This window comes from Chanodichthys erythropterus, chromosome 8, assembly GCF_024489055.1.
Source record: "Chanodichthys erythropterus isolate Z2021 chromosome 8, ASM2448905v1, whole genome shotgun sequence".
Classification (NCBI taxonomy): Eukaryota; Metazoa; Chordata; class Actinopteri; order Cypriniformes; family Xenocyprididae; genus Chanodichthys; species Chanodichthys erythropterus.
Genome location: NC_090228.1, coordinates 40,899,218 through 41,025,913, shown reverse-complemented (window position 1 = coordinate 41,025,913; position 126,696 = coordinate 40,899,218). Strand labels below are relative to the sequence as shown.

The window sequence follows — 126,696 nt, the reverse complement described above, 5'->3', positions numbered from 1 at the left end:
TTTTAATGTCTTTTAATGCTTTGAGTGTGTGCTCAGAAAAGCGCATATCAGAACAGCACATGAATGAATCGTTTAACAGGCAAGGCTCTAAAATGCATGCCACTAATGAGCTTTTGTAACTACAGTGTCACAATTTTCACTGTGTTAACATGTGATGTGAATGTATGTCGTGTTGTACAGCAGTGAATCTCAACCTTTTTTGAGTAATGGACCCCTGTCATATTTAGAACTGTCCTCAAGGACCCCAGAATAACGTTGGCTCATTGGTATCATTAATGTCTTTGTGACGACCAAGTATAATTTACTACTATGTTAGTTGACTTGTCCCATATTCAGTAAAATCGTCAGTTAAATTATACATATCTTCTTTTATGGGAACATGTCAAAATATACAAATATTCATATTCAGATATTTTATAAGGACCCCCTCGCATTACATCAAGGACCACTAGGGGTCCATGGATGGTTGAGAAACACTGTTGTACAGTATACTGGGATGGGGGAAAAAAGTAATCTATACTGTATATCCAAGTGAAACAATATTTAATTAAGATCGAAATCAAATCGCAACCTTATGAATCAAATCGTAAATCTGTTACTAAAACCCCCCATCACTAAGGAATAATTCAAGTTGGCAGTCCTGCACAATCATCTATTTTGGCGTTGTACCCATATCATACTATAATGCAATTCCTGTTTTACAGTATGGGGTTAGATTCCTGCCTAAAGTATTGTGGTCACAGATCAAAAAATAATCGTGAATCAAAAATTTAAAAACACATGTAAAAATGTCACAAGTACAGAGATTATCACTAAAACTTCAGACATGTTGAAAAAATATCAAGGCATCTAGATCAGGTTTGTATGATATAACATACAAAGCTATATCTGATTGTCCAGGATTTGCCAACCTTTCTACAAAGCCAGGAAATACATGGTATATGAAAATAATTTGCTACAGCTATTTCGGAGGTGTCCAGAATGCTGCCATACCTGCACAGTTGACAAATTTGTAAATTGGACATTTGTATCCATCACGCAAGTGATGATAGATAAATGTAGGACTGATAAATTGCTACAAACATAATTTTATTTCATTATTGTGATATTGCATATACATTTTATTGTTTGAATATTGCATAAGTCTGTTCACACTGCCTCCACAAAATACAGTGAAACAGCCAGCCACACATCTGAAATACACCAGCTGGAAATCTGCATTTGTCCGCGGACAATTGTATAAATTGATAATTGTTGAAGATTTTTTTTTCTACTTATGTCATGTGATATCTTCCAGGTCCTGTTAGCCCTCTGTCTGGAATGTATATGTCCCTGGACATTTTGGCTTTTCTCCAGGCAACAATCTTATGGCACTAGAGGTCTGAAGAAAATATAATGTTGGAGAGGGCAAGGCATTCTTGATAGGCCATTGTCTTGGGTGGTGACATGAGGGCTGATTCACCAGGTTTGTTCATTTTGAGTGAAAAACAATGTCATTCAGTTTCATTTTCACTAACCCTCTGACCCAACCACCTGTACTAGTGTGCATCCTCCTTCAAGACCGGTGAAGATGCTGTGGAAAAGTGGAAGTCCATAACCAACCACGTGCAAAATGTAAACAATCATAACAGATACTTTACTGGTCTTTACATGATATCTATAATTGGAAAAACAATTCTTGGGTAGTATTTAAGATAAATTCTTATGATTTTTTAAATATTATTGCAGGGAAGGCAGAGACCTGTACTGAATGCTGTATGAATACCTAGAGGATTGTGACATTTCTGAAGGCATACAACCAAGATTTCTGACTGCAATAGCAACAATGTTTGCAACATACTATGTCTTCAAACTTCAGTATCCAGAGAAGGCATGTGGCAAGATGGAATTAATTCAAGGTCATTTTATCACCTTTTTATTGTACCCTTTAAATTGCTTTATTTTTTTATTGCTCCCTAATTTAGCAAATCTTTATTTAATCCAATATTTAAATGGATAAAAGGTAGATTTTCTAAGTTTTCTCTTTCAATGTGTGTGTGTATATTTTAATAACCTTTGACAATTTGTTGGGATAAACCCTGAAAGAGGTTCAAAGACCTGCAGGGGCGAGGTGATTAGTGGAAAATTTGTAAACAAGTATTCTGCCACTGTCAACCCCATAGTTGCTTCTCTCCTAAAGAACCTGATGGATTTCGAATGGGATTTTGTCTAGGTAACTAAACTTAAATAGCCACTGACACTCGCATTTGTGCAGCTTCCTGAAAGAGTTACCACCTGTTGTCTGGATTCATATTCTGTGGCAAGAAAGTATGTAAACCCTTTGGTTGATTTTTGTTTTTTTCCTTAATTGGTCATAAATAAATGTAATCTGATCTTCATCAGAGACACATGTATAGACAAAACAAAAAGTGCTTAAGCTAGCAACACAACAATTAAAATCTTTCATGTCTTTACTGAACACATTCCATTAAACATTCACACATTCTTTTGTTTTCCAGCATATTCTGCACAACTGAACCCTTTACAACAGTGACTGTATGGTTTTAAAGGTGCCCTAGAATCAAAAATTTAATTTATATTAGCATAGTTAAATAACAAGAGCTCAGTACATGGAAAAGACATACATTGAGTTTCAAACCCCATTGCTTCCTCCATCTTATATAAATCTCATTTGTTTAAAAGACTTCCGGAAAACACTCGGATCTCAACATAACACCGACTGTTACGTAACAGTCGGGATCATTAATATGTATTACCCCAATATTTGCATAATGCCAGCCCATTTGACACATTAGACAAGGAAAGGCAATATTAACGGCTGGATCTGTGCACAGACAAGCTAAGCCAGCAAGAACAACAGTGAAAAATGGCAGATGGAGCAGTAATAACTGACATGATCCATGATATCATGATATTTTTAGTGATATTTGTAAATTGTCTTTCTAAATGTTTTGTTAGCATGTTGCTAATGTACTGTTAAATGATGTTAAAGTTACCATCGTTTCTTACTGTATTCACAGAGACAAGAGAGCCGTCACTATTTTCATTTTTAAACACTTGCAGTCTGTATAATGCATAAACACAACTTCATTCTTTATAAATCTCTCCAACAGTGTCGCATTAGCCGTTAGCCACAGAGCATAGCCTCAAACTCATACAGAATCAAACGTAAACATATAAATAATTGTTTTCTCACATAATTCGAAGCATGCATACAGCATGCATGACAAACATCTTGTAAAGATCCATTTGAGGGTTATATTAGCTGTGTGAACAAAGGGTGCTCATGAAGAAAAGACAATGCATTAAAAGCCAGGGGAGGATTTTTTCTCAAGAACAGTGGACAGTTTAACTGCTCAGAACAAATGTGATGTGATCTGCAAAAACTCGTCACATGGTGAAATTTTACACCTTTTATCACCAATCTCAATACCATATGAAAGCCCTTTCCAAATCTGTTTTTACTTCTTTCATTTTAACACGAAAATGCACTACCCAAACATAAATTATTGTAATTCAAGAACGCTTTGGAATATAGCCCTAAGGTTGGTCCTGTTATAAAGAAGACACTTGTCAGATTATTGTAGACGTGAAAAAATTATGAAAGTGAAATAAAAAAAAAAAAGTTATAAAAGTTTATGAAAATATAATTGTTTATATTTTATAATAATATATTACAAAGCATGTTTTACTCATGTTTTTCTGCTCTGGGTATTTTTTTAACTGTTCACTTAACGCCCTTAGTCCTTTTATCCACTTCTATATTTGTATACAGACTTTCAATGTCCATGGAAATAGTCTTGCTCCCTGATTTAATTTCAAGTTCCTTAGGACTTGAAAAGGGGATAGAGATAAAAATCTATGAATTCTCTATAACTCTCGCTCCCACAGTCTGAGACGATTGGTTTACCTGGGGGCATGTTAACTTATGCAAGACGCGTTGCATTTTCTTACGATGTTGAATATGGAAGGTGGTCTGGCCGAAGCCAGATATTTTTACTTCATAACTTGTTAAATATGGATATTTTTTACACAACCCCTTAGCTTCAGAAGGCCTTTATCAATCCCCCGGAGCTGTCTGGAGTACGTTTATGATGGATGGATGTGGATGGAAGCACTTTCTTCAGCTCATACTGTCTGGTATCGCTTACTGCCATTATAAAGCTCGGATGTATCAGGATATTTATTAATATATCTCAGATTGTGTTCCTCAGAAAGAAGAAGGTCGTACCCTTAAAGGAACACTCCACTTTTTTTGAAAATAGGCTAATTTTCCAACTCCCCTAGAGTTAAACAGTTGAGTTTTACCGTTTTCGAATCCATTCAGCCGATCTCCGGTTCTGGCGGTACCACTTTTAGCATAGCTTAGCATAGTTCATTGAATCTGATTAGACCGTTAGCATCGAGCTTAAAAATGACCAAAGAGTTTTGATATTTTTCCTATTTAAAACTTAACTCTTCTGTAATTAAATCGTGTACTAAGACCGACGGAAAATGAAAAGTTGTGATTTTCTAGGCTGATATGGCTAGGAACTATACTCTCATTCTGGTGTAATAATCAAGGAACTTTGCTGCCGTTCCATGGCTGCAGCAGTGCAATGATATTACGCAGCGCCCGTGAGCCCCTGCTTGCACAGGGAACGTGCCTTGCAACCATGGAGACGTTTGTGAGAGACGCTGCGTAATATCATTGCGCCTGCTGCAGCCATGATACGGCAGCAAAGTTCCTTGATTATTACGCCGGAATGAGAGTATAGTTCCTAGCCATATCAGCCTAGAAAATCGCAACTTTTCATTTTCTGCCGGTCTTAGTACACGATGTAACTACAGAAGAGTCAAGTTTTAAATAGGAAAAATATCAAAACTCTTTGGTCATTTTTTGTTAATCGCAATGCTAACGGTCTAATCAGATTCAATGAACTATGCTAAGCTATGCTAAAAGTGGTACTGCCAGAACCGGAGATCGGCTGAATGGATTCGAAAACGGTAAAACTCAACTGTTTAACTCTAGGGGAGTTGGAAAATTAGCCTATTTTCAAAAAAAGTGGAGTGTTCCTTTAAGCCATCCTAGGTGTATAAGTAAAAGCTGGGAGTAATTTTCATTTGAAAGTGAACTAATCCTTTAATGTTTGAAACTATAGCAAAGAAGATGGTCAGGTGTGGGCACTGGAGTAAATGAGCACAAAAGAAAATAAAAAGCCCTAACTTAAAGGTGCAATATGTAAGAATTCTGTCCACTAGAGGTCACTAGATGCCTGTTCAAAACAAAAGTGTAGCTTGGTGACGCCAAGTTTGAGAGCGGAAATCTTGGGACATGTGGTCTTCACCTTAACGGACAGTGCAAAAGAATAGGGATAGGACTCGGGAAAAAATCATTTTGATGGATGCGATTATTAACGTTACTGTAGTATGAAGCAGAGCAGGACCGAGTGTTGTGGGAGCTGAACAATGTCGCTGGAGCGATTGCGCAACACACACCGCGAGCAGCGGAACTTTTATTATGCCACAGTCGCCGGCGCTGCTTCCGCTTTTCCGTTCATGAGTATGAGGTAACGCAGCTCTGTTTATCATATTAGATGCGTTTGAGTGTGTTGAAAATGTTATAACGTAAGAGTAAGATAGATCGATTTTAGAATATCATATTAATAAATGCTCGATGGCTTGATAAACTCTAAATTGCAATTAATTTTAAAATGTATTGTATGATGAAGAAAATGCTGTATTACTGTTACTAAAACTAAAGCTGCATCTGATTATGCTATGTTTGTTACTATGTTAGGCATGGTAAAACACGGTACTCACAAAATATCAAGAAAATCTGATTTAAACAATAAGACTAAACGTGTTGACCTATATAACAACAATTAGTTTTCTGTCTATAAATATATCAAAACAGTTGTTCCCTTGCCTATTAAAACATTTAAATATTAAAGCGTCTTTGGTGTTTCCATGGTTTCTACAAAATAAAACTGGAAACCGAGGGTAACGCGGGTATGACGCAACTGACAGGCGACTCTTTACACGTCCCAGGAAACATTTGGGATGTTGTAAGTACTCAAGTGAACAAAATATATAACACTGGCCTAGTGGTTTTTGGATATTTTACTGCAAAAATATTACATATTGCACCTTTAAAATATAAGCAGGTGAAAGATATAAACTAAAAATAATACAAATAAAAGAAGCAGTCATGAAGGTGGACAATCAGATGCAGAATGAAAGTAGCCTTTATTTCAAACAGAAACACATTTTCTATTGCCATACTCTTTTACAAAGAACACAAACAGGGTCTCACATATACATGACTTTTCATATTTGCAAGTGCGACGTTTTATTAGACTAATCACAACTGAATTGGCTTTCTCCAGAGTGAATGCGCAGATGATTGTTGTAATTGCTCTCTTTTCCAAACCTCATCACACTGAGGAAAACAATTACTTTTCAGAATGAGTTTGCAAATGCCGTTTCAGATCTGTGTGATATGTGAATTTTTTTTCACACTGCAGACACTTGTAAGGCTTCTCTCCAGTGTGAACTCTCATGTGAATCTTAAGGTTTCCTTTCGTTGTGCAGCTCTTTCCACATTGAGGGCAAGCGAAAGGCTTCTCTCCAGTGTGAATTCTCATGTGACTCTCAAGGTGCGCTTTGTGTTCGAAACTCTTTCCACAGTGATTACATATTTGAGGCTTCTCTCTATTGTGAATTCTCATGTGATTCTCAAGGGTTGTTCTGTGTTTGAAACTCTTTCCACATTGATGACACATGTAATGCTTCTCTACAATGTGAATTTTTGCATGATTATTAAGATGATTCCTGTCTGTGAACCTCCTTTCGCACTGATGACATACAAAACAGTTCTCTCCTGAATGAATCCTCATGTGATGATTAAGGCTTTCTTTATATCTGAAACTCTTTCCACACTGCTCACAAACAAACGGCTTCTCTCCTGTGTGAATTCTCATGTGATTCTTAAGAGTTCCTTTTACTGTGAAACTCTTCCCACACAGTTTACAGGTGAAAGGCTTCTCTCCGGTGTGAATTCTCATGTGGACTTTAAGGGTTTTTTTCTGTGCAAATCTCTTTGCACACTGTGGGCATGTAAACCGTTTCCCTGCAGTGTGAATTTTCAAGTGGAGTTTAAAGTTTTTTTTCCGACTGAAACTCTTTCCACACTGTTGGCAGGTCAAAGGGTTCTTTCCAGTGTGAACTCTCTTCTGGAGGTTTCTAGTTTCTGTTTTATGAGTCGCTGAGTAACTAAATGATTTCTCCTTAGTCATGAAAAAATGGCATTTCTCATACTGATCTTTCTTTCTCATACCATTTTCATTCAGTTCTTGACTCTTCTCTTTTAGCACCATCAGATCTAGGGTGAAAAGAAACAAAAACAAGTTAACAGGTTTAACGGCACAAAGACTTGACAACCTTTAGACATAAAATATCAAATGCAACAACATGTATGCTGAAACCTATAACCACTAAACAACTGAAAAAGGTGTTACCTGTATTCTCAGAACCTCTTGTCAACATTCTTTACTTTCTTTAGGACACGTCCCAAATACTGTGCTCACTTTCTTCCTCCAATCTTTCCTCTGTTGTGTCATCCTCTATTCCCTCACCCACACAATTCTCATCTCTGGATATGAATACCACAACAAGAAACTTTATGTTCCACTTTAAATTCTTGTCTAGACAACATCTGTCCTCTTTCTTCCAAGCCTGCATGTGCTACTACCTCTAACCCCTAGTTATCTGATGTTCTTCGTGAACACCAGACCAAACTCATGAGAGAAAAAGGTACTAATCAAAAGACCCATCTGGCCTAAGTATTTATGAATCTCTGTTCTCATTCTTTGCTATTAATGTCCATGCTGCAAAATCTTCATATTTCCACAAGAAGATCAACAGCACTTCAAACATGGATAAACCTTTCAAAACATTCAACTCTCTCCTCTGTCCCTCTCCACCACCTCTTTAAAGGTTTAGTTCACCCAAAAATTAAAATTCTGTCATTTATTACTCACCCTCATGCCGTTCCACACCCGTGAGACCTTCGTTAATATTCGGAACACAAATTAAGATATTTTTTTAAGCAATATCGCGTTCAATATCGATATGTATTGCCGTCGATATTGAATGCGATATTGCGTGTCTTATCAGTGAACTACGGCTCTGTCTATTAAATGCCGCTTCATTTGAAAGCAGGTGATGCCGATTTAGCGGTAATCAGGGAACCGGCTTTACTCAAGAAATGCGCATGACAAAAGCATTCGATACATCGCCCAGCTCTAATCCGATGGCTACGTGAGGCCTGCATAGCCAGCAATGACACTTCCTCTCTCAAGATCCATAAAGGTACTAAAAACATATTTAAATCAGTTCATGTGAGTTCAGTGGTTCAATATTAATATTATAAAGCGATGAAAATATTTTTGGTACGCCAAAAAAACAAAATAACGACTTGTATAGTGATGGCCGATTTCAAAACACTGCTTCAGGAAGCTTCGGAGCATAAGGAATCAGCGTGTCAAATCATGATTCGGATCGCGTGTCAAACCTCCAAACTGCTGAAATCTCACGACTCTGGCGCTCTGAACAGCTGATTCAACGCAATTCATTATGCTCTGAAGTTTTGAAATCGGCCATCACTATAAGTCGTTATTTTGTTTTTTTGCCGTACCAAAAATATTCTTGTCGGTTTATATTAATATTGAACCACTGTACTCACATGAACTGATTTAAATTGGTTTTTAGTACCTTTATGGATCTTGAGAGAGGAAATGTCATTGCTTCCTATGGAGGCCTCAATGAGCCATTGGATTTCAACAAAAATATCTTAATTTGTGTTCCGAAGATTAACGAAGGTCTTACAGGTGTGGAACGGCATGAGGGTGAGTAATAAATGACAGAATTTTCATTTTTGGGTGAACTAACCCTTAACAGCTGATGATTTTGCTTCTTTTTGCTGATGAATTAAAGGTGCCCTCGAATGAAAAATTTAATTTATCTTGGCATAGTCAAATAACAAGAGTTCAGTACATGGAAAAGACATACACTGAGTCTCAAACACGATTGTTTCCTCCTTCTTATATAAATCTCATTTGTTTAAAAGACCTCAGAAGAACAGGCGAATCTCAACATAACACTGACTGTTATGTAACAGTCGGGGTGTATGCCCCAATATTTGCATATGCCAGCCCATGTTCCCAACATTATGAAAGGCATTAGACAAGGGCAGCCAGTAACGTCTGGATCTGCACAGGTGAATCAACAGACTAGGTAAGCAAGCAAGAACAATAGCGAAAAATGGCAGATGGAGCAATAATAACTGACATGATCCATGATAACATGATATTTTTAGTGATATTTGTAAATTGTCTTTCTAAATGTTTTGTTAGCATGTTGCTAATGTACTGTTAAATGTGGTTAAAGTTACCATCGTTTCTTACTGTATTCACGGAGACAAGAGCCGTCGTTATTTTCATTATTAAACACTTGCAGTCTGTATAATGCATAAACACAACTTCATTCTTTATAAATCTCTCCAACAGTGTAACATTAGCCGTTAGCCACAGAGCACAACCTCAAATTCAGTCAGAATCAAATGTAAACAATATAACAGTATACAATACTCACATAATCCGACGCATGCATGCCGCATGCATGACGAACACTTTGTAAAGATCCATTTGAGGGTTATATTAGCTGTATAAGCTTTGTTTATGCACTGTTTAAGGCAAACGCGAGCTCCGTGGGCGTGGAGCAGGAGAATTAAAGGGCCAGTAGCCCTGAATCGGCTCATTTATAATGATGTCCCAAAATAGGCAGTTAAAAAAATGAATGGGGTATTTTGAGCTGAAACTTCACAGACACATTCAGGGGGCACCTTAGACTTATATGACATATTTTTAAAAAAAGTCAATTGCATACACACAGGAAATCAGACCAAACCACATCCCCAGCCAGAAATCTTCTGTCCTCCTTCTCTCTCTCTCTTCAGTCATCCTACAACCTGCCCTCTAGATCCCATCCCCTCACACTTTCTACAAGCCATCTCTCCTACATTTTTACTAGCACTCACACACATCAACACATCTCTCCGCACTGGCATTTCCCCTACCGGATTCAAGCAGGCTTGGGTAACTCCACAGCTTAAAAAGCCCACATTAAACACGTCACTTGTAGATAGTTACCCGTCTCTCTCCTACCATTCACAACAAAAACACTTGAATGAGTTGTTTTCAACCAGGTATTATCTTTCCTTTCACAGAATAGCCAGCTGGATGTTATCCAATCTGGTATCAACTGGCATTCAACTGAGACTGCATTACTGTCGGTGACTGAATCCCTGCAGATTGTGAAGGCTGATTCCAAATCATCATTTCTCATTCTCCTGGATCAATCTGCTGCCTTTGATACTGTGAAGCATGAGATCCTTCTGTCCACCATCTCATCACTAGGGATAATAGCAACTCCACTTCACTGGTTTGAATCCTATCTCACAGGAAGGCCTTTAGGGTTTCCTGGAGAGGGGAGGTATCCAAAGTTCACCAACTGATCACGGGGGTTCCTCAGGGTTCAGTTCTTGGACCCCTCCTCTTCTCCATTTACACTACATCACTGGGTCCCATCATGGAGGCACATAGTTTCTCCTACAATTGCTATGCTGATGACGCACAGCTTTAACTTTCAATTCAACCAGATGATCCCACAGTAGCTGCATGAATCTCAAGGGGTCTAGTGGACTTCTAAGCATAGATAAAAGAACATAACCTGCAGCTCAATGTAGCAAAGATTGAGCTTCTGGTCTTCCCTGCCAATCCGACTCTACAGTACGATTTCACCATACAGCTGGGTTCATCATCAATTGTGACAAACATGAAAAATGCTCATTTATTACATTTCTCTCAAAAGGAGAAGTGTTTTTCAGTCTTATTTCCTTTTTAAAAATTATTATTTTGAGGAGTAAAGGTGTTTTAATCACTATGTCTAGAAAAAAAAGTAATGATTACAAAATGGTTTTCATTGTTTTTAATTCAGAAATAGTTATTATTGGGTTTGATGTTACACAAAATATTTGTTTTTCAAACTCAAATTAGATAAAGAGATGCATGACGCAGAATGACCAAAGAAAGATTTTAAGAATGAAACCAACCTGTTTGTTCCTCATTATCTTCATGTTTGACTCTGAATGCTTCTTCAATCTTCATTTCTTCACTCTCCTCTTTAATACACGCCATCTTTATAATAGTGTCACATTGATCTCAGTCGCTTCACCAGGAGATTTTCTGTGTTTTGATACTCTGTCATGTTTAAGATGAGAATAATTAACAGAAAGAAAAATACATCCAAACTAAATCTCTGGGTGCGTCTCAATCAGCTCCCTAGTTCAGTAGTCAGAGCACTAGCAAGGGAGTCAGTCAGAGTTAATGGTCACTGTAAATTATTAAAAACACAAACCTTTCTTCAGCCAAATCAGACTCATGAGAGCGGCGCAGCCTTATGACATCATGTCGCCACACCAAAATAAAAGTCCTGTTCACACGCTAACAAAATTCACATACAGAAAACACAGTCAAATGATAATATAAAGGATGGATTCAAAGTATCAATCACAGATTCCCAAAGCTATCAATACCACTGAGATTTTTTTCTAAATATATTTATACCAACTACAGAGCATTTTTGTGATGTTCTCAATCATGAATAGTCAAGTATCTTAATCTACATATTACAAAGGATAGGAAAGAAGTTTTGAGTATTTCAAAATCATTTTCTAATTAAATTTTTTAATAAAAAAAATAATTAATTCTTTAACTAAAAATGAAAATTCTGTCAATAAAGGGTTAGTTCACCCAAAAATGAAAATTTTGTCATTTATTACTCACCCTCATGCCGTTCCACACCCGTAAGATCTTCGTTAATCTTTGGAACACAAATTAAGATATTTTAGTTGAAATCCGATGGCTACGTGAGGCCTTTATAGGGAGCAATGACATTTCCTCTCTCAAGATCCATAAAGGTACTAAAAACATATTTAAATCAGTTCATGTGAGAACAGTGGCTCAATATTAATATTATAAAGCGACAAGAATATTTTTGGTGTGCCAAAAAAACAAAATAACAAATTATTTAATGATGGCCGATTTCAAAACACTGCTTCAGGAAGCTTTGGAGCGTTATGAATCAGCATGTTGAATCAGCGGTTTGGAGCGCCAAAGTCACGTGATTTCAGCAGTTTGGCGGTTTGACACGCGATCTGAATCATGATTCAACACGCTGATTCATTATGCTCCGAAGCTTCCTGAAGCAGTGTTTTGAAATCGGCCATCACAAATTAATGTATTTTTGATGAAATCCGAGAGGTATATGACTCATCCATAGACAGCAATATAACCACCACTTTCAAGGTCCAGAAAGGTACTAAAGAAATCATTAAAATAGTCAGTGTGACTGCAGTAGTTCACCTTAATGTTATGAAAAACAAAAAAATAATGACTTTATTCAACAATATCTTCTCTTCTGTGTCATTTTCATACGTTGTTTACATCCAGTGCTTCCAGTCTCTGTCTGTTACGGTACACAGGAGGCAGACACAGATGTAAACAGGTAACTGTTCTTTTATTGCCACCAGTAGAGCAACGAGCGGTAAACAGGTAAGCAGAGATGAATCAATGGATGTATAGATGATAATAGTGGAGATAGTTACTGTCCTTTTCATTTCAGATACGGACATCTGTTGATACGCTGGAGCTTGTAGACCGCTGGAGCTGACTGGAGCACTCACACACAGAAGACGATGCACACAGAGGGAAGGAGACACGTTGGAGACAGGTAAGTATGGAGTGAGGAGTCCTTGAGGTAAGCATTAACATGAGTATATGCGAACGAGACCAGACAAGGAGTGCTGTGTGTGTGTGTGCTCTTTATGGTGCTGCTGATGAGTGCGATGATGAGGTGCAGGTGGCGGTGATCAGTACTCTGGGGATGGTGTGCACTGTGATTGTTTGAGGTTGGAACCTGACGTGTCTGTGACAGTACCCCCCCCCTCCACGGCCCGCTCCTGAGGGCTGAGGACCCCGGCGCCGTGGTGGTCGTCCTCTTCCCCGCGGTGCCGATCTATCAGGGTGACTGTCATGGAAAGTTTGAAGCAAGTTGAGATCAAGGATGTCGTTTCTTGGAACCTAGGAGCGTTCCTATCCTTCCCAGTCGACCAAGTACTCCAGCTGACCACCACGATGCCAGGAGTCCAAGATCTCATGAACCCCGCATGCCGCACCGTCTTCCAGGATGAGTGGAAGGGGGGTTCGGCGGGAGTCACGTCAGGTCCTGTGGAGAGAGCAGAAGGGTGGTAAGGTTTGAGGAGTGACATGTGGAAAGTGGAGTGAATGCAATACCCTTGTGGCAGCTAAAGTTGGTAAGTGACTGGGTTGACCTGCTTGATGATGGGAAATGGGCCAATGAACCTGGGACTCAGCTTTTTGCAGGGCAGATGCAGTCTGATGTCTCGAGTCGACAGCCATACCTTCTGTCCGGGCTGGAAGACAGGGGTGTTGGAACGCCGAAGGTCCGCTGTCACCGCTCGTTGCAGCTTGTGGTGAGCTGAGTCCCAGACCCTCTCGCTCTCTCGGAACCAGTAATCCACTGCCGGAACGTTAGATGGTTCCCCTGTCCAGGGGAACAGTGGGGGTTGGTAGCTGAGTACGCACTGGAATGGTGTGAGTCCTGTAGTCGACTGCCGGAGAGAGTTCTGGGCGTACTCGGCCCAACCCAGGAACTGGGTTCCAAGAGTCCTGGTGGTCATGACAGAAGGTACGGAGGAAGCGGCTGATCACCTGGACCTTCCTTTCCGTCTGCCCGTTCAACTGCGGATGGTATCTCGAAGTTAGGCTGACGGCCACACCTAGGAGGGAGTGGAATGCCTTCCATACCCTGGAGAACTGGGGTCCTCTGTCTGATACAATGTCCTCTGGTATTCCGAAATACCTGAACACGTGGTTGAAGTGCATTTCTGCAGTTTCCATGGCAGTGGGTAATCCTCGTAGTGGAATGAGACGACAAGATTTGGAGAAAAAAATCTATGATGACTAGGATGCAGGTATTTCCATCAGAAACGGGGAGGTCTCCACCCCTAGGTGTGACCATGTTCGGTTGGGAACGGTCAGAGGAAGGAGTTTCCCAGCTGGCAGATGACGAGGACTTTTGGAGATGGCGCACTCCCGACAGCCCTGCACGTACCTTCTGACATCGGCTGCCATCCCTGGCCACCAGAAGCGTTCTTTCAGCAACGAGAGGGTTTCATTGATCCCCGGGTGACCAGTGCCTAGTGACGTGTGAGCTGAGTGGATGGTTGGAGTGCGTCGTGTCCGGGTGATGTAGAGCAAGCCAGGTGGACAGCCCGGCGGAGGGTTCGTGGAGGCATTGGAGGAGGGAATGGTCTCCTCTGACCAAGTGATGGGGCTTACAATGAGTGAGCTCAGGATGATTGGCTCGGGTTCTTCCGTTTTTTCCTCGGGAGCATGGAGACGGGAGAGAGCGTCGGCTTTGGTGTTCTTCGAGCCTGGTCGGTAGGAGATGGTGTAGTTGAATCGGGAGAAGTACATGGCCCAGTGGGCTTGTCTTGGGTTTAATCCTTTGGCAGAACAAAGATATTGATCTGTTAGAACCAGGAACGCATGTTTGACTCCCTCCAACCAATGCCTCCACTCTTCCAAGGCAAGCTTCACAGCTAGGAGTTCCCTGTCACCGATGGAGTAGTTGACTTCCGCCGGGCTGAGCTTGCAGAAGAAGAATGCGCATGGATGGAGTCTACTTGGCGTCCCCTGCTGCTGCGACAACACCGCTCCCACTCCGGTGGTAGAGGCATCCACCTCTATGATGAAGGGCTGCTCTGGATCGGGGTGAACGAGTAAGGGAGCGGTGGTGAAGGCTTCCTTGTGACGATTGAAGGCGTTGGTGGCTGCTGGTTTCCAGGACAGAGACTTGGGCTTATTTCGGAGAAGAGGTGAGTGGATGGGTGATGGAGCTGTAATCTTTGATAAACCGATGGTAGAAGTTTGAGAATCCAAGGAAGCGTTGCAACTCCTTAATGGTAGTGGGTTCTGGCCAGTTGGTGATGGATTCCACCTTCCTCTCGTCCATCCGGATGCCACTGTGGTCGATGATGTATCCCAGGAATGATACAGTGGGTTAATGGAATGAACACTTTTCTGCTTTGAGGAATAGATGGAACTGGCGAAGGCATGTGAGGACCTCCGCAATGTGTCGGCGATGTTCGGCCTGGCTCCGGGGAGTAGATGAGTATGTCGTCGATGTATACTAGGACGAAGCGGTGGAGAAACTCCCGGAGCACCTCGTGGATGAAGTCCTGGAATACGGAGGGGGCGTTGACCAGGCCATATGGCATCACAAGGTACTCAGAGTGACCAGTAGGAGTAATAAAGGCAGTCTTCCACTCGTCCCCCTCACGTATCCGGGATGAGGTTGTACGCACTGCGGATGTCCAGCTTCGTGAACACAGTGGCACCACGGAGATGTTCCAGGGCCACTGGGACGAGAGGAAGGGGATATCTGAACTTAATGGTGATCTTATTGAAAGAGCAATAATCAATACATGGCCGCAAGCCTCCATCCTTTTTCACCACAAAGAAGAAACTGGAAGCTGCAGGGGAAGTAGACGGCCGGATGTATCCTTGAGCTAGGGCCTCCTTGATGTAATCCTCCATGGCCTTCTCCTCCGGGATGGATAGTGGATAGATCTTACCCTTCGGCACTGGTTCACCCGGAAGCAGGTCGATGGCACAGTCCCATGGCCGGTGTGGAGGCAGCTTGGAAGCCCTCTGTGGGCAGAAGACATAGCTGAAGGGGGCGTAACACTTAGGGATATCGATGGAGCATTGTTCAACTGGACTCTCGATAGATGTTGTACAGAGGGAGAGATCAGAAGATGGCACAGGAAGTTCAGTCAGACAGCGAGAGAAACAGGTGTCGCCCCACTTCAGGATTTCGCCCGTCTTCCAGGAGATGGTTGGGTTGTGCTGCTCCAACCAGGGGCACCCCAGAACCACGTCAGCGGTGGAATCCTCCAGAACCAGCAGATGTAATTCCTCTTGATGTAACAAACCGACTTGAAGCTTGAGAGTTCCTGCCACTGTACGGACGTGCTTACTGCTGAGAGGCTTGCCAGTTATGGAGTTGATCTGGTAGATCGTCGGAGACGGAGAGGTCTTGAGACGTAGCTGCCAGCAGAGGGCGCCGGAGACGAAGTTGCCGGCTGACCCTGAGTCGAGGAGCGCGACCACTGTAAGGGAGATATCAGTGGCAGTAAGATTGACAACAGTGGTGAGTGGTTTCATTTTCTGAATAGAAGGGATGATGGCACTCCCCATGGGTCGAGGAGGTCGTGTGGGGCACGTCGCAATCGCATGCCCAGGAGCGCCACAATATAAACATAGGTTCAGGGTCAGCCGACGGCGGTGCTCAGCAGGAGATAAACGTGAGTTTTCAACCTCCATGGGTTCGTTGGCTGGTTCTGGGGAGCTGACGGGTTCGGACCGGCAGAGGAGCATGTTGGGAAGTGACTGGTCCTGGTGCTCTTGGAGGCACGCCTGCATACGAGTGGCACAGCGGATTGATAGCTCGATGAATCTTGCACTCAGGCCTCTCCAGTAGTTTGCAAGCTCCATATCAGTTGGCAGGGGGTCCCTGGAAACACATTACTGATAGGCCAACCACTGCTCACTGAGCTCTGCATGATGGGTTAGCTAGGGGCTTCAGTGTTGAGTAGGCTTCAATCTGCTTTTTCATTGCTGGAGCCTGTCTGGGATCAAACACCCTGGCCATCCTGTACACATCTCTGGCTGGATGTGTGTCCCAGTGCTTTTTAGAACTTTGTGAAAGCCAAATTAAAAGCATCATGGAGATTGTCCAGCACGTCCTTCTTCTCTTGAAACCCCATTTTTCTCAGTAGCTCATCTGTCTTGGGCCCATAACCACATGTTTTTGCTGTTCCATTAACTAGGTAGGACCCAACATCCTGTGGGTTCCTTCCAGGATGGTCAGGGCCGTCATCAGTTTGGAGCAAGTCTCTGAGATGAAGGTTAACTTGAGAGTGAGGGTCTGCACCTTCTCCTCTGTTTCCAACTGGCTGAGGATGTTCTTGACTGCCATGCCTGTTGACTCCTCTGACAAGAAGAACAGTCTGTACTGGTGAACATGCTCTGCATGGTACTTGATAGCCTCAAACCAACTATTCCACCAGGTACACACAGCCTCAGGAGGAACCTTGACCTGCACAGCCACATCCATGTGACAAGTGAGGTAGCATCAGAGAAATATTTGTAATGCTGCCAAGTCTCACCCACCAGATTTATGATGTGGCAGAGGCAGGTAACATGGACACTGTTTAGCATCACTCCTTTCAGGACCTCCCTGTATGCTTTCAGACAGTAGGCAGCATTATCTGTGACCACTGCCCAGGCATCATTCAGATCTAGATCGTTGCTGTGAAGGGAGGCTAGTATTGCTTGGGAAACTGTTGAGTAGTTGCATCTATACGTGAAGATGACATGCACAAGAAAATATTGGTTTTCAACTCCTGTGATGAAAGAAGGGGAAAAAAACCCATTAGCTCTCACATGTAGTTTTAAATGTCCCTTTCATTTAATTCATTAATATTAATTAAAAGGCAACAGTGGCTGTACTGACATGATTTTGAGTTAATTAGTTTATTTTGGACACATGTAGTAGTAGTAGTAGTAGTAATAATAATAATAATAATCCGTTAAAAAAAGAAAAGAAAAAAATGAGAAGGGAGATGGGCATTTTTCCATCTATATTACAATTTAACATTCCGATTTACATGTATAAAAATAAATAAATAAAAATAATAAGAAGTAACTAAGTTTATTTTTTATGTGGTATATTCGAATTAAGCATTTTTAATCTTATTTAATGTGCATGTCACCCAGATTCCCCTGTGGGCATCAGTTGTTTTCTAATTCTGACGCAGCTATAAATCATTATGTATTTTGAATGACCTATATTCAGTTATCCCTTTACATAGTTGCAAATTGCAATTATATATATATATCAGAGGTTGCGTTAGACTTTAACATTGTCCGTCATTTTGACGGACAGGGTCGTAAAAAATTCCGTCATAATCTATTACTACCCGTCATTTTAATTTTCATATTTTAATTATAATAACACATTTAATTGCTTTTATTTTTGTTCACAAATAAAAGCAATTAAATGTGTTATTATAACATTTGAACAAAAATAAAAGCAATTAAATGTGTTATTATAATTAAAATATGAAAATTAATATGACTGGTAATTCACACGCGAAATTTCTCTGTAACGTGACTGTTGTATAGGCTATGTGTTGGTAGCCATTAAAGAAAACATAGTTTCATATTTATGTTTAAATAGTCCTATGTTATATTTTAAATTCATCTATTTGATTATGAAAAGTTAACAGCATGATGCATCATGAGATGCGCAGTATATCCGGAGACATGACATGTCAGACATGATTTTAAACACTTCATTAAGTTTTATTTTCTAGAAAGCCTTTCTTTAAAGTGAATTTCGTTTTGTAAAAATTGTATCTTAATTTTAATCAATGTTTCATTAACCAATTGCCTGGATGTAATAAATAAGAAGCAAATATAACAGACAATATAATCATGACATGGAGGCGCGGGCGCGATCACTGGCGCGTGAACTGGAGCGCGTCTTACAGGCTAAATGAAACGAAACTCAGCGGCTGCTTGCCTCACATACATGAGAAATATATCTACAGAAAGCTTTAAATACCTACTTTAACGAAAACGAATTAATTCAAAACGAAAAGAAATAGGCTACTCTGATTATGTAGACTAAACCGAATGAAGTGCATTCTCTCTCTAGCGCATCCATAGATGATGAGAGTCAATATCAACTTCATCTTTGCAGCCGACACTGATTCAGAAAACATTACTTTATTAATAAACAATTAAAATGTCTCCTTGCTGTTTTGCGCATTCATGAGACCAATATCGATTCGTAAACCATAGTCGATCTCTTGGTAGGCTATGCTGTTTTCAGTTGATGATTAAACAGTGCATTGTGCGCCTCCCATCCAATAAATCGCAATAGGCTTAACGCTTTGTGTTGCTTTTGATATGAAACAAAAGTCTCAGATTTCAAATTCTGTCCATTTCATTAAGAAATTCAAGCAATAAATACCGTTTTGGCGCTCTTTAATGTGGCGTGATAGAGAGTTTTAGCTTCTGGGTACTCGCCTGTGCGTTATCAGTATCAAACGCATAGCAAAAGATTCGTGCCAGTTTTTTTTGTTCTGGATCCAGTGCTCTGCTGCTACATTGGAGCGCACTCGCCACCAACTGGACAGGGGTGTGAATTACAGTTACAATTTACAGTAGATCACCCTGAGTGTAATCTGTCACCGTGACGGACGGCCTTCAGATTTTTCCGTCATTGATAAAAAAATTCCGTCAATGACGGAAAATTTTCGGTTAACGCGACCTCTGATAATATATATATATATATATATATATATATATTAATTTGCATATGAACAATAAAATAACAGACCAACGTAATTTAAATTATAAATCTTCACAGACTGTGAAATAAATTGTAATACATAATGTCACAACAAAATAAAAAAAAAAAAAAAAAACATAAAAGAAAATTCAATTAACTACAAAAAACACTGTAGGGGATTAATTCAAATTGGTAATAAGGTATAATGATTAAACAAATCAAGTAATTTCCTGGCTTTATATGTTCTCATAATTTTTAAGGCATCAGTATATAGGGTTAGCTCTTTTCTAAATATATTAAAATGGGGTGCAGTTTTCAAAATTTAGCATTTATGACAAACATTTTACTATAAGAAATAGACAGTTAATAACAAAGTCTGCATTTTGTTTCCTGCAAAAGACAGTTTCTTTATTATTAACTATTCTGGGAATAAGTGTAGAATATGTTAAAAAACCCTTTTAACATAATAACCATTGGTAAAGGAATACTTTTTATGACCTTTGTATAATCTTTCTCTTTTCTCTTTAAATTTGATACAGAAATCATTATAATTCCAAAAACAGCCATTTGTGTCCATCATGTGAAGCACTGACCAAATACCTTTTTTCCACCACTCCTCCATAAACAAAGATTTTCTCTGGGACAATATACAACGGTTATTCCATAAGGATACATTGTGTGGACTGAAATTCCAATACAAGAGGACTAGTTTATGAAAAACCAAAAGTTCAGAATGGATTTACATTTTTCAATATTTCCATTAATATTTAACAATTCTAATCTATCTTCATCTTTTGAAATTATAATGCCTAAATACTTCACCTCCTGTTTAATTTGAATATTATACAATGAGAGCAAGGGGAAGTCATGAATAGCCATCAGTTCACATTTTGATGTATTTAACTGTAATCCTGATGCATTAGCAAAATATTTTACCAAGTTAAGTGCTAGGGGATCTGCATTTGTTTTTTTAGAAAAAGAGTTGTATCATCAGCAAGTTGACTAATAATAATTTTGTGAGCCATAAAGTTAATACCCAAAATATTTTCTTTTTTTTAAAGAATGGCTAACAATTCTGCAACCATAATAAACAACAGAGGTGAACTACCGCAACCCTGCCTTGTACCTCTGTTCACTTGAAATCTTGGGCATGTTCCTTTAGGAAGAGCAACCAAACTATTTATGTCATTATACAGCATTTTAATGATATTAATAAATTTAGGTCCAAAACCAAAATGATAAAGAGCCTGGAAAAGAAAAGGGTGTTCGACCATATCAAAGGCTTTAAAAAAGTCCAGAAATAAAATAAATCCATCGTCTTTAATTAAATGATTATATTCTAAAATGTCAAGCACCAAACGAATATTGTTATGTATTGATCTGCCCTTAAGGAACCCAGACTGAGTCTCACTAATTATTTGTGGAAGTCCTACCTTTAGTCTAGCAGCTATCGCCCCAGTAAATATTTTATAATCAATATTGAGAAGTGTAATAGGCTGTAGATTTTCTGAAATTCTTTTATCCTTTCCAGGCTTTGCAATAAAAATAATAACACCCTGCTTCATTGTAGGCAATAAATTATTAGTTATAATACAATCCTGTAGTGCTTCTAAAAGTAAATGTTTTAAATCTTCCCAAAAGAATTTATAGAAGTCTGTCATCAGACCATCTGGTCCAGGAGATTTGCCTGTTTTCATTATTTTTAAAGCTAGATCTAATTCTTGGATTATCAAGTCCGAATCACATAATTCTTTGAATGAGTTCTCAATTGTCAGAGTATGACTTTTTTAAAGAACGTATTCGCATTATCACTAGAATAAGATGATGCATATAAATGTGAATAGTGTGAAATAGTATTATTATCATAACATTCTTTCAGATGTATTAATAAACTGCCTACAACATTTCTCTCTTGATGTCTTTTTTCAAGATTACAAAAATACGAACTATTTTTCTCCCCCTCTTCCATCCATTTTGCCCTTAGATCTCACATATGCGCCCTTTGCCTTTCTTATATAAAGTTCATCCAATAAAGAATGTAAACTAATAAGTTTATCCTTATCTTCATCTGTTAAAACAGATTTACAGCAGAGCTTATTGATCTCCTGAATTAGATTAACTTTCTCTTGTCTCTTTTTCTTAAGATTAATTCCATAAGTTATTGAGGATTCTCTGAGTTTGTATTTTAAAAATTCCCATTTACTGCCACTAGACATACATTTCTTACCAATATCAGTTATAATCTTATATATATATATATATATATATATATATATATATATATATATATATATATATATATATATATATATATATATATATTCCATAGTCTTCGTGGTTCAATAGGTCAGAATTAAATTTCGAACTGAGAGAGTCTTCCTTTGGTTTTAAATTTAAATCAATTAAACAATGGTCAGTTAATGGAGCACTAGAGATGGTACACTTACTCACATAATTAGAGACAGCCTCAGTGCCAAGCCAGTAATCAATTCTTGATCTAGCATTTGCATTGGGTTTAATCCAAGAAAACTGTCTAATATCTGGGTTTTTTAGTCTCCAAATATCACTCAATTGGTTTGAGGAGCAAAAATTTTGAATTATTTCATTGATTTGAGGGGCATCATATTTAGAGGGATGTCTATCATGCCACTCATCTGGAGTCAAATTGAAATCTCCACCAATTAAAATAAACTCTGTGGGGTAAGTGGCCTTCAAATAATATTAGTAAATACAAAAAGCAACTCTTTATTTTGGATGCGACTATTATAACCATACACATTTATCAAAATGAAAAATATTTTTTCTAAACTAAGAACTATTGCTAGCCAATGACCATCATCGTCCGCTTTGTGAATTTTACCAAGACATTTCTGAAAACAAACAGCGACCCCAGCAGCTCAGTTTGATCCATGACTAAAAAACGTCATCACCCCACTGATTACGACAGAAAGGAACATCCGAAGCTTCCGAATGTGTTTCTTGAAGAAAAAAAATATGAGATTTTTGGCTTTTGCAAAACAGAAAAATTCCTTTTCTCTTAACAGTCTTTCATACCACTAGAGTTTAAAGACGCAAATGAAACATAAGTTAATAATGATAACATGAAAACTTTTCACTGATATTGAACTTTGAACTTTTCAAGAACTTTGTTATCACTAGACGAAACGTATAAGTAATGCAGAGTCCTGCATTATTTGTCCTCCAACTCATCGTTCATTTGAAAATCTCTGTTCAAACCCATTAGTTTTCTGAAATACGCTTCCCATTTATATATCCATAAGGTCCATGAAATCCAGCTGACTTTCCTTCTTTCCTGGCTTGCTCGATTTTCGGCCACATCGCTCGTCTTGTCAGTTTATCTTCTTTTGTTAAGACTTCTGCGAATCTGATTCCAGCATTCTTGCACACCACTGAGTCTTTCGTTCTTTTCCACACCTCATCCCTCACTCCTCTACGAGCAAAGAGAATGATTGTTTCTCTGGATCCGTTCACCTCTTTTCTTCCCACCCGATGCACAACATCCACCGCGTCACACATGTTGGAAGCGAATTCAGGAGTAATTTTAACAAGAAACTGGAGTACATCATCCCTTATGTTTTCATCAGGCTTTTCTTTCATTCCTTTGATGCGGAGGTACCATCTTCTCTTATATCTCTCCTGGTCTAAGACACGACTTTTCAGATCACCGTTTTCTTTAGTGAGCATGTCTATTTGCTTTTCCATCATGTTCACTTTTTCTCTAAATTCTTTCAACTCTTTGGCCTGAATCTGCACAGCCTTTGCTACGGTGGTGATCATGGCACTGTGTTGTTTTAGTTGCGCGCTAATGTCTTCGTACTGCTCGTCAACTTTAATACTAAGTGCTTTGATTGCTTCAAGGATAGCAGTGCTAAGTACATTGGCGGATGGGTCAATTTTTGACTTTTTCCCCGCCTGATATTTTATCGGGGTGAGTGGATCCGAGTTACCTCTCTCTCTTTTGCTTGAGACATCGATGTCCATCGCATAGCTGTGTACTTCCATCTGAACTTTAAACCAGCAGCTTCAACAAGAATACGTTATCCACCTGAGAGAATCAGTGCCAGGTATATTGAACAGATAATTACAACCGATGAATGGAGTATAGAAGCATCAGTTATTAATTAATTCTGGACACATTAATGGAGCAGAAAAAAGTCGACTGCTCAGTCCACCATCTTGCCCAGAACCCCCCAATTACAATGATATGTTATTAATGACTGAACACAAAAACATTATAAGGGGGTGAATCAGTTAATGCATTCACACATTCTATATTACCTTAGTGTTGACCATTGTACAGTACAGGCTGTTAAATTCACAGTAGCTTACCAGTGACAATGTTTAGGACGCTGCAGTCTCTTGCATCAGTATTCTCATCCACAACAACGGAGTAATTTTTCCCACGGATCTTTTGTAGCACAGAGATATGTTGCTCGAACACTCGGGGTAGGTGAAGTTGACTTCAAAGGGGATGCGGACACCATGGATGGGGTTGCTACAAGACAGGGCCGCATTCCAAACAGCAATAAAGAGAAAATACACGCACACACCCACAGACACACACACAAAGACCTACATAAAGACTGTATGCACAAATATGATTGTACCTGCAAATATGAATGTATCTGCCATTGCAGTGCTTGTTGCATGTATGTGTTACTAGTGTAGAAGCGTAGAATTGACTGTAGTAGATTAGTTTTCATGTTAAACGATAGTATGAGAGTATAAAGTGTGTCTTCTTTAGATGATGGGCGACACCAGTCGAGTTTGAACTCTCCGTAAAGCTGTGAGTCCGAGCTATTCACTCATGTATGTGCATTTCTGTCAAATGCATCGTTCAATTTTAATAGTACCATGAAGAAAATACACCTGATTTGACATTCCATAAATTATGCAAATTAATCTGTGAGACAGGACAAAGGAAAGTGGAAAACCGCCAAAATTGCAACACTATCATTGGCGGACGTTATCAAGAAGGCGTTCTGGTCTCTTGTCTTTAAAACACTATGAAACGCATCTCTTGGTTGCACAAGTTTTCCTGTCGTCAAGCTTTCGACGCTCCAACCCCGGAGTCAAACTCGCTTCTTCTGAGCAGTCGAGTTTTTCAATTGCTTTATGCTTTGATGCTATAATAGGAAGTTATTCTTGTGGCCAAAGAATAACTCTGTTTATAATATTCTATGAGAAGTTGACTGTTTGCTGGACAAACATAGTTTCTCTAGATAATTATTAAACCAGAACTAATCGTATAGGTAATTGATTATAATTTGTTGTAATTAATTCACAATATATCTTTAATTCCCCCTTGGCTCGGTATATGCATCATCATAAATCATAAAGCTTTATGATTTATCATATTCATATATCTAACCCATAAATTGATTAGTAACTGTACAAACCGCTGCGACATGATGTTGCATTGGTAGGCATACACCAAAAACAACCACAATGTTTGACGTTTACGTTTTACATGCCATGAGAAAGTCACATAAACAACATGAAATCCAGAACAGTCAGACTGAAATGGATTTCCAGAAATGCGATTTGAATAGGATTTCAAACCTCTTTAAACGACACAAGGCGAGGAACTTATCTAGCGAAACGATTGGTCATTTTTAAAAAAATGTCCACTATGGGGAGAATAATCCTGGAATGTTTTCATCAAAAACCTTAATTTCTTTTCGACTGAAGAAAGAAGGACCTGAACATCTTGGATGACATGGGGGTGAGTAAATTATCTGGCAAAATTTATTTGAAAGTGAACTAATCCTTTAATATATGGAATGTATCGACACCTCTATACAATAACAATTAGACACCACCTACCATAACCACTCACTATTTGAATATATAGCAGAGGTCACAGGTGTTCATATGTACATGATACAAGAAAATAATAGCCTCAAGGAAAAGTATAAAGAAGTGAAGAATGCAAATAAAAGTGACTATGGAGGTGGACAATCATAACTGGTGCACATTCAGTTATGATGTGAACATTTGAAATGCCTGCTTTTTTTTTCTAAACCTATCAAGCTCAGAACATTGCACTTTCTTTTCAGAATGAGTTTGCAAATGACACTTCAGGTCTCTTCGATATGTGAAACTCTTTTCACACTGAAGACATGTGAAAGGCTTCTCTCCAGTGTGAAGTCTCATATGAGTCTGAAGGTTCCCCTTAACTGTAAAACACTTTCCACACTGAGGACAAATGAAAGGCTTCTCTCCGGTGTGAACTCTCATGTGAACCTCAAGGTTTGCTTTTTGTGAGGATCTCATTCCACAGAATTTGCAGGTGAAAGGCTTCTCTCCGGTGTGAACTCTCACATGGACTTCAAGTGATGATTTATATGTAAAACACTGTCCACACTGAGGGCATGTGTGAGGCTTCTCTCCAGTGTGATGTTTCATGTGGACCTTAAGGTTTTGTTTTTGAGTGAAACTTTTTCCACACTGTTGACAGGTGAAAGGCTTCTCTCCAGTATGAATTCTCATGTGGACTTCAAGGTTTTGTTTTTGACTGAAACTCTTTCCACATTGACGGCAGGTGGAATAACTGTTAGATTCTGTTTTTGGATCTCTTTTTTGTGAGGAAGACTTTTCTGTCTGTGTAGATTGTTCTCCATTTATGAAATCATGATGTTTCTCATACTGATGTTTCCCTTCAATTTCACTCAGTTCTTGACTCTCCTCTTTCAGCACCTTCAGACCTAAAGTGAAAACAATTCAAATACAAATCAACATCAGTTTAATGACACAGTTCAATGGTCTTACCTGTAATTATATCATTATTGTAATACATGCTTTAGTTTAACAATTAAAATAACTATGCAAGCGTTTCGCTTCAGCAAATCACAATACACTGGGCCGGAACCAGGAAGTCAAACTGGCCGTTTAAATGACAATCGAAACAGCAGAGTAGAACAAAGGTAAAATATGAGAATACAGCGGGGTTTTTTTAAAACTAAGAATTTAGACATGTTAAACCGTGCCATAAACACAATCAAGCCTATAAAAAAGTGAACCACCCCTTTAAGTAAAGATAGTTTGACTTCCCACGGCACTTTGTACACAAGTGATTGTTAACTACACTTTTTATTACAGTTATGTTATCATCCAACTTTGCATGTGGGGATGATACCACAAAAGCATTAACTGCAACCCTCCTGCTACTGCTATTTTGAGATTTAACTGCATATCATACACTAGAGTTGTGTAAAATAACCAGTTTTATTGAAAGTAACACACTAAAATTGGACAGAAAATACATTAATATTAAATATCAATATATTTGTAATGGAATGACTCAGATGGTATAACAATACAACAGTTGAGAGTTTACTGCAGCAATGTAGAATAAACAGATGCAGGTGAGTAAACTGTAAATTGCAAAGTTCAATGGAGTGACAGTTTTACTGTCCTTGCAGAGGTTGTGGATCTTGGAACTGGAGAGAAAGCACACACCTTGAGTGAACACTGGACACTCTAAAGGTAAGTCACATACATGGAACAGGTACACACAGAGAGGATTGGGGAAGATGTGTCACAATAGGAAATTGTACGAAACGTAGGAGCATTGTCGCTGGAACATGGAATACAGGTTTGCAGTTCTTACTCAAAACGAAACCAGACAACTATGAAGCTTGAGGTGTGTGTTTAAATACAAAGACATGTTGTTAACTTGAATGGTGTCTGTTTTTGACCAATTGTCAAATTGTGTTGTGTGTAATGGTAATTTGTGGGAAATTTCGATGCTTTTAATAAGAGCAACTAAAACTGAATCAGAAGACGTTTCCGTGTCATTGGTCTCCCCTCTTCCCCCTCCACTCTCCACTACACAGCTTAACCACTCCCACTTTTGTAGCATTTTTCAAAACTGGTGAGACCAGACTGCTGCTGAAACAGGGAGTTTCATGGCCCTTTAAGACCTACTGTAATGCACTGATCTAATATAATGTTACACATCCAATGTTTTTCTCCAACAGTTAAAACGTTAGTTCCCCCAAAACTGAAATTTCTGTCATTAAGTACTCACCCTCATGTCGTCCAAGACCTTTGTTTGTCTTCAGGACACAAATTAAGATATTTTTGATGAAATCCGAGGGTATCTGATCCACACAAAGGCAGCAACAACATTGTACCTCTTGACGTCCAGAAAGGTACTAAAGACATCGTTAAAACTTTCGACGTGACCACAGTGGTTCAACCTTAATATTATGAAGCCACGAGAATACTTTTTGTGCAAAAAAACAACGAAATTACGACTTTATTAAAATATTTTGTCTGTCCCGTCATAATGCTATGCTATTTTCATTGCAGAGCTTCAGTGTTTACACCCGAATGGCAGCTCTGGTCACATGAGCAGCATGATGCATACATGTGATGCTGATGCAGGAGCAATGATGCCAATGTGTGGATCAGATACCCTTGGATCTCATCAAAAATATCTTAATTTGTGTTCTGAAGACAAACAAAGGTTTTATGCGTTTGGGATGACATGAGGGTGAGTAACCAAACATTCATTGAAGACATAACAACAGATAATGTTTACATGATTACTCAGTAATAAAGTAATCAAGGTAATCATACAAAAAAACAAACCAACAATAAAATAAACACAATGTAATGTTGCCTAAACCAGCAGCACTACTTGAAAAGAAATTCCGCCCTCTGTTCTCCATTCTGACTTGCAAATTTCTCAATGACCTTCTGGTTAAAGTCAGTCATCTCAGTCACCAGTTTCTTTTCCATTGACAGCATGGCCAATGCATTCAGCATCTCCTGGTTCATGTTGTTTCTCAAAAAAGTCTTAATCCTTTTCAAGGTTGAGAAGCACCTCTTAGCTTCTGTTGTGGTTGTGGGTGTGGTGATGAGGATCTTTAGAAGAGTGACAGTCTCTGAAAAGACTACTTCAAGATTGTTCTCCATAAACAGCTGGAGTAGGTCCACAGCACCATAACAGCCTCTGAAATCTTCCTTGCAGTAGATGAGACTAAGCTCTGTCTTCAGCTTACTCCCATTGAGCACTGGATAGGCCTTCAAAGTCCTGCTCAGTGCATCTTCTGGAAATGTTATCTTGAACTGTTCAAACTTGTCCCCTTGCAGCAAGGTGGCACTAACAAGGTGGTTTGTGAAGGAGAACCGTTCCATGGTGTGTCTCAGTATGGTATCGCATACCTACAGTGAAGGATAAAAACAATTTAACAATTTAAAATTACTAGTTTAAGTTATAAAGGGAGAAGAGTTTCAATGTTTGAATCCATAATTTCACAGAACCTCATACACAGACAGAATTTTAAAATATCAGCTATTTATATCAATGAAATTCAGAGATGAAGGTCGTAATACTAATGTTGTCCACTAAAGGATAACAAATCCTTTTAGATCTGAAATCACGTACTTCCTTACCATACAGCAGGAGAAAACAGTATGTGACAAAAGTAGGATGTCCAAAATCATAACAGTTTTCATAAAAGAGAAGGCAAAATGTACCTGGATGACCTACTTCCGGCAAGATTTTGAAGTGTGCATACGATGGATACTTTACTATGTCATGAGGCCATGGGAGAGGATTTGTGCAGTGAAGCGATGTAATTGACGCTGGTAGGTCACATGATAACGACAGCGTGACAAATGTAGTATGTCCAGATTACATTAATACTACACTTTTATACCATATAGAACAGGGATGGACAACTCCGGTCCTGGAGGGCCAGTGTCCTGCAGAGTTTATCTCCATCCCTGATAAAAACTGACTTGCCTATAACTTTCTACTAATCCTAAAGGCCTTGATTAGCTGGTTCAGGTGTGTTTGATTAGGGTTGGAGCTAAACTCTACTGGATACTGGCCCTCCAGGACCGGAGTTGTCCATCCCTGATATAGAATTTACTTCTTTAACAGTCATAAAGTAATTACATATTCAAAATAAGTACCTACTCAAGAGAGTAGATGTTGACCGATTCATCAGTTTTGACGATTAATCACCGCCGATAGTTTTTCCGGGTTGCGTTCGTTACTGGAGCACCTGAGAAGGGTGTGCTGTCATCTTACAGTACGAGAGTGGCCTCTAGAGGTGAAATAAAAATGATCACTGGTGCCTCGTGCTGTTTATATTGACATGTGATGCTGCACGCAGCAGGGACTGAGCACAAGCTGCACGGAAAGCGCCTACAGATGCGGGTTTAAACCACAGACAGACATCGAAAAGGTATGTATAAAGTAAACGTTGATCATATCATTAAAATGCAATAAATTTGTTGACTATATACTGCATTAGCTGAGAATGAACAGCTGAATGTATGTTTGTTGTCGAGGCTGAGAGGATGCCATTAGTAACTCAAGGCAGCAGTTAAAACAATGTAACGAAAACGCAAATCTGACCAAAATGTTTAATGTCATGATTGTAACCATGTATTTGCATTAGTTTATATACAGCTGGATGCTTTTATGCATTCGTTAGCTGACGAAGTTGCATTTTTAAAGCTATTGACATGAGAAAGAAATTTAATATGTTCATGCAGACATATAAACAAACCAGAAACGCATTCATTTTCAGTTCTTTTTGTATCACTGCAATTCATATTTTGTTATTTTGATTAGATAAACATCAAGTGTTCTAAAATAGAAGCAAAAGTGTGAGACTATACATATAATAATAATATACATTTATGTCATTTCAATGCTCTGGCCTTTGCGTAGATATTTAAAGGTGGCCATGAATTTATTTGAAACAATTTTAATAATAATTAATTATTTAATAATAATATAAATTATTAAATAATTCAACTTGCGTAACGAATGCAGCGCCAGTTCCATTTTTTTCGTAAGTAGAATAGGGAAGGTGTAGGACATACAGCGTAAGCTTTTTGAAGAATACGGAAGTGCCATTTTGGCGGAACCACTTGGAAGGCAATCATTTGTTTATATAAAGCATATACATGTAAAAAAACGACCAATTGTTTCGCTAGATAAGACCCTTATTCCTCGTCTGGTATCGTTTAAAGCCCTTTGAAGATGCACTGAAACTGTAATTTTGACCTTCAACCATCTGGAAGCCATTGAAGTCCACTATAAGGAGAATAATCCTGGCATGTTTTCATCAAAAACCTTAATTTCTTTTCGACTGAAGAAAGAAGGACATGAACATCTTGGATGACATGGGGGTGAGTAAATTATCTGGAAAATTTTATTTGAAAGTGAACTAATCCTTTAAATGTTGGAGCACAAGATAAAATAATAAAAATACCATACTGCAGTGTAACATGGACTGCAAGAAAAACTCACCTCTGCTGCAATCCTTTTATGGACCTCTGGACTTAGCGACCGGCGCCTCTTCACTTGAGAACCACCTGCACTGCTTTGGTCAACCAGGGAATGGAGAGAATTTCTGCAAAGGAGTAAGAAAATGTATAAATTATAATAATAATAATAATAACAAAAATCAGAAAATAAAGAACAAAGCTGCTACCTGATCTTCTTTATGTCCTGCTGGAACTGCTGGATGCTCTTCTTGATGTGGTCCGAATCTATGTCCTTCTTCTGGAGTTTAGTATAGAGGAGGTCCACATGCGGCATGATGTTATGGAAAAGTTGCAGAAAGAACTTAAAATCTTGATCCTCAAGCAGCATTGCAAAGGCTCTTGCCTCTCTGATGGTAATGAGGTCAAAGTCACCTGAGTCTTGTATGGTTTCAAAACAGCAGATGAGGTCCTCTCTGTACTCAAACACGGTATTGATGGCACAGCTGTGAAAGTTCCATCTAACATCACTTGAATTTGGTAGTCTCTGGGCCACTACTTTATCAAGAACATCTGTGCGCTTGGGTGATCTCGAAAAAAAGCTGGCAAATCCTTCAAGGTCAGAGAAAAAAATTCTCACTTTGGGTATGTGAGACGTGGCCTGTTGCATTATTAGACTGAGTTCATGTGCATAGCAGTGGATGTAGTGGGCATTTGGGTACACATCTTGTATCTTCCTTTGAACACCTGCAGTGGAACGCCTCATCACGCTGGCTCCATCATATGATTGGGAGATAAGTTTACTCTTCTGATTCTCAGGAAGGATGACAGCAAGACGCTCTTTAAGTGCTGCAGCGATGGAATCAGCTGTAGCTGAATGCAGTGGGATAAATTCAAAAAACCTCTCCTGGACATTGCTTTTGGCATCAATGTAGCGCAGCACAAGCACAAATTGGCACTGTGTGGCAATTTCAGTGGTCTCATCGACCTGGATTGAGAGAAAATCGCTGTTCTGTGCTTCTTTGATTATGTGTTCCTTCGCAACAGACAACATACATTCCAACAGCTCGTCCTGCATGATTTTCGAAGTTCCCTTAAACTTCTCAAGGTGCTCTTTCAACACTCCATCAAGGGAAGCAACAAAGTCCACCAAGCCACGGAATATCCCGGGATCATCTGAACTCTCTCTCTCATCATGGCCATGCAAAGCCAGCTCAAATGCACCACAAAATTTCACACAGTCTATTATTCTAGACAGGATGTGTCGATTTTTTATGACCTCTTCATTGTGCCTTCTAATGCCAATCCTGTAGTTTTCACCTAGCTGTTCAGCAAGGCTAACTTTCCCAAAAATCTGTAGCCTCATAGCGTTGTCAAGATGGCTGCGGCTACTTTCATGCCGTTTGCACTTTTCAGAAAGATGTTTTAAGTCACGTACCCCTGTCGTTGCCCAGGGCGTTTCGGTGCCAGGACTTTGAAACAGCAAACAGGGAAAACAAAAAAAGGCGTGACTTACATCACATCCAGTTAGCCAACTCCATTTGCCATAAGAAGTGGTGGTGAATCCCCGAGTGTAAGCTCGCCCACGATTATTTGACTGCTGCTGAATTTGCAAGTTGGGTCGATCCGGTCCAAGCTCCTTGATCCTTTTTTTTTCTTTGTGTGAACGGCTTGTAAAAGGGTATGTTTGTAAGGATAAAACTGAATTTTCTTTCATCTGGATATTGTGCTTGCTTCCACATTGATCAGTACCAGTCAACTGACAAGCTGCTGAGCGGGAATGAGAGTCATTGAGAACGGTCCAATCACATGAGGCCAAAAATATAAAACAATATTGATTCGCTAAAATCATTAGTTTACGGACCTGCATACACACTCATTTGGTCGGCGCCCCACACACAGATATAAACAAAATACAATTTAGATTTTTTTTTAAATACATTTTAATATGACTAACAGTCAAAAAGTGTAACAAATTTTTTTATTAATTTGTGATATATTTAACTTATTGTTAAAATGTTAAAGTAGCGGCACCCCTGCGCCCCCTATTGACCAGCCGCCACTGTTGGGAAATATAAATAGTGCAACAAATCGACACGTTCAATGCAAATCAACCACGTCGTTCCAGCTTTAGATTCAATGAATATCTAATCATGTCTGCCCACATGAGGCGACCCACTCCATGTTATATAAAACTGCTTTAGTAAGGACACTCATATGACATTCTTGAAAAATATCATTAATTTCTGAAGATGTCAACATCTTAAATGACTGATTTCAGCTTTGAGAATGAAACCAACCTGTTTGTGTCTCAGTATCTTCTTGTTTCAGGCTGAATACTTCTTCAATCTTCAAGTCTTCAATCTCTTCTTTAATAAACGCCATCTTTATAATAGTGTGACATGGATCTCAGCTGCTTCACCAGGACTTTTCTGTTTAAGATGAGAATAATTAACAAGAAAGTAAAAATCCAAATTAAATCTCTGTTATAAAAAAGTTAACATGATCATTATAAAGGTCTTTAAACAATAAAACACATTCACTTACACATATTTGAGATTTGGAATATCAGGTAGATGATGACACAGAAAATTTGGGAATATTTTAAATAAAAAAGGAAAAACGGATCTAAAGCTATACGTCTGTCATACAGCGCTGTTGTGGCTGCAGGTTGTGTCGCCATGGAAATAATAAAGTGAAACATTCTAAAATAAAATACCTTTTAAAAAAAGGTGCATTTTAAACGTATATGTGAAAAGGATAATATTTTGGCTTTCTTTATTTATGTTTGTCTTTCTTCAGAATTTTTTTTTTTTTTCAAACCAAAATTATATCTAATGTCAAAATAATTTTATGTTTTTACTTTTTTACTAGTGGGTGCAGGACACTGTAGGTAATTTATCTTAGTGAGGATAGCAAAATAAACTGAAATTTATACCCAAAAATTCTTCATACAGTGGACTACCAGTAAAACTGATAAAAATTTGGGACCAAAAATTATTCAGACACTTTGACTGACCATGTTTTGCTGTCATAATTAAGATTATTTTTTTCTGACAGTTCAACTCTGAGATCTTGTCATATTTTATTACCATTTTTTAAACTATAGTGAATAAATTGTAATAATGAATGAAATGTTTTGGTTTGACTGTATATAACAAAAGTTTCTGAAATTTGATTAATTTTACATAGAAATATTTAAATGTGTTTATGTCAGAGAACCTTTACATCTTTTATACAGATACTGAAATGACATACACTGTGTGGTACAGTACAAATATTTTGAGTGTGCCTTATTCTGTCCCTTATTTTCCAATAATTTTCTAATATTTTCCGAGATTGTTATTTATTTTCCTTTCCTGAAGTTAGCAACCACGTTTACATACCAGCGGTGGTTTGGTTACCTGAAAATCGGTTTTCAAAGTGCAAAGATACCATTGTCATCTGTGTAAACTGCAAAAACGTGAATCTGTAAAAATGGTGACGGCATGCTCATGCGTATTACGTGTTTAGTCTATCGTATCAACCTTATTTTTCAATGCAGAATTAAGGTGTTTTCTGTGAATGTGCGAAACTTCCGATTTATTAGCTGATATATGGAAATAATGAGAAGAATATCAAAAGTGCAATACACTATAAATAAAGCGGATATGCATGCGTGTGTGCTCTGTAAAAGAATGCATAAGGGCAGACACGTAATCTTTCTTTACAAAGTGACATCACCTACTTGTCTGGCATGCGTAATACAGTGTTTTTCCTCAATTTAAAAAAAATAAATAAAAAATTGCCATCCAAATGAAAATGTAAAAACACATTATGAAGCACTGTCAAAAGCATGCCAAGCCAAAAGATGGAGATACAACCCTAACTGTAAAGCCATGCTAGCCAATCAGAAGCCTGAAATAAAGGTTATTATTGGTTCCAGTTCCGACGTCACAAGCCAAACTCCAGTTTTACCGGCTACATGGCAACACTGCAGGAGTTTTCAAAAAGGTTAAGTTTCAGTGACCGGATACTGCGTTTGCATGTGAATGAACAGCCAAATCGCTGAGAAAGCTGTGGTTTTGAAAAAGTCTGTGTGAACAGAGCCTGATATGGCCTTAAATTACCTGATTAGCTAAAACAACATTCAAAACTAGCACTGCAAATTAATAAAAGAACAAATTATATAGAGTTATGATTTATATTTAATCACCTATCTTGGAGTCCCTACATTGGGTTCCCGTCAGGTTTCGTGTAGATTTTAAAATTCTTATGTTGACTTATAAGGCCTTACACGACTTAGCCCCACATTATCTATCTGAGCTTTTAACAGTTTATACTCCCAGGCGTGAGCTCCGTTCTTCGGAGTTAGGCCTCCTGACCATTCCCACGACTCGTATGCGCACGATAGGTGACAGGGCTTTCTCTTCCTATGCTCCAAAACTTTGGAACTCTCTCCCCTGTGATATTAGACATGCAAACTCTGTGTTTTTTTAAAAAAAAAAAGTGTTTTTAAAGTTTCTCTTAAAACTTATTTTTTTAGACTTGCTTATATGTAATTTGTATTTTTACTATTTTGTATCTATTTATCTATCTATTTACTATTTTTACTAATCTATCTTTATTGTGTATTGACTGTTTATTTCTTTGTACTATGTGTAAAGCGCTTTGAGAATACCCTTTTAAAGGCGCTATATAAAATAAAGTTTATTATTATTATTATTATATTTGTATTTAATGATTTTTTGGAAACATTTAATAGATTCTATTTTCATCAAACTATTTGCTATTGGTTTGTAAAAGTTGTCATTACACATGGTTGTTGCATTTACACGGGTTTGACCAGCATGTGTCGTCAGCGTGCAGCGATTAAAGCGTTTCAAAAGTGAATCATTTTGTGAAACAATTAATTCAGTTGACTCGGACTTCCGACAAGCCCCTTTTCTTTCATCAATACTGGTCAGTAGCAGAATTAGTTTACGATAAACTAATTCAAGATAAATGGAGCTAAATGAGACGCACCTTTTCTCTTACTGTGCAGATGCGTTTTACTCACAAAAATGAACTTAATTATTGTTAGTTAAAGCATTGCAATATTATATGAAATACGTACAAACTATACGTTGGTTTGAACTGGGATTTATAGCGAATTAAACACTTTAAACGCTGGAAAAATCACAAACCTTTCCTCAGCCAAAACAGATGCAGGAGCGCGGCGCGATCTTATGACGTCACATCACCAGACCAAAAGAAAAGTCCTGATCGTACGCTGATGTCTAAAACAAGTTAGTATGAATGTATGTATTTATTAATTACTTGCTTGCTTGCAATCTCTTGAACACAGAAAGGCAATAATAACATCAGTTACAATGTAAATCAAATACTAGGAGAAACGATGATAATAAAAAGAGAAAAAAATCTCTATAATCAAGTAATATACATTTTCCATATATAATGGGTAAATACACAATATACCAAATTTTAAAGTCAAAATTATCATAAAAAACTTTTTTTCTGTGAGTCTGTATTATTGTTTTAACAATAAAAGCCAAATGACACTAAAATAATTTTAAATGCAATCATAAAATAAATGAACAATGCTCTCTCTTCCCACTTTGCACAAAACACATTTCACGTCGATATCTTTACACAACTTTGCAAACACCTGTATTCACCAGTGAGCAATCCTTTATAATAACTTCCTAATAAAAAAGTGCCTGGAAATTTTAAAGGTGCCACAGAATGGAAAATTGAATTTACCTTGGCATAGTTGAACAACAAGAGTTCAGTACATGGAAATGACATACAGTGAGTCTCAAACTCCATTGTTTCCTCCTTCTTATATAAATCTCATTTGTTTAAAAGACCTCTGAAGAACAGGCGAATCTCAACATAACTGTTAATAACTGTTTCGTAACAATCAGGATCATTAATATGTACGCCCCCAATATTTGCATATGCCAGCTCATGTTCAAGGCATTAGACAAGGGCAGGACGTCTGGATCTGTGCACAGCTGAATCATCAGATTAGGTAAGCAAGCAAGAACAATTGCGAAAAATGGCAGATGGAGCAATAATACCTGACATGATCCATGATATCATATTTTTAGTGATATTTGTAAATTGTCTTTCTAAATGTTTCGTTAGCATGTTGCTAATGTACCGTTAAATGTGGTTAAAGTTACCATAGTTTCTTACTGTATTCAAGGAGACAAGAGCCGTCGCTATTTTCATTTTTAAACACTTGCAGTCTGTGTAATTCATAAACACAACTTCATTCTTTATAAATCTCTCCAACAGTGTGTAATGTTAGCTTTAGCCACAGAGCATAGCCTCAAACTCATTCAGAATCAAATGTAAACATCAAAATAAAAACTATACTCACATGATCTGATGTATGCATGCAGCATGCATGACGAACATTTTGTAAAGATCCATTTTGAGGGTTATATTAGCTGTGTGAACTTTGTTTATCCTTTCCTCGCTTTCCTGTAGCTCAGTGGTTAGAGCATGGCACTAGCAGTGCCAAGGTCATGGGTTCGATCCCAGGGATTGCACATACTCAGATACAAATGTGTAGTATAATGCAATGTAAGTCGCTTTGGATAAAAGCGTCTGCCAAATGCATAAATGTAAATGTAAATGTAAATGTTTATGCAATGTATTATAGAGTCGCGAGCTTGGGGGCAGGGAGCGCGAGCATTAAAGGGGCAGCAGCCTGAATCGGCGCATTTATAATTATGCCCCAACATAGGCAGTTAAAAAAATGTATTAAAAAAAAAAAAATCGATGGGGTATTTCGATCTGAAGCCTTACATACACATTCAGGGGACACCTTAGACTTATATTACATCTTGTGAAAAAACTTTCTAGGGCACCTTTAAAGGTCTATTTCCAATTGACATCCTGAAATTTTGATTTCCAGTGGCCTAATTGTGTATTTTTTATCTATCAGCATTATGTAAAGTGTCCTTGAGTTCTTGAAATCTTCTATATAAATAAAACTTATTATTAAATAAAAAAATTTCAGTTGGATCATATACTTTAGCATCAGGGCTGGCACCAAGGTATGGCACATCAGGGTGTATAAACCCAGGAGACAATTCACTGTACTGCTGTAGAACTTCTGGCTCAAGGACAATAATCTTTTCGTGGCAGATGTTTGCCGTACACCCCTCAGAATCCCGACTGCAGGCTCCTCGCAACTCATTGTATACTTCCCCAAATCTACTGGCAGTCAAGCGTGGATGGCACAATTACTTCCAGAGTGTATTCACTGATTGCTCTCTTTGTGTTCTTCTCAATAATGCATGATAATTCACAAGTGACCACCAAACTCTCAATCTGGTAAAACTTGATAACTGGGAACAAAATTTAAGTGTCTTACTAATTTATAGCCAGGTAATGGAAGTTGTGGGAATAATTTTTAGGGATTACACATTTCTCGAGTTACTACTGCTGGACATTGATAAGAGATAAGATAAGCTTGCAAATACCCGGCTGTGGTCTAAGGCCTCTTAACTGGTGTCCAAATGACTAGGTACATACTGTATTAAGTAAAATGAAATGTAAACTTTTAAGTTTGAATTAGGGTTGTCAGTAGAATAACATTTTTAATAGCAATTAAAATTGCATACATCATTTATCTTGTTTTAACACGTTCATTTTGTCATCATTTGCTTGAAGGATGATCGCAATACTTAACAGGACCACCAATACTGTCCAATACTTCAAAACACAAGCAAAGTGTGGTGGGATGTTTTGACATTCTGTTCAGTGTGTATTTCACACAGCATGATGTGTGAGGGCTCACACTCTTCAGAAACAATCACAGAATATGACAATTTTCTTAAAGCAGAACTAAGTAACTTTTTTTACCTTCATAAATAGTTTTCTAAGTCCTTACGATGGTTAATTGACTTGTAGTGGTGTGTTTGAGGCGAGCACTAACCCCATCTGGCACGTCTACGCCAGAATACAGCACTTGCAACTTGAGCTGCACCGACCCGACACAATCTCGCCTCATGTTCACGTTCACGCGAGAGTGACAAAATGCTTTACAGTAATTCAAAAACAATGTATATATTATGACTTTATAAGACAATTTCGAAAATTACCCACCTCCATTGAGTGTACTGTATTTGCAAATTACCCACCTCCTCTTTCTTGTACTGTATTTGCAAAACTATTGTGCTGGCGAGTGTTGTAGTCATTGTAGTCCAGAGCTGCGCTTGGAGTATTTATGACAGTGTCATTCACTGAAGGAAACTGTAGGGGGAGCTTCGCGAATCTTGCTTAGTTCTGCTTTAATATTGTTTTAAACCTACACAGACACTAGAATGAATAATTCACTAAAAACTGAAAAGACTGAAAATGTTAGTGGCATAAAGTGATCTGATCGCAAACAGAGAAGCAAAAACAGGTTAAAGGGTTACGGTCTTTGCACACTGAAGGCCTTTGCACAATGAGTCTGACATTTTTGCATGCGTTTTTTCGTATACGTAATCCTAAAAATTCGGCATGCACAGAGACCTTGCACTCTGAGTCCGACGCGTAATAAAATCAAAAGATGATTAGGGATTTCAAAATCCCTAATGCCATCTGACAAGTTGATCCACGTCATTTACAGCACAAAGCAGCAAAACTGTATGACAAACAAAGTACGGAATACAAAGATACAGAATATAAAGTCAGATTGTGACAGTAGCAAAGCATCAAACTGAGCCACTGACATCCTGAAGTAAACTTTGAATCGCTCGGATAATCCCGCAGCTCCTTGATGAGAACTCTCCTTCCTCTCTACGCAATCTCGGGATTGGATGGACCCAATATTTCCTCTTTCTTTTTGTCTTTTTAAGAAGAGAGAAGACAATTAAATCATGCTCACAGCTTCAAGACTTCATTTTGTATTGTTTTGGGGGGGGTTTTCGCAACAGATTCATTAATACGCATCGGACTGATTGTGCACGGTCTCTGTGCGTGACAAATTTTTAGGATCACAAATACGAAAAAACGCATACATTAATTTCTGACTCAGTGTGCAAATGCCTTTAGAATAGAAATTTTAGCCTATCAGGGATACAGGTGCTTGTGCCATTGTAGATGCTTAGTTTGATAAACTTCCGACTCCCAAGATCATCTAACTGTGTGAAAAAGATTACATTAATGACAATTTTGCATGCTTCAGTAATTTATTTGTTTTAATTATTTTAAAGAGTTAAGGGATTTTGAAATAACTGCATACTTTAATGCTTTAACATTAACAGCACTAGTTTGAATCAATAGTTTGGTTAAAAAAAATAAACCTGAGTTGGTTTACTTAAATGTTTTGAGGTAATTGGTTTTCATAAAAGTTGAGTGTTCTGAACTTATTGGGATTACACTGTGCTTCTGGGCTGGTGGTTGTGTTGTTGGAGTTGGTTCAACCGATGAGCCCTCTAAGAACCGGTTTGCCTTTTGTAGCGATATTAGCTCAAAGGGGAAATATTAATAATTATTCAAAACTCATTATGATTAATTGTGAATATTTTAATCAGTTAATCAGATTAACTTGATGTAGCTACATTAACATTACAATCGATAGATCGGTTCATCCTGTGAACACTCAGAATCAATTATTAATTCATTCTAAGTGAATTGTATTTTTCATGGCTACAGAAAAATAATTCTTTCTTAGCTTTTACATTGCTTAGAGCTGTAATAAGATCTGATCATTTAAGAGGCAATTTATTCACAGACGGGGAAACAGAATCAAACATGTATTGTGCACAAGTTTTATTAACTAAATCACGAATACATAACTAAACTGACAAACACATACAGGTGCTGGTCATATAATTAGAATATTGTGAAAACGTTCATTTTTTTATTGTAAATTATTTTAAAAAATGATTCTAGACTCCCTACATGTAAAGTAAAACATTTCAAAAGTTTTTTTTCTTTTTTAATTTGTTGATTAGAGCGTACAGCTAATGAAAGTCCAAAATCCAGTATCTCAAAATATTAGAATATTTACATTTGTGTTTCATTAAATGACCATCACTACAGTATAAATTCCGGGTATCTCTTCTTTGAAACCACACTAATGGGGAAGACTGCTGACTTGGCAATGGTCCAGGAGACAATCATTGACACCCTCCACAAAGAGAGTAAGTCACAGAAGATCATTACTGAATGGGGTGGCTGTTTACAGAGTGATGTATCAAAGCATATTAACCCTCTGGAGTCTGAGGCTGATTTGGGGCTTGGAGAAGTTTTGACATGCCCTGACATTTGTGCTTTTTTCAGTTGTTCATAAACATATAAATGACAAAAGTGTCATTACACTGTATTCAGCACAAACTAGGCTACAATAATATGTGAGGAACATGTATGTACATGTTTGTATTTTTGAAGGAATAATGTTTATGCGTGGTTATTGAAAAAACAAAAAACTTAAGTCACTGAAATAAGGCCAAAAACAGTATATTAAGTCTGTATTTACAGGACTTCTGGGTATTGGAGGTTGTAGACTAGAGTTTTTGCTTCAGAATTATGTAAAAATTATGCTGCCTACTCCTCCATATAAAACAATATATTGATTTAGTTTTTGTAAGACACTTTTTGTCAAGAAACACAGTATGCCTGGAGCGTGGATCATCATGAATAACGGGCCATTTACACCTGAGAAGACAAAATCATCACATGATAATGACCTGACATGACTTGCATATTAATGAGGCCTTTCAGTCAGGTAGGCTGTGAAAAAAACCCTCTGTAATAATGTCTCAGCTCATCATAAACAGCAATACTGTGAAATATTATTACAATTTAAGTGTCTGAACAATTATGTTACCTCTATGGCATTTCATATAGGCTTTTAGCTTAAAAGCATGCACATTTGGAGAAATATTGATGGATTCTTATATATTTATGTCAATTTTCTATACTGAGAAGTAATATTTATTGTCATCACTATGAGTGCTGGATACTGTGTTTTCAATACATACTTGCTGCCGGAGGGAGCTCTGTACACCTTTAGGCCACAAATTCATATAAAGAAGAAAAGGAACTAGGAACTAACGGCATGTCTTCTATAGATCGCTAACCATGGCTTTAACATCCAAATAAATACTTTTCAAGACAATAAATACACGATTGAGACTATGTATGCATGTATTGCCTCTGAATTTGCTTCTGAATAGCGCTGGCTCCGTGGGCGTGGCCGCATTAGTGGGTAATAAGCTGAATCTTGGACTTCTGACATGGCTCTCTTTTCATACAAATTACATAAACACAGAATGTTTGTTTTCGATTTGACTTGCACGATTTAAAACCTGACATTTCAACGTTTCTTTAGAAAAAAGTGTCTTTTTTTGTCATTAGTATTCATAAGTTACAGTTCATTTTCTGAGAACTATCAGATTGGACTTCGTTCAGAGGGAGAGGAGAGATCACGCATCATGTTAGTTTTCTTTATTTTACAAAAAGCACAACATTGTGTTTTTACTCTGTACACAAATAAAAGAAGACATTCTATAGTTTCAAGTTATATTACTTATGTCTCTATGACAAGAAATGACGGAGTATTTTAAGTCTGTTTTGCTACAATGTGAAAAAAATCCTGCAAAACGCGCCGGCGCGTTTTCTGACCTCAGGGAGTTAAATGCAACGTTGACTAGAAGGAAGAAATTGGGTAGGCAAAGGTGCACAAGCAACAGGGATGACCACAAGCTTGAGAATACTGTCAAGTAAAGCTAATTAAAACACTTCGGAGAGCTTCACAATGAGTCAAATGAAGCCGGAGTCAGCGCATCAACAGTCACCACACTCAGACATCTTCAGGAAAAGGACTACCAAGCCACTTCTGAAACATAAACAACGTCAGAAGCATCTTACCTGGGCTAAGGGGAAAAAAAGAACTGGACAGTGAACAGTGGTCGAAAGTCCTCTTTTCAGATAAAAGTAAATTTTGCATTTCATGTTGAAATCATGGTCCCAGAGTCTGAAGGAAGACTGGAGAGGCACAGAATCCAAGCTGCTTGAAGTCTAGTGTGAAGTTTCTGAAGTCAGTAATGATTTGGGGGGGGGGGGGGCAGTGACATCTGCTGGTGTTGGTCCATTGTGTTTTATCAAGTGCAAAGTCAATGCAGCCATCTTCCAGGAGATTTTGGAGCATTTTATGCTTCCATCTGCTGACAAGCTTTATGGAGATGCTGATTTCCTTTAAGGGGTTAAATTCCCAAGATAATGACAGCTGAACAAGAAACAGGTGGTGAACTTAAAACAAAGGGAACAAATGATAACATACCAACATCAGTTGAGCCCCAACAGTAGCCATATTCAAGTCCAAATTGAAAACATATTTACCTTTGTATTATCTCATTAAAGATCAATCAAATCATTCAGTTTATGTCCTTTTATTTATAATTTTACATTGTGGTATTTCACAGCAATATTTCCAAACAAAGTACACAAATAGGTCTAACATCTACACAACTTTTCAGGTGTCTCTATAAGTGTGCTGGAAAAAGATTTATTGCACTGATCTAAAGTAAATCAGTTTTCTTCAAGAGTGCATGCACAAGTGATTTTTGAAATTGCTCCATTTTATAAACACTAGGGGTGAAACGGTTCTTGGTAAAAAAAAAAAAATAAAATAAACAAAAAAAACCTGAACCGTTCTGTTCTGCACACTCGGTTTGGCACGAATTTGCACCGCAGTTCATTTCTATCTGACGACGCAAACGCACCTATAATATGGCTTGTAGGAATTAAATAAAACAGAGAAACACAGTTAGGCTAATGTATATTTTTCAATGCGAGTATGCTTTATATGAGCAGTCATTTACGCCGTCATCACTCGGGTGTTGATAGCACGTGAGCGCAGGTGAGATCTGAACATCACACGTTGCTATCTGCGTTTAAACTAAACTCATTTAAGCTTTGCCAATTTAAACATTCGAGTGCAAGGCGAAAAAGAGAACTTAAACGTGCGCTGTGAGAAGATTTGTGCACTCATCCGAAGCATGTGTACAGTGCGCAAATATTGAGGTCTCTTTCTAGTCTTTCATTTGAAAGGACAAATTCACACAAAATTATGTCAACATGCGAGTATCCTAGCAAGCATAGTCGGTTATGAACTTACACATTTGAGAAAGAACGCATGTGTTCTGTATCAGTGTACTGATCTGTGTATTATGTCTTAAAGAGACAGCAGCCCTTGCAGTAAAGGTCTGCATTCCGCGGGACCCGATAAGATTTCTTGCTGTGCAGGATTAAATTTTGAATGAAAGGCGGATTGCGGTTGGTAACTATAGTGTGCATTAGGTGGGAGGGGGGCGGTCTTACAATAACCCGGTCGCTCCCGAGATGATTTGACATCCGTGCATCTGTGCTTGAACTTGAAGTGAACAAATCTTTCTGCAGTGCTGGCGTTCACACAGTCCCCAGTTCTCTGTCCTGAGAAACCTGGCAAGATATGTTATTTGCATTAGAGGTCTGCGCAAGTGCACCTTCAGAGAACATTCAACCTTTGTGATCGGATTTTGGAGGAGAGACGTTCTGAAATGGTCGTCAGTCAGCGTCATTCTGTTCTTGTGTGGATGTTAAAAAAGATTTCATTTTGCAGCTAGTAAGCCAACAGTTTTTCTCTGACGTTTTTAGGGTGTTGACAGCATCATAGACAAACAAATCGTGTATATATGCAACATCTTATATTTGTTATCTTTCTTTAGGGGAAGTTTAAACGCGAAATTCTGGAAACGATCTTTAGCAGGACCCGGCAGGTTGGGAAGAAAATCACTATATGCGGATAGCGGGTGAACACAGAGTGAATTTTAGGCGGGAGCGGGTTTGTGCGGAATAGAACCAATGCGGGAGCGGGCAGGAGCGGGATGAAAAAAGGTGGACTACCTTGCAGTCCTGCTGTCTGAATGTGTTTTTAATGTTAATCAAACAACAAAAGACAAGGCAATTGCTCATGATGGAATAGTAACTTAATAATGATTGATCTTTATTTAATTTATACAGTGAAGATTACATGCAATGTTTTTTTATTAGCTACTTTATTCAATTTCTGTACCTTAAAACTGGTTACATGAAAAATCTGAAAAGCTGTATCTATTTGTATCTTTGCTTTACTGAATTTAGTTTACTTACCGATTATTTTTTCTTATTTCTTTTTATTATTATTATTATTTGACATACCGAAACCATGAGCCTAAAACCGTGATACAAACCGAACCGTGAATAATCTGAACCGTTGCACCCCTAATAAACACTCACAATAAACACTGCAATTTCTTTCCAGAATGAGTTTGCAAATGACACTTTAGGTTTCTTTATGTGAAAGTCTTTTCACACTAATCGCACAAGAAAAGAGGCTGCTCTCTAGTGTGAACTCTTATGTGAACCTCAAGGTTTGCTTTGTTTGTGCAAGTTCTTCCACAGTGATTGCACATAAAGGGATTTTCTCCACTGTGACTTATTATGTGATCCTTAAGTTGATTTTGGTCTTTGAAACTCCTTCCACAGTGATGGCATATAAAAGAGTTGTCTCTTGAGTGAATTGTCATGTGGCGATTAAGGTTTACTTTACCTCTAAAACTCTTTCCACACTGGCCACATTTGAACGGCTTCTCTCCAGTGTGAAGTCTCATGTGGACAATAAGGGTTACTTTATGTGTAAAACTCTTTCCACATTGAGGGCACATGTAAGGCTTCTCTCCAGTGTGAATTCTTATGTGGTTCTTAAGGGATTCTTTTCGAATGAAACCTTTTCCACACTCTTGGCAGATGTAAGGGCTTTCTCCCGTATGAATTCTCATGTGGACTTTAAGGCTTCCTTTTTGAGTGAAACTTTTTTCACAGTATTGACAGATGTAAGGGATCTCTTCCATATGAATTTTCATGTGGACTTGAAGGCTTCCTAGTTGAGTGAAACTCTTTCCACACTGTTGGCAGGTGTACGGCTTCTCTCCAGTGTGAACTCTCATGTGGACTTTAAGGCTTCCATTTCGATTGAAACTTTTTCCACACTGTTGGCAGGTGTAAGGCTTTTCTCCAGTGTGAACTCTCAGGTGAACCTTAAGGTATCCAGGTTGACTAAAACTTTTTCCACACTGAGAGCAGGTGAAATAACTTCTAGTTCCTGTTGTTTGAGCTCCTTTTCTTGAGGAAGTATTTTCAGTCTTTGAGCAACTAAAAGATTTTTCTCCATTTATGAAATCATGTTTCTCATATTGGTCTTTTTCTTCATTTTCATTTAGTTCTTGACTTTCCTCTTTCAGTGGCATCATGTCTGAGACAAAAAAGATAAATAAAAGTTAACCCCAGTTCAATAGCACAACCCATTATTATTAAAAAAGTAGACATATAGAGAATCACTGGGAACATCCTCCAGGTTGGAGGATGCTTGTTTAAAATCATGACAATTCATTGGGTGATGTCACAATTGTGGAGTAACGAAGAAGTATGACAGAGCTTTGCAGAAGGAAAGTCTTCTCTCTAATATCTGTGAGGTTCAACCCTCTGGGGTCGATGAATGTGCCGTTTTTTTACTCTTTCATTTATTGTTTCATTTATGCTCATACAGATAAAAGCAATACATCATTCTAAAGTGTAAAGTGTAATTTTATTTGCGTCCACTTATAATCAAAACAGAAAACTGGACGTAGGCTAGTAAGGGCTGTGCGTGTAAACCACACTGAAACCCTGATCTCAAGAGCCGCTCTAGTGACTGACATTAGAGGCTGTGGCCTTTAGGTCCTTAGGTCCTTGTTAACATGCCTGCCTACCATGCTGGAGACCCCGGTTCAAATCTTGCTCAGAGTAGGACCGGTTACACTCTGTATCCATTAAATGTTTTGATAGAAAATATGGAAACATTTGGATTCTTGCTGAATGAGAGAGGTAATCCCAATGCCATTTCAGATTCGCTTTAAATAAATTCATTTTGGATTGACTTTTGTCGTTTAATGATTGCCAGTATAGCTTAATTTGTGTTTTATTTTTTATAGTTAAATATACAATTTATAGCTACTTATTTTTCATTCTTGTTCTGTTTTTAAAATCATTAAATTTAAAGGATTTGTTGTGGAGTTGAGGGGAAATAAGCCTAGGCTATAGTGTTTATAATGTTTGTTTTGATTTATTTACCAGTATATAATATGCATATAAATTAACGTAATTGTTTACAATTATGAGGTTAAAGGGTGTTTTTGAATTAAGATCAATTTCTGTTTCATATGATTACTTCCTGTTCTTGGCCAGTTTGCGTTTCTCCATGTCGTAAATTCTCGGGATGAGGCTTCTAAACCATAAATTTTTTAAGCATGCCATTCAAATGACAATTTTTAGCTGCCACATTTATCAACGTACGATCATTCATATAATGGGATTGGCAGATTTTATGAGCACTATTTAATTAATATTACTTTAAGCATTTAAGTACACTACAGTCTTCGGCATCCAGACACTAATATTTTACTGAGTTATAAAAGATGAATAACTGTCTGACCATCTGGGATTTCAGAATTTTCATTTATTTTTCGTTTTGTGATGTTACAGCCTTATTCCAAAATGGAGTAAATTCATTATTTTCCTCAAAATTCTACAAACAATACCCCATAATGACAACATTAAAGAAGTTTGTTTAAATTCAGAAGTATTCACAGCCTTTGCCATGACACTCAAAATTGTCATCATCCTTGAGATGTTTCTAAGAACTTGATTGGAGTCCACCTGTGGTAAATTTGGACATGATTTGGAAAGGAACACCCCTGTCTATATAAAGGCCAGAACACACCAAGCCGACGCTGACGAACTAGAGCCGACGAAAGCAGACTGTGGGGTTGGCTCACGTCAGCAGCGTCTGTGTCCAAAGTTGCCCTGACACACCAAACTGATGCTAAACAGGTGACAGCCAAGTAGCACGTCAGTTCTGCACCTGCGTGAGATGAAATGCCTTTCCGAACCAGCAGGCGGCAGTAGCTGAACAGCTAATCAGAATGATCAGATGGCCCGATGGACCGACGAGCTCCAACGGCGATACAACATTTCAAACCGGCCAAAAAAAAAAAGCAGACGAGGACCAACTTCAGCCGACGGTGCGGAACACGCTGAGAAAACGTAGTTGGCCGACAAAGAAAAACTGCCCGACGGCCAACCGTCAGCTTGGTGTTTTCCTGCCTTAAGGTCCCACAGTTAACAATGCATGTCAGAGCACAAACCAAGCCATGAAGTCCAAGGAATTGTCTGTAGACCTCCAAGACAGGATTGTATCGAGGCACAGATCTGGGAAAGGGTACAGAAAAATCTCTCCGGCATTGAATGTCCCAATGAGCACAATGACCTCCATCACTCGTAAATGTAAGGAGTTTGAAACCACTAGGACTCTTGCTAGAGTGGGCCGCTTGGGCAAACTGAGTGATCGGGGGAGAAGGGCCTTAGTCAGGGAGGTGATCAAGAACCCGATGGTCACTCTGACAGAGTCCCACTGTGGAGAGAGGAAAACCTTCCAGAAGATCATCTCTGCAGCACTCCACCAATCAGGCCTGTATGCTAGAGTGGCCAGACGGAAGCCACTCTTCAGTAAAAGACACATGACAGCCTGCCTGGAGTTAGCCAAAAGGCACCTGAAGGACTCTCAGACCATGAGAAACAAAATTCTCTGGTCTGATGAACCAAAGATTGAACTCTTTGGCCTGAACCAGGCACCGCTCATCACCTGGCCAATACCATCCCTACAGGGAAGAATGGTTGTGGCAGCATCATGCTGTGGGGATGTTTTTCAGCGACAAGAACTGGGAGACTGTTCAGGACTGAAGGAAAAATGAATACAGCAATGTACAGAGACATCCTTTATGAAAATCTGTTCCAGAGTGCTCAAAACCTCAGACTGGGGTGAAGGTTCATCTTCCAACAGGACAACAAGCCCTAAGCACAGAGTAAAGATAACAAAGGAATTGCTACAGGACAACTCTATGAATGTCCTTGAGTGGCCCAGCCAGAGCCCAGACTTTAACCCAACTGAACACCTCTGGAGAGATCTGAAAATGGCTGTGCACCGATACTCCCCATTAGGCCTGCACAATTAAATGCAATTAAGCCCCAGGTATACTTTGGCCGTCCGCGTTCGTGCACCGTCCGCATGACGTAATTTTCATAATTATCCTGTCCGTGTGGGGCCCAAATTTCGAGACCGTGCGGACAGTGCGCGTGCAACAGAGCATGCGCAAGCAGCATAGAAGAGTCCACTAGGTGGCAATACGCACAGTACTGAGCACTATGTGCAGTCGTTGAAGAAGAGTGGGTAAAGAGCTATTCAAAAATAAGACGAGTAAACTCACAAGCATGCCTTCTCCATTGTTTTTGATTTCTGTTCTTTTGGTGTACAGTGGGTACGGAAAGTATTCAGACCCCCTTAAATTTCACTCTTTGTTATATTGCAGCCATTTGCTAAAATCATTTAAGTTAATTTTTTTCCTCATTAATGTACACACAGCACCCCATTATTGACAGAAAAACAAAGAATTGTTGACATTTTTGCAGATTTATTAAAAAAGAAAATATCACATGGTCTTAAGTATTTAGACCCTTTGCTCAGTATTTAGTAGAAGCACCCTTTTGATCTAATGCAGCCATGAGTCTTTTTGGGAAAGGTGCAACAAGTTTTTCACACCTGGATTTGGGGATCCTCTGCCATTCATCCTTGCAGATCCTCTCCAGCTCTGTCAGGTTGGATGGTAAACGTTGGTGGACAGCCATTTTTAGGTCTCTCCAGAGATGCTCAATTGGGTTTAAGTCATGGCTCTGGCTGGGCCATTCAAGAACAGTCACAGAGTTGTTGTGAAGCCACTCCGTTATTTTAGCTGTGTGCTTAGGGTCATTGTCTTGTTGGAAGGTAAACCTTCGGCCCAGTCTGAGGTCCTGAGCACTCTGAAGAAGGTTTTTGTCCAGGATATCCCTGTATTTGGCCGCATTCATCCTTCTCTCGATTGCAAGCAGTCATCCTGTCCCTGCAGCTGAAAAACAACCCCACAGCATGATGGTGCCACTACCATGCTTCACTGTTGGGACTGCATTGGACAGGTGATGAGCAGTGCCTGGTTTTCTCCACACATACCGCTTAGAATTAAGGCCAAAAAGTTCTATTTTGGTCTCATCAGACCAGAGAATCTTATTTCTCACCATCTTGGCAAAAATGAACTTAAATGATTTTAGCAAATGGTTGCAATATAACAAAGAGTGAAAAATTTAAGGGGGTCTGAATACTTTCCGTACCCACTGTATCTTCTGAACTATGTTGCATTGATAGATGCACTATTTTTGTTCTCTGATCCTGCCCAAGGAATGTCCGGTTGATGACACGATGTCTGGTAAAAGTATAGAAAAACTTGTACTGCACGTGTGTCAAACTCGGTCATCCGCGCGCATCCATGGTTAGTATACTTTGAAAGATGCGCGGACGCAACTGCGTGCTAGACGCGTCCGTGCACGGAAAGTGAGTATACCCGGGGCTTTGAATCACACGCAATTTGACAAAGATTATTTTATAATCATGACACAATCTTCAAAATATCATTCATTCCTATAGAGGTCCACATTATATAAATAAGTGACTGAGTTCAGCTTTGAGAATGACACCAACCTGTTTGTGTCTCAGAATCTTCTTGTTTCACTCTGAATGCTTCTTCAATCGTCAAGTCTTCAGTCTCCACTTTAATAAACGCCATCTTAATAATAGTGTTTCACGTGGATCTCAGTTGCTTCACCAGGAGTTTTACCTGTGTGTTTGGACAATATGTCATGTTTAAGATGAGAACAATTGACAAGATGAAAAATAAATCCAACCTAAATCTTGGGTACGTCTCAATCAGCTCATTAGTTCAATAGTCAGTGCACTGGTACTGGAGTCAGTAAGAGTGACATGGATTTTTTTTTTTATTAGTATTATTTTAAAATGTTCTTTGAGGTTCCATTATAAATGTTAATATAAAAAAGTGCATGATTGAAAAAGAGTTATGATTGACTGACATAATTGCATTGGAAACCATATCAACACCCACTATTGCACGCGAGTAAGTGTTTTGAAAACATCCATATAAAATCGTCATTTACAGACAGAGCATTATGAAATCATTTTCCTGCTGTAGGGCTATGGCCAATAAATAAATAAATAAATAAATCAGTATTTATTTAAAATAATATATATTTCATATCCTGCTCACTGATCATATTGAAGGCTATGAGAACAAATATAGTGATTGTAACCATGCAAGCTATGCTATATATATATATATATATATATATATATATATATATATATATATATAGCCTACTATGTGCAAAAAAAATGGATTAAATAACATTACATATATATTATTTTTACATTCACAAAACTAAAAAAGAATGAAAACAAAATCACAGACTAATTATATTAGCCTAAATTTTCTTAAATTTTGCTTTTGCTTTAGTAGTGGTAAAATAAAAGCCTATTACTTAAAGCTGCTGTCCACAACTTTTTTTGTGTACAAAATTTACAAAAATGATATAATGAGAATGTACAACATGAATCCATTTTACAAACCATGTTTTTTGTCTTACCCTGAATCATTATGGTACACTTATAATAAGTGTTTATATTCTGACTATTTCAGACCGGACTGGTAGGACCTGCCACAGAGTATCACAGTAACCGCGTGACTCACCATAGACATACACGGAGAGAAGTAGCTCCAGCTACAATATTCTTCCGCAAGACGCGTGCAGTTCCGTTACTGCTAGAGGGCTTAAAATCGCAGACCACAGCTTTAATTAAAAAAATATATAAAAAATTATATTTATACTCATGTTGCCTATATTATTTCACACAGTCCAAGTGGGTCTTTTCATGTAAAAATCTATAGCTACTTTAGGAAGGGAATTATATCTCCTGCAGCGTTATATTTGGGGGGGTTTTGACATGAAACAGTTAAAAAAAACACTGATTTGTGGACAGTGCATTTTCTCTCTCTCTCTCTCTCTCCCCCACACACAAGAAATTAAGCAACTTTATCAATAAAATAGTTGTGGTTAAGCTGTTCATAAGTTGTGCACTGAGAACGCCACATCTTAAACACATTAAACAGCACATGTATCTTTCAGATCATCTTTTTTCTTTCAAACATTTATAATCTGGGACAGTCTTCAAACATTTTTAAATATGCATTTAGGGACTCTATAAGTCTACTGACAAGGGCATAGGTCTTATTACATCTTTGGGGTAGACCACTGATATACTTTAAAATTAACTCTAATATAACATTAACATATGCCATAATGAGACATTAGGTGTTAATGTGGGCTACAGCATGCATATGGGGACAGAGACGATCCCAAAGGTGCAGAAGATAATGACGAGTCTCTCACCTGCGAGGACTGTTTGTTCCATGAGTAGCCCCAATTTTAATAGAATGGAGAACTTAAAGGTGCAATATGTAAGAATTTTGCAGTAAAATATCCAAAAACCACTATGCCACTGTTATATATTTTGTTCATTTGAGTACTTACAATATCCCAAATGTATCCAAATATTTGTAAATCGTGAGAAAACTGCAATTTTAACCAAGGCTTCGGGACGTGTGAGGAGTCGCCTGTCAATTGCGTCATACCCGCGTTACCCTCGGTTTCCGGTTTTATTTTGTAGAAACCATGGAAACACCAAAGACGCTTTACTATTTACATGTTTTAATAGACAAGGGAACAACTGTTTTGATATGTTTAGACAGAAAACTATTTATTGTTGTATAACTCAACACGTTTATTGTTTAAATTCAATTTTCTTGATTTTTTTTTTTGCGAGTACCATGCTTTACCATGCCTCAGAGAAAAACACTATTTTGTCAAGTAGCTAACATAGCATAATCAGATGCAGCTTTACTTTTTAGTAACAGTAATACAGCATTTTCTCCATCATACAATACGTTTTAAAATTAATTGCATGCCATTTATCAACACAAGCCATCCAGCATTTAATATGATATTCTAAAATCGATCTAGTTTACTGCAGTGTGCAACAGTGTCTCACAGCAGCCGCCAAGCGAACGCACAGAATAACGTTATAACATCATTTTCAACACCCTCAAATATATCTATATCTATAAATATGATAAACAGAGCTGCGTTACCACATACTCATGAACGGAAAAGCGGAAGCAGCACCAAACGGCTGTGTCATAATAAAAGTTCCGCTGCTCGCGGCGCATGTTGCGCAATCGCTCCAGCGGCCTCGCTCAGCTCCCACAACACTCGGTCCTGCTCTGTTTCATACTACAGTAATGTTAAAGGGCATATTGCAGGTAAGAGCTTTAGTGATCCAATGTGTAGAAAAATAATGTATGAAATAGATTTTCTTGAAAAAACACGCATAAATACGCTACATAGGCTTCTGGAGTCGTTTTTTGTGAGAAAATTTTACTTCCGCATCTGAAAAATGCCTAATCGGACGTGACATCACTGAAGGGAACGCGATCAATATAAACTATAGGAAAACAATGGATCGCAATGACAGTTCGGATGTTGAGGAAATTGTAAATGCTTATTTATACTCGTATAACTAATCACAGCCATACAATTAGCCTGCTATGTGGTCAAGAGAGCAGGGACAGGCCAGAATTAGACAGAATAACGGTCAAAAGAGACAAATTGAGCTGTTGTGTGAGGAGAAGCAGTGGAGAACAGGACAGCAACCGGTGTTAGCTTATAGATATAACGTTAACGACATGTGCTCAGATCACAATATTGTACAGATTATTATCATGAATCAGGCAATAGCAAAGCTATTGGTCATCTAGGAGTAGGCCTAACTGATTACTAATTACAGAAACGAATAAACTTTGATCAAGTGTAACCTATGTCACACGCGTTAATATCCGTCCACACTAACGTTACGTGATATAGCCGTTTCTCATCACGACTGATTTGGTAGTTAACAAATGTAGTAATCAAACACAAAACTTAAAATGTGCACCGTAAGTCTTCATCGAGCTGCATCTCTGACGGATCCGTGATCATGTCTCCCGCCGGCGGCCAAACATATAGTGTTACTGTATGTGTTTCATGTCATCCTTTATTCATTAATTCTGTGTTATGAGTTTATTCCGTGCCCATTCACTGATAGTGTGAGGATGTATATGACGCCATGATTATGTAGTTGTGTGAACTTGAATGTATATATGTTTATATGCATGAAATCGGAGTATTTACATTACCAGCACATCATTCAAAACTGTTTTGTGTAAGTGTGAGACTGTATGCATGTGTACATAATTTGTATTCATCAGTGGTGAAATTGATTCAAGTAAAAACGGTGAAGAAGCATCGCGTGTGTAAGTTTATTCATTATAATCATTTACAGAAGAATTACAATGTTGAGCACCATCATATCGCCAGGATGATAATCCTCCAGTCTAAAATGAACGCGTTTTTCGACGCAGATGCAGAAGTGAAGTCCAGTCTCTTCACCTGCACAAAACAAACCCCGGCACAGAAGATAGCAGCGTAGTTTTTCTTGTTATTAAACCTCTGTACTCGATGTCCTGACAGGCTGAAGTTTGTGCAACCTCCACAAACACAATAATTTACCATTACGATGATAAATAGAATACAAAAACTACCGAAAACACACTGATTCACGGCCACTGTTGCTAAATACCAATATATTCTGCACTGAATCAACACAGAGCTCTGCGAACATCTCCCTGTAGTGACTTAAAATGACGCGACGCTGAAAAAAAAAGCGTTTTTTACAGAGACCGTAACTTTATCTACTAAATTAATGCCCTTATGTCTCGCAAAACATTTTTAAACCCTGCAGTACCTTTTTATATGGTATTTTTGTACAAGGTTATATATTCATCTCGAAAAAAATGTTAAACCTGCAATATGCACTTTAATAATCGCATCCATGAACATGATTTCTTTCCGAGTCCTATCCCGATTGTTTTGCACCGTCCCTTGAGGTGAAGACCACATGTCCTATGGTTCCGTGCTCAAACTTGCCAGCATCAAGCTACGCCTCTGTTTTGAATAGGCCTCTAGTGGACAGAAAATACTACATATTGCACCTTTAAATGAATAACCAATGGAATACTCCATTAATCAAATTATTGCTTGCTATTGCTTAAATTTTAGTTGATTTTTAAAAATGTTATACAATTTTAATAGAGTTTTTAATTAATTTAAATGAAATAACAGTAGATTGTTAATCCTGTGTAGATATAGAAATTATTTTTCAAGATATTGGAAAACTCTTTATGAGTTTATGAAACTCTGTACTAGCCTATATGTGTATATGAATTAATGAAAATTCTATGAATAATATACACTTTCTTATTGAGATTTCTGTACTTGTCATTTTTTTTTTGTGCTTTTTAAAAATAGGTGATACTGTGTTTGGCATGCATAAAAGAATGGTGAATGTAGACAGACTTAGTGACTTTTTTTTTTTTTTGGGGCACAAAAACACTAATATGTCATGTCTCCTCTGGGTTAAATATCTACATTCTTTCTTCTGGCATGGTTAGAAAATATCTTAGGGATTTCAGAAAAGTCTAATGTGTTAGATATTGAAATAAATCGCATAAGTCAAAATTGCAAAAAATGTCCCAGATTACCCAAATTCACCCTATTATCAATTAGGCCTTTTTTTATTTTGGTCTGCAGTTTGATAAAAGTTAATCAGGAGAAAATTAATAAAATGGTAGCAGTAGAATAACCTGCACCTGTTCCTGAATAATAATTTAGTGTACATGATGAATAAACAAAAATCACAAACAAGACCATTGTAATTAAAATTATTTTAGAAATACCATTAAGTTATTTTGCAAACAGATGAAAAAAGAAATGATGGTGCTTTGAATATCTCATACTGGAAGAGTTATACTGTTATAGATTATTTTTCTAAAAAAAATAAAAATAAATTACACACATATGACTTTTAATACTTATGTTTCAAAATAAAACAGTATTAATTTTCATTTCGTTATAAGTGGCCTAAGGAGACCTTATAACGCTTATTGGTAGTAATTTATCATTCTACCTAACGGATCAACAATATACAAGCTAATAACAAGATATATTATAAATTAACAATTATTATTGAAAAACGTTTCACACATAATGTGTGTAATGTTAGTTTTTTGGGGGGAAAGTTGCTAGGGTATTCTGAAAAGTTGCTAAATAAACAAAATTGCTAAGTTGACAACACTGAAGTCATTTTGCTAATAGATTAACTCAAACGAGTTTTTAAGGGCAGTTTCTCTCATCAATAGTACTACTTGACAGTGACCGAATTCCTGCTTAGGAAAAACTGACTTACGATTTCGGGAGCAAAATGAGACGGACACTTTACTCATTTGCGGAAGTGCTTGCCTTTACTTGAAAAAAACGTTCATTACGGTTAGCTAAAACACTGCAATGTTACATTCAGTAATATTCAAATAATTTTACATCGATTGTAAAAAGTCTAAAATAGACTTAACGCTTTGTATTGTATCTGTCATGTGTAAATGCTTAAAAACACAAACCTTTCTTCGGCTGAATCACAAGCAGAGAAGCTCGGCGCATACGTATGACGTCACAACACCACATCAAAATAAGAGCCCTACCCGCACGTTAAAATCACATTATTACATTATACAAAAATCACAATAAAATAATAAAACATATTTCAGCGGTATTTAGTTGAATTCTTGGTGAACCACATGATTTGTTGTCAAATTATGTGCTGAAAAGAACAGCCAATCAAAGATTTTGTACATCTGTGAGGCAAGACCTTTTATAGCCAGAGTTTGGGATCCTCTTTTCTCAACGAGCCATTCTTTTTATTTGATAATTTTTTTTAAAAAGTATTTTTTTTCCATAAACCTTTACTATGACCACAGACAAATACAACTATCGATAGATAACGTTGCAATATGGCATTATTAATTGTGCAAGTGAAATAAGAATGCAGAGCGAGAATTATAAATTATAGGAATTATAGAGGTCTACAATAGCTATTCCTACTAGTAACATCTGCAGAGCTCACTATTCAGTGCCATCTCATTATGATTATCACACCTCCTGTATATTCATTTGGCAGGTATAAATAGGTGGGAAAATTTGTCACGGATGGTAATCAAAATGGATGAAGTAAAAGGTGGCGATGGAGTGCAGCAGGCTGCATTATCTGCATTTGATTGCATATTAAGTGCAGTTTCATGTATTCAACAAGAGTAGCAGCACTCAGGGGACACTGATATTTTTCAAGACATTTTTCATCAATCGGTAAGCCCCTCCCCTCGAACACAGATGAGCCAATGGCAGTTGAGTATCAGTTGCACGGGACTGGAACACTGACATCTTTAGGTTTCAGCGCCATAGAGGTACACTAGAAAATCCAAAGCTTTTATCAGTTTGATAGTGTTCATGATACAAAAATGGTAAAACGATGTGCCTGGGGTACTTGTAACAATGATTCAAGGTATCCTTAGAGGATGGGCAATGGAATTTATTTTATTCTATTTCCTAAATCCAAACAAGACAGAGCTAAATATCCACTCCACTTTTTTTGAAAATGGGCTCATTTTCCAACTCTCCTAGAGTTAAACAATTGACTTTTACCATTTTTGAACCCATTCAGCCGATCTCTGGGTCTGGCGGTACCTCTTTTAGCACAGCTTAGCATAGTTCATGTGGCTAGGAACTATACTCTCATTCCAGCTAATAATCAAGGAACTGTATGGTACGGCAGCAAAGTTCCTTGAATATTATGTTGGAATGAGAGTATAGTTCCTAGCCATATCGGCCTAGAAAATCGCAACTTTTTATTTTCCGTCGTCGTATTACACAATGTAAATACAGAAGAGTCAAGTTTCAAATAGGAAAAATATTGAAACTCTTTGGTCATTTTTGAGTGAGATGCAAACGGTCTAATCAGATTCAGTGAACTATGCTAAGCTATGCTAAAAGTGGTACCAGACCCGGAGATCGGCTGAATAGATTTGAAAACGGTAAAACTCAACTGTTTAACTCTAGGGGAGTTGGAAAATGAGCCTATTTTCAAAAAAAGTGGAGTGTTCCTTTAATGTTCAGAAGACCAACAAGGATGCATACAATTGTTCTGAGGCAAATCAAAGTTATTTAATCACAATCGTCAGGTAGTAAAACAGCGTCCTTGGGTAAGTTAGGTAGCATTAAAGTTAATCACCAGCTAAAGTTAATTACCACTAGCAAAGTGAGTTTGCCTCAGAAAATGTAGCTTCTGAGACTAAGTAGACTAAGTAGTTCGTCGGCGTCGGCATTGGCATCGGCATCAGCTTGGTGTGTTCCGGCCTAAAAAAATTCAAGTTGCCTCTGTTAGGGAGCTGAAGATAGTCATTGGGAAAAGTAGACTATATATCATAAAATTGGCTGAGGTATATCAGGTATGTCAAGCAAGTTGAGTTGATACTATAGTCTCTAGTGATTGCTCTTAAGAACGGTAAAATGTTGGCAAGGTTTCTTTAGGAATCTGGATCAGATACCATTGCATTTTCAGAACCAGATGAAGAAAAAAGACAACACACATATATCACCGAGGTAATTAAAAGAAGTTTATTTATAACTGGTAAGCAGTTGACAAGGTAATTTTGCATAACAGGAGTTATAAAAACCAACTACTCCTTTCTAAACTGAATGTATTTCTATTTTATTTTCAGACCATTGAGGAACATAGGGCTATGTGCCAGCAACAGGATCGGGAATAAAATGCATCATTATTGGCAGAAAAGAGAAAAAGTATGTTTTTAAAGGGTACATTCAATTAAATTAGGAATTCATTTAAAATAACATTATCAACTAAATTTCCTACATTAGTAGGAAGCTGTTTGTCCTATGCCTTTCCTATTCTAGCTACAGAAGGACCGCGGCACCACTTTCGTTTTTTTCCGCAAGTAGAATAGGGAAGGTGTAGGACATACAGCGTAAGCGTTTTGAAGAATGTGGAAATGGGAAGTACGTTCAAGGTGATATTTTGTGTTTATAAAGCATAAACGGTTGTATTTTTTCCAAAAATTTCCACTAGATAAGACCCTTATTCCTCAACTGGTTTCATTTAAAGGGCTTTGAAGCTGCACTGAAACTGTAATTTTGATCTTCAACCATCTGGAGGCCTCTGAAGTCCACTATAAGGAGAATAATCCTGGAATGTTTTCATCAAAAACCTTCATTTCTTTTCGACTGAAGAAAGATGTGAAAAAATGTATGATGTCAGAATCAATTCAAGTAATTTTATGGTATTTATACATCCCTGCAAACTTGTCATCTTTAGGTGAAATTCACCAATCTGACATTGAATTAAAAGGATTAGTCTACTTACAAATAAAATGTTCTGATAATTTACTCATCCCCATGTCATCCAAGATGTTCATGTCTTTCTTTCATCAGTCGAAAAGAAATGAAGGTTTTTGATGAAAACATTCCAGGATTATTCTCCTTATAGTGGACTTCAATGGCCTCCAAACGGTTGAAGGTCAAAATTACAGTTTCAGTGCAGCTTCAAATTTCAAAACACCGCTTCAGGAAGCATCGGAGCATAATGAATCAGCGTATCGAATCATGATTCAGATTGTGTGTCAAACTGCTGAAATCATGCGACTTTGGCGCTGATTCAAACAGCTGATTCAACACGCTGATTCATAATGCTCGAAGCTTCCCGAAGCAGTATTTTGAAATCGGCCATCACTATATAAGCCGTTATTCTGTTTTTTTTGGCACACCAAAAATATTCTTGTCGCTTTATAATATTAATATTGAACCACTGTACTCACATGAACATGTTTTAAATATGTTTTTAGTACATTAATGGATCTTGAGAGAGGAAATGTCATTGCAGGACTCACCGATTTCAAGGTCTTACAGGTGTGGAACGGCATGAGGGTGAGTAATAAATTACATTATTTTCATTTTTGGGTGAACAAACCCGTTAACTTGCATTACACCATTCATCAAACAAAATACTCTTCTCCTTTGCAAACTCTACAAATGTCTGGTTAGAATTTTTCTTACAGCATTGAAATCTTTGTCGGTATGCCTCATATTTATTATGTTATATTTTGCTGTATTTGGCCATCTGTTTCTGTGGGCCATAAGACTGTATGGGCCATTTGATTCACACCTTTACAGACACAGATAGAATTGACTGCATCTGGGTCACAATCACAATGTAAATGCATCTGACTAAAGATGATGAAAATACACAATCTTTCAATTAAGGTTGTGTCATTTTATTTATAATCTTTCATTTTCATAACACAGCAAGACAAAAGTTTAACTAATATTTATTTCTGAGGTATCAATATATATGAAATGGAGTGACGTCTCTATACAATCGAAATTAAAGGGCGTCTACGGTAACCACTCAAATTTTAGCAAATGGGGTGGTTAGGTGTAGATAAAGGTGGATACAGAAAAACAGCCACAAGCCTCAGCTGTGATTTGAACGAGGTTTTGATTTCACACAGATACGTATTTTCTTGTGCCATTTTAAATTGCTGGGCCATTTAAAACTCTTTCCACACAAATGACACAAATAGGGTTTCACATTTTTATGACTTTTCAGGTGTATCTGTAAGTGTAATGGCAAAATAAATTTTTTATTACAATGATCACAATTAAATCTTCTTCCAGAATGAATGCAAAGGTGATTCTTGAAATAACTTTTTTCAAACCTCTTACCACAATCAGAACACTGCAATTTCTTTCCAGAATGAGTTTGCAAATGACAATTCAAGTCTTTTTGCTGTGTGAAGCTCTTCTCACATTGATGACAAGAGAAAATATTCTCTCTAGTGTGGACTCTTATGTGACTCTTAAGGTTTCCTTTAACCATGAAACTCTTTCCACACTGAGGGCAGGTGTAAGGCTTCTCTCCAGTGTGAACTCTCATGTGAGTTTTAAGATTCCCTCTTTCTGAGAAGCTCTTTCCACAGAGTTTGCAGGGGAAAGGTTTCTCTCCAGTGTGACTTCTCATGTGGGCTTCAAGAGAAGATTTATATGCAAAACTCTGTTGACACCGAGGGCATCCAAAAGCCTTCTCTCCAGTGTGAACACTCATGTGTGCATTAAAGGTTGCCTTATATCTGAAACTTTTCCCACACTCAGAGCATGTGTGAGGTTTCTCTCCAGTGTGAAGATTCATGTGAATCTTAAGGGTAACTTTATGATTGCAACTTTTTCCACACTGCTGGCATGTGAAAGGCTTCTCTCCGGTGTGAATTCTCATGTGAACCTCAAGGTGTTTATTTAAACGGAAACTCCTTCCACACTGCTGGCATTTGAAAGGTTTCTCTCCAGAGTGAATTGCTATGTGCATGTTAAGACGTTTCATGTCTGTAAAACTTTTTCCACACAGATGACATACAAAACAATCCCCTTTTGAGTGAATCCTCATGTGCTGATTAAGGGTTACTTTACGGCTGAAACACTTTCCACACTGTTCACATGGGAATGGCTTTTCTCCAGTGTGAATGTTCGTATGATACTTAAAGTTTAGCTTTGTTGTGAAGCTCTTTCCACATTGTTGGCATGTGTAAGGCTTCTCTCCAGTGTGGCAATTCATATGCTTTTTAAGGGCTGCTTTTCGAGTGAACTTGTTTCCACACTGTGGGCAGGTGAAAAGGCTCTCTCCAGTGTGAATCCTCATGTGGTCTTTAAGGCTCCTTTTCTGAGTGAAGCTCTTTCCACACTGTTGGCAGGTGAATAGACTCTCTCCATTGTGAATTCTCATGTGGACATTAAGGTGTCCTTTCTGAGTGAAACTTTCACCACATTGTTGGCAGGTGAAAGAGCTCTCTCCAGTGTGAACCCTCATGTGGACTTTAAGACTCCATTTCTGAGTGAAACTCTTTCCACACTGTTGACAGGTGAAAGGCTTCTCTCCAGTGTGAATTCTCATGTGGGCTTTAAGATTTTGTTTTTGACCAAAACTCTTTCCACACTGAGGGCAGGTGTAATCACAGTTAGAGTTGGTCTTCTGAGAAGTTTTTTGTGTGGATGTCTTTTTAGTCTGTGTGAATTGTTCTTCAGTCATGAAATCATGATGATTCTTAAACTGATTTTTCTCTTCCATTTCATTCACTTCTTGGCTCTTCTCTTTCAGTGTCATCAGGTCTTAAAAAAAGACACAAAATAACAGACATTACAACCAGCACCAAGTATGCTAGATCATATATGCACTAAGCTACTTTATTTTAAGGTGCCATGGTTACAGTTACACATACAGTGGGTACGGAATGTATTCAGACCCCCTTACATTTTTCACTCTTTGTTATATTGCAGCCATTTGTTAAAATCATTTAAGTTCATTTTTTTCCTCATTAATGTACACACAGCACCCCATATTGACAGAAAAACACAGAATTGTTGACATTTTTGCAGATTTAAAAAAAAATAAAAACTGAAATATCTCCATGCAGGCTTTCATGTGTCTTGCACTGAGGAGAGGCTTCCATCTGGCCACTCTGCCATAAAGCCCCAACTGGTGGAGGGCTGCAGTGATGGTTGACTTTCTACAACTTTCTCCCATCTCCCGACTGCATCTCTGGAGCTCAGCCACAGTGATCTTTGGGTTCTTCTTTACCTTTCTCACCAAGGCTCTTCTCCCCCGATAGCTCAGTTTGGCCGGATGGCCAGCTCTAGGAAGGGTTCTAGTCATCCCAAACGTCTTCTATTTAAGGATTATGGAGGCCACTCTGCTCTTAGGAACCTTAAGTGCAGCAGAAATTTTTTTGTAATCTGTGCCTTGCCACAATTCTGTCTCTGAGCTCTTCAGGCAGTTCCTTTGACCTCATGATTCTCATTTGCTCTGACATGCACTGTGAGTTGTAAGGTCTTATATAGACAGGTGTGTGGCTTTCCTAATCAAGTCCAATCAGTATAATCAAACACAGCTGGACTCAAATGAAGGCGTAGAACCATCTCAAGGATGATCAGAAGAAATGGACAGCACCTGAGTTAAATATAGGAGTGTCACAGCAATGGGTCTGAATCCTTAGGACCATGTGATATTTCAGTTTTTCTATTTTAATAAATCTGCAAAAATGTCAACAATTCTGTGTTTTTTCTGTAAATATGGGATGCTGTGTGTACATTAATGAGGAAAAAAAATGAACTTAAATGATTATAGCAAATGGCTGCAATATAAAAATTTAAGGGGGTCTGAATACTTTCCGTACCCACTGTAAGTATTAAATATTATAAATGTACCAACATAATACATGATTAAGTTCTATTTTCACATTATTTGCTTGTGATTATGTATAATTTACTGTTATTACTAGAGTAAGTACATGTAACAACAATGAATAGTGTAACAATGGTAAAACAAGGACACTCAAATAAAGTGTTACCAATGTTTCCTGTAGGGCTGCCCTCGACTAAAGATTTCGCTGGTCGACAAGTAGTCGTTCATTTTAAGTGACTGTCGACTAATTGCATGTTTATCAATAAACCTTATACTACTGGTCTGTTGAATACTCAAATCTGATTGGTTGACCAACATTTCAAGGTGTGCAGTTATTTTCAGGGAAACGCATGTCTAAAGTAGTTCTAAAAGGTCTTGACCGCATTGCAGTTCCATATCACTTCACCAAATATTTTCAGTTATCTCAGTAGGTCCTTACAGCCTACAAACACGAGAAACAAGACCCACAATGACAGACCAGGCAAATATAGTTAACAATAGGATAAAAACAACAAATTCTTGTCAAGATTTTTGACACAAAAAACGTTTTATTGTACTAATTATTATTAATACTCTTGCGCTCTCTTTCAAATGTACACGTACAGTACGGACACTCGCACAGAAATGCTTTGTCAGCGCTGCGCTGACAAATTAATCAGTAAAATAGTTTATCAACTTAAAAGATGCATGACTCACCAGTGAGGTAATAACTGTGTGGTTCTTGAGGTAGATAAACTTATAGTTTCGCTATTAGTTGAGACACTGCTGCCGTGAGAGACGCATAGATCAGCTTATTCTCTCTCAACTGCGTTAATAACTGTATCAACGATAATATTCTGCAAGGCTCAAGTCTTCATTGCTAGTTGTGAAATGACAATTTGGAATTAGAAACAGATGATTGTGATGAGATGTGTAAGAAATTAGATGCACACAGAATAGTGTTTTAAGGACAAAAACCTGACAAATGTCTTGAAATATAACATCGGAACAGTGTATTTAAGGTGTGGTGATCGTAGTTTAAGCGGAATAATTGACTCTGAATAATTGCCATTTAGCCCACTCTTATTTGTATGACCAAAAATTCCAGAGTATTTTAAGTGCAAGTGATCGCACCGGCACCTCCATGTTAAGCCGTGGTCACAATGGACTTTGAACGTATGAAATTTTATCGGATGCAGCAAGAGCTGTGATGTGACGTCACGGTCTACAGCGTCTTTTTTAAAAACATGAATTCAACATATAATATATAGTAATACATACTATAAAAATATACAACCTACTCGACTTTACTGCAAAAATATCATTCTTTTAAATCAGTCAAGAGGTCATGCTATGATGAATCGATTTTCTACAGGTCACACGTCAGGTCAGAGTTCACCAAACTTTAACTTTGGAACGCAGTGAAATGCGAAATCTTTCACACAAGCTTGCGTTTCCGGTCTGATACATTCACATATGTATGAATGGAAGTCAATGGGGTGAAAAGTGCAGTGTGACCGCACATTTTAGCTGTCATGCAGTAAACATGCTACTATTAAGCTCCACACATTTTCTAGGTTAACGTTAAAGCGAGCGGCCATGTAAAGATGCTACTAACATGTTTGAGATAAGCCATATTTGAGGTCAATGAATGATAAGCGAGTGTTTCAATGTCCAGCTGTTAATGATCTGTCCGTCACAGACTGCGGGACTTCACCACTTCCTGTATATTTTTTTCCTGTGACTAAGCGACTAATTGACTATTATGGGGTTTTCTTGTAATCTCAGAATGTCTTCTCAATATTGTTAACTGGACACTTGTTTCAAGCTGTCATTCAAATCCCTTATCAAATTATCTGCTTTTGGCGTCTGATCATAGCTACATCAGTCTTCTAGTGATATTAGATCTTTTAACGCTATAGACCACAGCATTCTTTTTGTTGCTATTATTAGACAAGCATTTTCACAGTTTACATCCTATCTATCAGACTGCTACTGCTTTCTCTGTGCAAATGAGGAGACATCTCATCAAACACAAGTGCCACAGGGCTCAGTATTAGGTCCTTTGCTTTTCTCTCTGTATACACTGTGCAGGTTAGCTTTCCTCATCATAACCTGAAAATTGCAGTGCATGGACATACATCCATTGTTAATGGGACAGTAGTGAATTTCTATGTGAAACCATTAAAATAGTGCAGGACATGAGAGTGTGCTGCTCAAGCTGATCTTGAATCCCAATGTCACAATAAGATTTCAACCCTACTAATCATAGGGTTCATACTAGGGCTGCCCTCGTCTAAAGATTTCTCTAGTCGACTAGTAGTCGTTCATTTAAGCATTTAGTCGACTAATCACACATTTATGTTAAGCCATAAATCATAATAATAAGGCTTTAATTGATATATAATTTAGCCTAATCCGTGCTTGAGCGCACGTATGAAGCTTGCCACAGCGCACTGGCAAATATAATGATTATGAGTGTGACGTGAAAAAAAACAGAAGGAGCCCGTCTAATAATGTTTTGATAATGTTTTCTGTGTTTGCGTCTGCAGAGATTAAGTCAATGATGCCGACTCATCTCCGCAGTATTGGACTTGCCTATATGCACGTTTCATACAGATTACATAATTTGAGAATGTATTTTAAAATTTTCATTTGTTAGTTTAAACATAGACATTAAGCTTTCTATGGATTTAGTCAAACCAAAAATTACTCATACACTAGATATCATTTTTAAATTCATTGTACAGTGGACTACCTGTAAAACTGATAAAAATGTGTGACCAAAAATTATTCAGACACTTTGACCTGACCCTGTTTTGCTTAAGTATTATCTGACATTATCAAAATTAATTTCTCACAATTTATTACCATTTTTTACCTATAGAATAAAACTGTGATCATGTGTGAAATGTTAAAGGTGTCTGAATAAATTTTGGTTTGGCTGTATATTTCTTGTTTCTGTGAGACATCATTTTGCTGTTATTGTGAGTTTACAGAAATAAAAAACCTTTGCAGTTTGCTTTACTCTTATCTGTATGACCAAAATGAAATTAAAAGTATTTTAAGGCCCCGTCCACACGGAGACGAGTTTCAGTGTAACCGCACAAATTTTTTTACGGATAGGCGTTTCGTCCACACGGATCCGGCGTTTTCGAAAGGTGAAACCGGAATTTTTTGAAACCGGGTCCCAGAGTGGAAAAATTTGAAAACGCCGGCTTGGCGTTGCCGTGTGGACGGGGCAATCCGTATATTTTCTGAAACGATGATGTCATCACCCCACGTGTCGACCCTAGTCAGACGCGCTAACACCACAAAACAGCACCAACAACAGCAATAGCAGACTCTACATGCTTGTGTTCGTGCTGCAGAAGCTAGTGAACCAAAATAAAGTGTTATTTCTAAGCTTTGCTAAAGTTTGTATTCAGCGCGCAAGGTTTATGCGCATGCTCCAAGTCTTCTTCGCTGCTTTAAGTGCATTTCTGCGGCAGAATTACAGCGCCACATAATGGTCTTGCATGTATACTACATCGTTTTGAGTCGTTTCAGTGGTTTCGTGTGGACGCAGATATTTTTTGAGACGAGGAAAAAAAAAGATCGGTTTAGGGTAAGCTCCGGCTTCGTGTGGACGTAGCCTAAGTTAAATGCAAGTGATCGCGCCAGCACCTGTATGCCATACAGTAAGCACGCTCTCCACACAAGCATGGATAATAATAGTGCACATTTATCTAGGACTAGGTTAACATTAGAGCGAGTTGCTACCATTTACATGTTTCAAGAGATAAGCCATATTTTAGGTCATTGAATGATAGATCAGTTAATGTTACAAAAAATAATTATATTGTTTAGGCTACTTTTATAATACTTTTCAAATTTAATTAATGTCAGTGCTTCCCACAAATAGACTTTACTTTTAGGTGGTCTGCCCAGGTATTTTAACCGCCGCCCAAGTATATTTGGAGACACATTTTTGCTTTTATTATTTTTATCCTCTTATACTTTTACATACACTTGAGATAATGAAACCATCCACGATCGATTAACTAGTCATTTTGTACCTGCTCTTTATGTGTGCGTCAGAACTGTTCACTCCCGCTAACATTCCCACGGGCGCTGCATTTTGCAAAGTCACAAGGGGGGCGCTGTTGCGCGTTCTACAAGCTCGCGCAACAGTACTTCAGACTGCTTCAAAGTGATTTTCAATCAATGAAAAGTGCAGATTTATGCCAAGCGATTGCTAATGAACTCAAGTTGATGAATTATTGCAATGTCTACTTTATGGCCTTTATATAAAATGTTTTATACGGTTGTAAGAATCTGAAGGATCAGCCTGCAATAGTACAGACAATTCAAAATAAGACTAATACCAGTGTATTTCGGGCTTGTTTATAATTAAAAAGTTTTTTTTTTTTCTTCTGAGCAATATTGGTATTTTGGTTACACAATAGATTGTATTTAATTTGATTTCCATTTAATTCATAGTAAATTGTAGTCTCCCCCACAGGAAGAAAAGACTAACATTATTTGAAATGTATAATATTCATGATATAAATTTTATTAGTAAAAAAGTGTCCCATTCACTGAGAGAGACACTATATGTTAAAAATCACACATTATTTGTTTGTCACATGTAGTAGACCATTTTTGTGCCGTGGGTAATAGGAGGATTTTTCACCCGGCTACCACCACAAGTATGTTTCAAACCTGTGGAAAGCACTGAATGTTGTACTAATGAATGCCAAAATGGAAGTAGGATCTTCTCAGATGCACTTGATGCAGTATTAGTATTGGTCATGTGATCTCAACATGTCTGTCCATATGTGGTGACCAGCTCCATGTCTAATAAAACTGCTTTAATTAGAACACTCATGACAGTCTTCTAAAATATCATTCACTTCTAGAGGTGAACATTTTAAACATGATCACATAAACTTAGTTTTGAGAATGAAACCAACCTGTTTGTTCCTCAGTATCTTCTTGTTTCACACTGAATGTTTCTTCAATCTTCATTTCTTCACTCTCCTCTTTAATAAACGCCATCATTATATCTTTATCACATGAATCTCAGTTGCTTCACCATTAGTTTTTCTGTGTTTGGACACTCTGTCATGATTAAGATGAGAATAATTAACAGAAAGAAAAATCCAAACTAAATTTTAATTATAGCTCCCTGGTTCAGTAATCAGTGCATTAACAGAAACTTAATATTTATTATTATATTTAGTATTTAATGACCTTTATCAAAGTTATGATCCTTGCAGGTATATTACATTTAAAATATTGCACTTTCATGAAAGCATTTTGAAAATGTTTTGTAAAAGTTCAACCGGATGTTTTTGAGTTCTCTTTGCAGTTTTGCCAATACTTTTATTCAGTTGAGTTTTAAAACGCCTTCTTCATCACTACTTCAGTGACTGAATTAATATTTACGACAAACTGATTAAAAACACATAAAGTGAAATGAGACGCAAGCTTTCTGTTACGTTCATTCACTGTAGACAAAGCATTCAATAACATCCAATTCGTTTTACAGTTAAAGTTAGTGATGGGATATATGTGATGTTCGAAACACGCTTCGTGAAGATTTAGAACCTTTTGCAAATACTCCGTTTCGAACCAGTGATTCGAAGCGCGTATCAGTTGTTTTGAACGGTTTCGTTTCTGGTTTGCACATTAAATGACTTTAAAAGAGTAAAAAAACAAACCTTTCGAGTCAAAATAAACGTAGTACCGCGGCGCACCTTTATGGCGTCATAAAACCGAACAAATGTAAAAGTTCCGCTGCGGTCTTAAATCGCGAAAGTGTATAGAAATTCACACACAATACAGACATACAAAAACAATGCAGTAGTTTTGTTAGCTGGGGCACTACATTTAATTTGTTCCTGAGGTCACATCATGATTATAATCCTCAAGCAAAAGTGTATCAAAACAATGAAAAAAGTTTGGGGGAAAAAAGCTACTCAGGTTGTTTCACACACATACAATATCAATTACTGTACAGTCCACACAGTATTTAAGGCATTTCTTAGAAACAAAGAAAAATAAATACATTGGTTAAATATGTAGCAAAAAGACACATGCAATATTATACAAAACTGTGCTTTTACCTTTATTAATTATTACTTACTCATAGATTCTGTCAGAGTGTAATCCATTTTATATTTACACATTGGGTAGATGCTATACTCCAAAGCAATTTATGTTTATTTGTTCATCATATGTTGACCCAGGAACATGTTGAACTCAGCAATATGTAATTAAATGTGTTCGTGTTGTATCATTTGGTGGATTAAATCACAAAGTGGTTTAATTTTTTTTTATAAATCCTTTATTGTGCTTTTCTTTTTTCTAACTGAGTTAACAGTATTGACAGTAACATACTTTCAATGATCCATTTTAGTCTTAAGGAGATAAGTGATAACAAATATACAAAAGTAATGCAGAGAAAAAAGAAAGTGCAGAAGTTATAACACGCTTGTATATATATATATATATATATATATATATATATATATATATATATTTTTTTTTTTTTTTTAACCATAAATTCATTGCCTCGCCACGGCCAAACCATTTAAGATATCAAAAATCCACTTGCAAATCTAGCATCCTCTATATCTTGGTGAGTGAATTTGGTGGTGAATGGATGAATCCCCTAGGAGAAATATATCAAAAATTCCAGAGTATGCTTTTTTCAAACAACACACAATAGCTGATAGCATATTATTTATTTATGTTAATTTATTTACATTTTATTTAATATGGACAATGGACAGTCAGTGACCTCCCCAGAATTAACTACAGAGCTAAATTTCATCTGCAGTCCCTGGGCAGGAGAAACTAAAACACATAAAATAACTAAAACAGTCATCAACAATAGCATATACAATTAAAGCTGCAAGCAGCATTTACGGGGCCAAGCACAAAGGCGGCGCAACAAGTCGCGCCAGCATGGCTGGGAGCATCAGACCAACTGCAACAGCAATTAAAGACCTATTAAAATCATTTTACATAAAAGAGCTGACAAATCACAAATACAGTCAATAATAAAGATTTACTGGTTTATCAGTTTCGACCAGTAGGTGGTGAGGTGCGGTGACAATGACTGTCACAAAAGTTTGGTGTCAAAATGTCAAAGCATTTGCAGAGATACAGCCTCAAGAGTTATTTTGGCATTAAAGGATTAGTCCACTTTTAAATAAACTTTTCCTGATAATTTACTCACCCCCATGTCATCCAAGATGTAGATGTCTTTCTTTCTTCAGTCGAAAAGAAATTAAAGTTTTTGATGAAAACATTCCAGGATTATTCTCCTTATAGTAGACTTGAATGGGCACCAAACAGTTGAAGGTCATAATTAATTTCAGTGCAGCTTCAAATTGTTCAACACGATCCCAGATGAGGAAATAAAGGTCTTATCTAAAGAAACCATTGTTCATTTTCTGAAAAAAATTGAAAATTTTTTTAACCTTAAATGCTCATCTTGAACTAGATCTCTTCTTCTTCTCCTCTATTAGAATTACAGCAGTGTAGAAACTGCTAAGTGTATTACTGCCCTCCACAGGTCAAAGTTTGAACTAATTGTTCTATACTATTGAACTAGCATATTGCATATAAAAATTAGTTAAAACTTTGGCCTGTGGAGGGCAGTATTATGCTTAACAGCGTCTACACTGCTGGAATTCTAATAGAGGAGAAGAAGAAGAGAGCTAGTTCAAGATGAGCATTTAAGGTTAAAATATAATTTTCAATTTTTTTTTCCCATGTTGAACAATTTGAAGCTGCAGTGAAACTAATTATGACCTTCAACTGTTTGGTGCCCATTCAAGTCTACTATAATGAGAATAATCCTGGAATGTTTTCATCAAAAACTTTAATTTCTTTTTGACTGAAGAAAGAAAGACATGGACATCTGGGATGACATGGGGGTGAGTATATTATCAGGAAAAGTTTATTTAAAAGTGGACTAATCCTTTAAAGCCTCAAATTCGATACTGTTATATGAATATGGTTTCGTTTATCAACAAGAAATCCATAACTTTTTACCGACATGGTCTGAAGATGATACGATTCGATTTTGAAAATCAAACTGGCAGATAGGAAGTTTGGCTAACTATGACAAAATTGGCATTAATGTTCTCAGCATGGCCCATGGAATCTATAAAGACTAGTCTCATTACAATAGGCCACATTTATATAAAGCTATTAACATTTTTTTTTTTTTTTTATGTTATTACAATGTTATGCTGTCTCGAAACCATTTGAGAACGTTCAGAGCATTGTGCTGATGACACATACTGAGTTTCGTAATGGAACACAAATGCATTCATATAATACTGTATTGTAGTTAATGGCAATTTCATGTTTTGTTCAATTATAGCGCCAAGAGGCACAATCCCAACACTTTTTTATGTGTCCTCAGAGTGAGCCCATACATGTGTGTGTCAAATTTGGTGAAAATATCTCATTTCATTTTGGAGTTATAAACATTTATATGTATGAGAACAAAAAAAATGACCCATGGATGACTTTGTTTTGATTTTTTTTTTTTTTTTGTCACTCCCTATCAAAATTTTGACATTTGGACTGAAACATTTATTTAACCAGCTAAAGTTCCGTGTTTCCTACGGTGGTTTATATACAAATCCAATTCCAAAAAAGTTGGGACCCTGTACAAATTGTGAATAAAAAAGGAATGCAATAATTTACAAATCTCATAAGCTTATATTTTATTCACAATAGAATATAGATAACATATCAAATGTTGAAAGTGAGACATTTTGAAATGTCATGCCAAATATTGGCTCATTTTGAATTTCATGAGAGCTACACATTCCAAAAAAGTTGGGACAGGTAGCAATAAGAGGCCGGAAAAGTTAAATGTACATATGAGGAACAGCTGGAGGACCAATTTGCAACTTATTAGGTCCAATATGATTGGGTATAAAAAGAGCCTCTCAGAGTGGCAGTGTCTCTCAGAATTCAAGATGGGCAGAGGATCACCAATTCCCCCAATGCTGTGGCGAAAAATAGTGGATCAATATCAGAAAGGAGTTTCTCAGAGAAAAATTGCAGAGTTTGAAGTTATCTTCATCTACAGTGCATAATATCATCCAAAGATTCAGAGAATCTGGAACAATCTCTGTGCGTAAGGGTCAAGGCCAGAAAACTATACTGGATGCCCGTGATCTTCGGGCCCTTAGACGGCACTGCATCACATACAGGAATGCTACTGTAATGGAAATCACAACATGGGCTCAGGAATACTTCCAAAAAACATTGTTGGTGAACACAATCCACCGTGCCATTCGGCGTTGCCGGCTACAACTCTATAGGTCAAAAAAGAAGCCATATCTAAACATGATGCAGAAGCGCAGGTGTTTTCTCTGGGCCAAGGTTCATTTAAAATGGACTGTGGCAAAGAGGAAACCTGTTCTGTGGTCAGAAAAATCAAAATTGGAAGTTCCTTTTGGAAAACTGGGACGCCATGTCATCCGGACTAAAGAGGACAAGGACAACCCAAGTTGTTATCAGCGCTCAGTTCAGAAGCCTGCATCTCTGATGGTATGGGGTTGCATGAGTGCGTGTGGCATGGACAGCTTACACATCTGGAACGGCACCATCAATGCTGAAAGGTATATTCAAGTTCTAGAACAACATATGCTCCCATCCAGATGTCGTCTCTTTCAGGGAAGACCTTGCATTTTCCAACATGACAATGCCAGACCACATACTGCATCAATTACAACATCATGGCTGCGTAAAAAATAAGGATCCGGGTACTGAAATGGCCAGCCAGCATTCCAGATCTTTCACCCATAGAAAACATTTGGGAGAGAGGAAGATGCGACAAAGTAAGACAAAAAGACAAACTAAGACAGTTGAGCAACTAGAAGCCTGTATTAGACAAGAATGGGACAACATTCCTATTCCTAAACTTGAGCAACTTGTCTCCTCAGTCCCCAGACGTTTGCAGACTGTTATAAAAAGAAGAAGGGATGCCACACAGTGCTAAACATGGCCTTGTCCCAACTTTTTTGAGATGTGTTGATGCCATGAAATTTAAAATCAACTTATTTTTCCCTTAAAATGATACATTTTTTTTCAGTTTAAACATTTGATATGTCATCTATGTTGTATTCTGAATAAAATATTGAAATGTGAAACTTCCACATCATTGCATTCTGTTTTTATTCACAATTTGTACAGTGTCACAACTTTTTGGGAATCGGGTTTGTATATAAAATAAAGAAATTAACAACATAGTCAAGAGAACACGATTTTGGGTTTTCGTAATAAAAAAAATTTAATAGGGTTAAAAATATAAGAACTTAAATTAACCCAAAATTGATTAATTATACTACAATCACAAAAAATGGCCTGCTGATTCTTCAACAAGACCACAACATGAGCAAGTTTAATTAATCATTCTTATTCTTATTAATTAATTCAAGATATTAACAGATAGGTCAATTAAACCTGTCACTCATATCTTTGCTTTTGATAACGTTGTAGGTCACATGATAATATCAACATGGCGGATTATGTCCGGATCACATCTATACTTAACGCGATCAGGCTTTAAAGTACCTACTCTTTTAGCACTCGTTAAGTTAGTACTTATTGAAATTAAGTACCTTCTCAGTGAGTATGTGGTTTTGAACACAGCCTATAAATCTAACATGCTTGCATCATACCAATGTCTGGCTGGAATGTTTTTACCCTTCTACGTTTTTTAATTGTAACAGTAGCAAACCCACAAGTGTGATCAGGTGATAAATTGCACTTTATAATTCCAAGTCTTACAGAACTCAGTGGTATACTTTATGTGGTGTACTGAAAAGTTGCTAAATAAACCAGCAGACAATGCATTTATTGTAAAAAGGTAACCACTTTAATTGCTTTTGTTTAAAAAAATGCAATGTGCAAAAGAGCAGAACAAATCAACTACAAATAAAATAAGTTAGTAACACATGATTTTCACAACAATTAGTAAATATTATCAATATTATTTTATTTTGATTTTATTTTACTTTACAGAAAAATGAAAATACTAACATTTCAGAGGATGTTTGCCATACGTTTCCAATGCAAATGCAAATTATAAGCAAATTATAAGCGACTCAAACACACAGCATTTGCAGAGAAGCATTTACTGTGAATGGAATGTTCCAGCTGTGTTGTACTCCAAAACATGCACCTGTAGCAAATTAGCTCAAAATAAATATGAATAATTAATCATAACTAGTTATAATTAATTATTAATATTTTAATTAGTCAATAAAATTAACTTAATGTAATAAAATTAATATTACAATCAATTAACCTGTTGTTCAATGAACACACAGTGTTAATTGTTTATTAACTAAGAAATGTTCATTTCCAGGTTATGGGAAATAACAATCTTATTCTACTAAAAGCCTGTAGTCAGGACCGACATGAATAGGGACTCCAGTACATGAGCGCAAAACACGGACAACCTTACGTGTGACATGAACAAGACTTTATTAACTAGACTAAACACTTAAAATACTCTAACATTCACACACATACATGCATACAGTTTACCAAGAGAGAGAGAGAAAGCAGAGTACAGGAAGCAAGAAGTTACAGCATTGTTGGACATTCAGCAGATCAACAGCCTTGAGCAAACCATCAGTTTAGTTTTAACAGGCCCTTCTTTAAAAGGGGTAAGGATACTCAATGTATCCGATAATGAGACTAAGTTTGATACTTGCGTGTCTCTCCAAGTTGAATTAAAACTGTCCTGATGCAATTTGTGGAGGCTTCCGTTGAATCTTTGCTGATATTGTCTTGACGAAAGAGAACCGGCTGGATTCAGAGGATCTTTGGTGAATGGAAGGTCTAGGCCGAGGCCTGGCACAAGCTTGGGGTTCCTTAGAAGCTTCTAGCTTCTTAAAGCATCATCTTGACGTCAGCATTCATCAGTAAAAGAGAAGAAGAGGAGGAAGAGCAGGAAGAGAGGGGGTTCCTTGTGATCAGTGAATATAAGGGGTGAAGATGTCACACCCTCTTGAGGTGTCTGAGCCAATAAGGAGTTCCCCTTTCAGAGGGAAGTTTTACGAGTCTTTGTTCTGTAGCAAGATATTAGCATAAGACACTGGATTGGATGAATGAGAGAATAACCTTCTAGATTCTTATAATACTAATGTGTCACAGAGTTAGTAACATGTGACATAAATTACCAAATAGGAAATGAAAGTTGGAGTCCGTAGATACCAAGCATGCTGCCAATGTGATCTCAGTTAACTATACATTTGCAACTATGGAACATTAATACCAAAATAGTTCAAAAGAGAGAATTAATACATAGAATAAAGCCTATAAAAGGAAAGTCATGAGATGGGAAACTTGGATACATGTTTATACATTTCCCAAGTGGTTATATAGAGAATACATAGGATTAAGAGAGTTTATTTGTCCTTCTCAGGAAGAATGAGTCACTAGTCTCTCCAGAATTCTTCTGGATCATAAAAGTAACATATAACTGTAACAGGACACCTAGGTTGGCCTGTGTGCTAGCAACATTGGGATGCTGGTTACAGTTTTAGGGGGATGAGTTCAGAGAACTTTGATAGTGAGAGTGAGTTTATGGGTAATTCATTAAATACAATGAATAATTGTGTGGCTGATTGGTCCAGACGTTACATCCCCCCTTTCGGTCGTTGTTGTTCTTTCTATGGACAACAGCGAGTGACGTTGAAGGTGTAGAAAGATCAGACACACCACTGGCACACAAGGCTGGAAGGCTGTGATGGGCTCTGGTTGTATGTGTCTCCTGGAGTGGTGGTCGTTCCATTGCGGTTGATGTAGACAGTAGACAAGCTCAGGTCTCTGAGCTGGTGTTGTGTGAGTGGTCAGAAGCTTGTACTGCTGAGTACTCCTCAGGTAAGAACTGTTCAAGGAGCTATCTTACTAGCGTTAGAAGCTCCTGCAGGTCCGATGCAGGCGTGTCCAGTCGTCCTTGGGCTGCCTGCTGTTGGAGATCCTGCTGTGTCTGCAGGGAGAGGATGCTCCCATCCCTGGCTTCTCCCTGTGGTAGGTCTGGTACCTGGGTCTGTCTGAATTAATCCTTCTCCTTCTGCAGCTGCAGAGGATTTCAGGAAATTGGCTGATAAGGTGTCAAGCAGAAGGCTTTGGCCTCCCCCTCTGTACCTCTGTGCTTGGCTGGGGGAGGTTCTTCTGCTGACTCCATGCGGTGAAGTGAGATGTTTCTCCTGCAGTGGTTCTGTTTGCTGCAGGTAAGAGAGTCTCAGTTCTCTTTTCTTCTGTGTCTCTATTCTGTCAGGGTCCTTGTGTCTGTCCCGAGCCTCCATCTCTAGCTGGTCTATGTGGCTTTTAGCATGCATCAGCTCCTTGTGAGTCTCTGTGATCTGGAGTTTGAGGTTGTCCACCTCCTGTTTCAAAACAGCGAGGATGTGGGCCAAGAAAAAGTTGACTTCAGTCAGATCATTGTGATCACACCTCTGGTTTGAGTCATCTGCCTTTACTTCTCTTCCATCTTTGTCCAGTTGCTTTTGGCTCTGGTGCCGTAATTGCTCAGCAGCACTGGTTAGGAGGGTGTTCCTCACGACACATAGCCAGTCCTTTTGGTCTGCCATCTGGGCAGTTAGGCTGAGCATCTGCAACATTTAGGCACGCTTGTGGTGAGAGTAAGGGCAAGAGACTACTGCAAGATCAAACAGAATTTAGGGCTAAAGGCACAGTGAGCAGCCAGGTGTATAAAATACAGCTAGGTTTAATAAATGACTTAAGATGGTTCTTGTGGTCAGATTATTTCTTAGTATTTCTTACTGATGGCTCACACAGGCTCTGCTTTTACATGAATTAAAAAAACAAACACAGTAGAGAAGCAAAACAGAACAGGGTGGATGCAATTAAATGAGAAATAGAGCAGTAAACAAATAGAAAGGAATAAAAATAGAATCGCAATAAACTAAAACAGAAGGGCTAGAGGGGAGAAGCGAAACTTAAACTTCCTATTCCAGCTGGGTTTATGACGGTGTCAGGCGAGTGCACTGTTGCGTCATAAAACCTAGAGGGATGGTTTGGATTGAGAGCCTAAGGGTTGGCCCGTACCCGAATAATTGAAGAATATGTAATGTTCTGTGGTTTTCAATTAGGTGAAGTGACTGTATGTCACTAATTTAGGCCTGGGTGAATCATGGGTGCCCAGATAAGAACTCAATGGCAGGCCACCTTTCCTTGACGTTCAAACACTCTTCTGCGGTGTCCGTGGCCACCTGTCCCCTTTGTACCACGGTGCAACCTCTCAAACAGGGAACACCAGCACAATTGCGCACTTTGGCAAGGTATTTGCGCCAACGGCCCGAGTGACCGGTCAAAATTGAGTTTTCCCTAAACTCAGAGTCTGTCCCCTTTATGGGCAGTTACTCCAAACGGGCGGTTCTGTCGTGCAGAAGCCTGAGCAGGGAAATTAAACAAAATTGCCGTTTGTTGTCAATCTGGCTCGTTGCCTCCCTGTACCTGATACACAACTCGCTGATGTCCTTGCGTGTTGCCCGTGATACGAGGTCAGAGTGTCTCCGATTCACACACAGTCAGTGAAAGAACCGCTAGGCCAGGTAGCTCCACTCACTGGAACTCACTGGAGCAACCGTCAGCTCACCCCAGGGCACTAAAGGGCCTTATCTGCAAGTGCACAAACAGTCAGGTAAACACGACTTAATTGTAAATTTAAAACTCAATTTAAATCTTGTTTAAATAGAATTTAAATAATTAAGTGTGTAGGATAAAAGAGTAGGGGTCTAAAATGAACTAGCTGGAAGCAGAACAAAAGTGAAAATAAAATAAAACAAAAACAAATCAGATGCACTTGATTCAAATTTGAATTAAACTCTGTTCAATTAAATTTAAATGAGTGCATAGAATAACAGAATGGGAGAAAGAAAAGAGAAAGCCTTCCCTATTTGCAGATTTTTCCTAAAGAGAATTGCTTGTTGATAGCAAAATGCCAACTGATTGACACTACTTAATTTTAAAATTGAATTAAATGTTATTTAATTAAATTCAAAATAAGTGTATGAAATAAGGGAGGCTTGGGTGTGCGTGAATATTATTGCCAGCCAATAACACACAGGACCCAGAACTAAGAGTGAATAAAATAAAACATTAAGTAATAAAAGGGAATGAATTTCCAAAGTAAAACTAAAGAAATAACCTGAGAGAAAGAGAGAGAAAAGACAAAAAGGGAATGGATGAAATAACACAAAGTAGAATAAAAATAAAATAGAGTAGATCTGTGAATACAGGAAAAAGAATACAAGGGAAAAAGAATTGACTTATCTGGTAGTGTCCACCAGGGGGCGCACTCTCAGAAAGTGAATTCCCTTGTTGGAAGGGAAACAATTTAAATTAAAAATTTAAACGTGTTTAAATTAAATTTAAATCAGTAAACCACATTCCAACAATGATTGGAAAGCATAACCACCAAAAGCAAATTACTTTTACAACTCCCCGCAATATAGAGAAGCAAAAGATAATTTTGGGATAATTTCAGTTCAAAGTATGGAGCGGCTTTAACTCAGAACGTCCACGCGGTGGCGTCACTGAGTCCACACAACCAATAAGTAGGGAGGGGTGGCACACCTGAGCAGACTGCCCTCTGGCGTCTGGTCAGAGTTACTGCATCCCCTTTCTTTAATTTGTGATATAAAAACGAGCGCTTTGTGGGGTTCTGACCCTTACGCTGTTTTAACTGCACGGTCACGATTACAACTATAGAACCTCAGCGGATTCTTTCATAAATATATGTGTACCGTTTTATTCACGGGTACACAACTCTGGGAATCAGTCCCTTTGGTGCAAACTTTAATGCACGCGAATATGTAACGCTTGCAGGATTCCTTCGCCGCGGGTTACAAATCAACATTGGATCAGAATGTTGATATAGCTCCAAATTTTACACATCAATCGATAAACCAGGTGAACTGCTCTCCGTTTAGATTTGTAAGTGGGAATACGTGGTGTGGGTAGCTAGGCCAAACGGCGTAACCCAGGAGCGCCAGCTATACTATGAATTTTTGGACGACACAAATAATTCAGATTCAGTAGTGGCAATTTACTAATAAGGCCTTAAAAGAGATTTAGTGGGAATATTCGCCACTATACTCGTTTCAAAACGCGTTGAATACGATTCAATTCGTTAATTCAAGCGGAAATTAATATTCAAAACTGTAACTTACTGCAAAGATTGTCGTCCTTCACAGATACGAGCTTGAAATATCAATAGACTGCAGTGTATTTCACGGTCAACCAAGGCTAGGCCTGCAGTGTTTTTAAGACACAAACAGCAGCTTGTTAACGGTGCGTAGAGAGGACTCGTGCGTCTTCTCACTGAATAAAGCGCGCATGTACATTAAGTCATACACAAATTATTCTACATTGCTCTTTTACCAAAAACCAAGTTTAAAACGTGCCTTTAAATTCTCCACCAAATTTATGTAACGAAATGTAGCGGTTATTAATCAATTTATGGATGAAATATGAATATAATAATTCATAAGGTTATGAATAAATTATGATTCATATATCGACCCAACGGGGAATTAAACCTGTATCGTGAATCAATTACAACGAATTATAATCAATTACATATATGATTAGTTCTGGTTTAATAATTATTTAGAGAAACTGTTCGTTTGTCCAGCAAACTAAGTCCCTCACAGAATATTATAAACAGAGTTATTCTCTGGCCGTGAAAATAACTTGCATCAAAGCATAAAGCGATCGAAAAGCGTTAAAGTGACTTGGTTTTCAGCTGAAAGAACAAACAGAACAATCGAGCATGAATAACGTTTTAATATATGCAAACTACGAATACAGAGGTTATACATCTAAATATATATACAAGAAAATACACACCTATGTACAAGAATAGAAGTAGAGAAGGAAAGAGAGAAGGCAAGTAGCAAACTCACAACCAGTCCTAAGCCAGCACGGAAATCAGTTTCATCATCTAAGATTGAGAAACGGCAGTATACTTGCATCGGTTGCGTGTCGAATTTCAGGTTAGCGCTGGTGCAGTTCGTTGTCTTCCTCCGTTCAGCGGGAAGGTTTGAACTGAGGACGAGAGTGAGTTTCGCTGGAAGATGGCGATCCCGAAGCTGAGCGCAATGGCAGTGCGTGGTCACCGGAGAGGTCCGGAAAAAACGTGCACGAGATGCTCGTGAGACAATCGGGAGAGAACACCAAGAAATTGTGCGTCTTTGCTTTTATGACAGATAAGCCGACACACCTCCTTGAGGTGGGGTAGCCAATAACATGGGTGCAAAGTTGGCGGGAAAGCTTTCCCATTGTTTGGCCTCACGACTTAATCCAATGATTTATGACTACCAGATCAGATCTCCAAAAGGAGTGTGTTCTTCACAGTATCATTAAACACATAGAAAAATGCATTTGTCCGTTTGGTGACATGTCTCAATGAATAGCTCGAGTCCGGAGCTTTGAAACGAGATCAAACTCGATAGGTCAGAAAGGCATAGGAGAGAAGTTATGGTTTACAGACAAAATTATATCATTAAAATGCACACTAGCACAAATTCACTCATTTAAACACTAGGAAACATGCATAGGCCCTAAAATATATGAAATATATATTTCAGCATAGTGGTGGTATATATATATATGCAGTTAAAAGTGTATGTTTGTGTATTTCTGTATGTGTGTCTGTGTGTGTGTTTTTGTGTGTGCCAGTGTGTGTGGGTGCTGGAATGTGGATCTGGCCCGTAGTCCACATGAGGGGCCCCTTTGATGTCCTAAGAGCAAGGAAATTGGGCCTGCTGTGTTACCTCGGAGGGCCACAAAGGTATCAAGTGGGCTCATCTTTAGTAGACAGTTCGGAGCCGATTTAGTGATTAAGAAACAAAGTTCATCAGGTTAAAAGTGTTCTGAAAACTCCAAAGTTTATTGATTATCCTGATACGTGTGCATACGCTACACACCACATCAGACTATATTTCTATAATTACATCAAAACCATTGTGATTTGATAATCACACTAAGCCATATCATATTCTCACATTTTAAAAATTCATTAAAAGTTACCAGGAAACTTGTGTTAAGCCCAAAGTATACTTCATTTGACTCATGCACATACACTGGCAAGAGACTGCTCAAAACTGTGCATGCGTCCAATGCCTAAGTTACAACCAATATAAATATCTTTGTATTACCTCATGCTAGAGTTGTATAAATAATGGTACTTTCTCTTCGCCTCAATCTCTCGTCTATGTAGGCCTCTATTGTCGCTGTAGCTTGCATGCGTTCCAGGCTGTTCTGTTTTTTGCAGTTTTTCTTTGACTACCTTGTGGATAAACTAATTACTGCGCATGTGCGATCTGTTACAAAAATCTGGCGGTGCACGTACTATTCTGATGAAGAAATCTGTTTCATGTGGACTGCACGCTGACCCTTGCATACACGTAAAAAAGTGAAGAATACTTAACACTGCTGGGCTTAACACTGTTTCAGTGATGATTTTACACGTATTTAGCTCTTTGAACCCTGGCAATCATAAGTATGTCCAGCAGATGGTGCTGTACGAAGCAATCTGTGCGTGAAATAAATGTAATAGAAAATGTAACATCTTGCAGTTTATTTAGTAATCTGACTATCCACTCTTCAATATGTACATTATAGGAAATTACAAACCAAAATTGACATCATACTGTGGCAGTTATGACCTAATGGCAAGTCGGACTTGTAACCCGAAGGTTTATATATACAGAAAGTTGCAAACTGTTTTAAAAGGCAAGAACCTCAATCAGAAATTATGTGATCACAAAATGATTTATTCCATAAAATAATATAAGTAAAATCACAAAAAAGATGGGATGAACCCTATTTCTCACAAATCGCCTTTCTCGGTACGGAGCATGGGAGATCATTCCAGCTCTGGATGGGAATTTGGGGATTTGGGATATATTCAACACAATCCTCACCTCCATACGCATCATTCGGCTCACCTCCGGCCCAAAACCTGAATAAAATTGTCAAATTTTCAACTATTCAGAACCCCAAAATTCATGAAGCAGCAATAATCACACTAACAAAATAAATTAGATTAGAAGTGAAAATGCAGAAAAATAAGAGAATTTTTTTATGCTTGTGGTTGTTGTGGTTGTGGAAGAGGTGTGTTTTCAGATATTTTCTGTTGGTTGTGATGGATTTTTAAAATGATAGTAACAAATAAATACACATTATTTTTTAGCACATACCCTTGTGTCAGTAGTGAATTATCCACCCATCTCATAGTACCCTCCTGCTGTATGTCATTCAAACCAATCAATGCTCTCTCCGTGACTATTGAAGTTATGAACCTCTGTGTGTGAGTGTTTAAAAACAAGAATAAGTGAGCGTTCTCTCATTATATTAAGTACATCAAAACACATAATTTGTTGCAAAGGAAGCCATAAAAAAGACAATCACATGATAAAGTTTAAATTATCTCAAAGAAAGATGATTGACTAATAACCGAACATAGTCATTTGAAATTAATAGATTTCCACTAAAGATATTTTGTTGGCACAGATCGGACATTCTGAATTTTGATTTTTAAATACATTGTGGGAAAACTTAAAAAAAATAAAAAATAAATACACAGAGACATACAATTCAAGAAAGAAAATCAAGAAAACATCAAGAATTTCCCACAATATATTTAAAAATATAATGTCTGATCTGTGCCAACAAAATAGTTAGTGAAAATCTATTAATATCAAATAACTACTTTTGATCAGTAATGAGATCATTTTTCATTATGATGATTAAAAACTTTATCATTTGATCATCTTTGCTCATGGTTTTCTTGACAACAAATGATGTGTTCTGGCAAACATTGTTACACAGGCCACAAACTGACATAATAAATCAAGAGTTAAACTACCCAACTAAAGAAACACTGATTGCCATAATGGTGAACAGACATTTTCAGTAAAACAAACATCTAAACCTCCGTTAATTCTCAAAATGAACTGTAAAGGAATTACAGAAATAAAGTCAGTTCTTGTGTTTCTCTTTCCTTCATCGATTCTGTTTGTTATTATCAGGTATGTTCAATAATCAAACAAACATCAATCAGTTAATCACTTAAGAATATAATTAACTCTAAAACTGCTTCTGTGTTACTTTTAAGACCCTGCTGGTGGTTTCTATATGAACACTGAGTGGTGTCAATTTAAAGGCAAGGAATTTACTGATTCATCAGTACACAAACTCACCTGCTTCTCTTCACTGTTGATAATGATCAGGTCAGCACCCATATTCCTGCAGTACTGCCTGCTCTCAGACCAGGAGTTCAATCCATTGGATAAGAAAATCCAACCCGAACCCCACCGGTATCCTAACAGGCAGTTTAAAAAAAAACATATGTAAAAGAAAAGTAGGAAAAGGAATTACAAAATAGATCTGTACTAACCTTTTTCATAAGCTTGTTTTAGTTCAGTACTCAGAGATGTGACTTTGCTTTCTAACTGCAGTATCTTCTGATTCAAAGCGTTAATGGTGCTCTGTAACTGGCTTTTCTCAGCAGTGAGATTACTGACTCTGGTCTCCAGCTCAAGTTTCTTCTGATTCAAAGCGATAATGGTGCTCTGTAACTGGCTTTTCTCAGCAGTGAGATTACTGACTCTGGTCTCCAACTCAAGTTTCTTCTGACTCAGAGAGTTGAAACCATTCTGTAACTGGCTTTTCTCAGCAGTGAGATTGTTGACTCTGGTCTCCAACTCCTGTTTCTTTTGAGTCAAAGAGTTGACGTTGTTCTGCAGCTGGTCCTTTTCATTCATTAGATCAGTGTAATTGTCCTGTAAGCTGTTGATTGTCTGATTGAACTCTTCGACTTTATTCTTGTAACTCTTGAACAGGTTTGTCACTGCTGTGATGGTGAAGTACTGCAGTATGATGTACGCCAGCAGAAGAACACAAATAAGCCCAAGACACACTGTCATCAACACCAAACATCTGCTTCCTCCTGACAAACAGAACAAAAACACACAAATATCAATTAACAACTATTCACTCCATATTATAAGATATAACACCTACAACCAACCTTTGTAATTAATTGATAGGGCTTTGATAAGTGTGAATCTGTTGTTAATTTAACTTTGTGTTCACATGGGAACCACCAGCATATTGAAGACACCTGATGATAATGAACAGAATCACTGAAGGAAAACAACTTACTTCCAGCCACACCCTTAAGCTCTGGATACACTTTATCACACTGTGCAATCTATGAAACTTGTGACTTGTGAGCTACGATGCAAGTTTCTATAGAAGAATAAAATGTCATCAGCATGCGCAAGTGGTAAAAGACCACACTTTGGCAGTTGTAGTTTTATGTGTGCTAAAAATAAAAAGGAATTGGCAAAAGAAGAAGGGAAAAGATCTTGATGTAAGCAGTTTTAAATTTTAGCACCATGTCGCGTTGATTTCATGTCACATTTTTATTGGCTGGTCAGTAGATGTAGGTCATAGCAGCAAACACACTGTGCATTGATCATACTGAATTTATGACACTTATTTCTGACAATTAACTTTCTGATTGCAGTTATTGCGCACTTTTATTGGCCTACTGTAACAACTGAGACAAATCAGACACAATTATTTGTTGTATTTAACAAATAATTGTTTAAAACTCACTCTGGGGTCTGTCTCCATCCCCAAGTCTGTGCAAGGACTTCATGAGCACCATCAGAGAAGACTTTTATGATCTGAAACTATGCAGAACTCTGCATCCAAAAGTCCTAGTGAATCAAGTTACAGGGAAGGCACAAAGCCTTTAGAAACAGACTCTGACGTTTAGAAGGAAGACGAAGAGTTTCAGAACACGTAGTTATAAGCAGATTGGCAACAGGTAGTAACACGTAGATAAAGATGATACCGGACCATGAACTGAACTGAGGCAGGAACTTAAATACACAAAGGTAATGACGAACAGCTGTGAGATGGTTGTTGTCCATGGTGACTGATGAGCAGCAGGAACAGAGAAGCACATGACAAACAGAACATGACAGTGACCTTGACATTACATCCCCCTCCGAAAAAAGCGCGTCCTCGTGCCGTAATGAAACTTCAACGGGAGGGCCGGAGAGGGTTCTGGAGGTGGACAGAGTTATGGTGATGGAGCGGTGAAGGGAGAACAACAATCCCCTGGACCCAGACCCAGAGCTCCCCAGAACCGACAGTCCACGGCAGAGTCGAGGAGGAGCCCAGATGGTGTTGGGTGGACTGACAGCATCTGGGGGACGACCGACGGAGACTCTGCAGGTGGATCCAGGGGCACAGACAGGAGCTGGCGAACTCCCGCGACGTCGCAGGCTTAGGAGACCCTGGCGACGTCACAGCGACAATCAACGTAGATGGAGATGGAGATCCCGAAGGCTGAGGTGACGCCGGTGCGACGGAGGACAGAGGCGACCCTGAGGGGGTGGAGGGACAGAGTGGAACGGATGTCCTGCAAGTCTGTGGCGGAAGAGGTGGGACGACTGACCAAGGGGGAGCCGGCCAGATGAGGGAGACCGGAGGAGCCATCAGTCGGAGGGTCTCCGGTGGAACCGTAGGTGGGAGGAACCTGGACAGAGCCGGCAGGTCGACGGGCTGAGATGGAGCGAAGAGGTCAACGGCGGGAAGCGAAGCCACAGGATCCTCTTGCCTTGGTGTTGCTGATGGGCGAACGACCTATGGCTTGACATCACGGGGGTTTCCCGTTGACAGCGCAGGGCTAGGGACATCCAGCAGCGATAGGACTGGAGGACTGGCTGAGCACTGCGGTGATGTCAGCTTGTGCAGATCAACAGTAAGGAAGTCAGAGTTCATAGTTTAGTCCATAGAAGATGATGCTGATGATGATACCAGGTGAGACGGTGGGATTTGAATCCTCACTGAAATCAATCAGCCAGTCATCCTTCTCCGTGGGCTTCTTTACCTCATCCGAAGATGTTCTGGGCTCGCGCCCCTGGTCAGACGTCAGATGGAGTTCTGGAGTGATGGAGTTTTTGTGAATACACACAAATTTTATATCAGATAGGCATTTCGTCCACACGGATCCGGATAGGGTAAGCCCCGGCTTCGCGTGGACATAGCCTAAGAGTTGAACAAAATTGATGCAGCTTTACAATGATACCTATATTAGTGTTATTCCTGTCAGTGGTTGCTTAGTAATTTGATTCTGAATTTCTTCGCAGGGGGTGGTGTCCTGCCGACGTGACACTTCGGGCTTAAGGGGTTAATGAATGAAGCACACAAAAATGTATGACAAAGTCCTAAAACAGACAATTAATCACCAAAGCCCCAAAACTGGCAATTTATCTGCAAAACCGCAATTACTTTTCAGCCTGCATGTCACTATTGTTGAGATTCATATGCTGATTCTTGTTATCTGTGTGTGTCTAAAAATAATTCCCACTATGTATATAAAATTCAAATTTGGTCATTTAGTAGTTAATCATCTTTCTTTATTATAATTAAAACTTTTTATCTGATTATTTTGTTTATGACTTCCTTTGTAACAAATTATGTGTTCTGGCAAACTCAGTCACAAAGACCACAAACTGAGACAAAAAATCTCTACATTTAAACCACTGTTGATTCTTAAAAATTTTAGATAAATGACAGAAATAAAGTCAGTCTGGTTTGTAATAAGAGAGATTTAATGTCTTTTAGCTTATTTTGTCTAAGGCAGTGTTTCCCAATCTTTTTCTTGCCATGTCAGTTTTGATCAGTAAAAAAACCCCAAAGCACGCCACTATGCACTAAAACGACAAAATTGCACAAACATGTATTGTTTCAAAAGGCATATTAAAACTCGATGTTATATTAAAAGTATTACATACATTTATTGTGAAACTTAAGCTCAGATATGAACACAATAAGGTCATATAGGTAGCTATATGATGTTGGTGATGATGATAAAACAACAAATTTTGCGGCAGTTAGTGCGCCCATGGGCCTGCTGGTCTAAAAAAGAGGTGTGTTCAGGCGCATTGCCGGTGCATTGCTATTTTAAGGAGCTGAAAATAGACTGCGCCATAGACCAACTCAAACCTGGTCTAAAGTCTAAAGTCAGTGGCGCAATATTTTTTTGTTAGAGCGTGTTGGTAGAAACTGCACCTCTGGGCGCGTCCACAGTGCGCATTGACTTTGCTTATTACACACAGGGATACGCATCACACAAATATGCCAAATATTAAAAACAAAAGGATTACAGTGTAAAAGAATATTATTGTGTAGGCTACATAAATATAAAAATGTAATGATGAATAGTCATTGTGTGTATTAGAATTAGGATACCTATTTTCAATTCAGCCTATTACTACTTATAATGATGAACGAAACTGGCTAATTAATTGAACAACCTTGCCAATACACACACATATTAACTGACTGATCGCGCGGAGCTATTTGAAAGCCTGCATCCAATGCAGACGACTGAAAGATTGACTGGCCACTTCAGCAAAACATCACTCGTTGAACTCCTCAGTTGAATCGGTGTGTTTAATAAGTCAGTGTATTTTATAATGTTATATGTTATATAATATATAATTATATAATATATATAATGTTATATCCTGCTTGTCCCGTAGATGATCTGCTCGCGCGCTTTAACTTCGCGCATGAGCAGATCAGTTTCTTCGCTTGAAAAGCGTTCAGCTTTTCCGCCAACAAATTCCGCCATGTAAATAGCAATCCGCCATGGCGCGAGTGCATCTCGCTCTTAAAGGGAATGGGAGATGACACTCTGATTGGTTTATTGAACGTTACGCCCATTACTCATTAAGAGAATAGGGACAACCCATTTCAAAAATGCGCCCCGGTGCATGGACCGTTTTTCCGTCGTTAAAATAGCAAAAGTGGATTTGGACACGCCCTGAGTGCACCTGCGCCGTGCGCTTCACACTTTGCGTTTAGATAGTTAAAATAGGGCCCTAGGTCGCTGTTGGGCAGAAACCTCGTATTTTTAAAATAAACACTGTGTCATTAGGGGCCACGCCGCCACCTAGTGTTCCACAGATATAATGATTTTTGCAAAATTGCTTATAACTTTTGAAAACATTATCCAAAATTTGTCTGCTTTATGTCATTTTATTCCCTGGCTTATGCCGATTCCGACAATGTGTCATTTGTCATTTTCCTTAAATGTACCTGTCTGCCATATTGAATTAAATCAAAAACAGTTTTTTCGCTACTCCTCCCACAAATTTTGGTCAATTTTGTCCAAAATCAGCTCAGATGATCTTTGGACCGAGCCGCACAGAAATGACTGAACGGATTTTTGATATTCGCTACCATTCCCAAGATATTCATCTCTGAATGTGACCTTGCTTGTGTTTGTTGTCTTATGCTAGTTAGCTTAGCACAGTAATTGCTTAGCATGCTAAACTATTGCTATTCTTTCTAATGTGGTCTTCAGTCAACAGGTTAACCAAAACTTAGTTGGCATTAAATAACTTTGCATACTAATATGGTTAACATGCTATGAAGCTTTTTTTTTTGTGAACTCTTTCTCACACTGAAACCTCTGCTTAGCATACTGATGCACTTGCATGGCTGATTAGCTCAATGTGTTACGCCACGGATCCCGAATGCTCTGCATCGTGGGTTCGAAACTCAGTGTGACACATGCCCAGACCGCATGAGGTACTGTGGCAGGAAAAGATGCAGAACTTGTGTCTGTTCTAGGCATTCTGCCTAAAACTGGTCTAATCTGAAGCTATCACATGCAATTCCTTTATGTCCAAATTCGTAGTTATTCTTCTTCCCCCTGTATGGTAATCAATGAACCATAAGAAGGAAAATTATCAAATTTGGCATGCTTGTAGTGATAGTAATTAAAAGTAATTTGACCAACTTTGGAGTATCTAGGACTAAGTCTATAGCGCCACCACCAGTTCAAATATTCACTTTTGTAAAGGTTATAACTTTTGAACCCTTTGTTCCAGAAAAATGAATGTCAATACAACTGATTCCTCTCTTCATACTGATCACATTCAATATCTTACATTAAGACTCCACCCAGTACAGTAGTGGCCATTTTGAAAAGTACAGTATTCCATTTTTTCACTACTCCTCCTACAATTTTTGTCCAATTTTGTCCAAAATCAGCTCAGGTGATCTTTGGACCGAGCCGCACAGAAATGACTGAACGGATTTTTGATATTCGCTACCATTCCCAAGATATTCATCTCTGAATGTGACCTTGCTTGTGTTTGTTGTCTTATGCTAGTTAGCTTAGCATGCTAATTGCTTAGCATGCTAACCAGTTGTCATTCTCTTTAATGTGGCTCTTCAGCTATCAAGTTAACCATGAGCTTCATTAGCATTAAGTTAGCTTAGCATGCTAATATGGTTAGCATGCTAAGTAATGCTTTTTTGTAAATTCTTTCTTACACTAAAAGTTCTCTTCCACAGATTGTTGAATGTGTATCCTCAAGTAGCTCAATGTGTAAAGCCAGTTACCTGATGAGCTCTGCACCCCAAGATAGTGGGTTCGAATCCCAGGTGGAACGGTTTTATGAAATAGTGTGTTTTGATTCCTTTACTGCCTCTTGGATTAGAAATAAATGCTTTTTGTTTCATGCTGTGTTCATTTTCATCTAAGCTTATGTACATAAGTTCTGAGTTCATTTTCGCCCGTAATTCTGAACCAGCTGTTTCATGTTTGTTCATTTTCTGCTGTTTTTCCTCTTCCTGCTCTGTATTGCGCTACAGCATGATGAGCTGCAGAATGATCTAAAGTAGTTATTAAATATAACATTCAGTGCAGTTTTATAAAAATTCTTCATTTTGAGTTCATTTTCAAATGAACTAATGAACTTCGGCAGGTGTGCCAACATTCACCTGCACAGTGGCGCAATGAGTTGAGAAATGGACATTGGATCCGGAGGTTGTGGGTTCAAATCCCGTGTGGGGTGCCTTTATACAATTGTGTGTAATGAGTCATTTTGATACCTTTTTTATCCAAATAAGCATTGTACTAATCTTTATTCCTCTTGAATGAGATACAAGTGTTTTTAGTTCATTCCGTGTTCATTCTCTGAACTTCTATTAATTTTCATTTCATTTCCACCTGTCCTTCTGAACGAGCTGTTTAGCATGTACATTCAATTTCTGCTGTTTTTGCTCTTCCTGCTCCGTATTGCGCTACTGCCCCTTCTGGGGCTTGGCCCCGAATTGCTGCTTGCAGCTATATTTAAAGTTGGTATTGTGCCTTTTATATAGGTCAAACACATGCATGTGTCATTATAATATTAGCATTTTATGAAGTTTTTGCAAGGTTTTTGACCAGCAAATGACATATTTTGTCTGTTACTGGAATAGCCACATCTGAGACAGTAGTCAGTGCATTTGCATTATACGTTTTTATCAACTTACAGGTTATGTTTGTTGTAGCTAGCTATATGGGTGCTTAGTTTTTCTTGTTGTTGAATACATTTGGAAGCTGAATATTTAAAACAGTAGCATATTGGGTACAACTAGATGGGAAATACCAAACTAAGCCTCTTCTCCCACAATTCAAATACATAAAACATTAGCCATTACAGACACGTTGCCCTATTTCAATGATATAAGTGCATGGTCTGAAGCGCATGGCGCAGGTGCGCTTAGGGTGTGTCCGAATCCACTTTTGCTTGTTTAACAATGGAAAAAAAAAACATGGCAGATTCATGGATTACACGCAGACCAGATGTGGGCCGGATCTGTGCCGGAATTATGTTGCTGTCTGGGATACATGGCGGAATTTGCAAGCGGAAAGACTGAACACTTCTCCAGAGAGGATTCCTTTTATTTTAATATTTAGAAAGATTGTGTGCTACTGTGCATCCCTGTGTGTAAAAAGCAGATTATATGTGCGTTGTGCACTCGCATGTAGGCGCATATTACTAACGTGCCCTTTGAAAAAAATTTTTTAGAAAATACTATGCCATTGACTTCAGACCAGGTTTTTGTTGGTTAATAACGCAGATGCGTAAACATCGGATCTTTAGCCAGTGATCCTGGCTGTGATTCAGGTGTCTTCAATAATTAAATAATCATCACTCAATTAATCACTTACCTATTTAAATAACTCTAACATTGCTTCAGTGTTACTTTTAACACCCTGCTGGTGGTTCCCATATTAACATCAAACAGTGTTAATTTAACACCAAGGAATTTACAGGGAAAAATTCTGTTAATACATTTCATGTAAGAACTGACATATTGTTCTAGGAGAACAAAGGTGGAAATGTTATGTAAAATTTCTCAGTTCCTCAAACATTATTAACACTATCTGTTTTAGAATAACATTTATACTTACTGTGCTTTTGAGCCTTTCCTTCATCCTGGCTGCAACTTGGTGTCTTGGTGTTGGGATCAGTTATGCTCTCAGTATCTTTGTTTTCAAAACGTAAAAAAAAGATTCCTGGTTCCATTCCTGATTCCTGTAGTTACAGTTAACAGATGAGCTGCAGTAGAATGAGCACTGTTTATTTATTTAGAACAGACCCGCCCATTTTTGATGAACCCATGAATAAGTTTTAGATGTACCGCCTCTAAGACCTTGAATACTTTGCTATATATGAAGCAGTTGAATTACTTAATTTTTTTTTATTATGAATACAATAAACTAAATGAAGAAAAATACAGTAAACTTGAGGTAGCTACAAGTATATATGCAATTAAATGTTAAAATAATCTATTATGCTCTAGAGCTGTGTGAAACAAGAAATAAGAATTAGCGCCAGTATCAGGATGTAGGTCACAGAAACGGCCAATGCAGGCAATCACTGAAAACCACAGAGGGATCTGTAACATGGTAAGTATTTTACTTAATAATAATTCCCCCAAATTAACTAATAGGCATTTCTTAAAAGAATAACAATAACAAATATTCAAATAGTATAACAATGGAAATCAACATACATAGCATTAGTCCAATGTAATGGGAGAAAAAACTCCTCAGAAAACTCTGTTATCACTGGCATATAATCACCTGTTACCCTTAAAACGAATTGAAACCAGTAAACATCAGATTTGCAACTCAAGTTCACTGTGTGAAAAGATAACCACTTTTCTTCAAAGAATCAGTTCAGTTTAATCAACCACTGATTTTAGGTTCTGTTTCATGTTCACTTTATCTCTGATCTAATGATGCATCCACCATCCAAAAAGTCCTTCTCCTTGTGACAATAAATACATTTCATTTCAGTCTTTGTTAATCTTCTTGATAACTCTTCTTCTCTTCCAAGCATTCAACTGGATAGCTTGCCATCAACAGAACATCCCAATAAATGAACCCCTTAAGCCCGAAGTTTCACACCAGCGGGACACCACCCCAATGAAAAAATTCATAATCAAATTACTAATCAACCACTGACAAGAATAACAAAAAATAGGTATAATTTTATAACTTAGAAACCCAGCTTTTTAATGCATTCATTTTGTTCAACTCTTAATGAGTGCTGAGTCATCCCACTAAAATGGAGTGTACCGCCCACGGGCAGCACCTACCTACAAAAAAACCTCCATATTTGTCAAAACTACTGCCTTGAGTTATTTGCTGAAAAACAAACAAACAAAAAAAAAGTTATAATTTATGAAATACTTTTTTTGTACTGTGTACTGCAATGTGTCTAAAACACCATACAGTTAAGATAATCATGTGTCATATGTCATTTGAAAGGTCTTACAGAGTAGATTAAAGAAGCATAATTGTTTTATCTAAACTTGAGCAAATTTTTGTACGTGAACTTGCAAGTCCCATATGTAAATAATATACCGATGCTGCATTTCACGTTTTCATTCGTAACTTCAAGAAACATGCTCCGATTGTAGAAATGGCACAACGTTATTTATAGCAAATTCTCACGATTAAAATGAGTCCAAAATCACGAGAGGTAGCTTTCACATGGCATTTTCGATTATAACTTCATTAAGCATGCATAGATCATAGAAAATGGCACATAATTACTTACAGTGGATGTTCCCAATTGAAATAAATCCAAAACCAATGAAATCCCTTGCGTCGATCATGAGATATTCCTCATGGAGGAAAAGATTTTAAAAATGCCCATTAGAGGGCGTCAAGGGCTAAACAAAAAGGCTACCTTGTTCCCAGATGCTGTAACTTTTTATTACTTTATTCAATCACCACAAAATTTGATTATTGGTTTCCTGAGTTATTGTATTGTATATGATGATTATATATATATATATATATATATAAAAAAATTTTTTTTAATCAAATAGCAAGCTATTTTTCTTTGCTCTAGCTACTCTGTTCTCCATTGTATTCTGTGGTGTAGCAAGTCAGAAAAAAAAAAAAAAAAAAAACAGATTTATGTCCAGGTTACATGGAGGTAAATTAAACGTGAGCTGCTGTGACAGCAGATTGCATTTTGGGAGCTATAGCTGCCTGAAGTGTACGGTCCTGTCTCAAATGGATCCCTAATATCTTGTGGTCTTCTTCTAATACCACACTTTTGTGACATACTGCCACTTTGATCATCAGGTAGACGGCTGTCGTGGAGATCGCTTCAGTGCAGGCTCGGCAATAGTGCACAATGAACCTTCAGTCTGAAATTACAAATGGTCCCTGGTCTCGTGGATGTAATAGACACACACACGGTGGCCACAGTATGTCCGCAACAAGGAACATGGCTTAAATATGAGAAGATCAAAACCAATGGGTTAAAGGTCTGTCCATATAAAATTTCCTCATCCACTTGACAAAGTGGAATGGATTTACACAATGGCAGTTGGGATTCCCCCAAGGGGAAGTGTTTATAGGGAAGTTTTTGTGTCAAAGTTTAAAGCGAAGTGGAAAGCTGACTTCCCAGACTTATGTCTAGATATTATCATTTATGTGTTTGTAGCTACAAAAAAAAGAAGAAGAGTAGATTAGCTGATTACCTTAAAAGTCCATAGATACACAGCAAAAAAAAAAAAAACAGTGTTAAATTAACCCTCCTCAGAGCTTATTTGCGTCCACACTCAAGAGTGTTAATATTAACACAGATGCAGTGTTAAAGTGAAAATTAACTATTATTGAAGTCACCTGATGTTAACAAGTAGAATTATTGAAGGAAAGAGTGACAATCTTTAAGTCACCATCGTGGTGATCTGTGTTTACTTTAGTTGGGCTCTTGACTTTGTAACATTACATTTTGTCTGGCTGCTGTAATTTATTTATAACAGTCAGACAAGCAAAGAACAAATGTGGTCAGATGTTATTTATGTTTTGACAATCATCATGTTATGATCATATCTCTGATCCCATTTAGAACTTAATCACTGAGTTAGATTTACATTTTTGATTACAGCAGTGCAGTGAGTCTACAGCAGGGGTGTCCAACCCTGGTCCGAGAGGGCTACTGCCCTGCAGATGTTAGCTCCAACCCGAATCAAACACACCTGAACCAGCTAATCATGGTGTAATTACAGAAAGGTCTGTTGGAGCAGGGTTGGAACTGAAATCTGCAGGAAGGTAGCCCTCCAGGAGCAGGGTTGGACACCCCTGGTCTACAGCATAGGACTCTGCATTTTCAATATTCAAGGACTTTTAGAAGTTGGTAAAAAAAAAATTGCAGACCGCTCCAGATTTCTGTTCTTGTCTCATTATATATCCAGGCAAACACCCTTTGCCATACATTCTATAGATATTCTTGGCAAGGTCCTTTTACATTCTCCAGCTTGGAATAAAAGCCTCATTCAACTATTCTTTTCCCAGAGGGTAGTCTCAAAATCCAGCATTCTTAGTTATGTTACCTAGTGACTTAATTAAGTCATCTAGTCCATTACCAATAACTGAATCATGCTACCATATTCCGGAGAAGCCACAGAACCAAACATCTCTCCCCAGTTTTTCTCTTTTCTTTTTAGATATTTTTGATTCTAGGCTTCCTAATCTACTTTCAAACCAACCCCATGTTGTAAGTGTGAGAGTGTAATTTGTTCAACCTTGCTTGTGGTTGTTACAGTCATGTATAGGGTGATATCAGCTAAATTGGGCCACTTTTTGGTAAATCGCTTGGGACAATAATACAATACCGTATACACATTTCCATGTGTTTTTATGATTAATAATGACTGTTTTTGATAATTTTGTGTTAAAATTATGTAATAAAATATAATTATTTAGGCCCTACAGTTCTTGAAACATCAGCTGTGCCAACTTTCTTTGCATGAACAGTTTCAGGTAAAATGGGCAAGTCAGACTGCAAAGGGAAATAGTAATTTATCATCAATTTTAATTTTAAAACACAACTTCTTATACAGCCACATAACATTTAAACTGCATTAAAAAAAAAACATTCATATATGCCATAAAAAAAAAAAAAAACATTTTGGGTGCAAACCCACATATTCAAATCTGCAATTAAAAATGTCCATTTTGGAACAGCATAGATCAGTGAACTGATGTCAGTGGTGTTTGTGTGTGTGTGTGTGTGTGTGCAACACATTTAGAACAAAATATGCAAATTACAAAAAAACTGATGCATGTGTGGGATAAAAACGTTTTTCAAACACAGTCTTTGCAAATGAAACCATTGTCATCACAGATACCACTTTCTTCACCACAGCTCTCATGAAACCATGCAGAGCATGGAACACATTTCACCCATTCCTCAGTAGCCTTAGGGTCAATTGGGTCACCATAGTGGGTGTTGCAGATTTTGCAAGGTGATTTGCTTCTCTTGTCCTGCTTTTTTTTCCCCTTTTGGTTGCTCGCTGCCCAGGTACTTGCTGGCTTGCTTGGCTGGTTGCTTGGTGGATGACGTTTTTGTTTTAATATATTCAATGTGTTGCTCACTTGTGAGGTTATATGATGGTGGCTTCACTCTCATTCTGATGGCCCTCTCCCTTTGCGGCACTGAGATCAAGTCATTGAATGTGACCGATCTCACAGACTGAACAGAAAGAAAATAACAAAAAGCCTATGTTATTGCAAAAAAATAGAATAATTATTTGGTGTAAATTTTATATGATTAGGGACTAAATTGTGCGTGTGTGTGTGTGTGTGTGTGCACGTGCGTGAATGTGCATGTGTGTGTTTGTGTAAGCATGCATGTGTAACATGTCATGTAGCCTAAGTTTGAAAGTAGTATAAAATATCACTTACTGTGGAAGGTCCCTCATCCTGGGAGAGGGTTTCTTCCTGTGGTGTGAACTGATTGAAGAGGTCATTACCTTCCTCCGGAACTTCCTCCAACACAACCTTTTCAAACACCACCTTTTCATCATCTGGGAAAATGTACAGTGGTTCCACAGGTAGCAGGGGTTTCAGGGAAGCAGAGGACTGAGGTCTGGCTGATCGGCAGGCGACTGAGGTCTGGTTGGCGGCTAGGAGGGCTGATGTCCAGAGGGCAGGGCTGATGGCTGGCAGGCAGAGTGGGCCAAGGACAGCAGGGGCGACCATGGTCCAGTTGGCTGGGGTGGGAGAGACTGTGGTCTTGTGGGCGGGGGTAAGAGACACTGCAGCCTTGTGGACAGGGATGGTAGAGTGGATGGTAGCACTCTTTTGGTGGTCTTGCTCGGGGCAAAAGCAGTCTCAGGGAGAATATCTTTATTGAGAGGAAACATCCCTGTCCCACTGAACCCTGCCTGGGCATTTTCAACAGTGGCAGCCTTTGCCCAAGCCCTGCTGAACACTGCAAAGAATTCCATCCTTGACAGCTTCTGCCCAGCCATCATCCTCGTCCACTTCCTCCCTTCCTGGTCCCAGTGGTGTTTCAGTAGCTCAATAAACTCCAGAATATAGATGTAGCTACTGTGGCCATCAAGGAGGAGAAGGTGGGGCCTGGGGTCATCCTTAGGGAGGGACTGAATAAACATTTGACCCCACTCCAGAAAGAGGTCAGAGGTAATCCAGCCATTGTCTGAACACCTCACACTGGTGTTCTCCGGGCATCCCTGTAGCCACTCAGAACGAACACGCTTCCCCTTAAAAATAATCATGGTTCGGCTGTATGTGCCTTCTGCATTGAACGCTGCCAGACAAGTTGTTGTCTCCCCCTTCTCTCCAGCACACACCTCCACACATGGCTGGCCAACCTGTCCAATGACCTTTGTTGAACTGAACTGGTCCTGAAGCCCAGACTCGTCACAGTTCCATATATGTGATGGTGTGCCCTCAATACCCAGCTCGACCAAAAGGCTCTCGTACTGGTTAAACCACTGGCTGACCACCTCTTTGTTGAGTCCAGCAGCCCATGCTGCAGACAGGACCTCTGGCTTGCGCATCCCGAGCTCTGGGTTGCGCTTTAGAAAGTTCTGAAACCAGTAATATCCGGCCCTCCCTGCTGTCTTGGAGAAACCAGATATGTTGTTCTTGGCTGCAAAATCAAAGGCCACTTGGCTGGACATCACGTTTTGTGAAGGGAAACCCCCTCTGTGCCAAGGTCTTGAGGGTGGCAGCAAGCTCCCTTTCCGCGTCCTCTGGAAGGAAGGGCTTTCGCCCTGACGTATGTTTACTGCCAGTCACCTTTCCACTGATGCGTCTTTGCAGTGTGGATTGTGGCACACCCCATGCTTGTGATAAGAGGTGCACACTCACTGTAATTCCTTTATTCACCTCTCTGTATTCATCTAAGGCCCCTTTCATCCTCTCCTCTTTCCACAGATTGTAGTTGTTTGGCATTCCTTTTCCTCCCTGTTTTATCTTCGTATCCTCTCCTCTCTGCTCCTCTTCTCTTTTCTCTCTGTCTCCTCTCATTTCCTCTGCATTCCTTTCTCCTCACCTGTTCTCTCATTTCCTGTCTCCTCTGCTTGTCTTCTCTCTCATCCTTCCTCCTCCTATCACTTCCTCTCTCTTTCCTTCTCCCTCTCACCTCACTTCTCACTTCATTTTTGTTTGCCATACTCACTGTACATAAAATATCCACCACCAATATTATTATGATGGGGGGGGTATCATGGTGAGTGTGTGTGTGCGACCTGTGTGTGTGTGTCGGTCGGTGTGCGAGTGTGTGGGTGCATGTGTATGTCCATGGGTGTGTGTGTACGCACACACACAGACACACCCTCACACACACCTATGTTTGTTTTTGTGAAATGTGGGGTCAGTCCATAGGCGTAATGGTTTTAATACTGTACAAACCGTATTTTATATCCCCCTACACTACCCCTACCCATCACAGGAAACTGTGCACATTTTTACTTTCTTTAAGAAGTGATTTTTTTCACATATAGTAGAAACCACAACATTTGGCGACGAGGATGGGATTGGCTTGAAGCTGAGGAAAACCAAAGAGTTGGGCTTCACTGATTGACACAAGAAAAAAGTGGCCACAGGTGAGCAGTTTTATGCTTATTTAAATACTTGTGTTTGTCATCAGAGATGCTCAGTGTGGTGAGATACTGAAAATGCCACCAAATTCAAAGAACTAAAAAGAAAAAGACTCTTTGATTCTAGAATGATTGCATGCAATGTATGAACAAAATGCCATGATTATATCATGAAATGAGTAATAAGTAATAATGAGTTACTGATAAAGTTATCAGTGAGATCTGTGTTATCAATTAAGTGGGACTTGAAGGATAACTGATTGGCATGTACACATATAAAAGTAAAGTTGATTTAGAGTTACTGATAAGGATATCAGTGGAATCTGTGTTTATTAGTTAAGAGAGCCAAGATGGTTAACTAATAATGCATGCACACAGATGAATTTTAAGTGCAAAAAAGTAATAGAGTTTGTGTTGAGGAAGTGTATCGAATAGTTGATCTGGCTATATTGAGGAAGTGTATCGAACAGTTGATCTGGCTGTGTTGAGGAAGTGTATCAAACTTGGATAAGTATAAGGTTTTAAGTTTATTTGATGGAAGTGTATCAGTGAATTTTTAAGTTTATGTGGCTGTGTTGAGGAAGTGTAGCAGCTATTTGTAGTGTATTATTTATTAAAAGCAGAATGGATAATGAGAGGGAGAATAGTCTGTCTGTGTATGTGCATCTATGGGATCTGGTGTCTTACTTGACTGTGCTTGTGATTAAAAATAGTGACCCCCTCCCTTGTCACTTGAGAAGAGTGGTTGAGAGAATGCGCCTTGTTTGAATGTTGTTTAGTAAAACGTAAAGGAAATTATTATTAAATTAATAATTAAAAGATACTGACTTCAAAATAATGTAGCAGAAAATTAAAATAATAAATATATATATTTATTCAATATATTTCATAACTTAACTAAATGAATGAATAATGAGACGAACGTGTTTAAAATATGTCATATATCTGCAGATGTTTAAAAATTTGTATCTTGTTATCCCAGGAGGTTTGTGTTAACTAAAGTAACTTGTGCAGAGTGTTGAATGAGAACAAGATTGAGTGACCAAGTTAAAAGAACGTCATAGATGTGATATTGTAATAGTTGTTGTGCATATATGTTAATAATTTACAGAGACACCAGATGAACGTGACGATCTCTTTTTACTCAGGTCTTGTTCTTTTCTTTTCACAGGTTATATCCACCCACACATTTACAGATGGAGAGCGCCCTAAACAGGTAAGGAGTAATAACACAATTACCATACATCACAATAGACATTTTATAGCTATCTTAGTAAACGAGACTCGTTGATTAAAATGAAAGGAATTCCTTGATGGTTGCTCTATATTAGAATATTTTGATCCCAGCATGTGAATATAGAAATGAAAAGACTGAAGTCTGAATTATATTAGGAAAAATTATTTACTGATAGATTTTTGCATATTGCAAAGAAGAATTAGCTTTGCTTTTTCCTGCAATGAGGGAATTGCTGTTTTCAACCAGTGAGATTTTTTGATATAAAAGAAGTAGTGAATTTAGAAAAAGTGCTGATTGCTCAGATACTACTTAGATTAGTCCAATTTGATTCATGCAGATCTCTGAGTGTTCAAGTTTTAGATGGCTTCAGTGACAGTGCTGTGACAAATGGAAGCAACAAGTGGAGAGAGGGCAAAGGTCCCCAAAGACACGACTGCAGAGAGACTAAGAGAAATGTGGGTGATGAGCTTCAGCTCCTTTCCTGAAAGGTCACTTCTACACTTCAGTATGGAGAAAGACTGATTTAATGCACGAAAAGGTGAAATGTTCACTTGAGACTTTTCCTAATGACAAAGAAAAGGTAAAGAAGAGGTAAAGAAACAGCAGAGCCTACATTCCATTCCAAAACACTGTGCCTTTAAGTGACATCATAGACTGACGACACATGCAGAGCAACAGCCAAGCAACTTCAACAGATGGATGGTCTGGACCAAAGGACTTGTGACAACCCTTCTCTTACGGGCACAGGTGTGGCATCTTCACACAATCACTAGAGACCTTTTCAAATTTTAAGTATATATTACAGTATTTCACAATTGCTAAAACACTAAACCCCATTCTCTGAACCCAAAGCTCAGTGGCCTAAACCCATTTGTCGAATCAGACACTTTGTAGGCAAAACCTTAAACAAGTTCAGGTAGTTAAGACACTGTTTGCAAATCTCATTCACTCTTTTTGCAAAACTCTAAACACATTCTTACTCACTAAAACACATTCTGCACTGTGTTGCAAAATGGTAAATACATGTGGCAAAAGTTAAACACAACTACAACACAGTTGTCATCCTTTAAACACAATGACTCAAAATTATTCACACTTATTTCTAATGATGTGATCAAATCAACTGTATAAAATATAGGTCAGTTCAGAGTGCACAGGTGACACAGGTGCTGAATGATGATACCAACAATAGAGGGAAAAACAATCTGAAAAGTAGAGGAGGAAGAGTATGTGTAAGAGGATGATGAGGAGAAAGAGCAAGGGGTGTGGAGACAAGGCTGTCAAGGCTGGATCCGGCACAGGTTTTTCCCTTTGCCTGGCAAGAGATGACATTGCCTGTGATGTGGAAAATGTCCTCAACAATATTCAATAATATTCAACAATGTTATTGATCTGACAGTACTGACATTATAGGATGAGAACTGAACTAAGCTAGCCTAGATGATGACATCACTGTTTTCTGCAGAACTGCTTTATAGAGGAAAATAATTATAGTAATTTACATAAAAATTGATGGTCTTTACAATGTAAGTGAATCAACACTGAATTGACTTTAGCTGAACAATGACACTATTTTCTTTTAGAGCCAAAATGAACCCTCTTTGCAATACTGATCATCATGTACCTGTTATCACTGTAAAGCTGCTTTGACTAAACTATACTATACTATACTAGTATCTGTGTAGTATAAATTGCAATTGAAATAAAGGTGACTTGACTTGATTTAGGCCGGACCCAACATGAAGATGTGATGCTGAAGCAGAATGAATCTCTCACTGACTCTGAACTTTTTTTTTTTTTTTTTTTTTTTTTTACTGTATCATGCTTTTATAGAGTTTTCTTTGACCTTTTAGTCATTTGCATTTAGACTGCTGTATGTTTGCAGTATGTAAGTACTGTATATACAGACATTCAATACTATATAATATTGAATATAATACTGTACTTGCAGTACATACAGTATACTTTAAATTCACATTACCTGTGATTTCTATACATTTTATGTAATGGCAAAATGTGTTTACTGTGTTACAATATACTTTTTTTTCTGTAACCTCATGTTCTGGATGTTGTGTTTTCCATTTTGTAATGTAGTGTCTAATGAATGATCTGTAGTGTTTATATATTGTTTAATGTGTGTATGATCTGAAAGCTTTGTTTGATTTTGCCATACGAGTCAGAGGTTTTGTGAAATTAGTTTGAAGATTGGATTTGTGTTTAATGTTTTGAGAAAATGAGTGATGGTTTCAAGGAATGTGTTTTAGCAATTGTGAAATACTGTAACTTAATTCATCTTGAGAAGTCACTGGTCTTATACCAGTTCTTTGTATTCTCTGCTAAACTAAACTAACTGCTAAACTATTCTCTGTCTGCTTTTTTAGTAGGAAACAATCCAGCTTGTGAAAAAAACTTAATTGGTAGACAGTAGTGAGTGCTCAACTGAGAAATGAGTTAATACTAAAGCTGGATTTGGTATAGTGAGGGCTATTATATTAAAAACATAATTGTTACATTAAAATCACAATTGAAGTCTTGAAAAAAAAATAGACACAGGGATTAAAGGTGCCCTAGAATTAAAAATTGAATTTATATTGGCATAGTTAAATAACAAGAGTTCAGTACATGGAAAATACATCGCTGAGTTTCAAACTCCATTGTTTCCTCCTTCTTATATAAATCTCATTTGTTTAAAAGACCTCCGGAAAACAGGCAAATCTCAACATAACACTGACTGTTACGTAACAGTTGGGATGTTTGCATATGCCAGCCCATGATCGAGGCATTACACAAAGGCAGTTAGTATTACACAAGGGCAGAACATCTGGATGTGCACAGCTGAATAATCAGACTAGGTAAGCAAGCAAGGAAAACAGCGAAAAATGGCAGATGGAGCAATAATAACTGACATGATCCATGATAACATGATATTTTTAGTGATATTTGTAAATTGTCTTTCTAAATGTTTCGTTAGCATGTTGCTAATGTACTGTAAAATGTGGTTAAAGTTACCATCGTTTCTTACTGTATTCACGGAGACAAGACTGTCGTTATTTTCATTATTAAACACTTGCAGTCTGTATAATTCATAAACACAACTTCATTCTTTATAAATCTCTCCAACAGTGTAGTGTTAGCTAGTTAGCCACAGAGCATAGCCTCAAACTCATTCAATATCAAATATAAACACCCAAATAAATACAATACTCACACGAACACTTTGTAAAGATCCATTTTGAGGATTATATTTATGAGGTGGAAGACGACACATAGTAACGACATGGAAGATGACACATAGTAATGACAGAGGCATACCTGCCAACTTTTCAAAAAACCTTGGAGTGAGATTTTGTCAGGGGTGGTCAAAATAGTGCCGCGCAGCACGCACACAGTCACACAAATTGGTGGCTCAGATATCAGAGTATTGAAATTGACGTTCACCCATGTTGTACCCTGCATTCTGGTGGTTTGTGGGGGGATCCAAAGCTAGGGGCAACTTATTAGAGATAGACAATATTGGTTACATTCTGTGAAGCAAACATAGCTGAAGGTCCAACCCCAGGACATTTTGGATTACAGTTTTTTACGATTGCTTACACACTAAAATTAAACTTTTCCCACAATTAGCAAAACCTTACACTCAAGGAGCAAAATACAAGGCTAGATCTGCACAACTATAAGCACATTCTCAGCCTCACACTTTTTGCAAAACACTACACACATTTTTTTGCACAACACTAAACACACTTCTCTACATTAGACACAGAAATCAAACATAATGTCACTTCTTTGCCATTTCAAGACACTGCTTTCCAAAATACCACCCCTATAAACCAGTTGATCAAACACAGCCGTCAGGTGTGAAGACACTTGGGTGCTTAACTGTAAACTCAACAATCAGGTGCTATAGTACTATAAAAAGGCAAAATGTGAGTTTATGAGTCTTCAACAAAATGAAAGGCAATGTTGCAGTAAGAGGGAGAGGGAGAAACATCATTTTGAATGTCCCGGGCCTACGCGGTGGTAACATCCCAATATATGTTGCAATCACGCAGAATGTGGTCCTCCACCAGCATGCCAACTTAGGCTCTTACAACACGGCCCACATATTCACATTTCAGACAGACTGCACAAAATCATCACAGCAGAAGACCAAATGGATGCAGAGCAGATGAGATACATTGTCATATGGGACAATGTAAATTTCCACCTATCTGCCCTGGTCAAAAAACTGGTTTCATTACAGTTTTTTTCAATTGCTTACACATTGAAATTAAAACTTCCCCACAATTAGCAAAACCTTACACTCAAGGAGCAAAACACCGACCTAGATTTGCACAACTGTAAGCACATTGTCAGCTTCACACTTTTTGCAAAACATTACACACAGTGATTTGCAAAACACTAAACACGCTTATATGCATTTGACACAGAAATTTATCATGATGTCATTTCCTTGCAATTTCAAAGAAAAGGCTTTCAAATGAACACACCCCATGAACCAATTGGTTAAACACAGCCACCAGGTGTGCACACACACTGGTGCTTAATTGTAGACACACCAATCAGGTTTAAGCACTATAAAAAGGCAACAGGTAAGTTCACCTGTCTTAAACAAAAATGGACGGTGTCAGAGGAAGAGGGAGAGTGCGGATGAGAGGAGGAATCCCGATGAGAGGGGGAATCCAGATGAGAGGGGGAATCCAGAGAGAACAAGGTGAAGGAAGAGGGAGAGGAAGAGGAAGAGGGAGAGGAAGACCTGGAGGAGGGGTAGGACATGCACAAAGAAGAAGACAACCAAATCTGTGTAATGAAATTCGTGCTACAATTGTGGACCATGTAATAAACCACGGACTAACACTGAGGGAGGCTGGATTGAGAGTACAGCCTAACCTAAGCAGGTACACAGTGGCATCAATAGTTCGGACATTTCGTCAAGAGCACAGGTGAGAAACTTCTCTTCAGTCAACAGAAAATCCATTGCTTACTGCATGTACTATATCAACAGTTTTGGTATGTATTCGTGTATCATTTTACAGTAAGCTGTGTATTTTGTTTGGCCAACATAGGATTGAACGTCGTGAACACCAAGGAGGAAGGGGCCCCATATTCACACAGGAGCAAGAGAGAGAGATCATAAACCTCGTTTTGGCCAATAATGCAATCAGACTTCGAGAAATTCAAGCCCATATTGTCAATGATCACCTAATTTTCAATAATGTCCAACAGGTCTCTCTGTCAACAATAGCCCGTATCCTTAAAAAACATCAAGTTCTGATGAAACAACTGTATAAAGTGCCATTTGAAAGAAATTCTGACAGGGTGAAAGTCCTGCAGCGTGAATATGTGGTGGTACGTTTTGTTCACTGACTGTATTGTGTACTGCACACATATCCTTTTTACTGTACATGTAATTTTACTGTACAGCAGACCTACAGTATATTGATCTACACAATGTGATATTTTGCTGTATTTCAGAGAGTTTTGCAAATGGATGCAGAGGAAGTACCGCATGAGTTTATATACATTGATGAGGCTGGATTTAACCTGACAACAGTGAGAAGAAGGGGAAGAAACATCATTGGCCACAGGGCTATTGTCAATGTACCAGGGCAACGTGGGGGTAACATTACCCTTTGTGCTGCCATTACACAGAATGGGGTCCTCCACCGCCATGCCAACTTGGGTCCTTACAACACTGACCTCATTCTTACATTTTTAGACAGATTACAGATTATCACAGCAGCAAACCAAAGGGACCAGATGCAATACATTGTCGTCTGGGACAATGTAGCTTTCCATCGTTCTGCTCTGGTCCAAAACTGGTTTCATCAACACCCACAATTTACAGTTCAATACCTTCCACCATACTCCCCCTTCCTAAACCCCATCAAGGAGTTATTCTCAGCATGGCGGTGGAAGGTTTATGATCTTCGGCCCTATGTCCAGATGGCCCTCATTCAAGCTATGGAGGAAGCATGTGATCAAATTGAAGCAGCATCCATACAAGGGTGGATTCGTCACTCCAAAAGATTCTTCCCACGTTGCCTTGCAAATGAAAATATATCCTGTGATGTTGACGAGGCCCTGTGGCCAGATCCAGCTAGGCGGAGAGATGTTTAGTTTAATTTTTTTTAATTCAGTACTGAACTGGATATGTATATTGTTACAGTATTACTGTAATCTTACAGTACAATGGTTCATTCAGTAATGTTCTGTATGAAAACTGGAAAATGTTTTGTTATGAATGTTTTGTTGAAATGTTCAGTATTGACTGACTTGAGGACATGAATAGAAATAAATATTTTCATTAGTTTGCACAATTGGTGTCATGTGGTGTTGGTGAATTTATTTTTACACTTTCTCTGTGTAAATGCTAAAAGTGTTTTAGGTTGAGCACAGGAGTGTTTAACTGATTCAAACAGAGTCAGACCATATGATGGTTGTGTTTATGTTATGACAACAAAATAAGGTTTTTATAAGACATTGTATAGTTTTGACAAAAGTGTTTCATTTTGCAAATGATCTGAGGTGTTGTACTACTTTGGTGTAGTGTTGTGCTAATTGTGTGAAGGGATTTAAAAAAATGGGCCCTGTTTTCAAAATTGTGCTTAAGCAATTGAAAAAAACTGTAGCATCCACAATTTTCACTCCAATACCTCCCACCATACGGTCCCTTCCTCAAACCCATTGAGGAGTTTTTTGTTTGTTTGTTTGTTTATTTTGGCATGGAAGGTTTACAATCTCCAGCCCTATGTCAGGATATGCCTCATTCAAGCCATGGAGAAGGCCTGACCGAACTGATGCAGGATCTGTGAAAGGATGGATTCACTTTTCAAGAAGATTCTTCCCTCGCTGTCTTGTGTGAAAGGACATCGCCTGTGATGTGGATGAAGCGCTATGGACAGATCCAGCTAGGCCAAGAGATGATGCTTTGGTGTTTTGTCTCCACAAATATTTTTGTTTGTGTAAAATATTATATTTAGAATATGTTCTAATTTTCAGTGCAAAATATAACCTTTGGAAAGGCATTGATGTATTGAATGGTTTTACAATGTGGTGAGAAATAAATATTTTCATCAATGTGCAGTACTGATCTTGTGTTTATATATATATATATATATATATATATATATATATATATATATATATATATATATATATATATATATATATATTCATGTACTTTACTCTAACAATATCTCTGAAAAAAATCAAACCCAGACTATATAATTAGAAAAGTATAAAAGTTACAAGTGTTTAAGATTGAGCACAGCAGTGTGTAAATGAATCAAACAGAATCAGGATGTATGAATCATGTGTGTTCCACACGGTGTCAAAGTTGGGTTTTGTTAAATTAATGTAAAGTTTTGAATGAAGTGTTTCATTTTGCAAATTATCTGAAGTGTTGTGCTACTTTAGTGTAGGGTTGTGTTAATTGTGTGTAGTGTTTTGACAAATCGGGCCCTGTTTTCAAAATTGTGTTTAAGCAATCGTAAAAAACTGTAAGTAGTTGTGATTTCCTGCATTCTAGTGGATTTTTGGGTGGTCTGCTAAAGACCACTTGCACCCATGTGCAATACCTGAACTTATTCTGGTTCATGTTTGGCATCAAGAATTGTAGGGCCTTCTAGACTTGAGCTGAACATTCAACCATAAAACTATTGTTGTGCCTAAATGATTGCCTATGGACCACAAAAAAGCCTCATACATAGACCAGTGTTTAAGATTTAACCTAGGTAGGTTGATTGATATTTTGAATGAATGGTATAACTGAAACCTAGCCTATGTTGTGAATGATTGTATTCTTAAGAGCACTTAATGATTTATGTTCAGCCAAAAATGACAAGATTAGTTAGGGAGGGACATTGTTCTTCATTCAAATCCTCCCAGCACATGGTCCATCAGAAACAAAGTGCAACAAAAAAAATGTTATTAAACAGTAGAACTTTTTCAAGTAATAAAACAGATGAATACATTACACAAAGAACTTAAAAGGAGGCATAATCAGTATCAAATACAGATCAGAAGCTGGTAAAGTCCTTGTCTATGATCTGTGGGCATGGTTATACTGGCCTGTGGCCTTCTTGGAGGCCTTGATGATATCTGAGGAGGGCTCCCATTTGAAGCAGGGCTCCAAATTGGCCATCTTTATGGTCATTATTGATGACAAGGTGCCATCCAATGCTAGGCTGTTTCTTCTTTTGGTTTTGTTCAGTCCCACATCTGAAAACACCCTCTCAGCGTCTGTTTAATTGAGAAACTCCTCACCCAGAAGGTCATGCTCCTCTTGTCCATGGTATGGGAGGAGATGGGGAAACCTATTTATGAAAGTAGAGTTACAAGTTGTTAAGTTTTAGGTATATTGTCATCAACCAGCAGCAATTCATACAGATCTTTGAGGAGAAGCCACATAAGAATAGCTCATATGCAGTTTAGGAGTGAACATACCTCATTATAAAACACAGGGTATTTTAGCTAAGATGATACAGATAATAATTAGAGAAAAAAACTAACATTTCAACAAAGTACAGTACATCTTCGATGTCACTTGCAGCCCTCTGCCGTACATCTATGAATTTGGCATGTTTGATCAGTGGCTCTTTCAGTGGCAGCTTCTTAAGTGCATAATCCACAGCACTTGTCAGGAAACACAACACAGCTTCATGGAATGAATCCACCTGCTGTGGTGTGATGTCACCCTCGTCGAGTAATCTGTTAAGTTTAGCCCTGGTTGTGAACCCAATGTTCAACTTTCTTCCTGTCACAGATACAGCATATCAGGTTAACATAAATGGTTTAACATGCTGATGTGGCAATATCAGCTAGACACATAGGGCAAGAAATTCAACCAGAAACTCACGGTTAATGGAAGGACTACCATAAACCTTTCTACGTTTCTACTCATGAAGTGGCAAAAAGGCTAGGTACAAGGCTAAATATCACATTTAACATATCACACTGTTTGATCATATCAATAGTCAAACACTAACCTGGTAAATGGTTTGCCTTCTCTTTAAAGGCAATTTCACAAGGCTCCTCATGACCCTGCAGCGCTGCTGGAACCATAAACTTGGAACATAGCTTGCGTACGAATTTCACCATCTGTAACAGACATTTAAAAAAATAGTAGGTCAAACTTGGTTTAGAGGATCGCTAAAGATATCAGCAAGAAACACATAATGGAAAAAACAGCAAAATCCAATCCCACCTCATCATGTAACAAAAATATTTGTAGTGATTTTTACTTTGTCCGTCCAAGGACGCGAAGTAAAATAGGGATTGGTACTCACGTCACTGCTGACGTTGTGATTTTGGATCACACGTCTCTTAAGGTGTGGTTATGAGTACATCAGATAACCACTTTCCTCCCCTCTAGAATTAATGTAAAGTGGTTAGCTGATTTATCTGAAAGATTGGTGAAATTGCTAACTTGTAGAGCCTTTTCTGTATTATCAGCACAAGGAAGACACAAGTGTAATAAAATAAATTTTATTAACAAAAAGATAAACAAGAATAACTAACACAACTACTAAATGAATACCATGAATGATAAAGGAATAAAGTGCAGAAGATACATAGAATACAAGTGATTAAGTTGAGTGTGGCTATAGAAGAGTTACGTTATCTTAGGGAAAGATAAACTGTTTCTCTGAAAATAATAAGGTGGAGAACCTTATTATGCACCAAACAAATAAACGAGAGATTATTTGTTATTAACTAACATCAGCTATATTACATCTAATGGAAATTAGGAAATTATATGCTGATAAAATACAACAATGCCAAGGTCTCTGGAAAGAGGTTTGGTTAAGTGATATTTACGTTCCACTTGGTCGAGTCCGATGATGGTGACGTCTTCCACTGGTTGTGCCGGGTGACAGTGCAGTGGGGAGAGGAGCCAGAATCTGTTTCAACAGTCTTGAACACGAAGCTCTGTGGGATGCTGATCTCCTGGAGCACCAAAGGGTCCTAAAATCTGGAACACGCAGATGAGGCCCTGGTGTAGGTGCAGAAGGTCCTTAACAATCTGGAACACGCAGACGAAGGTACCTTGAAGTGAAGGTTTGCTCTCCTGAGCTTAACCTTGTTGCGGATGTCGTCACTGTTTCGCTGGATGGAAACTTTGAACGTAGTGTTGGTTAACGTCTCTTTCCTCAAAAGCTGGAGGCTTAGAACATGGTCGTCTCTGTTGTTGTCTCTTCTGGATGGACCAGAGGCTCAGAACGGTATATCTGTTAACATCTGTCCCCTTGCAGGACAGACTCAGAACGGTATATCTGTTACGTCTTCCCCCTTTCAAGGGCAGACTCAGAACAATATCTGTTATGTCTTTCCCTGTTTGAAGGGCAGACTCAGAACAAGGAGTGTCGGTAGAAAGGGTACCTTTATCCCTTTCCGATGAGGAGGAGATTGCATTTTGGCGCTTTTCCATTCAAGTGCTGTGATTGGCTGCTGGCATCAGAGGGGACACACACAGTGTGGCCCACCCTTCTCTCCCCTGTGGAACTCATTTGCATGAAGCACAAAGTTGGAAGTCTTTACAGTGTCTTTAAAGTTTGCCGATGCATTTCTCACTTTCCAAACCACCACCAGAATACCTTTGGCAATATTCTAAACAAATAGAGACTAAACATGATGGAAAAAGATTGAACTGTCATTCAATTGTACCTTAACAGCTGTATTTGTATCAGATGTTGCACTACAAATGGCTGTCACTGAGAATACTTATTTCTGTGAATATGTGTGAAATGGATGTGTAGTTTGCATCAGTTCTAAGGTTTTCAAACATAGTTTTGAATGGATTTGGGTGGATCTTTGTGATCTTTCTTTGTTTCACCCATTTCTGCTAAGGTCCCAAGGAATTTTTATGGCAGTCTCTGGCCAACATTAGGAAATAATGTCTAGATGGGTGAAGGGCAGTAACTGCCTGTGGACCAATGAGAAGCCTTGTCCTTCCCAGGCTTGGTACAAGAGGTCTTCTTCTTACCCTCTAAGAGAGGTCTGGATGTTGTCCTTCCATCTTTATCTGATGGCGTTGGACAGTTTGTTTGTGTTAGGCCACCAAGATCCAATCAAAATGTAGCAAACGTTTGTCCGCTGTTACGGACAGAGAGAGGCCCGGCCATAAACTGGGCCCTAGAATGTGCTGTTCACTACATATTGACGACTGCTCTCACTGAAGAAGCAAGTTGAAAGAAGTGAAAGTTGGTACGGTTGCTTGGAAGAACAGCAGGTACACTTCTGTCATGGGGTCAGTGAATGTCTTTGCAAGCCTCTTGAACCTGGCCTGATTTTCATCTTGAATCAATAAATAAATAACACCAAACAAGAGGTTATCATTAATACAAATATGTGACTAACAATCCAGGTAGTTGCTGCATAATGAAATTGAAATTGATGACCATACTAGCAGATTTGTTGTAGCTGGCCAGAGGTTCATACAGCCTCAGGATCCTGGTCACACAACGTTCAAGGCTTAGCCAACAAACCGAGATATGCAGGAGGACCTCCATGTACTCCGCTTCATGGAGCTCACAAAACTCTGTTTTAGACATTTAATTCCATATCATATATTTTCTACAGCACAGCATTTCAATATTGCACTTAATAGTATCAAAGATACATACCTGTCAGGTATCCTTTCCGATTTGTACTACCCTTGAACCAGTAACCGATGTCCACTACCATATCCTCCAAATCAAAACCGAACACCTGCAATGCATTAATCAAATCATAACACATTCAGTCAATGCATGTAATTAGGATACAGATAAAAATTTACATGTAAAGATAAATCAAGTCTTAACTCACTTTAAAAAATCCCACTCCTGCAGCTTTGGCAGTGTTATGTGCCATGTGACAAGGACAACCATGAATATAGGTGTTGGGATGGTTCTGGAGGACCCTAGAGGCAATGGAATTATGTGGTCCAATATTCACAGCTGCATTGTTGACTGAGAGACCAATGCAGTTCTCCCAAGGGATGCCATGTTCCTCTAAGGTGCCGTTAATTTTGGTGAAGATCTCACTTGCTGTCCCACTTCTTGTCCCACTTGTTGTGCACATACTTAAAAACTGGTGAACAACTTTGCTGCCCATAAAGACCCGGACAGTAAGCGGGTTCATCTTTTCCACTCCTATAATAATGACAAGTTATAATCAATCAGATGTTCAAGTTGATAGATGTTTAAGAATACACAAAGCAAATGTTTTGCAAACGAGAAAAATCTCAAGTTTGGGAAATACCAGTGTCATTCGACCCATCAGTAACAAGGGTATATGGGGATTTTTTCATCTCCTTCACAAGCTCCTGTGTGAAATATGGTGCGAGTGCTTCATTGATAATGCACAATGACTTAGTCCTGGCACACCTGTACTCCTGCGCTGTCTTCGAGTCTCCAAAACATTCTTTTAGGAGAGGCCCCAGGTGGTCTGCAAAGGCTAGGGGGATGTTGTGAACTACCAACCCAGCTGTCAATTTGACCTCAGCCCTTCTTGTCTGTAATAAATTAAATTATTAATCCTCCCAAAAGACCATAGTTTATTTCAAATAGACACCTGCGATAATAGGGCACAGGTAAAAAAAAAAAAAAACCTCATTCAGCAACTAAGATCTCAAATTAAGAAAACTGGACTATACTACACTGAAATACACAACCTTAAATTAGTCAAAACTATCAACCATGACATTACCATGATCAACTACAACTCAAAACTCTTTTCTGAACCTTTACACATATCATACCTTAACCTCTTGTGCAGACATCCCCCCAACAGAGGAAACAGGCATTGCATATTGAAATATTGTGGCTGTGGACTGTAGTGCCTTTTGCTTTTCTTGGTGGCCTTTGGTTTTTATGTGGCACACTACATCTGCAACACCCTGGTGGCAACATGAATTTTCAACACGGCAGACTGCACACCAGTAGTGCGTGTTGCGGCTCCCTCTGGTAATAAATGGCCATGAAGAGGTCCACTCCTGTTTGAAAATGGATCTATATGTTGCTGCTCCAGCCAGAGCACGACTCTTCTGGCCCTGCTGTTGGATTAGGGGGGTCTCATCTATCTGTCCCTCTGTGTCTTTTTCCATCTGACATGTTGCTCGTTCCATTTGTCCTGTCTGTTGCTCTTCTACATGTGCTTCTATCTGTCCTTCATGTTGCTCCTCTGCATGTTCGTCTATCATTTCTGCCTGTTGCTTCCTCTGTCCTGTTCGTTCCTCCTCTGTCTGTCCTGTCATTTCTATCAGTTGTTCTGGCTGTTCTGTCAGTGTGTTTGTCTGTCTTTTTTCACTTGGATTATTCTTTAAATAAAATAAAAGGTTTCGCTTTTGTCCTGGCAGAGGTCTCTTTTGGGACATCTTTGAAACCTTATAGAATACATGTTCATGTTGGTTTAATAACTTTACTCTCGGTTAAAAAACGAGCCTTGCCTAACTTCTGTTGAACAAATTTTCCATATTTGTTAAATTCTTTGGAATACATCTCTTACCTGTTTGAAAAGGTGATGTTAAGTTCTACAGAAAATAATCTTCATCCAAAGTGAGTCCTTTTGGCCTGTTAATAAAAAGATAAATGCCATATGAATAAACAATGCTAGGAACTGATGTTTTGAACATGCAGCAGCCTATACTATGAGGTTAACAAGGTGCTCTCCTGCTATGACAGCTGATTCACTCATGTTCACAAACGAACACACAAGCAAATTATTTAATTCAAGATGTAAAGTTTAAGAGCGCAAGTACTCAAGGATGACATTTCATTGTAACATACCTAGTCTCAGCTGAGCTCAGATTTTCATCACCAGTCGTCTCCTCGCAGTAGTTTTCCCTGGTTTTCCCCGCTGTCTTTCTTGTATCTTCTTCTTCTGTTACTTGCTTCAAGGTGCAGCGCATAGGGTTCAGGGACGCTTATTAGTGCCATCTGTTGTCGGGGAGCTTGAAAAGGAATGAGCGATTCAGCGATTCTCGCCTCAAGATTAGATTTTTTTTTATTTATTTTTTTTGCGTGAGAAATGTGATGTGTGGCGTGAGTGCGTGTAAAAACAGGCAAAACCGTGTGTCACACGGCGAAAGCGTGAGAGTTGGCAGCTCTGCAGAGGGTAACGACGCATAGTAACGACATGGAAGACGACACATAGTAACGACGCATAGCAACGACATGGAAGACGACACATAGTCATGACACATGCAGCATTGACATGCAAGACGACAAAGTCAAACGACAAGGACCGATGACAGGAGTAAGCGGAGACGACACATAGCATAGACGGACAGCATGTCGACATAATTTTGGCACAAATGGAACCTCATAATATTAGCTGTGTAAACTTTGTTTATGCACTGTTTAAGGCAAGCGCGAGCTCTGGGGGTGGAGAGTGCGCGATTTAAAGGGGCCACAACCTGAAATCGGCTCGTTTCTTATTATGCCCCAAAATAGGCAGTTAAAAAAAATAATTAAAAAAAATCTATGGGGTATTTTGAGCTGAAACTTCATAGACACATTCAGGGGACACCTTAGACTTATATTACATCTTTTAAAAAAAGTTCTAGGGCACCTTTAAAGGAAAGAACAACAGAAAGAATCCAAACAACATGCACTACTGGTCATTCCACCTTGTTTACAAGTAATTTATCCGGGTTAAGTTGAATAAAATAATAAGAATATTAATAAGACCTCCAAACATTGATTATGAAATCATACTGTTGTCATCACTGGGGTAATAAGATAGAAATGTTATTGGCAATGGATCCAAGAAGATGCAGAGATCTCTAATCTTATTCTTAAAGTAGCTCATGAGCAACAGCAAAAGAAGACTGCAATAAAATCTATATTAGGAAAATGATAAAATGCATTTGGGAAATTATATTTGGCTGTCTCAATTGCAGAAATCATTCTAAAAGAGTTATTAGAAGTAAGTAGAGAAAGTTTAGACATTGTTGCATGGGGAAAGCTGTCCTGTAGTGTTTAACTATGACAAAGATGTTGGAATTCCACTGCTAAAAGTATATGTTCCCCATTTAGATCATGATCTGCTGTGGCAGAAATAAAAAGATTTTATTTTAATTAATGGCCAGTGGGGGGTGTGCAAGAATGTGAATGATGGTATGAATGATTATTTTGCCAAAACAGCTGTGTATACATTTTTAATATGTGGGCCCATGGCAAATTATGCCCATTAAAAAGAAAATAAGACCATGGATGAATTGGGTCAAGTATCCTGGTCGGTTCCTGGATAATTGTTGTGGCAAAAATAGAATAGAAAAGAAAAAGCAATGCCATACTTGCGCAGCCTATAACACAGGAAAGCAGATCAAGCAAGCTTGCTCTGTTCACCCCACATCTAACTTACTTTTCAGCAGATTATGAAGGAGCGCCCCGAAGCGCAAAGCTCTAGGACCTTCCCGTAAAATCGCCCCTCCCCCGCCACAAAATAATTTTAAGGCCTCTTTGAGTGTATAAGTGAAAGAGCCTCGAGAGAGAGATCTGCTTCAGAGGCTGAGAAGGTCTCGCCTCGGCGTTAGAGCCACGGTGCGAAATTCAGGGCCCCTGAGGTCCTTGCAGCAACATCCCACTCACATCACTGAAAAGCGGGATGCACGGTAAAAAAATACTTCCAAAGGGCCGATCCGCTAGGGGGCTTATCTTCTCGCCATGATCCCCCGAGTCGGGCGGAAAAGTTTGGCGGCCCTAGGACCTATTTCAGGGGTCGAAAGGTCAAAAAAGACTTGAGCGTATGCCAATCCAGTATTTTATAAATATAGCTTGGGACAGCCCCCGTACGGAGACAAAAGGTCGCAACGTCTCGTGATTTGAGATTCGGACTCCCCAGGGGCGGCGGCGGACATCCGGAGGCTGGTGACACTAAGGGGGACACTAACGGAGGCAGTCAGGAGCTTAAGCCAGTACAGCGTCCTGCTGTAGAGGAGGCCCGCCAGCCCGTAGACCTCTATAGGGTAGTGGTGACACTGAGGGAGGCTGTTAGGGGCGTGAATAACTACAGCAGCCTGATGCAGAGGAGGCGCCGCCAGCTCTCCGACATCAACCAGCTCTTTGCCTTCTGGCAGCCCCTTGGGGAAACACAACCTGAGGGAATCCACTCTCATAAGTCCGTCTTCTCACAAAGGGCTCATTTAAACCGTTTGTGTGACGAGTAGGTGTGTTTGCTGACTCTTTGCATTTCTCGTTTTTTCAGGAGCCAACGATGCTGTCCAAGTGGCGCCCCCAAGTGAGCAGGCGGATGAAGAGGATGAAGAGGACGATGCTTAGAGGGGCCAACCAGACCATTTTCTTTAAAATTTTTATTTACATTTTCTTTGATTGTTCCGTTTGTTGTTGTGTTCTAATGTTCTTTTTTGTGTTTTTGTTGTTCAATAAATGTTTGAAACATTCCTACTGTCATGTCTTTTTTTGATGCAAAACACATTTATACACATTTCATAACCCTAAGTACCAGAAGGTCCCAAATGACTTAAAAGGTAATGGAATGCATCCGACTGAGTGTGCTTAGTACAGTTATAGGGTTTTATTGTGTAAGTAGCATATCTTTGAGTTTTCAGCTCATATCACCTGGGAACACTGTGGAGGAAAATTCTGAAAATAAGGTCAAAGGAAGGTCTCGGGGGGCCTCTATCGAACGCGCCCTCCCCCGAGGTCCTGGGCCCCGGGGTCCTGGAGTTATGGGTGGTCAAAGTAGTCAAAAAATTCATATCTCGGGCACCGAGTGGCCCCGGAGCTTGAGCAGGGACTCGTTGGAAAGGTCTCGATGTCCCCTTTCCAACGAGCCCAACCATGTCGGGTTCGGGAGCTAGAGCCCCCAAAACAAAAGCATCCCACTTGCCAATTATGTGATGGCCACCAAATAATGGGTCAGCGGAAACTGCCTTTCCTATGCCATTGAGGCGTAAAATGACTTGGAAATTAGATGAATCTGCTCGGTTGAGTGTGCTTAGTACAGTTAGAGTGTTTTAATCCATAAAAACTGACATTAAATGTGAAATATCATATACAAACACTGTGTCTTTAAATAAATGATGCAATACTCTGAGGTTGGATACAATTTCCCATCCCTTAATTTCCCCATCCCTGATTGGTTGGTTTTTCCTCTTTCCAATTTCCCATCCCTTTGAACTGAGTTTGGATCCAATTTCCCATCCCTTATTTTCCTGTCCCTGATTGGTTGGCCTTTTCCTCTGTCTTCTTTCCCATCCCTTTGAAGCTGAAGTTGGATCCAAAAGTATATAAAAGGCCTCTGCCCCGACAATCTTTGTCATTCATTTACACTTTTTTCACCTGTACCACACCTCTGATCACCCTACACCCTCACTCACTGCACCACGGTTGCCGACAACTTCCGCACTTTTGTTTCACCCTTTTGTTTTCCTGCACCTTGTGTTTTTCACTGCCGTTATTATTATATATTATATATTTGATTTTGTTAATTATTTTATTAACTATAGTTATATTTTATTATATACATACACGATATGCCTAACAGCGATTGCCCGCTGTGCCACCGTGGCTACAGTCAGCTTAGCCAGCACCTGGGGGTGAGCCACGGTGTCTGCAATAAGGCGGAGAGAAAGCTACTAATGGCCATTCCATCCTGGAGGGTGGACGTGCGCAAGGGCACCTGCCCCCTGCCCGCCTGCGGGTGACCTGCTGTCTTCCCTTCGCTCTGAGGCCAAAGTTTCTCGCTCTGTTCTGACCCCATTGTGTGTTTTCTTTTCGCAGACGTCCTCCTCAAAGAGTACCGGGGCCACCAGGAGGGGGCCTCGAAGATCTTCAGGATCCGCCACTTCATTGGGTACATGGCGGCGGGGCAGACCAACCTGGCCAGCCTGGGCTTCCTCACCAAACGGCGAGGATGCGGCCTTGGCACAACAGCCTGAACCAGGCCAAGATCGCTGAGCCAACGGTGCACCACTACCTGAAAAACGTGGCCCAGTTCCTGGCCTAATTGGCCAAGATGGTGGGGCTGAACCGGGAGATCAAAACGATGATTCGGTCCGTGCGGCGGAAAGTGGTCATGCATGAGGTGAGGGTGAAGCAGGCCAAGGAGGGCCGCCTCATCGCCAAGGCCTTCTCTCCGGCAGTGCGTCGCATCCGCCAAGGCCGCCATCCCTGACATTCTGGGTGAGTTTTTGCCTCCTCTCACACTCATCTCTCCGACCTCGCGCACGTCTCGACACTTAACGCTTCTCTCTTTTCTCGCAGCCCATCTCAGGGAGACGGCCGACAGGGCCGTGCAATGGTCCTTCTATGGGCACCTCACCACCTACTTGGCCTGTATATACAGCCATCGAGGTGGGGTGTTCCAGAACATGACCATTGCGGAGGTGGAGGCGGCCAAGACCGGGTCAAAGGAGGGGTGCTTCGTCATCAACGTGAGTGCTTTTATTTTTCTCTCTCTCTCTCTCTCTCTCTTTCTCTCTTCACGGTTCTCCCTCTTACGCCGCAAGCTTGTCTCTGTTTCCACAGATCTCGACCCACAAGACGAACCAGGCCTTCGGGGCGGCCCAGCTGGCCTTGAGTGGCGAGGAGTACGGGTGGCGAGGAGTACGGGTGGCTCACAGACTTCCTGGACATGAGGCCCTACTTGGTTGGAGGTGAAACGGCACACTACTTTTTCTTCACCTGCAAGCCCAGCTCGTGCAAGACTCTGAACCAGTATTTTCAGGAAGCATGGGCTGGGATGGGCCTCCCAGGGAGTCCCACCTTCACAGACATCCGGACCTCCATCGCCACTCATGTAAGCGTTCCTCCGCGGCTTTCTGCCAGTTTCTGAGTTTCTGACATGCGTGCGTTTTTCATTTCTAACCATGCTTTCCTCTCTTCGCACAGGCCAAGACATTTGCACACCACTGGGGATCGGAAGAAGGTGGCACAATTCATGTGCCACGACACCTCCACGGCCGACCGCTTCTACGCTCTCAACCTGGACGCCAAGCAGGCGGCCGAACACCGCCGTCTGTTCGAGGCGGCCGTGGAGGGTGAGGACGCCGCCCCGGGGTCCCCGAAGGCCTGGAAGAAGACTGGAAAGAGAGACGGGAAGAGTTTGGGCAAGCGGCCAGCACTCGCCGGCAGCCCGCCCACCTCCTCCAGCCCGTCGCCCTCTGGCAGTCCGTCGGGGGAGAAACGCCCGAGGGAATCCGCTTCCGTAAGTCCGTCTTCTCACGGGGGGGTTTGTTTAACCATTTGTGCGCAGAGTAGGTGTGTTTGCTGACTCTTTCTCACTTTTTTTCAGGAGCCGACTACACCATCCAAGAGGCGCAAAGTCGGCACTCCGAGGAAGAGGGGATTCCCTCTGGCTCACCTGAATGATGAAATTGGCAAAGAGGGCCCGGAAACAAACCGTTTTCTTTTAATTTTTTTGTTTTAAATATTCTTTTCTCGTTCTGTTCTGTTGCTATAATGTTTGAAACGTTCCTACTGTCATGTCTTTTTTTGATGCAATACACATTTTTTATACACGTTCAATTTAAAAACAATTGAGGGCAAAATAATATTGACCAAAAAAAAAAAACACTGGGAATAAAAAAAACAAAAACACATCTGCTGCTATTGGTTAACAAAGGGGAATTTAACGACCTCTATTTTGTGGATCTCATTACTGATTCTGACTCATCACGAGAGGTGAGATAATCTGTCATATTTTTCTTAATTTATGCAATTAAGTGTTATTATAAATGGCACGTTTGTACATTTCTCGACATCCATCGGTACAGTTGGGGTTAGTTCACCAGTACACGCCGCTCATAAAGCTGTATTGTCAGATTCTTATGAATTATAATCCGTATAGATATATTTTTGGGCCTAAACCTGAGCAGCCAGGTGAGTTATTTGAGCCAAGGTCCTGGAGGGTCACTGCAATAAAACAAGTAAAAAATGTTTAAAACAGTAATATCTTAGTCTAAACCTACAGTAATACTGTCAAACTATATATCGTTTGAAAGCTTGAAGTCTCTAGATGTTATATTTGTTGCCTACACACGTATAGTAATTTACTAATGTTATAAAATTACAATAATTTTTTTTTTTTTTTTTTTTCCCTTTACAGATCATGCCGAAAAGATACAGCTTCCGGTAAGTTGATCTATTCTGTGATCCTAGTTCCTTGTGCCATCACAAAGTGTTATGAATCGTTTATGACACAGTAATAAATCATTTTGCGTTATACACTGTGTGTTCGAACATGTTTTTTAAATTTTTCTCCTATTAAAATCATCTTTTCATATAGCAGTCAAGTGCCCGATGTGCCCCGCGTGGATTGTCAACATAAGCAAGCATCTGAGGACGGTCCACGAAGTGGCCAATGAGAAACAAAGAGGACTCTTGGCCCAGCTTGGCCGCCACAGAGTGAGGCTGGCCAACCTGGTTTGCCCACTCTGCGGCAAGCTGGTGAAATACCTCGAGAGTCACCTGGAGAAAGGCCACAGGGGCATGTCGGTAAGTCAGTCTTAAACTAAAACTTTTACATTAATGTATGAAATAGCTGTCTGTTTTATAGAATACTGAAATGTTGTTTTTATAATGTTTAAGGAGTCATCACGCTTATTGATGGTGGTGTCACTGGAGAGGTCGGTGACCGCAGGGAAGCTCAAAATCTTGAGAGTTTCTAACCCCGCCATCCCCCTGGTCCCCGACTTCTCCCAGCCCGAGGCCCCTCCTCAGGTGCCGGCCTCACCGAACACCGTGGAGCAGGAACAGAGCCTGATGGAGATATGGAGTAGGAATTGGTTGATCATCATCATAATCCTAATAGTGCTGAAGTTACTCAATAAGTGAACTTAAATTGTTAAATGATTTGTGTTTCAGATTAACTTTTTCCACCGGCCCAACACGACGAGTTGTCGACAGTTGATGTTGATTTTTATTTTAGTTGGTAGTGTTTTTAATTTGTTTTGTTTTCTATATTGTGTTTTTGTATTGTGTTACGCTTTTTTTTTAAATTAAAAAAGGTTCTTTTAATTGTATTCTTGTCTTTTTTGGCTGCAAAACAAACTTGAAAGTCAGTGGAATGCATCCGAATGAGTGCACCAAGCATGGCACATGTGGTTTCATCCATAAAAATGTATATAAAATGTAAAAAAGCATCTATAAGCACTTTTTCTGAAAACCCATTATTTGGCAGCCACTATGTAATGGGGAAATGGGATGTCTTTGTATTCCCGGCTCCCATTCGTACCAGAAGGTCCCAGACGACTTGAAACTTAGTGGGATGTATCCGACAGAGTGTGCTTAGCACAGTTACAGGGGTTTAATCTATAAAACTTTATTCAAAATATGAAACATCATCATCTATAAACACTGTGTCCAGAAACCCATTATCTGGCAGCCATTACGTTATTGGGAAGTGGAATATCTGGAGTTTTCAGCTCATATCTCTGGAACGCTGTGGAGGAAAATTCTGAAATTAAAGACAAAGGAAGGTCTCGGGGGACTCTATCCAACGGAGTCCTGAGCCCCGGGGTCCTGGAGTTACGGGTGGTCAAAATCTGGACGTTTTTGCCTTATATCTCGGGAACGCAACGACCCCTTGGCTCGGGGAGGGTCTTGTTGGAAAGGGCTCGATGTGTCCCGTCGAACAAGCCCGTGGTCGGGGGTCCCCGCATTCGGGAGCTAGAGCCCGCAAAAGTTCGGGACCCCCACGGATCCGCCAGGGGGCATCCCAGGGGCCTGCGACGGATGTGTTCAGGTCGTGGGGCAGAGGAGACTTTTTGACCAAAGTCTGAGAGTTTTGGGGCTTTGCATTCCTGAGTTATGAGCAAAAGTTGGCCGAGAATAGCGCTTTTCTATGGGGGCCACCATTTTGAAAAGCGCCAGATCATTTTGATCGAATATCTCCGCGGAGACGCGGCGGATCGTTCTGAAATTTGAACTCGATTAGACGGTTCGAACGAGACCGATGCTGCTTTATGGGTTCCAGAGTTATGGTCTTTTTTTCCTGTTGAAACTTTAAAAATTCATATCTCAGCCCACTGAGCAAGCGACGTCTGTGGACATCCAAAACAGGTTGATATCCCATCCACCCGTCCAGGCCATGATCTGAACGTCCATTTACAGCCAGAATTAGTCGATTAATGACACTGAGAAATTATGTCCAATCTGGCCACAATCTAAACATCCACTGACAGCCAGAATATGTTGAGAATAGACGTTCATACCGGCTATAATCTGGACGTCCGATGACGTCCACAATTAGTTGATGAATGACGTGAATAAAGATGTCTAATCTGGCCACAATCTAAACGTCCACTGACAGCCAGAATACGTTGAGAATAGACGTTCATACCGGCTATAATCTGGACGTCCGATGACGTCCACAATTAGTTGATGAATGACGTGAATAAAGATGTCCAATCTGGCCACAGTCTAAACGTCCACTGACAGCCAGAATATGTTGAGAATAGACATTCATACCGGCTATAATCTAAATGTCCTTTGACATCTAAAATTAGTCGATGAATGACGTGAATAAAGATGTCCAATCTGGCCACAATATAAACGTCCACTGACAGCCAGAATACGTTGAAAACAGACTTTCATACTGACTATAATCTGGACGTCTGTGACACCCAGAATTAGTCTATAAATTACATAAAATATGTTAAAGGCCACAATCAAAACATCAACCGACATCCCCCTACAAATCAAGAAAAATCGTTCACGATGGCTATACAACCAGAAATGACCCAGACAGCAACATAGTGTGGCCCAGATCCAGCTCACATCTGGTACATGTGGATTACATGCGGACCACTGGGCTGACACTATGTTGCTGTTGGGGGACAGTAAAAAAAAAAAGAAAAGAAAAGAAAAAAAAAAGAAAATGGCAGTGGTGAAGAGACAGCATGGCTAAAGGCATATGTTTCTGCGTCAAATCGATGACATATTCCCGCAGACCCTGCGAACCCCCGCCGTATTGATGTGCGCACCTCCAAAAAATGTGTAACTGCAAAATAAACTCAGATAACGTTATTCGTTTATATGTCAGTAACATTTTAAAAAATTAGCACTTCGCCAGCAAGCAGTAGCCAGTTTTCTGGCAGACACCTTGCAAATCAGACTGTCACAACTTTGTAGGAGCGACGCTGCGTGGAGTTGACGTGTCCATGTACTGCATCTTGGCTATTTTTGTGTCAGTATCACAAGTGTATTGCATTCAACCTTCTCTACATAATTTAATTACTTTGGTCACCTTGGTCTTTTAAACTTTTGCTTTAGGCAGTCAGCTGGGGAAAGCATGAGGATTTTTATGAGCTCTGAATAGAGGATGCAGGCATTGGCACAAATATAGATGACATAGTTCCTCAAACAAGGAGAGGAATAAACCAAATAACTGTCAATAAACAGATTTTGGCTATGTGAAACTGCAAGGCTCATCTTTTATAGAACTGCATCTCCTCAGATATGGACTCACTACCTGGTTTGGTAATTTATCAATTAAACTTAAATCACAGATTCTGAACCTGATAAAAATGGCAGGCAAAATAATGGGTGTGTTCACGTCTTTTTGATCCTTGGACTGGGAATTATGCATTTCTATGGCACCACTGTCAATGGCTAAATGAATCTACAGTGGTCAGGTGGTACAGCGGCCATGTGGTACATGTGGGAGCCTACTTTTTAGCCCATTTTTAGGGTTTTTTTGCAATATATTTGAATCATAATTAATGTGATTAACTTGACTTGTGTACTGTTGTGGATGTATTTGTTGTTTTGCAATTGGAATGTGAATGTTGATGTTGTTGATGAATTGATTGACAATGGTGGTCCATGATTGTCCAAGACAAATTTCTTCACCTGGGCCCGGTTTTTCAAAAGTAATCCACTAGGATTTTGGATAACGGATTGGATCAAATCTTGAAAATGTGTTTTTTAAAAGAAAAAACGGATTACATAATCAGATTAGATCACATAATCCAATCTTGGTTTTGATCTGGATGAAACCTTTAGTTTGGGTTTTTCAGAACTTTTTTGGAGGATTTGGATCACTTTGATCAAAAAAATCTGGATTAAACTGATCCAATCAGAAGGTTGGATTCAGCGTGGATTTCATGGCCAAAATGTAATGAAAACTTTAAAAATTTATCAAATAATACTATATTTGGATCATGCAGTATCTTACAAGATATCCTATTTATTCATAAGGTTTTAATTTTATTTGTTCATCCGTCAGGCTACAGGTAGGCTTTAATGTATTCAGCCTTTCAGTATAGGCCTACAGCAAAGTTGAAAGAGTTTGGCCTCATAAAATAATCCCCCAAACAGCTGTCAAAATTGAGCAAAAATAATACATTTCACTAATTGATATATATATTCATCACAATCGAAAATATTTTTGTTTTTAGAATATTTATTAGTGATGCATGCAATGATTACAGAATAACCAAAAAAATGCAAAGAATGGCAATCACTGATTTTTGAAATTCAAAACAAATCCAAATCAGAAATAGTGTCTAACTATTGCGTCCCTTGTTGCTTGTCCTGTTTGCTCGTTCTGGCAGAGGAACAACTGACTCTGACCATACTGCAGCAAACCAAGGCCAGACTTGAGATCCGCCTCCTAAAGGCTACGCTCAGACAAGCTGGTCTCTCCACATCAGATGAGGAAGTCTGAAATTATTGTGGAGTATTTGACATTAAGTCTTTTTTTTTTTTTTTAATTCAATACATCTTTACTTGATACTTGTTATAAATATCCTCAATGTACAGTGTTTGTGTTGTAGGTCTCAGATGAGCAGACTGCTGGAAGAGGATGGGGTGGGGTTTTTCTTGTTTTTAGTTTTTTTTAAATGTGTGCTTTCATTTCAAATAAAAATAAACTTATATTGACCACACACTGGCTATTCTACTTGTTGCTCTTTACATATCTATAGTTCTACATTGTGATTTCCTATCCTGTTTGAGCACTGGTTATCCAGCACTGGTTATCCAGATTTGGTGATCCTGAAAAGTTCCTATCCGGATCAGATTGATTCAATAGAAGACAATAAAGGTTTATCTTAATCTTAATCTCAATCTTTCTGGGCCCTCCTCACATGAGTGCCCTGGGTACTCAGTCCCCTTTCTACCCCCAGTCCGACACCCCTGCACTGTAAAATAAATTATTTAAATTAAATTAAACATTTGAGTCAATACAATGAAGAAAATTGGTTTAATAAATATAAACTCAATATATCTGTAACGAAGCGGGAGTCATGGTAAGATCCAAATGCAAGCTTTATTAAGAATGTCGTACAGGCAGGGTCAATCAGGAGCAGACGAGAACAGCAAGGGACAGGCAGGATCGTAATCAGGGTGCAGGCAATGGTCAGGACAGGCGGATATCATTCACAGAACAGTATAACAGGCAAGGGTCAGGACAGGCAGCAACGGGTCAAGAAACAGGAACAGGCAAGATCAAACAAGCAGACGGGATAGAAGGAACGCTCAGAATTGTCACTAGGAATCAAGACTTCGCCAACTGGTGGTGTGAGTGTGAGTGTGAGTCCTTTATAGTCCTGTTAATGTACTGCAGCTGGGTGTGGTGATTAGTGATAGTGATTGATGGAGTGAGTGCAGGTGATTGGCAGAGAGGATTATGGGTAATGTAGTCCGGGAACTGACAGGAACAGACGTTGATCATAACATATTATTATATCTGAACCACATACATTTAAAAAATGTTGTGATAAATCATAAAAATAGCATTATGTGGCATGTTTCATAACAAATAAAACACAATTATGCAATATGTTTGCAAAATCTTCTCTCTAATTTTATTTGAATAAAGGGTGATGTCAATTCTAAACAAAAAAATCATTTAACTAATTTAATGAACTTAAAATTTTAAGGCAACCAGTTAACTTACTTTTTAAATATTTTTTTACAGTCTGGCAATAAATGGGACCAATATGTTTAAAATCATTTCACATTTCACTGAAGTGTTTAATTTATTTATTTATTTTTGGAAGTGTTTAAAATCAATTTCACCCTCCTCCAAATATCAGCCTTTTTTTTGTGTGTGTGGAAAAGGCGGTTGGGTACTCTTTCCGGTTACATCATTGTGATATCCCTCCCCTGTGAAAAACAGTTCTACCTTCATGGTGATAATAAAAAAATCGGGACTGTGTCAAGTAGACATTGTTTTGAATAAATTTTAAAACTTTTATAACATGGTACTGAGTTTTTTTATTGATCAAACATGCTCGGAATACAAGTTTCTCCAGTTCCGTGGCGGACGGATATGTGACTGCAGTCCGCACCTGGAACTTAAGCTGTTTCGCGCTTTCCTGCCTCGTGTTGTACTTGCCGTCCCCACCAAGGAGTTTGTAAGTATTTTTGTAACATTGGTAAACTAATAGTGAGTGATTCCCGAAATTTTATTATAAAGTATTTTTCGTTAGTCCCAGTTGGTCCATCTAAGTCATCGTTCAAATGTTTTTTCCTCCAAGTCTACATGCTTGCTAGCAAAGGAAAATGTTAACGTTAGCTATGAAGGAAATGAGGCACATGTGTAAATACCAACGGCAATATCCTAGACCTAAAATAAAGCTAAAGCAAGCTAAAAAAAAATAACACAAATAAAGCTGGATGCGCAAAGAAGGTGAGATGAGTGTCCGACTTAAGATAATAGTAGGGGAGAGTGGGGCAATGTGAGACATCGGGTAATGTGAGACACCCCTTTATCTAGGCAACTGAACACATTTGTGGTCATGTGACAATTATATTTTCAAGCCCCTCCCATTTCCCCTTGGCCATGAAGGAGAGGACCTCATGGACCTGTGGTAAGCATGTTTTTTTCACAAAAATATATTTTTTGCATGTAAAAGTAAATTTTCAAAAATCAGCTGTTGTGCCAAAGCAAACTGATTCAACTAGAAAAACTTATATCATACATGTTGATGAACTACCAACATATAAATCCATGTGATGATGCTAGCTGAAGATTAGCCTGAATTGCTAAGAGAGATCATTTTTTTCTAAAATGTGGTGGTGGGGTAAAGTGAGACAAATGCTTTGGGGTAAAGTGAGACATGAGGCACAAGTTAAGTTTAGTCTTAAACATATTTTAATGTAATATTACATTACATATGTTTTATTTTTAATGTCATAAACATTGTAGAAAAGCCATCATGCCAAGGCAATACACCAGGAAGACAACCTGGGGCAAAACA

The 126,696-nt window shown here is 38.7% G+C and overlaps 4 protein-coding genes across 11 annotated transcripts; all 4 read right to left on the bottom strand.

Moving 5' to 3' along the window:
* Window positions 1-6,230: 6,230 nt before the first annotated feature.
* Window positions 6,231-35,999, bottom strand: LOC137024943 (oocyte zinc finger protein XlCOF6-like). Of its 5 annotated transcripts, none has more exons than XM_067392907.1 (5): window positions 35,970-35,999; window positions 33,105-33,236; window positions 31,035-32,574; window positions 30,851-30,953; window positions 26,878-28,743 (listed from the first exon to the last, which is right to left on the bottom strand). In XM_067392907.1, exons 2-5 carry the CDS (start codon window positions 33,187-33,189, stop codon window positions 28,213-28,215), a joined length of 2,259 nt encoding a protein of 752 aa, XP_067249008.1. In that variant the 5' UTR covers window positions 33,190-33,236; window positions 35,970-35,999; the 3' UTR covers window positions 26,878-28,212. The 5 variants fall into 5 exon arrangements, with proteins under 5 accessions (XP_067249011.1, XP_067249008.1, XP_067249010.1 ...); XM_067392909.1 differs by having other exon boundaries at window positions 31,035-32,571; XM_067392908.1 differs by lacking the exon at window positions 35,970-35,999 and adding an exon at window positions 33,352-33,475.
* Window positions 36,000-42,094: 6,095 nt separating this feature from the next.
* On the bottom strand, window positions 42,095-56,382 carry LOC137024945 (gastrula zinc finger protein XlCGF57.1-like). Of its 2 annotated transcripts, none has more exons than XM_067392912.1 (3): window positions 56,334-56,382; window positions 50,417-50,552; window positions 42,095-46,066 (listed from the first exon to the last, which is right to left on the bottom strand). In XM_067392912.1, exons 2-3 carry the CDS (start codon window positions 50,499-50,501, stop codon window positions 45,129-45,131), a joined length of 1,023 nt encoding a protein of 340 aa, XP_067249013.1. In that variant the 5' UTR covers window positions 50,502-50,552; window positions 56,334-56,382; the 3' UTR covers window positions 42,095-45,128. The 2 variants fall into 2 exon arrangements, with proteins under 2 accessions (XP_067249013.1, XP_067249014.1); XM_067392913.1 differs by lacking the exon at window positions 56,334-56,382 and adding an exon at window positions 51,477-51,580.
* Window positions 56,383-60,120: 3,738 nt separating this feature from the next.
* Window positions 60,121-68,694, bottom strand: LOC137024062 (zinc finger protein 234-like). 3 transcript variants are annotated; one of them, XM_067391220.1, is made up of 3 exons: window positions 68,582-68,694; window positions 67,945-68,092; window positions 60,121-61,938 (listed from the first exon to the last, which is right to left on the bottom strand). In XM_067391220.1, exons 2-3 carry the CDS (start codon window positions 68,030-68,032, stop codon window positions 60,254-60,256), a joined length of 1,773 nt encoding a protein of 590 aa, XP_067247321.1. In that variant the 5' UTR covers window positions 68,033-68,092; window positions 68,582-68,694; the 3' UTR covers window positions 60,121-60,253. The 3 variants fall into 3 exon arrangements, with proteins under 3 accessions (XP_067247321.1, XP_067247322.1, XP_067247323.1); XM_067391221.1 differs by having other exon boundaries at window positions 68,225-68,641; XM_067391222.1 differs by lacking the exons at window positions 67,945-68,092; window positions 68,582-68,694 and adding an exon at window positions 63,707-63,730.
* Window positions 68,695-83,163: 14,469 nt separating this feature from the next.
* Window positions 83,164-84,996, bottom strand: LOC137025249 (uncharacterized). Its single transcript, XM_067393269.1, has 4 exons — window positions 84,918-84,996; window positions 83,451-84,002; window positions 83,254-83,375; window positions 83,164-83,184 (listed from the first exon to the last, which is right to left on the bottom strand). The coding sequence occupies exons 1-4, from the start codon at window positions 84,994-84,996 to the stop codon at window positions 83,164-83,166; spliced, it is 774 nt and encodes a 257-aa protein (XP_067249370.1).
* Window positions 84,997-126,696: the final 41,700 nt, after the last annotated feature.

Excerpts from the sequence above, each read along its gene's own strand:
- LOC137024943 (XM_067392906.1), bottom strand. The coding sequence starts at position 32,674 with ATGCAGGTCCGTAAACTAATGATTTTAGCGAATCAATATTGTTTTATA. Across the intron at positions 30,954-31,034 it reads CAGGACATAAAGAAGATCAG|AAATTCTCTCCATTCCCTGG; the intron begins GTAGCAGCTTTG and ends ACTCCTTTGCAG. Across the intron at positions 28,744-30,850 it reads ATAAAAGGATTGCAGCAGAG|GTATGCGATACCATACTGAG; the intron begins GTGAGTTTTTCT and ends CCTTCACTGTAG.
- LOC137024945 (XM_067392912.1), bottom strand. The coding sequence starts at position 50,501 with ATGGCGTTTATTAAAGTGGAGACTGAAGACTTGACGATTGAAGAAGCA. Across the intron at positions 46,067-50,416 it reads AGATTCTGAGACACAAACAG|ACATGATGCCACTGAAAGAG; the intron begins GTTGGTGTCATT and ends TTTTTGTCTCAG.
- LOC137024062 (XM_067391220.1), bottom strand. The coding sequence starts at position 68,032 with ATGATGGCGTTTATTAAAGAGGAGAGTGAAGAAATGAAGATTGAAGAA. Across the intron at positions 61,939-67,944 it reads AGATACTGAGGAACAAACAG|ACCTGATGACACTGAAAGAG; the intron begins GTTGGTTTCATT and ends TCTTTTTTTAAG.
- LOC137025249 (XM_067393269.1), bottom strand. The coding sequence starts at position 84,996 with ATGGACAACAACCATCTCACAGCTGTTCGTCATTACCTTTGTGTATTT. Across the intron at positions 83,376-83,450 it reads AAAACAAGCTTATGAAAAAG|GATACCGGTGGGGTTCGGGT; the intron begins GTTAGTACAGAT and ends ACTGCCTGTTAG. Across the intron at positions 83,185-83,253 it reads TCAACAGTGAAGAGAAGCAG|AAACCACCAGCAGGGTCTTA; the intron begins GTGAGTTTGTGT and ends GTGTTCATATAG.